Source organism: Diceros bicornis, chromosome 25 (genome assembly GCF_020826845.1).
Source record: "Diceros bicornis minor isolate mBicDic1 chromosome 25, mDicBic1.mat.cur, whole genome shotgun sequence".
In the NCBI taxonomy this organism is placed as follows: domain Eukaryota; kingdom Metazoa; phylum Chordata; class Mammalia; order Perissodactyla; family Rhinocerotidae; genus Diceros; species Diceros bicornis.
Genome location: NC_080764.1, coordinates 14,242,834 through 14,385,960, shown reverse-complemented (window position 1 = coordinate 14,385,960; position 143,127 = coordinate 14,242,834). Strand labels below are relative to the sequence as shown.

General features: G+C 47.5%; 2 protein-coding genes and 1 long non-coding RNA gene across 5 annotated transcripts; 2 read left to right on the top strand and 1 right to left on the bottom strand.

Annotated features, from left to right (window-relative positions):
* Positions 1–24,864: 24,864 nt before the first annotated feature.
* LOC131421703 (uncharacterized) lies at positions 24,865–67,320 on the bottom strand. Its single transcript, XR_009223933.1, has 3 exons — positions 67,033–67,320; positions 61,676–61,745; positions 24,865–24,984 (listed from the first exon to the last, which is right to left on the bottom strand). It is a non-coding gene; the product is annotated as an uncharacterized LOC131421703 (long non-coding RNA).
* HMGXB4 (HMG-box containing 4) lies at positions 67,287–98,659 on the top strand. Of its 2 annotated transcripts, XM_058568467.1 has the most exons (11): positions 67,287–67,335; positions 71,870–71,968; positions 72,602–72,750; positions 72,996–73,074; positions 73,857–74,812; positions 88,269–88,350; positions 89,342–89,406; positions 90,421–90,526; positions 90,991–91,160; positions 95,924–96,046; positions 96,537–98,659. In XM_058568467.1, the coding sequence occupies exons 2-11, from the start codon at positions 71,938–71,940 to the stop codon at positions 96,579–96,581; spliced, it is 1,806 nt and encodes a 601-aa protein (XP_058424450.1). In that variant the 5' UTR covers positions 67,287–67,335; positions 71,870–71,937; the 3' UTR covers positions 96,582–98,659. The 2 variants fall into 2 exon arrangements, with proteins under 2 accessions (XP_058424450.1, XP_058424452.1); XM_058568469.1 differs by lacking the exons at positions 67,287–67,335; positions 71,870–71,968; positions 72,602–72,750 and adding an exon at positions 73,182–73,296 and having other exon boundaries at positions 73,001–73,074.
* A 3,340-nt stretch (positions 98,660–101,999) lies between these two features.
* TOM1 (target of myb1 membrane trafficking protein) lies at positions 102,000–142,328 on the top strand. 2 transcript variants are annotated; one of them, XM_058568466.1, is made up of 15 exons: positions 102,000–102,133; positions 117,840–117,924; positions 121,223–121,301; positions 122,575–122,724; positions 123,048–123,182; positions 123,317–123,463; positions 126,003–126,119; positions 128,488–128,621; positions 130,468–130,501; positions 130,894–130,987; positions 131,690–131,810; positions 135,773–135,848; positions 140,147–140,206; positions 141,282–141,321; positions 141,410–142,328. In XM_058568466.1, the coding sequence occupies exons 1-15, from the start codon at positions 102,082–102,084 to the stop codon at positions 141,562–141,564; spliced, it is 1,479 nt and encodes a 492-aa protein (XP_058424449.1). In that variant the 5' UTR covers positions 102,000–102,081; the 3' UTR covers positions 141,565–142,328. The 2 variants fall into 2 exon arrangements, with proteins under 2 accessions (XP_058424449.1, XP_058424448.1); XM_058568465.1 differs by lacking the exons at positions 140,147–140,206; positions 141,282–141,321; positions 141,410–142,328 and adding an exon at positions 138,570–139,717.
* Positions 142,329–143,127: the final 799 nt, after the last annotated feature.

The following is a 143,127-nucleotide window of genomic DNA, read 5'->3' as shown; positions in this document are numbered from 1 at the left end:
CAATTCCCTTTGAAGACGAAAGATTCAAAAGCCAGGGGCTGGGGGCAGGGCTGCCTTCACTGCAGGAGGACGTAGGTCAATGTTGTTCCCTAAGGAAAGGGGGTGGGGCCATGCTGAATGATACCAGCTCCCAGCCTCTATTTGAAAAGAAACTTTTAAACAACAAAGTGAGAGCAAACGTTTACCAGAAGTATTACAGGACAGGGAATATCATTATATTTAAAGATATCACATAAATAGATAAGAAAAAAAATTAATGCCTAGTGGAAAAATAAGCAAAGAACAGGCAGATCATAAAAGGAAAAAAAAATAGTTAATAAACAGAAAAATACCAACTCTCACTAACATAGACATGTACGTTAAAATAACAATTAGACACAATTTTTACCCGTGAAATAAGCACACTTGTTTCCTACTAAGAAATGTTCATTAGGGGCTGGCCCAGTGGCGTAGTAGTAAAGTTCATGCACTCCACTTCAGCAGCCCAGGGTTCGCGGGTTTGGATCCCGGGCACAGACCTATGCACCACTTGTCAAGCCATGCTGTGGTGGCATCCCACACACAAAAAATAGAGGAGGATTGGCACAGATGTTAGCTCAATGACAATCTTCCTCACAAAAAATATATATATATATTTAAAAAATTTTTTTAAAAAAACGTTCATCAGAACATGTCAAAAGTTGAAATGATATATTCCTTAATAGGTATAAATTTGTCCAATCTTCTTTGAAATTCTTAACAATAGCCATTAAAAAATTTCTATCCCTAAAAATTTAACTCAAAGAAATAAAGATATGAACAAAGATTCATATACAGGGATAGTCATCCGGGGATTAATTATAATAGAGAAGTCTCAGAAACTACCCAGACATCGAACAACAAGGAAATGGTTAACATTCACATAATGTACATAAAACAAACACAATGGTACATTCATATAGTGAAATACAAGCATGCATGAGAAGTCCTGTCTTCCAAAAACATTTAGTGGCATGAAGAATTGCTCACAATGTAATGTTAAATGAAAATACAAGACACAAAGCTGAATATGTAATAATACCCATAGGTAAAAATATGTAATTTTGGAATACATAATACGGGCATAGAAAAGAACACGGAAGGAGATACATCAAAATGTTAACAGTGAAAGTTTATCAAGAAAAAAACGTTTAAGACATAAAAAGCCTTCAGATAAAACTTGGGATCCTACAGGAATGATTAAGCTGAAATCAGATTTCCTTTTAAATTGTATAATATAAGCCTTGAATTTCAGTCTCTCTGAATAAAACTGCCTAAAAAGAAAAAATGTTAGTCATTCATTCCAAAAACACTTACAGAGCACTTTTATGTCCAATACTATACAGTAATAGGTTTTAAGGATATAGAGACGACTAAGTCAGAGACCCCAATCCTAAAGACCTGGGTGGGGGCGGTGCGGATATACACTGATAATTACGGTAGAATACAGGTGGCCCAAGAGAAATATAAGGAGAGAGTAACTAACTTCTAGCAGCCAAGGAGTGCAGGGGAAGTTTCTTGGAGGTAAGGGAGGAAGGATATTTGAATGAGTCTTGAAAGGTCTGTAGAAGTTAGCCAGGTAGACAAAGAGAAGGCAGGAAATTACAGGTAGAGGGAACTGCATGTGTGTGGCAGGCAGAATAATGGCCCCCCAAAGACATCCATGTCCTAGTCCCTGGAACCTGTGAATATGTTGCCTTACAAGGCAAAAGGAACTTTGCAGATGTGACAAAGGTTAAGGACCTCGAGATGGAGAGATTAGCCTAGATTATCCAGGTGGGTCCAATCTAGTTACATGGGTCCTTAAAATTGGAGAGTCTTTCCTGGCTGTGGTCAGAGGGAGATGTGACTACACGAGAATCAGCAGAGAGACGGAACATGGTTGGCTTTGAAAATGGAGGAAGTGGGCCAAGGACTGTGACAGCCTCCAAAAGCTGGCAAAGATAAGGACATGGATTATCCCTGGAGCCTCCAGAAGGGAAAGCAGTGCTGCCGGCACATTGATTTTGGCTCAGTGAGACATGTTTCAGACTTCTAACCTACAGAAACGTAACAAATTTATGTTGTTTCAAGCCACCACGTTTGTGGTAATTTGTTACAGCAGCAGCAGGAAACTGACACATTGTGCAGAGGCTTGGCGATCCCCGACTGAAATGCATATGGAAGGAACCACAGTGAGCTCAGGGGCGCACTCTGTGATATTTATTGATCACCTGTCAAACATTGGTTCCTCCCTTCTGCTCTGTGCAAGACCCAGTGTCCACCCTCTCGGAGCTCATGGACAGTAGAAGACACAGACCAGTGATGGAAAAGTGACCAAGGGCTCTGGGAGGCTCGAGGGAGGGCGAGACCAGTGTGCCTGGGGGCTGGGTCTTGGCTCCATTGAGAAGGGGACCGTTGGGTTGGGTCTGGAAGAGTGAATAGCTGGGAGAAGGGCCTTCCAGGTTGAGGAACAGCATGAGTAAAAACACTGAATATATTTTAGCATATTCAGGGAGTCATCCAGGGTAACCAGAGCTTGGGCAGAGCTACAGTGTTGGGAACTCAAGCTGGGCAGGAACGACCAGCTCGTGAAGAGCCTTGAGTGTCAGGTTAGGAGGAGTTTGAACTCCACCCTGTAAGGAAGAGGAGGGGGCATCTGATTCTTGGCAAAGAATGAGAGTATTTCTCTTCTATATCCCTGATGCACTGGTATTTTCTGGAGGTACACAGGATTTCCAGGTCTGGGGAGGTGGAAGCCATTCAGATCATGCTGAGCTTGGAGGCCGGCAGGCTGAGCCACTGGGGAGGCCAGCTTGGGACTGGCTGGCCCAGCTGACAACAGCTCTGCTCACACCTGCCTCCAGGTATGCACTCCCTCTCCGTGGGGCATTCCCGAAAAGCAGCAGCCAGGGATTGAAGCCGATTAAGCTGTAGCAGCCTCCTCCTTCTGCCCTAGCCTCCAGGCCAGCCTCAGCACCATCAGGAGGAAGAAATTTATGCCTCCCTACACATACTCTAAACTCCCCTTTGCTGTGCCTTCCCATCCCACTCAAGGTCACCACTGTGTACTCCAGCCTCTCCCTTGAAAACATAGGTTGGGAGAGATACATGAAGGGCATCATCTGAAGGCAAGGAAAGCTAGAGCACATCAACCATGGTACTTGGTCCTCCTAGTCTTTATCTCCAGCTTCCTCTGCAGACCAGGTTGAGCAGCACCTCCTCCAGGAAGCCCTCCCAGACCTGCCCAGGCAGGACTAACCCTTACCTCCCATGGACGCCCACCATACCTGTGCACACCTCTCCTACTGAATGACACTTATCTGCAGAACACAGAGGACACCTGGGGTCTGTGTCAGAGGCTGGTCAGACACTCACCAAAAATATCCTTTTCCTGAGTTTACATCCCAACCCCATTTCCCAGCCCCTTGGCATCTAGGTACAGCCATGTGCCCTGTTCTCACCAACAGATTGTGAGCAGAAGTGAGGTGTCCCGTCCAGGACCAGTCAGTTAAGGGCGAGAGTGTCTCCCCAGGCTCTTCCTCTCCCCGCTCCTCCTCGGAGGCTGTGTGTGGGGCTCCAGATGGAAGGAACCAGAGCCTGAGTCACCACCAGAAGGACAACTGCCTGAGTAGGGACTTCCACAGAGGACTACACGTGAACGAGAAATCAATTTTTATTGTGTTCATTCCTGAGGCCTGGGGGAGTGTATAGTGATTGAAATCCAGGCAAGACAGACACATGGAAGTCCAAGGACCCCACCTCAGATGTCTTGTTTCTGAGCTAATGTTCTCAAGGCCTCCTCTGCCCCCTGAGTTCCTGCTTCTTTGTGGGTGCCCTGCTCTGCCCTGCACTGACCAGGATATGAGATTTTTCCCCTTCCTCAATTTATACACACACACACACACACACACACACACACACACACACAGATGTGAAGTTCCACTCGCGGAAACATGTTACTGGAGGTTGACGGGGTCCCCACTGCAGCAAGGCAAACAGCCCCCCGTGGGGCAGCAGGCCCCACTCCAAGGGAAACCCACTGGCCCTGGTCTCCACCTGGTCCAGCTTCCCTCCATTTTTCTGGCTACTCTTTTCTCCATCTGCCATTCTCTCCCTTTGACTCCTATTCAGCAGGAAAATCAGTCAACCCTCCTCTCATTTCATGAGGGGTGGCCGCCCCTCATCTGATATCTGGCACCTGCCAACTCTCAGGCTCACCTCAAGGAGACAGGACCTCTCCATCTACTGAGTGACACTTTCCTGTGGGACACAGAGGACAACAGGGGGCTGTCGCAGGGACTGGCCTGGCAAGGCCTTGTGTTTCTCAGCTGGCTGCCCATTAGAACCCCGCAGGGAGCTTTCAAAAAATGCAGATGTCCCAAAGATTTGGGCTTACTTGGTGTGGGGTGGGGCCCACCTCATCGGATTATTATAATGTGCAGCCCAGCAGGGGAACCCCCAGCAGCACCTCCAGTTCAGGATGTGGGGGCTCGGCCCTGTGCTCTTGGTCCTGAAGCTCAGAGGCAAGGGGAGGACTCACCCCCAACTCCTGTTCCACCGGCCAACAAGGCACTTTCCCAAATAAGGACCCTCCCTCCCTTAGAGGAGCCCCCGAGCCAGCTGCTGACACTCCTTTGCTCTCCTCCTTACATCTGATTCTGTGCACTCAACCTCTCTAGACTCTGTGCTCCTAGAAGATAGGGCCGAGGTCTTATCCCTCTGGATGAGTGGTGCTCAGTCTGGAGAGGGATGGGGTAGAAGGAGGAGGGGGGAGGGTGGAACCACAGGGAAGGAGGCCCACCCCAACGATGGAACAAAGGCATCCCTGGGCCTACCTCCAGAGAGACATCCCATTTGCAGGAAGGGCCCTGGGGTCGTAACCTGGTTAGACCAGCGTTCTGTCCTGCAGCTGAGATGGAAGCTGTGATCCCCTGGCTGCGCCGCCAGCACTGCTTCTCCCAGAGCAGGTTTCTCAACAGCAGCACCACTGACATTTTAGATAAATAATTCTTCATCAGAGGGATGGGCTGTCCTGTACATTGTAGGAAGTTTACTAGCATCCCTGGTTTACCCACTAAATGTCCCCATTCGTGATACCAAAAATGTCTCCAGACATCGCCAAATGTCCCCTCGGCAGCAAAATCTCCCCCACTTGAGAACCACTGATAGATGTTTGGGCCTCTAGAGGTTTGGACCTCCTCAGGTACAGCCCCTGCCCCACCCAAGCTCGGCTCCCCTGAGCCCTTCACAGCAGTTGTGCGGATAAAATGAGCTCAATCGGGTAGCGCACTTAGTGCAGAATTGGCACTTAACACATGTCAGTTACTGGTATTAACAACTCTGAGAGACAGAGACCACCCCGGACACGGGAAAAGACACCGAAGTGAAGTGAAGTGACATGCCAAGGGTCACGCAGCTGGGATTCAAATTCAGACCTGGTCTTGTTCATCAGCAACAATGCCTCTCGTCATCAGAAAGAGGCCACCCAGTCCCAACCCTCTGGAAGGTCAGCAGGCAGATGGCCTGGCAGAATGCTGAAATCCGTAAGCCAGCAAGACCACGTCATGAGGTCAGGGTGTGAGTGACGAGTAAGGACTCGCATGACCGGGTGGAGAGCCAGGGGTCTCACCATCTCTGGACTGTATCTGACAGATATATCTAGCCATATCTGTGCATTTCCACACTCGGGGTGTCTCTACCCCACGACCGTGAGCCCCAAGGGCAGGGGATGTGTCTATTTACCTCAGTTTCCCCAGAGCCAGGCACAGACAGGGAGCCTCATGCACAGGAGTGCTGGAAAGTGTTTATAGAACAAATGAATGAGTGAATGAATGACAATGAGTAAATGAACAGAACTCAGGCATAAGGTGGAAACATAGTTTCAGAAAGAAGACAGAAACCCTGTAATAGCAGAAATGGAACGAGGACATGGTTCCAGTATTATAAACGTGTGCTACCTAAAGGCCCCCACCCCTAGGGGGAGATTGGCCCAGAAGCTGAGGGCAGGCCTGAACCTTCGAGTCAGAGAGCTGCAGCTGTGGGGGAGGACGGTGGCAGACAGGGAGCAGGCAGGGGATGTCTCCTTCCCGCCAGGGGCCAGGCTCCAGATCCCTGCGTCTGCAGAGTGCAGGAATCAGTGGCTGTAGCCACTGCCTGGACACTCCCTGGAACGCCCCTGAGCACTCTGGCAAAAGGTGACTTCTTTTTCCTTCCTTTTGGGCCCGTGAGGCTAATCATAAAATGCTCTCTGCTTCCGAGTCTATAGGAGAAAATGCCTTTTAAATCCATTAAGTTGCTAATGCGTGCTTTTGCAGACCAGAAAGAAAGGTGCAGGACTGATGGATGTACTTGTCATATTTATGGTTTGTAGCCATGTGATTAATGGGCTTTGTGGTTTATAACGCAATGCTCATTTCACTCTCCTCTTTAAGCTCTGGGTGATTTATAGCACCCGGCATTGCTGTTGCATTGCAATGGGGTGACAGTGATAGCATATGGGTATAGGACAGGAGCTGGGACCCTCCTACCCCGGAGCCTCCTCTCACCCCTCACCACGCTGTGCTGCAGCTCCTCATGGGTCTCCTTGCCCCTCCCTACGCTCTGATCCAGCTTCCACATACCCCTCCAGAGGGATTATAATGGGCTGAATTGTGTCCCCCTCAAATTCATATGTTGGAGCCCTAACCCCCAGGACCTCAGAATGTGACCATATTTGGAGACAGGGTCTTTACAGAGGTAATTAAGGTAAACTGAGGTCATTAGGGTGGGCCCTAATCCAATATGACTGGTGTCCTTATAAAAGGAGGAGATTAAGACAGAGACACACACAGAGGGAAGACCAGGTGAAGACACGGGGAGAAGATGGCCAACTACAAGCCAGGAGAGAGGCCTCAGGAGAAACCAACCCTGTGACACCTTGATCTGGGACTTCTAGTCTCCGGGACTGTGAGAACATAAACTGTTGTTTAAGCCCCCAGCCTGTGGTCCTTCGCAGTGGCAGCCCTAACAAACTAACACAAAGGGTCTCCCTTCCACATTCACATCCTTTCCTAAAACTTCCATAGTCTTCTCTACGTTCTCACTATGTGACCTCAGCCATACCAGTTAGCCTGTCTGAGCCTCAGTTTCCTCGTCTGTAAAATGGAAATAATAATAATTACTTTGCAGAGTGGTTGAAATATTAAACAGCGCAGTACCTGAGACACACCATATACTGCAGGCACAAAAAACACTACTTGCCATTCAGCCCTCCAGGTGCCATTCCCTCATGCCAGAATGCCCTTCTCCCCACTTCCCCACCCTCTGCCATTACATCCTCTTCCAAGTCTTGGCCCAAGTGTCCCTCTTCCCGGAAAGCTCTGATTCTCCAATAAGACGTCGTTCCCCTGCGGCTTCTCTGCACTCATCCATTGGGTCTGTGTCTGCTTCTCTTTCTCCACAAGCCTTGTTTCACTGTGAGACTGTGAGTTCCTTTAGGGTGGGACTGGATCCAAGCCGCCTCTATCACCCACACCCAGCACAGTGCCTGGAGCACAGTAGTTGGTCAATATAAGGGCCTGGATGGGCCAAGGGCAGGTCGAGCAGGAAGCCGGGGCATCAGTAGACACCCAGGCATATCCTGGTGAGATCTTGGGAACCAACAGGGCACAGCCAATCAGGAAACCCAAGTGTGGGTCTGACCTACTCGCATGCCCTCGCCACCCCCCTCCACTTTTATCTCATCCTCTCTCTTCCTCCCCATCCCCTGTTCTTCTTCCATCCTTGGTCAGTCGTCCAACAGATATGAATTGATGCCCACAATGTACCGAGTGCTGGATACACACGGAGAGCCAGACAGAGAGGGCTCCTGCCCTCGGGGGCTTGCAGTCTGCTGGGGAGTGCAGGAATAAATGAGTCAGCACACAAATGCACAATTACAAATTTGACAAGAGCTATGAAGAACAAAGAGGGAAGTGAGGACCAGAATAGCAGGGGAGACCTACTCCACAGGGGTTGTGGGGAGCCTCTCCAAGGAACTGGTGTTCAAGCCCAAGGGCGAAAAAGCAGGGCCGGCAGTCTGGATTCCAGCTAGTCCACGTGGTGCCTTTGTGTGAATCAGAACAAAGACCCTCCTCTCCAGGCAGACACAGCCCTGAGCAAGCGCTCACCTGAGAAGAGCACAGGCTGGATTTCAGTCCCTACTTGCCCTCCATGGCAGGCATCCCCTTGTGCACAACTGAACACAGTGTATGAGTGTCCTGTTTCTGGGCTCACCCCATTTCTAGACTTGATGACCCAATCGCATTTCCTGATTTTGACCTTCTGTGCTTCTGAGGGCGAGGGCCTAGTTTCACATTTATCATTTGTTCCCTCCCAGTCTTGGCTGCCCAGATGACACCCTACCCCACAGATGTAACTCTTGACTCCGGAAAGCAGGTCTTGGTTTGAGCACCTGGTTGGTGTTTCTAGGAGCTCATGTCAGCCCCAAAACAAGAGGACACAGACACCAAAGCGGAAAACTAGTCAGTGAGTTAGAAGTTAGTACACAGAGAAAGCAAAGAGGAGAACTGACTAGGAACCCCTTAAGGGCAGGGACCACAGTGCCATCACCTCTGGGTCCCCAGCAGCCACCCAGTGCCTGGCATAGACGAGGCATGCAGCAACACTGATGGGAGGAGGAAGGGAAAGGGGCAGGGGAGAGGGATAGAGGCAGAGAGGGAGGAAGAGAGGGAGGGAAAAGGAAGGGAGGGGAAGGAAGGAAGGCAGAGGGAGAGAGGAAGGGATAACCTTGGGGACAAGAACCCAGACAAGCAGTCTGAGCAACAGGTCCAAGGAGCAAGGGTAGAAGAGGGACAGCAATTAACACCACTGGTGTCATCCAGTTGAGAGATGACAGTGAGAACAGTGGACATAGGGGACATCATTGAGATACAGTTGGGTTGGATGGGAAGCGGTGAAGGAGAAGGGAGAATTAAGGATGATTTCTGAATCTCTCATTTGAACATATGGGTGGATGTGAAACCATTTACTGAGATGGGAAAACCAGGAGGAGGGCAGATTGGGTGCAGGAGTGAGAACAAGTAGAATTAGGAGTTATGTTTTGAAGTTGTAAGTTTGAAATGTTTGTGAAATATACAAGTAGAAATAGACAACTGTCAAGTAGACAGCTAGACATACACATCCAAAGTCCAAATACACATGGGCTGAAGATATACATTACAGAGGGAAAGTATGGTTTCATGAAGCCAAGAGAGGAGAGTATTTCTAGAAAGAAGGAAGGAAAGCTTCCAGCAGGATGGAAAGCTGCCAAGAGGTCAGTTAAGACAAGAACACAAATATCCAGTAGGTGCGTCCATTTGGGGTTTTGTTTGAGGGAGAGGTAGGAGCAAATGCTTGATTAGATTCAGGAGGAATGAGAAGAGAGGAATTGGTGACAGGGTGTAGGATAAACTCTTTCAAAGAGTTCTGCTATAAAAGACAAATGCATGCCCGTGATTGTTGCAGCATTATTTACATTAGCTAAGACATGGAAACAACAAAAATATCTATTGATGGATGAATGGATAAAAAAATGTGAGATGGATGGATGGATAGATTGATAGATGATAGATAGATAGATAGATTAGATAGATAGACGGACGGATAGATAGGTGGATGGATGGATAGGTAGGTAGGTAGGTAGATGATAGATAGATAGATAGATAGATAGATAGATAGATAGATAGATAGATAGATAGATTAGATAGACAGACAGACAGACAGATAATGGAATATTATTCAGCCATAAAAAGGAAGAAAATCATGCCATTTGTGACAACATGGATGGACCTTGAGGGCATTATGCTAAGTGAAATAAATCAGACAAAGAAAGACAAATATCATATGACCTCACTTATATGTGGAATCAAAACAAACAAAAAAATGAACTCATAGATACAGAGAACAGATCGGTGGTTGCCAGAGGCACAAGGTGGGGGAATAGGCGAAACGGATGAAGGGGGTCAAAAGGTACAAACTTCCAGTTATAAAATAAATGAGTCATGGAAATGTAATGTACAGCATAGTGATTTGTCACTATGTAAAGTGACAAGTTTACACATATAAAGTTACATGTCAATTATACCTCAATAAGGATAAATAAATAAAATTTAAAAGAAAAAAAAGAAGTTTTACTCTAAAGGGAAGTAAAGATAAAGGGGGAGAGGGTCAGCAGGAAGGGAATTTGGAGTCAAAGAAGGGTTTCACTTAAGATGGAAAATATTACAGCGTGTTTGTATGCTGATGGGAATGATCCAGAGTTTAGAAGGAAAAATGGATGCTGCAGGAGAGGGTTGATGCAGTGAGGTCCTCAGGAAGATAGAGTGTATCTGGTGCACAGGTGGAGGGGTGGCCTTGGATGGGACAGCTCATCAATTGTAACAGGAAGGAAACAAATATGGACAGAGATACAAGCCTCGCACACAGGAGAGGCTCAGCATATGTGCAATTCCACTATACCGCCCTCCTGATCCCTGAGGGGCTCGGCTGCTTCTCATCTGTCTTCCTGGCCCAGACCACTGCCCGCTCTGACCATGCTCTCTGCTTATACCCCACAGACCTGGGGCTGACTGGTGTGACTCCGCTGCCCTTTGCCAGGCCCACCTTTTGACAGCTGGCGTCCATTCTCAGAGCTCCCATCCCTGAGACCTCCATTAAGGTGCCAGCAAGCAGCGCCCCAGACAGGCACTGATGGGCAGGGGAATGTGGCCATGCCCTTGGCGGCCAAGGGGAATCTTCGAGAAGCTGGCAGCCCCGGGAACTGGGCCGTCTGCACAGCCGCACAAAGTCAGGGACCTCTTGCCAAATGTTAATGAAGTGACAGAGTGGAAGATTAAAATGCTCGAGACCCCAATCTCTGCTTCCTGTCTTCTCTGAAGCAAGCCCCTTCCACTGCTGTGTCTCCCAGAAATTAGAGGAGCCAGGCCCAGCCGGGCCTGTCTGCCAGAGCCAGGGGCAGCCTTGATCTAAAAGGGAAATTGGAAAGCACTGAACATCGCAGAAGCATGCAAGGAATGCCGGGGAGACACGGCCACTGTTCTCTGTGGATTCTCTGGGCGGGCGCATCCGTCCAAGCGTGTCCAAGTGTGTGGGACTGCACAGTGAATGGCTGGCAGGGGGGCTAGGCACAGTAGGGGACCCTCCAGTTGATTCCAAATGGTTGGGGTTAACTTCCTGGTCTTCTTAATAGGCAGTTGCCACAAGCAAAGCCCAGCCACAGTCCTGGCTCTGCACCTCCCAGCCGGCCAGGGACCACCCTGACGCTGCCACTGTCCAAAGGACCATCTCCCAGCTGGAGGCCAACAGTTACCACAGTTAGCCAGGAATCAGTGGTTAATTGGTTTGTAAAGATTTCATAATAGCAGGAGAAGTATCAAAGTCTCCACCTTTAATGCATCAGAAAGAGCATGACTCCTGACTTCTCATCAAGACCTTAATGGGTCTGCCTGTCTGTCTCCCTGTCTCTTTCTCTCCTCTTCTGCTCTCTCCCTGGGTGTTTTTCTTTCTTTTTCTTTCCTCCTCGTCTACCTCTCTTTTCTGCCTCATCAATCCCTCTTCCTTTTGCTGTTTCTCTTTCTTCGTTGTCACGCTCTTTCTCTCTTCACCCCCTTTCTTCTAAAGTGATCAGGAGAGGGGCGTGTATGCCCTAACATTTGCTAGCTATCCTCTATTCTGTGACTGTTAATATCAAGTCTTGAACTAAAATCATTAGATAATACTATGGATATGTTCTTATATAATCTACATAACATCCCCGGAGAGTCAAAATAAAATAATAATAATAATAATAATATGCTTTATACTTACTGTGTGCCAGATGCTTCTCAAAGCACTTTCACAAGCGTTAAAACACATTCAATCCTCACAATAATCCTAAAGCCAGGTACTATTATTATCCGTATTTTACAGATGAAAAATATCGAGGCACAAGTAACTTCCCCAAAGTCACACCACTTTGTACTTTGCAGAGTCAGAATTCAAATTCAGGTAGTCTGGATTCAAAGCTTGTGCCACTGAGACTCAAAGAGGTTGAGTGACTTGTCTAAGTCACACAGCTGAGAATTTGTAGGGCCACGATACAAGCCCAGGAATGTCTGATCCCAAAGCCCAATTCTTGCCTCCATCGGAGGGGAGTGCATATGGTTCCTGCTCCTAATTTGGAATGCAAAAGGCGTGGACATTCTACACTTTATTCTGTAATTCCTTGTCAAATTTTCTGTATTGCTTTTATAGGTGACCCTTGATGAATTATTTTCTCCCTGTGGATCCCAGACTGTCACTAGAATTAAAAATTCCCCACCCCTCAGCCTACCTCAATTACCTCTCTTCAAAGGATGCGTACAATTAAGTACACTTTCAACTAAAATTGCCATGAACAGGTGCTAATCTTCTTTTTTCCTTTGAGGATTCATAAGTGCCAGTGGTTCACATGTATGAGATCATTTAACCGACATACTTCAAGTATCCATGGCATGTTGGAGATGAAGTGTTTCGCAACCTTCAGAAAGCTCACAGCCCAGAAGGACAGATGAGGCAAGGCCATTAACTCTCGGTCAAGGTAAAAACGTGAGAAGAGTCTTAAAATTGGAACAGATAAATAATTGGATTTGGGGATCTAGAAGGGTCCTGGAAGGCTTCCTGGGGGAGGAGGCAGTAGAGCTGGGACACTAAGATGCACTGGATTTAGATATTTCCTTTCCGGCAGAGTCTCAGCACCCCTTTTGGGAACCCTGTGGATATGAGGATGTAGAAAGTTGTAGAAACTAGACATACTCTATGTCATGTCTGGAAGTTGGATTTTTATTACTGTTAACTCCTCTATGCCCACCTGACCCATATCACTTTATATAGGATAATTGGTCACTTTTTACTAAAAAGAAAAGAAAAAAAATCTAGACTTTTTTTTTTAGCTCCCTAGTTGTCTCAATACCAGAAAAACAAGGCTAGTTGTCGTCTTTTTTTTTTAAGATTTAGTTCATTAATTTCTTTGTTTTTTGAGGAAGATTGGCCCTCAGCTAACATCTGTTGCCAATCTTCCTCCTTTTTTCCTTTTCTCTCCCCAAAGCCCCAGTAGATAGTCGTATGTCGTGGTTGTACATCCTTCTAGTTGCTCTATGTGGGACACCACCTCAGCCTGGCTTGATGAGCGGTGGGTAGGTCCATGCCAAGGATCTGAACCGGCGAACCCTGGGCCGCTGAAGTGGAGTGTGTGAACTTAATCGCTATGCCACCAGGCTGGCCCAAGGCTAGTCTTCTTAAAACACCATATTTATCATGTCTCTCCTAGGCTTGACACCCTCAATGCCTCCCTATCCCACCTGTCTGCAGGATCCTCTCTAAGCACATCAGCTTGGCATTGATGTCTTCCATGATCTCATTCCAGATTGCTGTTCTGGCCTCATCTCTCACTGTTCCTGCATACGCATTCACTCTGGCCGTACTATGGGAGTGACCCAGCTGCTGAAACAGAACACAGAATGCTCTGAGGTTTAATTAAGGAAGAGGGTAAAGAAAGTGCTCCAGGTAGTGGGGTGGCACTAGGTAAAGATCTAGGATATTCCCCACTGAGCTTCCCTTCCCCTTTGAGTTTTCCCAACTGGCTCTGCCTAAATAGTGGGCTAAAAGCACCAACCAAGCACTGAAACAAAAGGTGGATGAGGCATCCCAGGAGGCAAACCAGCACAACTCAGGTTGGCCCAATACGCCAAAGGATTCAACCATGTGGGTCAGTCATTATGGGACATCTACTAAGTAATGAGTAAAACACAACACAATATAGTAAATAAACTTGTGACACTTGTTTAACAATCAGATGGGCAAGGAGGGATGGGGAGGTCTGAGGTGAAGTACATAATATCCCAGTAATAATAATAGTCACCATTGCAGATAGAGTCACAGTCCAAAACCTCAGGGATGTAAGAAACAAAACTTCTTATTTTGCCCTCACTGAATTTAATTTCTCTCTTAAGCTTCCTTTTGTTTGGTGACAGAAACTAAACCTCACTCAGTTTCTGTTCTCCTTTCCTACTGGGTAGTCCCCATATTCTCAAGAGTTTAAATAATGTCAAAGCCCAGGTTTAAAGAGCAAAATCTGAACCTCAGATATTGTTGTCTAACCATTTGGCATCTTCAGAGAGTCTGCACTGATGTATGTCCTTGCCCCAACAGCCAAGCTCCAGGCTCTCTCCCAGCTAAATTCCACTCAGGGCCTTCAGAAAACTCTCTAGGGACGACTAAGGCTTTTCTTGACTCTGGGATACAGTTGAGGTCCAGAAGATACAGAAGAAAGTCATTCTTCTGCTTATGAGATTCATCCTGTAATCTCTGCCCAACAGACACCTAGAACCATTTCTACTCATCTCCTCACGCCAAATGAGCACCACAGAATCATGAGGTCTTGTCATTTTCCCATGGCTTATGCAGGAAAAGGGGCACATGTTTCCTCTGCTATCAGGCACCAAAGTTAATTAGGAAATTCTGTCCTTTCCCCCACTACCTTTATTCTTCTCTGGAAAGAAAGGACAGGCAAAAGATCTTTCTAGGGACAAACCATCAAAGCTCCAAACTTCACTGACTATTCTCTATTTCTTTCTCAATTCTAGAAGATTTGGATCTTCTCTGTGGTGGAAAAATTTTTAAATCATAATACATTCTTGCCAACGTATTGAGAAGAGTAGAGACTTTATGAGTGAGTTAACCAAAGCTTAGATTTTTTTTAAACTTTATCTCTATATGAAATTCAAAAATTTATTTTAGACACACAGATCCAATAAGAAGAGTGAACTCCAAGCAGGATAAATACAAATAAATCCACACCTAAGCACACCATAGCCAAACTGCTGAAAAGATAGAAGATCTTAAAAATATCAAGAGAAAAATGCCACATCACATATGGAAGGGACAACAATAGGAATGACAGATGATGTCTCAGCGGAAACAAAAGTGGTCAGAAAGAGTGGAACAGCATCTTTGCAGTGCTGGAAGAAAAAAATCTGTCAGCCAACATGTCCATATCAAATGAAAATATCCTTCAAAGAAAATGAAAGAAACATTTTCAGACAGACAAAAAAGCTAAGAGAATTTGTCTCCAGCAGACTTAAGTCTGCTGCAGACTTAACCGTAAAAAGTGCTAAAACAAGTTCTTCAGGCTGAAGGAGAATGAAATCAGATGGAAGCCTGGACCTGTGGGAAGAAATAGAGAAATAAGAATGACAAATATGAAGGTAATTATTTATATAAGTCATTTAAATTATCTTTGTTTTATATATTATCTATTTTAAAAGACTGTTTAAAGAAAAAGTAATAATTTATTGTGAGGTTTAAAACATTTATAGAAGGAAAATATGTAACAACAAGAGTACAAAAGGCAAGAAGGGGGTAAAAGGAACAACACTGTTTTAAGATTCTTACATTGTTTGTGAAATAGTGTAATACTATTTGAAGGTACAGCGATGAGTTAAAGATACATGTTGTAACCGCTATAACAATAACTAAAAAATGCACGCAAAGAAGTACAGCTAAAAATAATAAAGGAGATTAAGTTGAATACTAAAAATTACTCAACTCACCCAAAAACGTCAAGAAAGGAAGAATACAGGAATAAAGAATAGATGAGAGCAATAAAAAACATATACCAAGATATAAGATTGATACTTTTATTAAATGTAAATGAACAAAGCATTCCCTTTCAAAACCAGAGATTGTCAGAGTAAATTAAAAACAACAAGACCTAACTACATGCTATTTGTAACAAAAACACTCTAAACTGACAGATTAAAAGTAAAAGTGTAAAAAGAAAAAAGATACACCACGTAAACACTAAGCGTGAGAAAGCTGGTGTGCCTATACTAATATTAGGCAAAGTGGACAAAGGATAAAGTGGACAGATTCCTTGAAAAACACAACTTACCAAAACCAACACAAGACATGGACCGTCTGAATAGCCCTATCTCTATTAAAGAAATTGAATTCTTAATCAAAAATCTTCCCACAAGGAAAATTGCAGGTCAAGATGGTTTAACTAATGAATTGTAACATTTAAGAAATGGATAAAGCCAATTTTACATAAACTCTGTCATAGGTTGAGTTCCCCAAGAAATAGACTTTGAGATGGAGTTTTAGTGAAATGGTCTATTGGAGGGGGATGCTCTTGGGAACAATACCTATAATGGAGCAAAGGAAGAAAGATTGAGCAGAAGTTGAACAGTGATGTTGTGGCAACCGAAGTTTCAGCCTCTTTAAAGTTGTCCCAAACAGAGGCAAGAAGTCTAGATCTTTATAGTCCTACATCAACCTAGTCATTGGGTACAGACTAGGCAAGACATCTCCATCCTCCAAGGGCAGATCCTGGGGAGCAGGCATCAGCAGGCACCATTCCCAGAAGCTGGATGTGTCCTTCATTCCTGAAATGGGTATCTGAAGTGGATGGGGGTACCACAGGATCTATTACAAACTCTTTCAGAAAGTAGAGAAGGAAAAAACACTGCAACTCATTTTATGAGGCCAGCAAAAAGTCAATAACAAAAAATTGAAAAAGATATGACAAGAAAAGAAAATTCAAAGCCAATACTCCTCTTGAACAAATATGCAAAATTCCTTAACAAAATATGAGCAAATTGAATCTGCAATATAATAAAAGGATAATAAATCATGACCAACTGGTGTTTATTCCAGGAATTTGAGGTTGGTTTAATATAAAAAAGAAAGCAACACAATTCACCACACTATAAGAATAAAGGATAAAAATCACATGATCATCTCAAAAGATGCAGAAAAGACATTTGACAAAACTCAGTGCCCATTCATGACTTTTTTAAATTCTCAGGAAACTAGGAATAGAAAGGAGCTTCTTCAATCTGATAAAAATCATCTATGAAACATTTACAGCTAAGATCCTAATTAATAGTGAAACGTTGAATGCTTTCTCCCTAAGGTCAGGAACAAGTCAAGGATGTCTGCTCTTACTAGCACTATTTAGCATTGTAATGGAAGACCTATCCAGTGCAATAAAGTAAGTAAGTGAAATAAAAAGCACAATGATTGGAAAGGAAGACATAAAGATATCTTTAGTCACAAATGAAATGACTATTTGTATATAAAACTCTAAGGAGTCTACAATAAAACTAATAGGTGAATTTAGCAAGTTCACAGGATACAAGACTAGTAAATAAAAATTAGTTGTATTTCTATGTACTACAAAGGAACAATTGGAAGATTAAACTTTTTAAAAACAACGTAATTAAACATAGCATCAAAAATTAATTACCATAGAATAAATCTAACAAAAGATGTGCAAGGCTTCTCTATTAAAAATTAAAGATCTAAATAAATGGGAAGATATCATGTCCATTCTCTTCAAATTTATTCATTATTCAATGCATTCTTAATTAAAATCCCAGTAGGCTCTTTTGAAGAAATTGATAAGCTGATTCTAAAGTATATGGACATGCAAAAGACCTAAGATGACCAAAAAAGTTTCAAAAAAGAACAAAGTTAAAGGACTTTCACTACGTGATTCCAAGGTTTACAATAAAGCTACAGTAATCAAGACAGTGTGGTATCCCAGTCTTGTGTAAGGCAAGGATAGAGGGAACTTAAAGTATGACAGAGAAATGAGAGACAATTAAGATTACAAGGCATATTTTAAAAATATAATTACAGAAGTAAAAATATAATAATTAAAACTCAGTGGGTAGCTTAAATTAGAACCAGCTAAAGAGATGATCAGCAAAGTGGAAAACAGATTTGAAGAAATTATCCAAAATGCCCATGAGAAAGAAATGGAGGTAGAAAATAAAACAGAAAAGTGAAGAGTAACAGAGAATAGAGTGAAAAGTTTGAACATAATGCTAATTAGAATTCAAAATGAGAGAATGATGAAGAGATAAAAAGAAAATGGCTAAGATTTTACCAGAACTAATGAAATACATAAAACTAAAAATTCAAGGAACCTACGAAAGCACCAAGCACAATAATTTTAAAAGAAATCCATACCATGATACATCAAAGGCTACTTTCAGAATGCCAAAGATGCTAGAATGTAGGCTCCATGACGGAAAGAGCACCAAGCACATAACCATCAATAAATACTTGTGCAATGAATGAATTAAATAAGAAATCTTAAAAGCAGTCAGAGAAAAGGGATCTATTACTTACTAAGGAACAAGTAGATTGACAACTGACTTTGTAGTAACAATGGAAGCCACAAGAAAGTGGATCAATATCTTCAAAGTGCTAAAAGTAATTGTCAACCTAGAATTCTGTACTAAGAAAAAAAACTGTATTTCAATATAAATGTGAAATACAGGTATTCGTAGAGGGAGGAAGAGAGAGGGAGAAAAGAGACTATTAATTAACAAAATTTCACAAAGGGAACTTTTAAAGGATGTGTTTCACAAGGAGGGAAAAGGTCCTAGAAGAAGATTTCAGATGTAAGAAGGAACAGAAACAAATAAATGGTAAATATATAGGGAAATCTAAACAAAAATTGATTTTATAAAACATTCACAATAATGTCCAATATATGAGGTTGAAAAATTGAGAATTAAAATACTGAATGATGACAAATAAGTCTGGAGACAGGCAATAATAGCTAAAGTATTCTCAGATCTTTGCTTTGTTTGGGAGGAAGGTAAAGATGTAAATTAGCTTTAGAATGTTATCATATCTAAATGTAAAATATGTATAATATATTATATTTGTATTATTATATGTTATATTCTTATAATATATAATGTTACCTATTATATTTTTTATATTTTATATGATTATAATATAATGTAATATTATATATTTTATATGTATATTTCTAGGGAAACCACAAAAAATAGAAACATAAGGGGCTGGTCCCATGGCGTAGTGGTTAAGTCCGGTGTGCTCCACTTAGTGGCCCAGGTTCGTGGCTTCGGATCCCAGGCACGGACCTACAGCACTATCAAGCTATGCTGTGGTGGCAACCCACATACAAAATAGAGGAAGACTGGCACAGATGTTAGCTCAGAGCAAATCTTCCTCACCAAAAGAAAAAAAAATAGAAACATAAGTTTAGTATAACTTCTAAACAAGCAGAGGTAAAAAATAAAATAAGGATAAATGAGGAAAAGAAAATAGAAAATGGGAAAAATTAGAAAAAGTGGGATGCATAAAAAGTCAAAATTAGATGGGAGAAATGAAACTAAATGGACAAATCACAATCAATGTAAATGGGCTAAATCTCCAGTTAAAAGACCAAGACTGTAACACTGGATTAAAAATCCAATTATATGCAATTGGGAAATGGGTTCTGCCTGGCAGCCTATAGGGGTTTTCTCTTCTGATGCGGTCGCTGGGTCAGGATGCGGAGGCATGAGGAGATGGATAAATATTTGTTCATTGATATCCAACTTGATATCCAATAAAGGAACCAATGTGGCTTACAGAGATGCATAGAGTCAAACAGAATTTTTTAATGATGAAATCAAAGCAAAAGGAAAAGAGGGTTTATAAGACAACAACAGACTAGCACTTAAAATGCATCCGTAAAGCCTTACTGGAGGTCGACTGGAGAGTTGACTCAGATTCCTAGCAGCAAAAGCAAAGAGGAAAACATGGACATTATTATAACATTCCCAATTTCCAAAGCGTGAGATACAAACCAGTCAGGAGAATGACAGCTTTCCCCGGTGCAGAGACCTAAGAGAAATTAGTCCCCAGTAAAGGGGGAAATATGCAAGGTAATGGATAACACTTTTGATACATCTCTGTAACAAATCCAAGGACCTACTTTTTTAACCTAGTTTCTTATAACGTCCTTCAGTGAAAGCCAATATGAAAGCAATTCTCCAAGGGCAGTAAAGTCCAGATACACAGCTCTCCAACATCTGGCTTGATCCAAGGACAAAATTGATAAGAACTGGGAAATGGCTCTTGACTGTTTGGGGTATGGGCCACTCTGAGAACCCAGTTAAGGCATAGGGGTGTCAGGAACATTTCCTGAAAGAAGTAACACATTTGCTGAGTCTTGATTCCAGTGCCCATGAGGTCCTGCTGCACTGGTTTATTGCCCTTGGATCCCATCAGAGCTGAATCACAACAACAACAGTGATAAGCAATAATAATAATAGCAGCAGCAACAAATGCTTATATAGTACCACGTTTCAGGCACTTTTTTAAGCATTTGGACAAATTTTGTAAACCCCTCCCCTATGCACACGCATAGTTTTCTTGAGCAAGCTTGTGTAGACTTTCTTTCCATAGACGAGGAGTAGGCATTCAAGACCCACCGTAGGTTCTTTTAAGGTGTGCAATAAGACAAAGTCACCCTGTTTCAGGAGAACCTGTCTCTGTGTTTGTGAAGCTAAGCAACCTGAGATGGAAGAGACAAGCAGGAAGATCAATGGGGAGGGGTTGTAGGCACGAAGTAGTGGAGAAAGGATTAAAAATACATATATAGTAATGGAAGAGCCAAAGATGTCAGAGCAATTTGATGAAAGGGGCCGTGGAGAGGGAAGAGTTAAGTCTGGCTGACCTTGTACAAGTTGCTTTCTTCTTCTGTCCTCGATCTCCCCATTGTAACACAAGGGAGTCGGACAGTCTCTGATCCTCGGATGATGTGAGCTAGCACGTGGGCACAGCGGCAGTGCCATAGTGGGTGATATTTATTATGTGTGTTGATTGATTTAAATCGATGGCCTTGAGGTGCTACAGAGCCTTCTGAACACTGAGGAAAGATTAAATTACAGTCACTGCAGCTTTGTTGTTGGGTGTCTTTTCTTGGCTCGTCAAGAGGTTTTAGGAAGGCTACTAGGCGCCATACACGGAGCTTGGGACCCTAAGATAGAGACACACTCCTAGCCTGGTAGGAGCGCCCAGTCTGCAGGCCCTGACTTGGGGAGAGAAGCGTCTCCTCCAGATGCTCCAAGCCTCGGCTGGGAGACAGACACATAAAGAACCAGTGAGGACCCGCCATGGGCCGGCTACCTGCGCTCCCGCACGGGCTCTGGGGGCTCAGAGGAGGGCACGATGGATTCCAGTGTTGCCGCTTAGAAACAGGTTGTGGATTGCTGGAAAACACAAAAACCCATGAAGATGATTTTGTTCTCTCAAAAACAAGTTAAATCTTGAAACCTTATTACATGGAGAGAAATGTCAGAGGGATTTGAATGCCATTAAAATATAATCAGGGCTCTTACGCACATTGGTTTTTTTTTTCCATCACCTATAAAAACACAAACTTTTGATAAAAATAAATAAATAGCAAAATGCCAATGTCAACCTTGAGAGGTGGCCTGGTGGAGCAGGAAGCACACTGGATAGGGACTTAGTCTCACTGTCCTAAGCAAGTCATAACACCTCCATGGATTTCAGTTTCCCCGTGCATGCAATAGCTGTAACCGTTTCCGCCCTGCTTCTCCCATGAACTTCACAGCTCCCATTTATTGAAAACCTACCACATGCCAGACACGTACTAGCAAGTTTACGTGTCTTTATCATTTGATTCATCTTCACAGTGGCGGGGCAAGGGCAGGTCTTTATTATTTCACTGTGACCGAGGCCATAGAGTTGACATAACTTCCTGAAGTTCGAAAGGTTGTGTGGGGTGGAGTTACGTTCTGAATCCAGAACCCTCTTGCTTTATTTAAAACCTGTGCAGCTGAAACCGTCTTGGGGAGTCTGGAACTCCGAGGAAGTAAGCTCGGTAAATGCACGCCTGCTTGTGAAGCTCCTTGAACGCCAGGCTGAGGGACAACTTGACACCATCCACTCTTTTGAACCATGTCCTCTCCTGGCCTAGGCAACTCTGCCGCCGAAATTAAGGATCCAGGTGTCCAGAGAAAGACATGGGTTCCTAGCACTCGCAACTCAGTTGGCAGGTGCCCGTGAGGAAGTGGTCACAGGTGGATGGAGTTGCATAAAACCTCACCTCCCCCTTCCCTAGGCCTCTGTCTTGTCTCAAGCCCCTCTGAGGGCCTTCCATCCCAACCCATCTCCACAGAGCCATGCCGGCATGCAGAACCACACAGGATCCCGAATTAGCTCAACCTTCCTCCCTGCTGCTGGATGAGCCTAATTAGACCAAATTAATAATTTATTCAAGCAAAATGAGACATGCCAAGAACCTCCGGGGAGGCTGTTAAATGATAATGCCGTCTTATTAAGGAATGTGTCAACATCCCATGCAAACTCTTTGGTTCTGGAATAGGAGGAGGCCCATTTGACATGAATCACCTTCTGAGGCCAGCTCCTGGGTCCTCCCACCTGCGTCTCTCCATTTGTGCCATCTCCTGTCCCACTACACACTCCTCTCCCTCCTCCTCCTCCTCCTCCTCTCCCTCCCCTGATCCTTCCCCTCCTCCTGCTCCTCCTCTCTCTCCTCCTCTTCCTTCACCCTGACACATCATTAGCCTAAACTTTCAAGATCATCCTCCCCCACCAGAAAGGAAAGCCAGATGACAAGCTAATATTTCCATGTCACACACTGAGTGATTCTTACATAAAAATTAACAGGCACTTGACAAAGTCATAATTACTAACTAATGATGCATTATGCAATTTCCATAATTAGTCGTGTTATTGATATTTCCTTCCGACCACAGAGCCGGTGGGGCCACCTTTATTTATAGTGAGAGAAATGGCTAGTCTGGGTGCAGGTTGTTAAGAGAGGACTTTTGGGAAACACTTCACTTCTAACACACACCCAGACCCACCTCACACCCTCATGTGGGTCAGTCTCCTCTAGAGCTGCCTTCTTTCTTCAGAGCAACAGGAACAAACCAATCAATTGTGCACAGGGTCAATTCAAGAACATTGAGGCTTGGCACTGGCACAAATTTCTCAACTGTCCCAGCCATTTGAGGCACATCATGAAAGCAGATGTGGAAATTGAAGACTTTTATAGAGCTTTGCAAACAGCCTCTTCACCCATCATGCTCACAGTATTCCTCCTGGAGGTTGTATCTATTAATCCACTTTACAGGTGAGGGGACTGAGGCTCGGAGAGGTGAAACGATGTGCCCAAGCGCACAGCGTGTGCAAAGCTGGGATGCAAATCCACCTCTTCTGATGAAAAGCCTAGGAGGTTGTGTATAGTGGGGTCAGACAGCAAGTTCAAACACTGGCCCTGTCACTCATAGTTATGCTGTCTTAGTCTTAGCTCGTCTTAGACAAGCTAGCTTACTAGCTTCTCTCGGCCCTGGCTTCCTCATCTTTAAAATGAAAAAAATCATACCAATATTAACAGGGTGTTGTGAGGCTCAAATAAATTCCTACATATTATATTATAAATTATATTATCATATGTTAACATTATATTAGCTTACATCACGTTGCATTATATTATATTATGTATCTTTTTGTTTCAATGTTCATTGCTTGTCTTCCTCAATGGGGTGTAACCCTATGTGGGCAGGTGCTTCTTTTGGTACCTAATCATGGTAGAGGACTCTGAACATGGTCCTGTTATATACCCCCTGCTAGGGCAGTGCCTGGCACATATTAGGTGCTCCAAAAATGAAGTAATGAATGAATTAATGAATGAGATATCACCTTACACATGTTAGAATGGCTATCATCAAAAAGACGAGATAACAGGGGCCGGCCCGGTGGCGCAAGCGGTTAGGTGCGCGCGCTCCGCTGCGGCGGCCCGGGGTTCGCTGGTTCGGATCCCGGGCGTGCACCGACGCACTGCTTGGCGGGCCATGCTGTGGCGGCGTCCCATATAAAGTGGAGGAAGATGGGCACAGATGTTAGCCCAGGGCCGTCTTCCTCAGCAAAGGAAGAGGAGGATTGGCGGATGTTAGCACAGGGCTGATCTCCTCACAAAAAAAAAAAAAAAAAAAAAGACGAGATAACAAGTGCTGGCCAGGATGTGGAGAAAAGGGAACCCTAGTGCACGGCTGGTGGGAATGTAAATTGGTGCAGCCACTACAGAAAACAGTGTGGAGGTTCCTCAAAAAATTGAAGATAGAACTACCATATAATCCAGCATTCTATTTCTGGGCATACTTCCAAAAGAAATGAAAAGAGGATGTCAAAAGATATCTGTTCATTGCAGCATTATTCACAATAGCCAAGACATGGAAACAATCTAGGTGTCTATCAATGGATGAATGGATAAAGAAGCTGTGGTATTTATATACAATGGAATACTATTCAGCCATGAGAAAGAAGGAAATCTTGCCGTTTTAACAACATGGATGGACCTTGAGGGCATTATACTACGTGAAATGAGAGAGACAAATATTACATGGTGTCACTTATACGGGGAATCTAAAGAAAAGTCAAACTCATAGAAACAGAGAGTAGAAAGTGCTTGCCAGGGGCTGGGGGTGGGGGAAATAGGGAGAGCTTGGTAAAAGGGTATAAACTTTCAACTGTAAAATGAACAAGGTCTGAGGATCTGATGTATAACGTGGTGACTATAGTTCATAACATTGTACTGTATAATTGAAATTTGCTAAAAAACAAAAAAATGAACAAGTGAATTGCTTCATACATTGCCTATCACTAACACTCAAGGAAAGCAAGTGCCCTTCTCTCCCTGTTGCCACAGCCAGAGACTTTGCCAGACTGTGATCAAGTTGGAGAGGACTTTGATTTCCTAACATGAGCTGGTCTAATTTAAGACTGGAAATCTTGGGCTGGCCCCGTGGCTTAGCGGTTAAGTGTGCGCGCTCCGCTGCTGGCGGCCCGGGTTCGGATCCCGGGCGCGCACCGCCGCACCGCTTCTCTGGCCATGCTGAGGCCGCGTCCCACATACAGCAACCGGAAGGATGTGCAACTATGACATACAACTCTCTACTGGGGCTTTGGGGGAAAAATAAATAAATAAAATTATAAAAAAAAAAAAGATTGGAAATCTCACAGGGACAAGACCAGCGCTCCAATCGACCACCATTTGTTTGACGACAATAAGCTTGGTGAGATGGGTGATGACGCTCTGCGTAGATTACAGAAGGACCAGGCTCCTTGTCTTCAGATGCTCACCCGCTCCTAGGAGAAAGAACATGGATGGAGATCAAAAATAGTAGTAACCAGGGGCCGGTCCCATGGCATAGTGGTTAAGTTCAGCACACTCCACTTCGGCGGCCCGGGTTCACAGGTTCAGATCCCAGGCGTGGACCTACACTGCTCATCAAGCCACGCTGTGGCGGCAACCCACATACAAAATAGAGAAAGACAGGCACAGATGTTAGCTCAGGGCCAATCTTCCTCAGCAAAAAAGAGGAAGATTGGCAACAGGTATTAGCTTAGGGCGAATCTTCCTCACCAAAAATTAAAAAATAAAAAAAATAACAGTAACCACAACAGAGGTGCAAAGGGCTAAATGAATAGTAGAGATAGTGAGTGGGACAGGGGTGCTGGGGAGCGAGAGACCCTAACATCTTGGTTTCATCTGGAAAAGTTTCATGCTGCCCAGAGACGAGACTTGAAGTTCCCAGAATGCACCATGCCTTCTCACTTTCACACTTTTGCACACGTGGCTCCTGTTGGAATGCTCCTGCCCTGTTGTCCACCTGCTGAGCTTCTGCTCACCCTTCCAGATTCAGCTCCAATCTGGCGTCTAGGAAGGCAGCCTTGAGATCTCTGAGCAGAGATAAGCACTTCCTCTTAATTTGACCGCTCACTGCTCTAGGGGCAGACGTAATTACCCAAATGTTCAGGTGAAAGAACCGACTGTATGCAGAGCACTCTGCTAAGCTTTGTGGGGAATATCGGGACTGCCCTCAAAGAACGTATCAGAGCATTCTAGTGATACAGGAAAAACTACTGTTTTGGTTGGGGGTGGGAAATGTCAGGTTGAACCATATGAAATTGCCATTTTAGCAGGTCACAATGGCTGAGTATCAGCAATTCCACATGGTACAACCTCATGATTAACAAGGCAAGTTTGTCCCACAGCAATACCATTTTCCAGCAGGCACACAGCGTGTTCAGCTCGCAGAGTGCTTTCACACCCATGAGCTCGTGGGACCCTCACACACTCGCTGTGCTTCAGGCATTTTTCTTGTCCCCATTTTATAGATGAGGAGACTAATGACAGAGTCAGTGAATTCCCCAAGTCCTCAGTCAGTAAAAGGCGAAGGCAAGACTTGGACCCACGCATCCGCATCCAAATATGATGCTTATGTGTATCATTCAATGTTACTCAACTCTTCATGCTGAAGGGCACAGGTGGAGGAAATCCAAAATACACAGGGAGTATCATAAAATTCAGAATTGTGCAAGGATAGTGTAGGGGAGGATGACAATTCCTCTACCCTCTAGGTCCTTCTGGCTGGTCTAAGAATTAAATTGACATGACATAGAATAACAGGAGAAACTAAAACAAAGTTTAATAACATGTATACACAGGAGAAACCCAGGAAAGCTGAGTAACTCGCCAAAATGGTGGAAGCCGCCCCCTTAAATACCATCTTCAGCCAAAGACAAAGGAGGATGTTGGGGGTTCAAGGGGGAGGAAGGCAATTCACATGGAGACGGAAAAGCAAATGTTTGATAAACAAGTGTTTGCTGGGCCACCTATAGACAATGTGACCCGAGAGACAGAACTTTGATAAAAATGGTCTTGCTGGGCCGGCCCCGTGGCTTAGTGGTTAAGTGCACGCGCTCCACTGCTGGCGGCCCGGATTTGGATCCCAGGTGCACACCAACACACCGCTTCTCTGGCCATGCTGAGGCCGTGTCCCACATACGGCAACTAGAAGGATGTGCAGCTATGACATACAACGATCTACTGGGGCTTTGGGGGAAACAATAAATAAATAAATAAAATTATTTAAAAAAAATGGGCTTGCTGGCGCCTTTCTGTCTATCTCATCTGCTTTATGTTATACTACAGTTATGTATGGTATTAGCTCCTTCCTGGAACAGGCCTTCTATCTTAAATTCTTTTAGGTAGTTAGAGGGAAGGTCAAAGTTTCTTTCAGAGAATTCTGTCCTTAAAAATAATCAAGCCAAAGAGACACATTTTGGGGTGGCCAATTCTGATCCCCCACAATAGGAACTCATCCACCATTCATCCAGCCAATGTTTATTGAACAATTACTAGGTGGCAGGTACTGAGCTAGACAATGGAGATAAAGAAGTGAACCAGGAAAACCAGGTCCTGCCCTCTGGCAGTTTATATTCTGGCGGGGATGACAACCACAGCAAGTAAATAAATTAACAGGATGCTCCCAGAGAGTGACAAGTGCTGTGTAGAAAATAAAACAGAGCCACGTAAGGAAGAGTAGGGGGTGGGTGGGTGAGTGCAGCCATAGAGAGGACGGGCAGAGAAGGCCTCCTAGCCTGTACTCCGTGTGTGGAAAGGAAGGGACCAAGCAGAGCCCTGGGGGAGAGCATCGCAGGCAGGGGACAGGGAAGTGCAAAGACCTTGAGGCTGGAATGAGTTAGTGTGTCCAAGTCAGAGACAGGTCAGTATGGCTGGAGCAAGGGAAGGGGAGGGAGCCGTGTGAGACGAGGGCTCTGCTTGCACGAATCAAGTCCAACTACACTTCCTGGCGAAAGCAAGCTGTCACTCAGACTGTGAAGGACGGCCAGGGTTTGCAGAGGCAGCAAGCAAAGCAAAGAGAGGCTTCTGCCATCGACATGGTCTCTGATCTGGCTGAGTCAATGAATCAGTCATTGTCACCATCTAGGGTTTATTGAGGAAGAAACTTAACAGGTTTAGGCTGAAGAAGAGACATTTCCAGGGCATACAATCTTTGTCTTCATCTTCAAACATTTAATTGGCTGCTCAGAGAAGAGGAATAAAATTTGTGGCACTCCAAAGTGTTGAGTCTGGAACCTGGACCAATGGATAGAAGCTTCAGAGAAACAAATTTGGGTGCAACAGACAGAGAAACAAATTAGCAGAGCTGAACCAAAAGAAAACAGGCTTATGCAGAAAGTAGGGAAAGTCCCAGCCCTGAAGGCATGCAAGCCAAGGCTGGGTGAGCTCTTGGGATGGATGTGAACGGGAACTGAGCATCAGAGGAGGTTCAGAAAGGATCTCTTTAAGTCAGGTGGCCCTAGGTTGCAGTTTGCCCACAGCGATCCCTGCTGTGATGGTTGTCCCAGCATAATTGTTAATAGTGCTCTTTCCCTTCCCAGAGCTGTTCCAGAGTGGATGATAAATTACATGGACCCTCAAGTCCCCCTTCAACCCTGAGACTCTGATTCTCTTCCCTACCCTGTCGCCTCTCTCCACCCTCTTCAGCCGCGGGACTTGCTTGAACATCACTTCTACCAGGAGCCCTGCCCTGTGCCCCCAGGGAGTCTGGTCCTTGCAGGGACACCTGTCGGTTTCATCTGCTGGGCAGCCCTTCTCCTGGAACACCAGCCTGAGTTTCCTTCTGGAAATCTACTGTTGATTCTCAGGGGGTGGGCGGGGTGGGCACAGGAGTCAGCCTGGCCAATTGGAGCACTCTGACCATCCTCCTGACCACGTAGTCAGTGTGGGGATTGCGGGCACAACCTGAGAGCCTGTGGAGAACAAAACCCACAGAGAGGCAATCTGAGCTGAGAGATGAAGCAGAGACATCATCCAAAAGCCACCATTTGAACACCAGGATTCAGCCATGCCTGAAGCCAGCCTACCTCCAACTTGTCACTTACCTGAGCCAGTAAGTTTCCCTTTTCACTAATCCAGTTGAGTGGGGTTTCTGTCACTTGCAGAGGAGAGACACCCAATCAGTCTGGCCTTCCTGCTCTGTGTCCTCAGAGTGCCCTGCTTTTGTCACTCTTGCTGGTAGGTTATGAGAGGTTTGGGGGATTTTATCGGAGACGTAAAAGAAACTTTCCACTCCAAACAAATGGACTGAACGTATATTTTATTATATAGAGGACAGTAAAGGCGATAGTCTGCAAACAGATCCGAATAGGTCAAATAATAAGAGGGAAAAAACACCAGCTCGACTGGAAAGGGAAAACATCCACATCGGCTGAGATAGCAAATTCGAATAGGTCATATAATAAGAGGGAAAAACATCAGCTCGATTGGAAAGGGAAACACCAGATCAACTGAAGGGAAATGACACAAATCAACCGGAAAGAGAAACACGAGGTTGACGGAAAAGAGAACACATCAGATCAATTACTTCACAATAAGTCAATTACTCACAACATCCATGCCCCACTGCCGGGAGAGTCCTGTCAATCGACACGGCTGAGCGGGAATCACACGTCCTGGGCAAGGCGTCCCTTCCACAGGTGGAACTTGCACTAGGGCTCAGTTTCCAGCAGTTTTTGTACCATCAGTAATTTTCAGAGTAAGCAATTACAGAGTTTGCAGAGCAAGCATCTAGTGTTTTCATGCACAAATGGTTATCAGTGGCGTACGTGCACTGAGCCCCCTGGCTAACGTCCCAGCCCAGTAGTTGTGTACGTGCATTGTTTACCCTGGTTATCGTCACAGCCTGGCACAGATGGCCAGTCTGTCCCAGGCTGCAGTGCCCGAAGGGCCTTGAAATTTTCACACATTGCAACTATCTCCACGGGAGAAGGGCCAGTTTCCACCATGCAGAAAGCAGCTTTTATATTTCTTTTTGTGCTGGTGGCTGTAGGTCAATGGAGCGGCCAAACATGGCTGTACTCATGTCAAGACATAGGTCCAACGTCACATCTGTATTTCCACCAAAACAGAAGGTCCATGAGAGCAGAATGTCTGTCTAAACCCTCTCAATCCTGAGAGGAGCATGGCCACTCCCTCCCATCACTGGGGTCTCCACACCGGTAACCTCCATGGAGAGACCGCCCTGTCTAATACAGCGCTTGCCAGGATGCTCTCCTTCCCAGAGCATCTATTCTGTCACTTTATAACATTTCGCTGTAGATTACACTTTTGTTAGCTTACTGTCTGTCTCCCCACAAGAATGTAAACTAACAACTCACTTGTTACTAATGTAACAAGGGACCTTGTTTCTTGGGTTCTCCACTGTGTGCACGATGCCTACCCCAGTGCAGCATCCGGTAACCAGGGCGAATGAGTGAGGGAGTGAATGAATGAATGAACAGTGTTGGCTCGGGAATTAGATGGGATAATGAATGCAACAAGCTTAACAAAGCACCTTGGTAAGCGTAAGGCCTCAGTAATTGTTAGCTGCTCTTTCTACTGTAATTACCCTTCCTGAGTGTTAACCACACCCAGCACTGTGTCAGGCACAGTGATACAGCTAACACATTCAGAGCTATCGCTAAGAGCTTTACACACATTACTTCACTTAAGCTTCACAACAACCCCAGGAGGTAGGTATTATTATTATCCCCCGTTTGCAGATAAGAAACTGAGGCACAGAGAGGTAAATTAACCTGCCCAAGGTCACACAGCTAAGTGGCAGAGCCAGGATTGGAACCCAGGAAGTCTGGCACCAGCATCCATCACTTACTCAGTAACTAAACAGCCTCTGCCTTGTGGAGATAAGTCAGGCAGAGACCCTGCTCCCAGCAAGTGGATCAGATACATGAAATAGAGTAAGTGCCCCGCCCACAACTGCCTAATTCATTCATTAATCACAGTATGAATTCATCGCATTTGGGCCACAGAAGCGCAACTTACTCTGTCTCCCCTCCGTGGTCAGTCAGCATGAATTTACCCTCATTTGAGCTAAGAGGTCATTTAAGCGGTAATTTCAGCCTCCTGCAGTGCTGGGGGAATCAATGGAAGAACAGCCTTACCTGAGATCTTTCCTCCGAAAGTTGGCGGGGGAAGAGGTGGGAGTGCAGGGAGGGAGGCAGAGGGGGACTGCTGATTATACTCAAGATTATATTTGAAATAATTTATAAAGCGTCACATGGAAAATGGGCCTTTAAATGGAGCCTGACGCTCCTTGGAGCGGCCACATCTCTCCTCCCATCCGTGAGGAGTGTTCTGGCTGCACGCTCTCCCTCCTCCCACCTCTGAGCAGTGCACAGGCACATTTCGGAGGGGCCAAGAATTATATTAAAATTACATTTCTCTCGCTGTCTCTCGGACGAGTGAAATGGTTCACTCTCATTGGCTCCTAGAGGCTCGGGGGACAGGGGAGGGTTAATAACAATAACGCTATGTATTCACGGAGCACAGTGCAGCAAGGAGCCCCTGCAACCTTACCTTGCAGCAGCCTGTATTATTAACTGGTAACTGAGATTTCAGCCCTAAGTCACAGGCTGGAATGAGGCCCCTGAGGCTAGTGAGAACTGAAAGCAGCTTCTAAAAATGGCTAGATCAAAGGGTTAGTGCTCTGTATGAGCAGCCAGCATTTCCTCGGCCCCCACCCTCCTGTACAGGCCTTCCTTCCTGTCTGAAGGTCTCAGTGCCTTCACCTGTAAGATGGAGCTCAACAAGGGGAAGGCACAGGGGCTCTATCAGTTAGGGATGCTTTCCACCGCCGGTAACAGAACATCAGACTAACACAAAGAATCAAGGGGCTGCCAGAATTGATTTAGTAGCTCAGTGATGTCAGGGCAGTGTCCCTGCTATTCTATGGTCCTTTACCTCATGGTTATAAAATGGCTGCTACAGCTCCAGGCATCATGCCCACATTCCATGCAGGATGAAAGGCAAAGGAGAGTAAAGATAACTCTACCTATCCCTTTTACCAGTAAGGCAAAAGCTTTCTCAGAAGGCCCACCCACACTCCAGCTGACTTGTACTTAAATCTCATTGGGTAAAATAGGATCACATTTACACACCTAGCTGGACTTGGGAGGACTAGAGGGTCAAGACTCCTGGGTTCCCTTTCCTTGTTCATACCACTAACTCCCCAAGGGTTTGGGTGTGTCCAGGAGAGAGTCTTCCAACCAAAAATCACGTAATCTGAAATAAGAGTTCTAGCAATAATAATAATGTCAAACATTGAGTGAAACTTCACTGTGCAGCAGACTCTATGCCAAGAGCTTCACCTGCGTTATCTTATCCAGTCCTAACAACCCCGTAATGCAGGTGTCATTAATATGCCCATTCAACAGATGAGTAAACTGAGGCCCCAAGTCGTGCCCTTGCCCAACTTCACACAGCGAGGAAGTGGAGGAGCTGGGATTCAAACCCGGGGAGTCTTACCAAGACCGCAGGTTCTTAACACAACATAACATTTTTCCTCTACCCATCCCGTATCCCGCTTATCCCTATTCCCACAGCAAGCAACCCTATGGGGTGAGCATTGTCCTCATCTTGTACAGATAAGAAAAGCGAGTCTCCAAGACATTACACGATTGACCTAAAGCAACCAGCTGGTAAGTAAGTGCTGGAGGCTGAATTGGAATGGAGCCCTCGCTCTGAGGCTGGCTCTTGCCACGATGTAACGCTGTGCAAAGGTTGTGCAGGGCAAGGGCCTGGGGAAAGCTCCTCACCCTGTGTAAGCACTGCCAGCAAGGCAGGTTCTAGAAAGCTAATCAACGCAGACTCTTCTTGGCCTTTCCTGCTAACTCTGGAATTTGCATGGTGAGTAACAGCCTGGGGAGGCGCATCCTGAGAGGGCTTTGCTCCCTCGGGGGTGCCTGTGCGGGGCGGGGGTGCTGGAACAGGCGTGTCATGACTGGAGACTGACGACACCACAGATCAACCTGCACCTCAGCCGGCTGTTCTGGGGCTCGGGGCGGGCAGTGATGGGGTGCGGGAAGGGAGACTTGGAGCGCCACCGCCCCCTCTGGGACTCTCAGTTGGAACAGGAGCAGAAGGCAAACCGGATGATAGCGATGGCTTCCCGGAAGATAAAACCCAGCACACTGGTCTGAGGAATTCTGGAAGCCTGACCCTTTGGGGCCACCATTTACGGCTATGCAGTGTGCAGACTCCCCCGCCAAACGTGCTGGCCCTGCGAGCCTCCCCTTACACTCCACGGCAGTCCCACGTCCGGCCACGCTCCGTTCTTGGGATGCCTTCCAGAGTCTAGAGGACGCTCGGGAGATCCGCGTGCTCCACGTCAGCACGCCCACCTCCTTCAGTCTACACATCCCCTCGGACGAGGAAAGAGGGTCCGAGAACAAGGTGGGCTCCTTCCTCCCTCTCCCCAGGCCCAATACTTACCACCTCGCAACTGCCAACTGCCTGGAGACCCCCAGGGATATTCCCATCATGCCCTTTATCCTCATTTGCATCAGCCCCCAGGAGCAGCCCAGGACCCCTGGGACACCCTCATCCTCTGGACTCATCCTGATTCGGTTCTGCAGGTGGAGAGGTCACCCCTACCCCAGGAGCACCCTTTCCTGCTTTATTTTGCTCCTCGGTCCTCATCTCCCTCTGAAATTCTCTGTTTCGCTTATTGATTTGTCCATTTTCTCCATGAGTAAGCTCCATGAGGGCAGGGATATCAACGCCTTATCCCAGTATCTTGAAGGGTCCTGATACATGGCGGGACTTCAACAGATAGTTGTGGAACAAATGATCTAATGAATGAACGAGGAACGAGCGCAGTAATGGATGCCTCACTGAAAGCGGCTCACAGAAATGTGCTTATTTACATCACAAGAAGCGCAGAGGCAAACTGCTTCCAGGTTGGATAAATCGGCAGCTCCACGACGTGAGGAATCCAGCTGGTTTCTCTGTGGTTCTCCTGGCTTTCCCATCGAGCCTGCAAGATGGCCGTCCCAGCCCCAAGCATCACACCTTCCTGCAAAGATGTCCCAAGACAGGAAGGAGCGAGACTCCGCCCTCTGCCCCTTTTTAAGGACGAGGAAAACTTTCCCAGAGGTCCCCAGCAGCCTCTTTGGGCAATTTGTATCACTTGACTGTGCCTCAACCTGCCATTGGCCAGAAGAATGGGATTACCGAGTTCAGCTACACCAATCAGCATTCAGCGCCCCCCCCCAAGCTGGGGAGGGGCTCAACCTGGGCCCCCGTTACCTGAACAAAACCTGGATGCTTTGGGGAAATGATTATGGGGGAGGCTGTGCGCAGTGTCTGCTGCGGATGCTTTAATCTTGAATGCAGTCTCCTCTTTAATTGTGCTTGGCGCGTGGGCAGCGCACTTAGTTGTTCCCCAATACTTTACTGCCTCTTATTCTACTGTGTCCCTCACAAAGCCCTCTTGAGGAAGGCGTGGCGGATAGTGCTGCCAAGTCACAGGGCAGGAAACTGAGAACTAAAGGAGCTGACATCACCGGGTGGTAGCAGACCCGGAACCGAGTGCCACGTGTCCCACACCCAAGTCAAGGCTCCATCCATGGTGTCCTAGTCAAGGGCTCCTTTATGTAAAGAGCTCCTTTCCTCGGGAGAACCTGAAATCTCTTCTCTCTCTCTCCATATATATATATATAAATCTTAGTTCTTTTCCATATCATTACTCTCATTCCATGTAACCCCTATAAAACCGACCTGCCTTGGGGGCCTGCCTCGACACAGTCTTTCATTTGACACAGTTTTGTATTCTAAACTAATAGTCTCTACACTGTCTTTTTTCTTTTGAAAAGCAACTGCAATCCTTACTTGTAGTCTCTCACAAAACTTCTGAAGAAGGAAATTCTATTTGTAACTCACAACAAACATCCCACAACTCCTCTTCCCCAATTCTCTCAATATCTCCATGAACCCGCACCCCACCACCTAAAAAAAGTTCCTCCTCTCCCTTTCTCCAAACTTCCCCAAACTCTTGCCCAGTCTTGGTCCATTTTGACTCTTGTCTTTCTTCCATTTTCTCTCAGCCTTCAGATGTGTCGTTTTGGCTTGGAGTTGTATTTCTCTGCAATTCTTTCTCGTCCCAGCATACATCAGCCCGGCCAGCCTGAGTGATTCTCTTTCTGCCCCAACCCACTACTTCAGCCCTGCACAAGGGCCCAGGAATCGCCCTGACAGAGACAGAATCCCCCTGGCAGTCTGGGGAGGGAGGGAGGCTGTGCCATGTCACATGGTGATATTTATTTTTTGTCCCAGTCACAAGTTAGAAGTTCAAGGAGCTTCTCGCACCAGTGCTGCCTCTAGGAACACCTGGTGAGGAAGAACATGGTAAATGAGAAAACATCCAGATGTCCCCCCCAACCCGTGGTGCCTTTTCATGGTCTAAAGAGCAGTTCCTTTTAGACCGTCTTATCTAATCCTCACAACAAGTCTGTGAGGTGACCGTTATGCTCATCCCCGTTTTACAGAAGAGGAAAGTAAGAACCAGAGCAATAGAGTGGTTGGCCCAAGGAAAGAGCCAGAAGGAGACCTAGAACAATTCTGGCACAGAGCTATTGCATAATAGCTGCATGGATGCACGCGGGAATGGGTGGATGGGCGGACGGGTGGATGAAGGACTCCCAAACCCATGCATGTTTCACCACATCACACTCTCCCCAAGACAAATGCTCCTTCTGAGAACTACCCCAAAGATCGCTTCTCTGAATTGCCTTCTATGTCACTGCTCCCCTGGCTGAGATGGCAGGACTGGATTGAAGGTGATTCCCTGGCAAGAATTCCAGAAACTATTTTGACAGTGGCACTAGATTCACCCTGTAGCCCCACAATCAGGGGGCAGCTGGGCCCCAATCCCTAGATTGCCCCTCTCCCCACAACAACGGCCATTTAGCAACCTTGGCCCTCTGTGGGTCCAGCCCCACTCACGTCAGACACAGGGCGAGGACTGAGCCTCAACACGATGAATTTAAGCACTGGGCACTCAAAGTGTGGTCCCCAGACCAGCAGCATCAGCAACACCTGGGAGCTTGTTAGAGCTGCAGAATCCCAAGCCCCGTTCTAGACCAACAGGATCAGAACCCGCATTTTAACAAAATGCCCAGGGGACTCGCAGGGCTGACAGCAACCTCCAACCTTCATTCAGGATACAGTTCACGGTCACCCATGCCACTGGCTTGACCTTCCCTGCCCCTCACTTCTGCAAGTAGTTTCGCCTTGTTTCCAAGAGAGATTCCTACCTATGTTCCACTTATGATAACTATATCCCTGCATTGTTCCCTGTAACTACGTGCTTTTGGGGGCCCCCTGCCTAGCAGCCCAGACTCTCTGGGGCTGGGAGCCCCAGTCTAACATCTTGCAGTCTTATCAGGAGAGAAAGCCTGTTCCCCTGTCTGTAGATCATGGATAGCCTTGAGAATTAAAAAGACCTGAGTGTGAATCCTGAATCCACTATTTTGCTTGATGTAAATTGCAAACCCTCCAAGTCCTACCTGTAAAATGAAGGCAATAACCCTCTGTTGCAGGATTTTTATGAATATTTCCTGGATAACAGAACAAAAAGCCATTGGCCCCAGGTAGGTGTTCAGTAAATTTTAGTTCTGCTTCCCTGCCCCTCCCATAGATGACTGTGACAAACCTGCAAACAGACCTCCATGGTCCTGAATTTGTAAATCAGTGATTACTCCTCCAAATCTGCTAGGTTGCTCTGGGCTGCCAGTAACAGAAGATCTGACTAAAAGTGGCTAAGGAATTTATTATCTCACACAACAAGAAGTCCAAATAAGTCCAGGGTTGGCAAATTCAGTGGCTCAACACCACCTTCAAGGACCCAGGTGCTTGCCTGCTTTCTGCTCTGTGATCTTTGGCATGCCTTATGGGCCCAAAAAGGCTGCAGCACTGCCAGCCATCACACATCACATCCAGGGAAAAAGAAGGAGTTTCCTATCATGTATTTTTGTTTGTTTGTTTGTTTGTTTTTTAGGTTTCTGGAACAACAGACAATAGATTTCCTCTTGGTTCCCTGGGCCAAAATTGAATCATACACCCATGCCTGAACTATTCACCAGTCTGGTCAATAATGGTCTCCTTCATGGGGCTGAGAAAGGGCCCAGCATCAAATGAAGCACATAGTTTCTCTGAGCACGGAAATAAGGTAGGGGAAGCTGTTGGTTCACCAATCAACAGTGTCTGCCACACCTGCTTGCCAGGATGGCCTTCCCAACACGGCCTCCTACACGAAAGCACCACCCAGGGCTCAGGCCACACTCTGAATATCCCCATCCTGCCTATCGCACTGGTTCTCAAACTCACCTGCACCTTGGAATTGCTTGCAGAATTTTTTTTTCCAAATACTGGTTGCCTGGTCCCCATTCCAGAGATTCTGATATTAATTGGTCCAGAGTGAGGCTTGACCCTGGGGATTATTTAAATCCCCTGGGATGAGCTAATGTACCCCACTGGTGTAGACCAGTGGTTCTCAACCTTTAAGACACATCAGAATCATCCCCAGAGTTTCTGATTCAGCAGAGCTGGTGTGGGCCCTGAGGGTTTGCATTTCTAACAAGTTCCCAGGGAATGCTGAGGACGCTGGTCTGGGGACCAGGCTTTGAGAACCACTGGTCTAAAAAGTACCATATGAATCACTTGGAGAATCGTGCTAAAATGTAGGTGCTGGTCCAGCAGGTCTGGAATAGGGCCCAAAAGTCTACATTTCCAGTAAGACCCCAGGTGAGGCTTGTCACCCGAACTGTGTGGCAGGGTCTAGAAGAAGGATCAGCAAACTAGGGCCTGCGGGCCAAATCCAGCCCACCACCTGTTTTTGTAAATACATTTTTATTAGAACACACCCTCACTCATTTATTCACACATTGTCTGTGGCTGTTTTTGCCACAACAGCAGAGTTGAGTGGTTGCAATAGGCCACACAGCTTGCAAAGCCGAAAATATTTACTATCTGGCCCTTTAACAAAAAAGTTTACAGACGCCTGGTCTAGAATAATCACGGGCTCTCAAACTTGGCTGTACGTTAGAATCACCTGTGGAGTTTTAAAAGCTACTGATCCTATCCCTAGAGATTCTAATATAGCTGGTATGGGGTTCCGCCTGGGCATCCAGATTTTTATAAACTTTCCAAATGATTCCACTGTGCATTTGAGAATCCCTGGCCTCCTGGACATTCTTCCCGCCCCTGCAACTTTGCCAGTCCTTATGTCCGGGGTGTCCTTCACTCTGGCGAGGCTCTGCTCTCAGGCTTCTGCTTTATCAGCTGCTCCAGTTAAACAAGACAGCCCGGCTGGGTCCTGAGCTGTGCCCTTCCCCAGGAGGGCATTTTGGAGGCGTTTCTGCTCATATGGATAGGTAAGGTTTCACAGGCTCATTTGCAATAAATAAATGGACATTCCCATCCCTTCTCAGCTAACCCTCATCCAGATTGAATTTGCTAAAAAGTCCATCCTGACCCCCATCCCTCTGAGAGAGTCAACATTGTCTGGACTGAGCCATGGCACAAAGCCACACACCAGGTGTGCTCCCGAAAAAAATGCTAATTGTCCTTCCTGGAAGGAAGGAAAAGAAAGTTACTGGCAACAGGAAGTGGGTTTTTAGGCCTCCGTTTCTTAATGCAGGGTAAAGGCCCCTGGCAAAGGGCTCCCATTACAGTCCCCAGGAGTCCCCTGGTTAAAACCCTTACATAGTCCTTTAGAAAACCTCAAACCCCAGCTTTAGAAGGAGAAATGTTAAAAAAAAAAAAAATCAAATGGGCACCACTGGCAAATGAAAACAGTCAGGCCATGTCATTATACATAGAATGTCCAACATCAAGAATGAACCCCAATATGTTAATCTCCATAATATATAAAGAACTCACGCAACTGAACAACAAAAAAACAAACAACCCTATCAAAAAATGGGCAGAGGAAATGAACAGACACTTCTCCAAAGAAGACAGACAGATGGCCAATAGGCACATGAAAAGATGCTCAACATCACTAGTCATCAGGCAAATGCAAATCAAAACCACACTAAGATACCACCTCACGCCCATCAGAATGGCTATAACCACGAAGACAAAAAACAACAAATGTTGGAGAGGATGTGGAGAAATGGGAACCCTCATTCACTGCTGGTGGGAATGAAAACTGGTGCAGCCTCTATAGAAAACAGTATGGAGATTCGTCAAAGAGTTAAAAATAGAAATACTATATGATCCAGCTATCCCACTACTGGGTATTTATCCAACGAACCTGAAATCAATAATCCAAAGAGGCTTATGCATCCCTATGTTCATTGCAGCATTATTCACTATAGCCAAGACATGGAAGCAACCTAAGTGTCCCTCAACTGATGATTGGATAAAGATGTGGTATATATATACAATGGAATACTACTCAGCCATAAAGCAAGACAAAATCATCCCATTTGCAACAACATGGATGGACCTGGAGGGTATTATGTTAAATGAAATAAGCCAGAGAGAGAAAGACAAACACTGCATGATTTCACTCATAAGTAGAAGATAAACCAACACATGGACAGAGAGAACTGTTTGGTGGTTACCAGGGGCAACGGGGTGGGGGAGTGGGCACAAGGGGTGAAGGGAGGCATTTATATGGTGACTGACAAACAATGACGTAAAACCAAAATTTCATGGTGTTATAAACTATTAAGACATCAATAAAGCAAAAAAAAAATAATGAACCCCAGTATCAAGCATAGAGTTTGTGTGATTATGCTGTGTCACTGTAGGTTCCTCAGTTGTCACAAATCTACCACTGTGGTGGGGGATGTTGATAATGATGAGGCTGTGCATGTGCGGTACAGAGGGAATGTGGGAAATCTCTGTACCCCCCCCTCAATTTGCTGTGAACCTAAAACTGCTCTAATAAATAAATAGTCCTGCCACTTCTCGACACGCTCTTGAACTTGGGGGCTTCAAGAGGTAGTAGGTGAGTATATATTATTTTATCTTGAGACCTCCTTTCCCCCTTACTCTGGAATCATAACTACCTTCGGGAGGATGTTTCCACGCCGCCAACCATAGGGGCTGCCACCTTTCTCAGCCTCTGTGCTCCCAGCCACAGGAAGAAGCTCTACTCCATTTGGGCCAGTGCAGGATCCCAGCACCCTGGCCTCAGGGGAATGACCTAGAGCTGGGCTTCTGACTGTCCCTGGCCCATCAGAGGTATGTGGACAGAGAAACGAATCTCAGTCCCTCTCTGGTGGTGAAGTTGAGCTATGTGAAGAAAGGCGTGTTACAACCACGTTTCCCAGCCAGGGACACAGCCAGCCTGCAAGAATGAAGCCAACACACAACTAAGCAAAGATGGGCTGGAGAGAGAGTCCTTGCAGCATTTAAGACCCTATTCCTATTGTCCCTGAAGCACAGCTGTGACCCTCCCATCCCCAAGGTCATTTGAGCCAAAACATCCCCTTTTTGCTCAAACTAGTTTTAATTTGGTGTCTGTCACATGCAACTGGCTACGGTGGGGAAACACTGAGGCAAAGCGTGTCTGCGCAGGGCTGCTGTGCACCGGACTCCCCCAGCTGGACCCAAGGTACAGCACCTCAGAGGAAAGAAACTACAGAGCATGAGGTTTCCTGCCTTGATACTACAGGAAGGAGGAAAGGGCATGGATTAGTTGTGTTTCTGCAGCAAAAAAGCTGCATAATTCACTCCAAAACTTGGGGTCTTAAAACAAGCACTTATTTTTTGCACACACGGTGTAATGGTATCGTTCTGCTGAGGTGGGCTGGATCGTGGTTCCCAATTCTCCATTGCCTCTTGGTAACAGAAGTGTCTGCCCTTTGCCATGTGAGTCTCCAGTGCCCCCAACAGAGCATAATTCCCCACTCCACTGGTGTTGAATTTGATCACATGCCTTGCCTTGGCCAGTGGACTGTGAGTGGACATGAAGTGGGCAGAGACTTTAAATGTGCTTGCACGGCTGGGCTTGGCTTCTTGTGCTCCCTCATTGCCCTGAGAAGAGCATGCCCTGGGTAGATGCCGGTCCCAGACCAGAGACGTGTGGAGCAGACCTGAACCTGGAGCCAAGCCCGGAAGAACCCAGCAGAACCACAGCTGACCCACAGGACCATGCGGGAGAAGCCAGTGCTAGTTGCTGCCTGCCAGCGAGCTTGGGGCTCTTTGTTCCTCAGCATGACTTCAGCAGACACCTGACTGATACAGGAAGTAAGTGATGTAGGAAGTACTCACTACACAACAGGCACTGTGCTACGTGCTTAGCCTGTGTCTCGTTATTGACTCCTCCCAATAACCCTAGGAGATAGATGTTATTACCCCCGTTTCACAGATAAGGAAACTAAAGCTCACGGAGGTTATTTTCCCCATTGGACATCACAGATATTCACAGAACCAGATTTGATGCCTACTGACTCATTACATTGTGATACACAGTCCTCTTATAATGCATGTGCATTTTTTTCAAGTTAGGGGAAAACACAACATGTTCAAAACCGTCCCTGCCCTCCTTGTTGGACGGCTGTTATCATCAGATCCATTACGATACCATAGTGGAGCTCCGTGGTGGCTGCAGCTGTCAGCCAGAGGGAGAGCAAGTTCCTTCTAGCTCCTGCCAGGCTGAGGGAAGAGGCCTGATGTGCAGTTTAATGTGTGGAAAGGTCATCCGTAACCCCCTGTTGGTGTGCAGTGTTGCTCTGACAGATACCGAGGGTGGCCTGTCGAGGTGCCATTTCTCCCTTCTCCCCTGTTAACAAAACATCAATTGTATTCAGGTGGCAAAGTGCCGAGCCTTAGGAGATAAGCCATGATTGATTGGTCCAAACTAGTCACGCAATTATTTCCCTGTGCCAGGTACGAGGTTCTATATGGGCAATCGACCCAGTTCTAGAAAATAAGATGCTCAGAGAGGTCTGCCATGTGCTTCTGGGAAAGCTATTTCTCCCAATAAGAGACACACTCTCTCCCTTACCACTTAGCCGTTGTGGGGAAGACTTGATGCCCAAAGCTGGGGCAACCATATTTCAGTCATGAGAGGAGACATATACCCAACACGCTGAGAATGACAGAGCAGAAAGAAAGATCTGGGCCCGTGATGACATCACTAAGTTGTTGAAACAGCCCTGTAACTACCTAATTTCTTGTTACGCAAACTATTGGTTAACATCCTACCTTATACTTTAAGCCACTGGGTGGGTTTTCTATTACTAGCAGCCAAACACATCTATATGAGTTACCTATTGCTGCATAAAATTACCACGAACTTAGCCATTTAAAACAACACGCATTATCATCTCCCAGTTTCCAGAAGCCAGGAATCTGGGCACAACACGGCTGGGTGTTATGCTTCAGAATTTCTCTAGAGGCTGCAGTCAAGGCATCTGCCAAGCCTGGGGCCTCATCTGAAAGGACTCTGGTTGTGACAGGATTTGGTTCCTTGCTGGCTGTTGGCTGGAAGCCGCCCTCAGTTCCCAGCCATGCGGACTTCTGCACAGGGCAGCTCACAACACAGCAGCTGGCTTCATCAAAGCCAGCAAGAGAGGACGAGTCCATGAGCACACGGAAATCAGAATGTTCCATAATCTATTCACAGAAGTGACATCCCTTCACCTTTGCATATTCCATTGGTTAAAAGCAAGTCACAGCTCTCGCCTACTCACATGGAAGGAATTAGACTTGGGCATGAGTACCAGGAGCTGGGCATTATTGGAGCCATCCTACAGCCCACTGCAATGTCCTTATTGATACATCTATGGATCAAGTTCAGATTAAACCCTTTCCCACTCACCCTCCCTGGATCCTGAGTCAAACACCCCAACCCCTAAAAAATACTTTTGAGGCACTTGGGAAATTTTGAATATAAACTGTATATTAGACGATATGAAGAAAATAGTGTTATTTTGTTAGGTGTACTTGTAGCATTGTGATTATATAAGAAAATGACCATTTTTTTAGAAATACATAATAAAGTATGTTGGGATGAAATGCCATAATGTCTGAGGTTTGCTTTCAAGTGTTTCAGCTGGGAAAAAGGAAAAAAAGAGTGGATAAAGCGAATGTGGAAAAACCATTGTTGAATCCAAGTGATGAATATACGAGAATTCATTGTACTATATCTCAACGTTTGAGTGTGTTCAAATTTTTTGTGATTTTTTAAATCTGGCTGTCCCTTTTTGACCTTCATAAAGCCAAGAACTGCACATTAAACATAGGGAATTGAGTGAAAGTGTGTTGAGAACACAAGAGTGGCTCTGAGCTGATGACGGGGTTGCCCTCGAAAGTCTGTCCCTGCCTCACTCTCCATCCTGCTGCTCTCCTACACGCATGCTCTAACCCTGCCACCCAAAAACACACCTAGTTCCCCAAACAGACCATGCTCCTTCATGCCTCCCCCAAGCTTTTGCATTTTCTGCACCTTTACCTGGAGATTTCTTCCAACACCTTCCTCAATGCCACATATCTATTTGGTCTACCTCCAAATTCAGCTGGAGTATCAAATCTTCACTGAGGACTTCCCTGACCCCATCTGCTAAGTAGAATGGCCCTACCTCTCTGGAGCTCCCATTGTGCCTTATGCAGATGGTTATTATAGTATGTATCACAATATATTCAATTATTTATCTTCATGTGTGTTTCCCTCACTAGGCTAAGAGCTTCTTAAGAAAAAAAGGTTTCTCATTCATCTCCGTACCCACAGTGATTAACACAGGGCTTGGTACATGGTAAGTGCTAAATAAATGTTTGTTGAATAAATAAATGAATGGTTGAATGAATAAATAAATGAATGAAAAATTTAGCACCTAGCAACAATATCTATACACCCAATTTCAATCTATTGATTGGATAGTGATGAGTCCCGGAAGAGCTTCAGCTTACTAAGTGCTTTCTGCAACCCAGCCAAGCCCTCCCCAGTCATTGAGTCTCCCTTGATCTAAACAGGGGATCGTTGCAAATCCCACTACAGAAAAGACTCCAAGACACTGAAATTAAGACAAAGCACCAAGAGCAATTCCCTTGTGTAGCTCAGAAATAAGCCCAAAAACAATGCCTCAAGAGGAGCTGCAGAAGTTGTCTTAAAATTTGGTCTTAGAAAGGAAAGCTTTGTTGGCAGCTGCCATTCTGTGTAGATAGAGCTCAGAACAAGGCTAAGTGATGGGAAGGCAGATTTTGGCTCACTATCAAGAAGCATTTTCTTTAAAAGTTAAAGTTGTCCAATAATGGAACAGGCTGCCTCATAGAATCAGGAGTTCCCTGTTCATCCAAAAGTCAACAGTGATTTACCAAGCACCTACGGGTCCAGGCGTTGGGTTACTACAGGCAACAATATAGAAGGGCAACTACGCATGGGAGATGACATGCTGGATAAGCCAAGTCTGGCTAACTCCAAGAATATTGCAGAGAGGGCCTCTCAGTCTAGACCCCCAGACATCAGACCAGATGACCTCGAATGTTCCTTCCAAAGAGAAGTTCTGTTTTTCTTGTCCTGATGATCCTTTCCCAGATATCAACTTCATGTAGGATTAGCAGTATCTAGAGACCTTCTAGGAAGGGTGGAGAAGATACTAGATATTAGTTATCAAAGAATGTAAACTTATTTATATCTCAACAAAATTGGAAAAAAATAATAATGTAAACTTGAGGAAGCTAGAACTGTGTGTCTCCATTATATCCGTCTGCCATTATATTCAGAGAGCTTGGCATGTAAAAGAGACTCAATGCACATGAGAATAAATAAATGAGTGATGGAAGTGGATGGGACGGGACAAAAACAAGAGAGTCATTACAGCTGGGAGGACGGGGTGAAAAGAGCACTGTGAATATGAGAGATATGAAGAGTACCAGAAATAAGGACAAAAGAGTTTTAAGAAGTGTTGCTATGCCTTTTAATGTGGACTCCCTTTGTCATGTTCTCAAGAGGATTGCAATAAAAAATTAAATTTTGGTGCTGGCCTGGTGGCATAGTGGTTAAGCTCACATGCTCCACTTCAGTGGCCCCCGGGTTGGCGGGTTCAGGTCCCGGGCACAGACCTACACACCACTCACCAAGCCATGCTGTGGCAGCGTCCCACATACAAAATAGAGGAAGATGGGCACGGATGTTAGCTCAGGGCCAATCTTCCTCACCAAAAATAAATAAATAAATAAATTACCTTTTCAATTTCTTTTGGATTCTGTACTGATAATTCTTTGCATGAGATTCATGTAGAGAATGGACACAAGGTGGCCTACAACTTATATGGGTTATGATTTTTTTTAACATTGTGGGAAACATAACATGCCAACAATTGGCAATGCTATCTTCGAGACACCAACCGGTCTTACGCAAGATGATTATTCCGTAGAATTAACTTGCCATATCGCAAACCTAAAGGTCATTCCTGAGGTTCCTTGATCTACAATCAGCTTGTTGTCTGGTCTGGTTAGCTTGTCCAAATTTTCTATTTGTGTTTCATGCATGCCATTGCTAAGGAAGGGGGCAGGACGTACTGACTTGAGAAAGGACAAATGAGAAGATGTTGTGTAGTTTTGACTGGCTGGTGACATGTACAGCACCCTGCAATGCAAAAGGCCCTGATAGCTCTTGCAGTGTGGGTTGTCCAAAGCAGCTGGAATGGCAGTATCAGATCTGCAACAGAAGTTAGAATTGCTGCACACACTGGGGCACTTACTTCTCCAGAGGGTCAGTGGGCCACTGGGTTGGACAACCTCTCCACTGATGGGCACCGAAAATGCTCTCGCCCTTGCATTGTTCTGCTCCTGCTGCTGGAAGCCATATCCTGCTCCATCATTTCACTAAGTAACCACAGCCTTCCACATTGTCTGTCATTCCCATACAAAATATTACCTGAATTAATTCATACAAAAGTCCCAAGAGTTAGCCATAATTGACCTAATTTTATAGTTCCCAAGGTCACACAGCTATTAAGTAGAGAAACATGAGCCTTAGATCCAGTTTTCCAACAACTCTGTTACCGACCAAATGTTTCTGTTCTCCAAAATTCATATGTTGAACCTCTAACCCCTAATGTGACTGTATTTGGAGATGGGGCCTTTAGGGAGGTAATTAAGGCTAAATGAGGTTATAAGGGTAGGGCTCTAATCCCATAGGACTGGTGTCCTTATTAGAAGAGGAAGAGACACCAGATCTCTTTCTCTCTCTCTCTCTCTCTCTCTCTCTCTCTGCACCTGCACAAAAAAAGGCCACATTTTGCTATGCCTTTTAATGTCGATGCAGTAAGAAGGTGGTTGTCTGCAAGCCAGGAAGAGAGCTTTCACCAGAAACTGAATCAGCTGGAAGCCTGATCATGGACTCCTAGCTTCTAGAACTGTGTTAAAATAAATACCTGTCGCTTAAGCCACCAGTCTGTGGTACTTTGCTCCAGCAGCCAAGCAGACGAAAACAAACTCCAGGGCCCTTCCTAATGTGCCCCACTGCCTTCCCCTCGCTCTGAACCTTTGCTCATCCTGCTTCCTCTGCATGTAGGTCTCTTTCCTGGCTTAGGCTCACCAGCACCACTGAAATCTCCCAACGAGCGTCACCTCTTCCATCAAAACATTCCTGACCCTCCTCACGTTGGCCCCGGACAGACATCATAATAATGATAGACAGCAACAATAACATTTATTGAGCACTTACTATAATCAGACACTCTGCTATGCATTTGTCACTTAATCCTCCCATCCACTCTGAGGTAGGCACTCTTTCTACCCCTACTTTAGAGATAAGGAAACTGAGGTTAAGCATCTTGCTCTTGCTGGTCTGACTGCAGAGCCTGTGAACTTGCCCACCCTCCTAGCTCATTAACACTTCATCACCTGACCTATTTGTCACTCTGTCTCCCTCATCAGACTGTGAGCTCTGCAGGGCTGGGACCTTGTCTGATCCGTCTCAGCATCTCTGTGCCTCCAATGCCGAGCACAAAGCCTGGTGCATCTTGGGCCTCACAAAGTCTTGGGGAACGAATTAATGAATGAATGAATGCCTCAACCTCACTCTGGTGGCCACCCATCCCAGCGATCAGAAAGTCTGCAGTCCCTTTGACTGTGGTTATTAACAAAGAATCCCAGTGTGGGATAATGAAAGTTACAGCGTGCGCCGTCTGTCCACACAGCCTCCCTCTGTCTCCGTGCATGCACGTCTGAATGAACAGATAACTCACACTGAGATTTACTTAAAAGGCATTTAGGCTCGCACGTCTGCCGACCAAGCCTATTACTTGCAGAAATCTATTCCATGCGTTACCATTTTGATTTCTAGCACTGAAAGACAGTGGTGGGTTGGTAGGATTTTTTTTTCCTCTCGCCAGTTGAGTTACTGTCTGCTTTTGTGGAATAAATTGCTATAAATTGAGTTACCAGCACTCTAAAATGGGGAAATATATTCTCGCTGCTATAGGGGCAGCTGACAACATTATGGAAATACACAGAATGTGTGTCCAAGTTTATGAGAATGGTGATGAGTTGTGATGGATGTTGGGAGAATGGGGGAGTGATGGTGGTGGCCTCCAGCAGAGAGACACTCGATGCATGCTTTTCCTCCCACTGCAACTGGGTTCAGCCTCTCAGAAGAGAGTTTTAGACGTGGAACGCTGGGAAGATTAAAGCTATGAGGATAAACAAGGGGGCTGATGGCTGGAAAACCAGCTTGGGAAACAAACAAACCAGCCCAGTAAGGAGTGTATTGGGGACACTGTCGGTGCCCCACCCATATTCCCCTAGATGGCTCCAACCTGTCCTGTGCTTTGATGCTTTGCATCTAAAGGCTGCACCTACAAACTCTCTTTGGAAGCCTGCTCTTGGGCTACTGGAGTGGCTTTGACCTTTGCAGTCCCCTGGGGCAGCTCGTGGCCAATGACTGTCTGGTGTGAGAGCGTGGAAGTCCAGCGAGCTTTCTGGGAGTGGGGACGAGCTCTGAGGTGTAATACACATACCCCAGATCTTCACACGGAATCAGACTGATGCTGGGCCTTCTGCACCTAATTTCGCACATCTGCTTGGCTTGTTTCCCTTCCCTGTCTTCCTTTCCCAATTTGTTTACAGGTTTCTCCTGGGAGCACCTCCTTAATAAACCACTTGGACACAAATGTTTGTCTCAGGGTCAAGGAAAGGACACAGGGTTTGCAGTCAGGAGACCTCTACCAACTGAGAGGGTCTGTGGAAGTGGATTGTGGGTAATCCAGGAGCTGACGGGGCAGCAGTGTCCAGGGACAGAATGGGAGTGGGATGACAGTAGTGGGATCTGCAGAAAATCCACCCGGTGCCCGGCAGAGAACGTCAGCTCTGATCTGCTGGGCCAAAGATCAGGAAGCCATGCAATGACCTACTAGGCAGATAAGAACTTTCCGGATCCCTTTTCCTCCTTCCTTCCCATCCCTCCACCCAATGCTCCACAACCCCAAGGAGTCAGAAATAGCAGCTTTCAACAGAAAAGAGAGAAGGACTGTCCCCCTTCCCAAAGCCAGCGCCCCGTCTGCAGTTGGCCCCAGCTGGAGGGGAGGGAGGCATCTTACCTTGGAAGGACACTTTAGTGCCGACTAATAGATTGGGCTGTACATTCCAATTTCAGAACCAAGGTTCTTCTGCAGTGGCCATAGAGCTTCCTCTTGCCTCAGGTGACCAGCGGAGCCATGGGTACAACCTGCATTTTTATCCAGGACCAGGGAAGGGACAGCTCTTCTCAAGCCAAGATTAGAGGGGCAGGGGTGACAATGATAAAGTGGCTTTCAGGATCATACCTCACAAGTCCTGAATGTTCAACATACAAGCTGCACATCTAGCAAACATCTGCCATTGGTGTTACCGGATACATACCCAGGTCCTTTACCCGCCACACAAGAGGGGCCAAATAAAAGTAGAACGCCAGGCTTACGGCAAGGAAAGAGTTTTTATTTCGGGTGACATCAGCCGGGAGACGAGAGCTCTCAAATTTGTCCCATCTCCCCGAAAGATGGGAGGCAAGGGGTTTTACAGGTTGCGAGGGAGAGCGCGTGCTGGGGTTTTAGGTAAGGGGAGGGACGTGCTGGTTGGCACCTTCTCACCAGCCTGTGTTGGGCCTTCAAGAATGAACTTCCTTCCCTGACTGTCTGGACTTTTCTGGTTAGTTTTCATCCTCAGCCTGCGTTTGGCCTTATGAGGCTGAAGCTTCATGTCTGGACCTTGATTTCCTGGGAGAGGCAGCTCACTCGTATACTCAGGAGGGACAGAAAAACCTGGGCAGTTTTAAGCAACAGTTGATTATGTTGAATATGCACAGCTGCAGTTAGCAAAGCTTATCTCAAAGGTTTTGTTCTCTTCTAGCCCAGGGAAGATTTTTTAACCTCTTCTTGCTCGGTTTCATTGGTATTATTGTTACCACTATATTATCATTGATTTGCTAGATGTAATGGTTTCTTATGCCCCTAAGACACGAATGCTCTGGGGAGAATGGAGACAGAAACATCAGTCAGGAGGCTGCTGTGGTAAGAGATGATGTAGCCGACACCAAGATTCGCTACCCAAAGCCATATGCATTCCCTTTTCCTCGCCTCCCTCTACTATAGAGCCTGGAAGGTGAAATATTCATCTACTCAGACTCCCTGCAGCCAGTGGGAGTCGTGTGACATGGTTCTGGACAAAGAGATGTGGATGAAAGACGCTACAGAGGGATTTTCTTCCCAAATGAAAAAACAAAGACTCTCAGTTAGAGGAGATATGCCCTGGCATGTGGAAGTGATGCTTGGAGAAGCAGCAGCTATCTTGTGACCATGAGAACCAACACCAACACTAAGGATGGTGGAACAGAAAAATTAGAGGAGCCAGGGTGCCTGAGGACATCTATGGGCTTCTGTTCCAATTCTGGACTGCTTGTCCCAAACTTCTTTTTGGACATGAAAAATACACCCTTTGCCTTTTTAAGCCAAGGTAGCAGAGTTTTCTGATACTCGATTCTAGCTGATATGAATGATGAGGGCCAGACCTAGAGAAGTTGTGGAGGGACAGAGGGGAGAATGCTGGTGATACTTAGGAGACAGAATTGATAAGACTTGAAGCCTGACTGGACATGAGAGAAGGAGGGAATCAGGAATGAAAAGGGTGAGTGTCTTTCCCAAGATAAGGAATAGAGAAGAAACAGATTTAGTGGACAGAAGTAAATAATCATCATTTTAATAAGTTGCTATGGACTGAATTGTGTGCCCCCAAAATTCACATGTTGAACCCCAATGTGATGGTATTTGGAGGTGAGGCCTTTGGGAGATAATTAGGTTTAGATGAGGTCATGAGGGTGGGGCCCTCGTGATGGGATTAGTGATCTTATAAGAAAAGGAAGAGATACCACAGCTCTCTCTCCGCCATGTGAGGACACAGTGAGAAGGCAGCCATTGGCAAGCCAGAGAGAGAGCACTCACCAGGAACCGAATCAGCAGCATCTTGATCTTGGAATTCCAGCCTTTCCAAATGCCAGGTTTTTTTTTTTTTTTTTGAGGAAGATTGGCCTGAGCTAACATCTGTTGCCAATCTTCATCCTTTTTTCCTTTTTTCTCCCCAAAGCCCCAGTAGATAGTTGTATGTCATAGTTGTACATCCTTCTAGCTGCTCTATGTGGGATGCCACCTCAGCATGGCTTGATGAGTGGTATGTAGGTCTGGGTCCAGGATCCGAACTGGTGAACCCTGGGCTGCCAAAGCAGAGCGCGCACACTTAACCACTATGCCACCAGGCTGGCCCCTATAAATATCTGTTTTTAAGCTGCCCAGTCTATGGTATCGTGTTACAGCAGCCCAAGCAGACTAATACGTAAGTGCTGTGTATTGTGCTAATGAATGGGTTTTTTCTCCTATTGTCCCCAAATTGTGCATAAACTCCAAACTGAGGGCACCAAATGGGCACCAAATACTCTCATATTCTAAAGAGAGCTGAGACATAGCCCTGGAGGATGAGCTAAGAGACAACAGAAGCCCCTCTGCCCCCCAGTCATCACCCATCCCACCCAGCCCCTCCAGCCTCCATTAGCAGAAGAGCTAGAGGAATTCAAGGGGACTCATTAGAGAAGGGGGGTCTTTGAATTAGGGGCAGAGGGCTGTGACTTTTCCTCTCCTGCTACACAGTCCCCCACCCCAGTCAACTGCAATAAAACCACTTACAAAGTTTAGGGCTCTGTCTCAGTTTGGGTTCCCCAGAAGGAGACTTGAGACAAGGACTCAAGGGCAAGTGGTTTACTTGAGAGGTGATCCAGGACACACCAGGAGGGGACTGAGAGAGAGCTGGAGAGGGGAAGGCAGTGAGGAGGGTACGGCTATGGGGCAAGTGACGCTGTGAGCAGTGGGAGGTTCCTGCTGGGGAATGCTGGGAGCCAGGGAAGAACAGGAATCCCAGAGCCATCCCACTGGAGGGGCAAGAGAACCAGGTATTTACACACCAGCACTCTTCAGTCATCGGTTGGGGGCTGCTGCTGGGGTGGTGATCTCTGCACTTCCAGCTGCCACTCCCACCCAAGGGGCCTTGGCCACCAGAGAAAGCTCTCGGGCAAAGGGATGCAAAGGCTGCCTCAGAAATCAGCCAGTGAGCACTTTAGTAGGGCCAGGGAGGTGGACAGGGCACCCCAGCATCTGCTCCAGGCTGCCTTAAACACAAGGAAACTGAGTCTGTGTTAACGCGGCAGACTTTCCAGCCTTCCCAGCAAGTCTGATTGAACAGGGAAGAAAAGAACTGAAGAGAGAGCACAGAGGAGCAAGAAGCTGTGAGCTCCACTGTCAGCCCTGGGGCCAAGGACTGGTCAGAGGGCTTCCACTGGAGCTGTGTCCCAGGTGAGAGGGCAGGATGGTGGGGAGCTCTCTGCAGCGCCCTCTGAGGAACCCACACAGGGGCCCCTTTGCTCTCAACCTTCTCCATCCCCCTCCCAGTGCAGGTCCCTGGGACCACAGGTCAAGCCTGAACTGGAGAACAGGAGAAGAGCACCAAGTGGAACATGGAATTGAGGTTCTTAGCTGCAAATAACCAAAGAGCTACAGGACTTGCCCACCATGCTGTTAGAGGGACAAGGTAACACACTGCGCCCCCACCTGGTTGAGAAGGTCCAACACATCCATGTGACAACCAGCTACTGAGTACCAGAGACAGAGCCAGGTGCTTCCCATAGGTGAGCTCATTTAATCCTCTCCACAACCTTACAAGGAAGTATTACTGTCCCTATTGTACAGCTGAGAACCGCGAGGCTTAGAGAAGTTCCACAGTTCACTCTGGACCACACAGGCAACACGCAGCAGAGTCTAAATTCAAACCCAGGCAGGTCTGTCGACTTTTAGATTAATTTTGGATACCTTGTTCATCGACTGGTAGGTGGATAAACAAATTGTGGTATATCCATACAATAGAATGCTATTCAGTAATAACAAGGAACGAACTCCTGATGCATGACAGAACATGGGTGAATGTCAAAAACATTATTCTAAGTGGAAGGAGCCAGACACAAAAGACTACCTTCTGTAGGATTCTTTTTATATGAAATTTTAGAAAAAGCAAAATACAGTGACAGAAAGCAGATCAGTGGTTGCAGGGGCCAGAGATCTGGAAAGCAAGAAGGCACGAGGAACTTTTGGGGCGTGATAGAAATGCTCTATATCGTGATCGTGGTTGTGGTTACACTACTGTATGCACTTGTCAAAACTTAGACTTGCCCACTCAAAATGGCCAGTCACATGGTATATAAATTATATCTCGATAAAGCTGATAAAAATGTTGGATGCCTTGAGTTTGAGGTACCAGTGGAATATAATGGTAGAGATGGGTCTGGAGCTCAGAGGAAGTCCATGGGCTGCAGAGCGATTTGCGAGTCATCACGATATCCAGGATTGACACCGAGAGAGTGGATGAGGTTACCTATGGAGATTGTGCAGAGCAAGGAGGGCGAAAAGGAACGGTGCAACCCTGAAGAACCCCAAAATGCACGGGGCAAGCTCAGGAAGGAGACTACAAAAGAACCATCAGCAGTGGAAGGAAAATCAGAGACGGTGTCCGCGAAGCGACCAGAGGGCTAGTCTGTAAGTCCTTGACTCTTCCCTGGTTGAGGTGGCCCTGGAAACCAGGGCTGCAGAGTGGGAGGAGGAGTGAGTTAATGGAGGCAGCAGAGGAGGGTCAGGAGGGAAGGGAGCAAGTCCCTCCCGGTTCTTGAGGGGGAGAAGAGGTCGGCTGACCCTCCCCTCTCCCCTGCCCATTGTATTCACCCAGCATTATCAGTGGTTCCTCAGACCTCAAAACCCACAAAACCACACCCCCCTGAGGACTCAAGGCCTCCCCCTCAGGGTGCTAGCAGAACCCAGGGGGCTGTGGCCACGTTAAGGCATGGGCTGGAGGGGGCACAGAAAGAGAGAAAAAGAAATCAGATGAGAGGTGGCAGAGTGGAAAAGGGGAGAGAGGACAGGAAGAGAATCTAGAGTAAATATCCAGCTGGAAGGAGCCTTCGAGATGAATTCTAGTCCAACATCCCTCTACCTTCAAACTGAGAAACTGAGACCATGCGAATCTCCTTTCTGTGCTGCTCAAGAGCATCAAGTGTCCCAGGCTCCCAACCCTGAGTTATTACAGTATTTGCATGAACTGGGGTGAATACAGATTTTAGGGACCTGATGAGAGCCCTCTTATGGAAAAATAGTACAAAATTATGAATGCAAAATTGGATACAAAAGTAGAAGGGGTCTGTGCAGGTGAGCGACCTTGAAGCTTAAGCTTTTTTGGCTTTTATAGCAATCCTTCCTCTGATCACACTTAAGTTGGAGGGGAAAGTACTTCTTTTTTTATTGAGGTTACATTGGTTTATAACAGTGTATAAATTTCAGGTGTACATCATTATATTTCAACTTCTGTACAGACTGCGTCGTGTTCAGGGGAAAGTACTTCTAAACTGGGGCAGCAGCACCCTCTAGTGGATACGTGAGGGAAAGCCTCAAAGAGCCCAGAACCTCTCTGACACACTCAGCTGTACATCATAAAGCCGGGGGTTCAATTTGGCCATCCGCTTCCTAGAAATTTCTCACCAGCCTGTAGCCCCACCCTCCTATATATCACTGTATAATCACTATTAGAGGCTCAGAAATCAGCATCGAGATGCACCGTTACCTATAGAGTGATTTGAGGCAAGTTACTTTACTCTTCTGAGCTTCAGTTTGGTTTCCTATAAATACATTGTATCTTAATAAGATTAAATAAGTGTCTGCTTCAGAGGGTGGTTCTATGGAGTAAATAAGATGACTCATGTGTAAGTGCTTTATACAAAGGGCAGTTTGATATGTAAGTTATTTTTTAAGGAAAACGTATTGACGTTGACACACTTTTCTGCTTCTGCATCAACTCTTCCAAAGAAATCACCCATACTATGCACTCAAAAAGGCCGCACTGTGCAGGGCGGAGAGGGGTGTGTCTCTGCCTAGTGCACCACTCTGCAAACCCCAGAAGTGTGAGGTGGGAGTTTACTCCTCTCCAGAGTCCCCCAGCATTTCCCTGTCTCATGGGCCATCACAGGCTTTAGAAAAAGTCACTGCATGAATGACCGGAGAGGGTCCCTACACAGATGTGAGATGGATGGATCTAAATGAGCATTTTCTTGCTTTTTTTCTTCTAACTATATTTTAAAATAGTTTCAGATTTAGAAAAAAAGTTGCAAGATTAGTGTAAAGAATTCTCGCGTGCCCTTCACTCAAATTCCCCACACAGGCACGTGTACCACATGTGCGTTGTCCTCTCTATTCTCACTGGATGTATAGGAGGGTGTGTGCCTTGTCTTCTGAACCATCTGGAATAAGCCACAGATGCGACCCTCCTTTGCCCCCAACTCTTCATTGCACATTTCCTAAAATCAAGGACATTCTCTTACATCACCACAGTCCAGTTATCAAAATCAGGCAATTAAAATAAATACAATACTATTATCTCCCTCATGAACCTCATTTAGATTTCACCAATTGTCCCAATAATGTCGTCTCTACAAAACAAAATCCAGGATCATGCATTTCATTCAACTATTGTCTTTTTAGTCTCTGTTAATATGCCGACAGTTCCTCAGTCTTCTGTGTGTGTGTGTGTGTGTGTACACAAGCATGCATGTGCGTGCATGCATCATGACATTTTTTTAAGACTTTCACAGAAGTTTTAGGTTCACAACAAAATTGAGAGGGAAATATAGACATTTCCCATATATCCCCTGGCATTGACATTTTTTAAAAGTACAGGCCAGTCATATTGTAGAACGTCCTTCATTTTGGGTTTCTCTGATGTTTCCCCATAATTAGATTCACATTATGCATCTTTGGTAAGAATACCCAAAATTTATAGTGCCATCAATTTACTGTGTGACCTTGGATATATCACTTAACCTTTCTGAATGTCACTCTCCTCGTCTGAAAAACCGATAGGACGAGACCAGCCAGGTACCAAAAGATCTTTTGAGAATAAAATGTGTACCTGAAACTACTAAGCCAATGAGTTGCTACCCATGAACGTGTACTTTAGTTTGCTGGGTAGTATGGAAAATTGCCAAATATGTACACCACGTTGATTTCTCTTATACTGAACTTTAAAAGGAGATTGCAGCTTTGAGAATATTTTGAAAGAGTAAAATTCAAGAGGTTATTGTTATTTCAGGAGGTCTGGGTGAAAGAGGCAGCATTGTTTTCATCACCTAGGATCAACTTTAGTTAGTCATCTCACAGGTAGGAGGTATGGAGAGGAGGGAGAAAGATGGAAGCCCCCAAATCAGAGACAGAACAGAACTTAGGAAGCCAAGGGTAGAAAAAATACAGATGTCCATTCAACTGCTTTGGAAAGCAACTTGGCAATATCCAGTAAAGGTCAAGATATGCCCTAGGATACAGCGTTTCCACTCCTAGGAGTCTTCTCCAGGAAATTCTCACACAACTGCTCAGAGGACTTGAAGAAGATTGTGTGCTACTGCTTATAACAATTTTAAAAATGGATACAATTTAAATGCCCATGGTGATTAAAATGAATAAATAAAATTTGGTGCCTTGCCACAATGGAATACTATGTAGCTGCGAAAATAAATTACCTGGATGTACATATGGCAACGTAGACAGATGGCAAAGCCAAAATTGTGTGTGAGTGTGTGTGTACTTTATAGCCTGATTTCTGATGTTGGTATTTAATGGCTTCTCCTTTCTTCCTGATCAGTCCGACTAGAGATTTATCAATTTTATTGATCTTCTCCAAGAATGACATTTTTAAACTAAACCTTTTATTTGAATAATTTTAGATTTACAAAGATGGTACAGAAAGTTCTCATATACACTCACACAGCTTCAGTTCCCCCTCATGTTTTTCATCTCACATTACCATTGTATATTTGTCAAATCTCAGAAACCAACATTGGAACATTCCTATTCACTAAACTCTAGACTTTGGATTTCACTACCTTTTCTATTAACATCTTTTTTCTGGTCTGGGACCCACTTCAGAATGCCACTGTGCACTTAGTCATGTTAGTCTCTTCTGGTCTGTGACAATGACCTGGACAGCTCAAAGAGTCATGCTCAGGCATTTTGTAGAATGTCCCTCCGTTTGGGTGTGTTGATGCATTTTCTCATGATTCTGCTGGGGGGTTGGGTCTGGGGGAAGAACACCACACAGGTGTCCTTCCTGTCCTATAATGTCACATGTGGCTGACGTCCACGTGACGTCACATGGTTGCTCAGGATTCTACACTCTAAAACTACCCTCTTCTCTTTCCATACTATATTCTGTGGAAGTGAATTGCTAACTCTAGCCCCTCTTCAAATGGAGAGGTGGAAATTAAGCTCGTGTCTGCATATACTATTTGGGATTCTTCTCAATGCATAGCTGTCTCTTCTCCTCCATTGATTTATTTACTCTTTTAGCTTATTTGTCCTTTATATTTAGGGTGGGGTTCTTGTAGGCAGCATACAGTTGGGAGTTTTTTCCCAATCCGATAATTTCTGTCTTTTATTTGTGGTGTTTAGGACTTTTCCATTTAATGTACTTATTGATATGGTTGGTTTCAATCTGCCATCTTGCCACTTGTTTTGTTTCTGTCATCTTTACTTTCTTCCTCTTTCCCTCTACTCTGCCTTCTTTTAGATTAACTAAAATTTTTATGGTTTCCTTTTATCTCTTTTTTTGGCTTATTAGCTATAACTCTTTGTTGAGTTGTTTCCATGATTGCTTCAGGATTTATACTATACATCTTTAACTTATCCCAGTCTATCTTCAAGTGATATTATACCATTTCATGTATAATTTAAGGACCTTTCAACATTATACTTCCTTTTTTTTACCTCTCCTGGCCTTTTTGATATTGTTGTCATACATTTTATTCTACATATGTTCTAAAAAACCACACAATTCATTGTATCTATTTTTGCTTTAAAAAGTCAGTTATCATTTAAAGATATTTAAAAGAAAAAAGGCTCTCATATTTACACACATGGTTACCACTTACAACGCTATTCACTCCTTTATGTGGATCCAGATTTCCATCTGGGATCATATTCCTTCCAGATCAAGGAGTTCCTTCAACATTCTTGCGCAGGTCTGCTGGTCATGAAATCTTTTAGCTTCTGTAGGTCTGAGAAAGTCTTTATTTCATTTTTACTTCTTTACATCAGTTATATCTTTATTTGAAAGATATTATTACTGGGTACAGAATCGCAGGTTGACTTTTTTTTTCAGTACATTAAAGATGTTGCTCCACTGTCTTCTGGTTTGCATTGTTTCCAACAAGAAGTCTGATGTCATTCATATCTATGCTCCTTTTTGTGTAATGTGTGTATTGGGGTCCCCAAGATCACCCACACATTCAGAGATTCATTAGAAGGACTCATAGCATTCACCATATAGCTGTTCTCATGGCTAAGATTTATTGTAGCAACATAGTAAAGATACACAGTGAGGATACAATATAGTAAAGATACACAGTAAGGATACATAGTAAGAATATATAAATGGAAAAAACACAGGAGGAATCTGGAGGAACCCATGTGCAGACTTCCTTATGCTCTCTCTCTCCCATGAGTAGTCACACAGCGTACACACTCCCTCTGCAATAAAAATGAAGCAACACATCTGTGAAGCTCCTGCCCAGGGAAGCCCATTGGATATCCAAAGTTTTTATTGGAGGTTGGTCATGCCAACTCTGCCTAGCATGTACTAAAATTTCAGACTTCTGAAAGGAAAGCAGTTGTTCAGCATAAACCACATTGTTTGCACAAACAGAGCAGGCGCCGTGAGCCACTCTTATCAGCCAGGGAAGGGACGGAATTGAGCCACTCTTATCAGCTAGGGAAGGGACGGAATCTCTCCAAAATCCAATTTCCCAGGCACCAGCCAAAGGCCAAACTTGCACAACCTTTTCTAAGGATGATAGTCTTAGGTCTGCAACATTAAGTCTTTCTTGCACATATGTCTTCTTCATCTATGGATGCTTTTAAGACTTCCTATTACTAATTTTAAGGAATTAGATTAGGATGTGCCTTGGTGTAGTTTTCTTTACGTTTGTGAGTTTGGAAAATTTGGAGATTTTTGTATCATTTCTTCAAAATTTTTTTTGTATCCACACTCTCTCCTCTTTCAGAGACTCAAATTACACTTATATTAAGCTTACAGTTTTCCCACAGTTTACTGATACTCTTCATGGGGCGGGGGGTGGGGTAGTGTCTTTTTTCTCTTCTTTTCATTTTGGATAGTTTCTATTGCTATATCTCGAAGTTCATTGATCTTTTCTTCTTCAGTGTCTAATTGGCCATTAATCCCATCCAGTACATTTTTCATCTCAGACATTGTAGATTTCATCTCCAGAAATTTGACTTGAGTCTCTATTTTTGACAACTTTATCGAAGTATAATTGACATATATTAAACTGAACATATTTAAAGTATGATAGTTGATGGAGTTTTGACATATGTAAACACCAATGAAACAATCACCACAATCGAGATAATGAAATAATACATAGTGTGCTCACAGACCACATGGAATCAAATTAGAAATCAATAACAGAAAGATAGAAAAATCTCCACACACTTGAAAACTAAGCAACACACTTCTAAATAATCCTTGATTAAAAGAGGAAGTTTCGAAGAAATAAACAAATATCCTGAACTTAACGAAAATACAACATATCAAAATTCCTGGGACACAGTGAAAGCAGGGTTAAGAGGGGAATTTATAGTACTAGACGCATACATTAAAAAAGAGGAATGTCTCAAATCAGTAACTGAGGCTTCCACCTTAAGATCCTAGAAAAGAAGAGAAAATTAAAACCAAAGCAAGCAGAAAGAAGAAAATAATAAAGAGCAGAAATCAGTGAAATTGAAAACAGGAAAACAATAGAGAAAATCAATGAAACAAAGATCAATAAACTGACAGAGACAGAACACAAATCACCATTATCAGGAATAGAACAGGGGATATCACTACAGACACCAAAATAATAATACAGGAATACTGTTAACAACTCTATACACAACTTTAGGTTTATGACTCCTTTTTTTGACACATAAAAAATTATATATATTTAAGGTGTACAACATGATGTTTTGATATATATATACATTGTAAAATGATCAAACTAATTAACATATCCATCACCTCCCATAGTTATGTGTGTGTGTGTTGTGAGTATACTTGAGACCTACCATCTCTGGGCAAATTTCAAATATACATTATTATTAACCATAGTCACCATGTTGTACATTAGGTCTCCAGAACCTATTCATCTTATAACTGAAAGTTTGTACACTTTGACCAATATCTTCCCTTTCTCCTTACTCCCCAGCCTCTGGTAACCATTCTACTCTCTGTTACCATAAGTTCGAGTTTTTTGTTTGTTTTTGTGGGCTTTTTTTTTTAGATTCTACATATAAGTGAGATTGTGCAATATTTGTCTTTCTGTGTCTGGCTTATTTCACTTAGCATAATAACCTCTAGGTTCATCCATGTTGTCACAAATGGCAGGATTTCCTTCTTTTTTATGGTTCAGTGATAGTCCATTGTATATATACCATATTTTCTTTACCCATTCATCTGTCAACAGACACTTAGGTTGTTTCCATATCTTGGCTATTACGAATAATGCTGAAAATAACATGGAAATGCAGATACCGCTCCAAGATAGTGCTTTTATTTCCCTTGGATATATACCCAGAAGTGGGATTGCTGGATCACATGATAGTTCTATTTTTAATTTTCTGAGGAACCTCCATACTGTTTTCCATAACGGCTGCACCAATTTCCATTCCCACTAACAGTACACAAGAGTTCCCTTTCCTCCACATCCTCATTAACACTTGTTATCTTTTGACTTTTTTTATAATAGCCATTCTAACAGGTGTGAAGGTGATATCTCACTGTAGTTTTGATTTGCATTTCCCTGATGATTAGTGATGTTGAGCATCTTTTCAAGTACTTGTTGGCCATTTGCATGTCTTTTTGGAAAAATGTCTATTGAGGTCCTTTGCCCATTTTTTAATCAGGTTATTTGGTTTTTTTGCTGTTGAGTTGTATGACTTCTCAATATATTTTGGATATTAACCTCTTATCAGATACATAGTTTGCAAATATTTTCTTCCATTCTGTAGGTTGCCTTTTCATTTTGCTGACAGTTTCCTTTGCTGTACAGAAGCTTTTTGGTTTAATGTAGTCCACTTGTTTATTTTTGCCTTTGTTGCCTGTGCCTTCGCTGTCATATCCAAAAATGTCATTGCCAAGACCAATGTCAAAGAGCTTACCACCTATGTTTTCTTCTAGAAGTTTTATGGTTTCAAGTCTTACATTCAAGTCTTTAGTCCATTTTGAATTGATTTTTGTGAATGGTGTAACAGAAGGAAAGGATACATTCTTTGGGTCCTGAGGTCTGCCTTCTTCTCTCCACCCTTTAATGTCTTCTTACATTTCTTTTTTATGTAATATCCAGAGTTTTTAGTTGTACTTAGTGAGGGGAATAGGGAAAAGTCTATCTACTCCATCTTCCCAGAACCAGATGACTTCTTGAGTCCCTTTTATATCTTTCATGCCTCTGCTTAGCATGCTTAATCTTTCCTCTACCTTCTTGAACATATGGAATATAGTTATAATTACTGTATTTAATGTCCTTGTCTACTAATTCTATCATCTGGGTGTTTTCTGGAACTGTTTATATTGGTTGATTTTTCTCCTTATTATGGGTCATATTTTCTTGCTTCTTTGCATGCCTGGTGAAGGTATGTGAAGACACTGTGAATGCCAGATACTGTGAATTTTACAGTGGAAGGCACTGGATATTTTGTATTCCTATAGATAGTCTTGCACATTGCTCTGTGATGCAATTAAGTTCCTTGGAAATAGTCTGATCCTTTCGAGACTTGTGTTTAAGCTTTGTTAGGTGGGATCAGAGCAGCCTTTATTCTGGGGCTAATGTCCCCCTCTACTGAGTGCTCTACCAGATATCGCAAGAATTACGAAGTTTTTCCATTCTGGCTGACAGAAACCTCACTATTCGCAGCCCTGCTACAGGAATTGTTCTCTCTGATCCTTTTGAGCAGTTCTTTCCCCAGCCTTAGGTAGTTTCTTTGCACACACGCGCCTATCAGTCCTCAGCTGAAGACTCCAGGGGGCCTCTCCGTAGAGCTCCCGGGCTCCCTCTGGGCAGCACTCTCCTCTTCCATACTCTGCCTGAAAATTCCAGCCCCTTGACCTCCCCACACTCCCAGCTCCAGCTCCTCAGCTCAGGGAGACCACCGGGCTCCACCTGAGTTACCCTTCCCCACACTCCAGGGAGTAAACCAAGGCAATCGTGGGGCTCACCTTGTCTGCCGCCCCTATCTCAGAGACCACTGCCCTGTGCTGCCTGATGTCCACAGTCTGAAAATCCTTGCTTCATATATTTTGTCTGGATTTTGTTTCTGGCAGCAAGAGAAATCGGTCCCTGTTATTCCAACTTGGCCAGAACCAAAGTCTCCCAAAGATGTAATTTTGATTGAAAAACCAAGTTGTTACCAAAGGATGCATACAGTTCTATACTGCTTACGTAGCTCTGTAAAACAGTACCAGTACAGAGTAATACAACATAACAGCATATGTTATTCACGGACAATAATAGTTAACATATATAGCACCTTCCAGGTATTTGCCACTGCTGTGTCTAATAAGCGCTTTGCTTACCTTATTTCCATTTTGAGAAGAGAGGCATTAGGGCCCAGAGATGTCTAGTAACTTGCTCAAGGTCACACAGCTGGAAAGTAACAGAGTTAGACTTTAACCTAGGAAGTCCGGCTCCTGAGTTAATGCCCTTAACCATTAGGCTACTCTGCCTCTCATGCATATACAGTCGTGCATGGCTTAACAACAGGGATACATTCTGATAAATGCGTCGTTAGGCGATTACATCATTGTGCGAACATCATAGAGTGTACTTACACAAACCTAGGTGGTATAGCCTGCTACATACCTAACGCTCTACGGCGCTAATCTTATGGGACCACTGTCGTATACGCAGTCCGTCATTCACCAAAAAGTTGTTATGCGGGGCATGACTGTATGTGATCAGAGCACAGACAAGAAGGACACACGCCAGTTTCAATCCCTCTGAAAAGAGAGGGAAGGGAATGACCTATTGGGTCATTGGGGATAGGGATGGGGCTTAAACTTTGTTCTTATGTTTTCTTTCCTAAAAAAAAGAAATTAGAAATAAAATAGAATTTTAAAACTGAAGCCATAAGTAGAATAATGTTAACATTTGTTTAGTCTGGGAGGTGGGTACATAGGATATTTGTACTTTGAAATATCTTATAATTTTTAAATATTTTCCCTTGGAAAAAAAAGAAAGAAGAAATAGAGTCACCGCCATGGGCTAGAAATGCACAGTGGGAGAGAGGCAGGTACTGGCCCTCGCCCTTCCAGACTAAGTACAAACACCCCGTATGGCCCCTACCTCCCCCAGCACTCCCAGGAACTGACTCCACAGGCCAGGACATGCCACTGCTAGTCATTCCGAGGATATAGGAGCCCTGAGCCTCCTTGCCTCCTTTTACCTAGTTTCTTCCACCAGGATGCCCTCTCACCCTATCCCACCACACCCCACCCCACATCAAGGACCAGCTCGAAGGCTTCCCCTTTTCTGTAGCCTGGGGACCAGATACCTCCTCTGGATTCCAAACAGGAGAGGAGCAACCAGCCAGATTACACAGAAGGAGAAGGGGAGATGCTTGGCTCACGTGATAAAGCGTGAAAGGGGCAGGGGACAGCTCGATCCAGGCACCGAGCGTCTTCGAGCCTCTCTCGTTGTCTCGCCTGTTTTCTCAGACAAGCTCCTCCCCAGGGCAGGAGACATGGCTTTGGGCAGCCCCAGGTTCATACCCTCGCAGCTTGGATGAAAGAGACAAAGGTCCTCTTGCCTCCATGTGAAGTTTTAAATCAGCCCCAGGAAAGCTCAAACAGAGGTATTATGGTTACCATGGCTGGAGTTACATGCCCACTCCTGAAGTCTGGGCAGCAGTGTCTGCTACAGAAGATGAGAGGTGGACTGGGGAAACCAGACCCATCCCCACTACACCTTCTAAAATTCTCCCCAGCAGTTTAAATCTCTGTTTCCTTGAGTCCCGAGAAAAATGGCTTGTCCCACTCTTCATTCAACACCATCTAATCAAAAGGATTCATTGAATACCTACCATGTGCCCAGAAGGACAAAGATGACTTAGATCCTATCTTTGAGGAATAGGGAAACAAGGTATGTAAAAGAATTATTGCAACGTAATGTGGGAAGTGCAGTAATAGAAGCATGTTATCAAGTGTGTGGGAACACGAGAGGATGACTTGGAGAGGGGGCATTCAAGCTACATCTTGGAGAATAAATAGGAGCTTTCTGGATGCAGAGTTGGCAAAAGTGGTGGAGTATGGGGGACGCACTACAGACAAGGAAACGTGTGCACAATTGCATGGATGCATGATGGGGCACTGCATGCCTAGGGAACGGTGGGAAGGTCAGTGTGGCTGGGGCCGGAATCAAGGGATGGTAAGAATCAAGGCTGGAGAGGAATTTGAAGCAGATTAAGAGAGTTCTCCACTTCCCCAGTAAAGAGTTTGCTCTTTATGGTGTAGGCAACATGGAGCTGTTAAAATTTCATTAGCTGGAGCATAACCTCATCTTAGCTGTGCTTTATCCTGATAGCTATGGGGGTGAGGGACTCGGAAGTGGAGGGGGGGCCCTGGAGGACAAGAATCAGTTAGGAAGCTGTTCTAATAGTCCAATAAGAGATGAGGTCATCTACTGTGGGACATCTTTTTTTTTAAATTGTAGTATGGTTATTTATGGACTTGTTTTACATTTCCCACAAAACACACACATACACACACACACACACACACACAAGATAGTAAGCTCTTCAAAAGCAGAAGTAGATTATCACTGCCTCACTATAGAGGGTTTATTTTTTGTCTTCCCAGAATAGAGTCCACTGTTCACTTGTGGAATGACTCCTGCCCCTTTCCAACTTTATGGTTCTGCCAGGAATGGTTCATCACAATATTAAATGATCACATGACCTCAAGCCAACCAATCAGAGTTCTTCCCTGGGAATTTTTTTCCCACGGAGCTGGTGTGGGAAAGCTCTCTTTCCTCTCTGGTCAGGAGACTGTAAGGATGTAAGCCTGGGCTACCTGTGGCCGTGATTCCAGGGCCCTGGGGACTGCCAGCCTGAAAGAATAGAGCTAAGAAAGAGGGATTTGAATCCCTGGACCCAGTTGTCTAGAGGGCCAGCTTCTCTCTGGCTTTTAGTGTTTTTTTACATGAGCCATAAATTTCTTCTTGTCTCTTATGGTAGTTTTAATTAGGTCCCATCGCTCCCACTCCAAAGGGTCCTGACTAATGTATGTATCCCTGACTGCTTCACCCATCAGTCCTAGATCAAAGGAGCTGCTCAAAACACAGCTGGAAATGGCAAAGCACGGGGAAATGATCTGAAGAAGAAAATGTCCAAATCAAGCACAACTTAATGGGCCACCACCTGCCACTGCCATGCTCGGGGCAGTTTTACTTGGGTCAGGTGGACCAGAGAACAGTCCCAGCCCCAGAGAGCACCCAGTCTTCACAAATCTCAGACGCTATCCTCAACTCATCAGGGGACAAGGCATTCTTACCCACAGAGCCCACTGTGACCAAGTCCCTCTCCGTCTCAGGCTGCCAAGTGGGTCCCCCTTTCCCTCTTTCCAAGTTTCAGAAACAAAAGAACCACGATAGTATATTCATTAGAGAATATTCTTCCATCGAGGCTCAGAGGAAGGCCTTGCATCCATTCTAGGAAATACGACCTCCTGGCTTCCACCACCAACTCACTTCTGGCTGAGCGAGCCTCCAGTATACATCTCATCAGAGAAGTCTCCCCTGATCACTCCTTTCAATAACAGTCTTTCGCGCCCCCTACCTCTGGTATCTCTTATCCTACCTAGCATTCTTCTCTTCCTTTGATCATAACCCAATAGGGGATCTATTTATTTATTTTCTGCCCCCAACCCAACTTTAGAATGCAAGCTCCAGGGACTCAAAGACTCTCAATTTTGTTCACTTTTCTGTGCCCAACATCTAGGACGGTACCTGACGCATGGTGTGTTTTCAGTGAATATTTGTTAAATGAATGAATGAATGCATGAGCAGTGACACAAGACTGGGAGCAAGTTAATAGAGACAGCAGACTGAGGAGCGAGCCAATTCTGGGTCTACAGGAGGTTAAGGTGAGCAATAACTTGACATGCTCATGCTCAGGTGGGATACAAGAAGGAATGGGACAAATGAGACTCACAAGGCATTCAGGTCCAGGCTAGTGGTACAGCTGAGTGGACAGCCACTGTTTTTGCCTACCTAGCAACCGTGTACCCATCTGACAAAAAACCCTGATTTTCTTTGAGTTTGCCCTACTTTCGGGGGTGAGCATGTGACCTGATTTAGCCAATCAGCATACCCCACACCTTTGCTCATACTGATTGCTTTCTGTTTGAATGCAGGATCCAACTCAGGCAATAAAAATCTGCCAAAAGAAAAAAAAAAACTTCCTCTCCAGGGACACCGCTAGCAGTAAAGATGATAAAGACTGGATTTACCACCTGGAGGCTGAGAATAAAGCCAACTCAGAGTAAAGCTCCATAGAGAGATGTCAAGAGACTCAGTCCCCCCCCCCCCCCGGCTGGATCCAGCCACACCTGAAGGTGCTGGACATGTCAATAATGTCAACCAATAAATTTTCCTTTTCCGATGAACTATTTTGAACTGGGTTTCTGTCACTTACAAATGAAAACATCCTCAGCAATACTGAAGAACAAGAAGGAAATGCATTCTTAAGGCTCTTAAATACCTCACAGGGAAGGCTAATGTCAGGCAAGGTGTCCAGAAGTGCAATCCCACACTTTTTGATGAAACTCATTGCCATCTTTTTGGTAAGGAGGATGGGAGTTGAGAAGAAGGAGGCAATGATCCTAGTTTTATTTATTATTGCATTTACATTTTGGAAATAAATTCAACAACTTCGTCTCAGGTGTTTTAACATCTCAGCATCTCACAGTTGTAAAAGCAGTGATCAAACAGAATCTGATATTCTACACAGTGCAGGAGAGAGGGTATGATATGGTGTAAAGAGCACTGAACCAAGAGTCCAATAATCCGGCTTCTAATCCCTATCTGATCACTAATTGGCAGTGTGGTCTGAGGCAAACCATCTTGCTTCTCGTGGACTCAATTTCTAAGTCCATCAAGTTGACTACATGAACTACATCACCTTCAAGCACCTGTCCAATTCTGGAATGGAAAGCCTGCTAGGACAGGAGTTCCTAATCTTCGATGGGATCTAAACCCTAGAAAAATACACATGTGCACAAACACACAATTTTTCCTAGAGTTTCGTGGGGTTTACAACTCTAGAAGCCAATCTATATCTCTAACTTCTCCCCTCTACAGTAATGAGGACACTAGTTTCTGCTTGGATTCCTCTGGTGACAGGGAGCTCACTACCTTACAAGGTAGCCAAATACCATTGCATTGCTCTAGAAAAGTAAGTTCGTCTTCATATTGAACCAAGATCTGCACACTGTAATTTCTACCCATTGATCCTAGTTCTCCAGAGCAAATCGGAAAAACCTCTCTCTCTCCTGTGTGTGGCATCTCTTCATTTCTCTGAAGACTGTTTCTAACTTTTAAGTGCAAGTAGTTTATTGGGAGAAACGCTGATGATTCGTCATGCGAATTATTTTACAGTGCCTTGTTATAAACATATGTTCTTCCACATCCGAAATATGCCAAACACCCAAATGTAAATGCTAAATTCCAAATAAGCACCACCGCTATTAATCTGCATGATCTAGGTTTTGCAAAGACAGGAATTATTGTATAAAAATATCTTGAAGGAAAGAGCATAGTCTGTTGGAAAGAGCACTGCATTAAGAATTAGAAGATTTGGTGTGGTATCCCGCCTCCCACTCTAACTACCTGTGTAAGGCTGGGCAAGTAACTTCACCTCTCTGAGCCTGTTTCTCACCTGTAAACTGTGACAAAACCTAAGTCACAGGGATGCAGCGAGGATTAAATGATATAACGTTCGTAAAGCTTCTAGCCCAAGCCTGGCACAGAGCAACCTCTCAATGAACACTGGTTCCTGAGCTCAGCCAGCTCCCGGTTTCATTCGATGCGCTCGGCGCTCCTCGCGGGCGGGAGTCCCCTCCGCGAGCCGGAGTCTGCGCTCTGGGCTCGACTGAGGCTGCCTGGCCGCTCGCGCTTTTCTCTCCTCCAAGATGGCGGCGGTTGGCGGCGCTGAGGCGGGATCCGGACGAGCCGAGTGAAGGTAGCGGCGAGCGGAGCCCCCACGAGGCCGGCCTGGGCCCCCTCCCCGAGGCGGCAGCGGCCCCGCCCCGCCACCACCCGCCGCCGGGGGCCCGCGACACCGCCCCGGGGGCGCCCCAGGCCCGTCGCGGCCTAGCCCGGGGGCCGAGCCGGGGACTGGAGTAGCGGCCGCAGTCCGCCCGCGGGCAGAGGCTGGAGCGGGCCGGAGGAGGAAGGAGGGCGGGAGCTGTTCAAATGGGGAAGGCGGGAAAGCTGCGGGGCCGGGAGGGGGCGTGCGGCCGCCCGGGGGGCCTGCGGGCCGGGGCCGCCCCTCCCCCTGCCCGGGCCGTCTCCGCCCTCGGGGGCGCAGGGAGGCCGCGGGAAGCCGGGTCGGGGCCGCCGGGCGGCGCGGCGCCCGGGATGCGGGGTCCCTGGGGCTGTCAAGGGGCGAGGGCCCGGAGCCGGGGCGGAGGGAGGGCTGCGTGCTCGGCTGGCAGGAGAGGATGCGAGGAGCCCTCTTCTTTTCCTGTTCGCAGAGCTTTGTGCAACTAGCTGTTGCTGCAGAACTGCCGGGGGAATCCCACTGGTGTGGTGTGGGGACCGCAAAAATGGGGGTCCTGGGGGCTCTTTGTATAAATAACTTGATGTTGTGCGTACTCTTGGCGTGCGACCCAGTTTGAAGGTGCCTTCGTAGCGGGATCCTCCCCATACAGGCCCATTTCCCCCGCAACTATTACTTGTAGATCCACTTTCTTTTTTTATTACGCAGAAGAGGAGAAACATCCGTCTCCCTTCTTTTGGGTGGCTAAGCGGCTGATTCTATTCCCTCGGAGCAGAATAAATAAAACACTGTACCCAAAGGAAAGCCTGTTGACTGGACGAGGCTTGTCAAAATTTGTGTTGCTGGTTTTTTGAGAAATGTGTGTTGTCAGCCGATCTGTGCGGTGGTCGTGGTTCCGCTTAATTGCACTGCAATGGGAGGATTCGATCCCCATCCCGGGCTGTCAGGATCTCTGCAGTTTCCAGAGCTGGCAGGGGCTGTGAGTGCTGCATAGGTAGGTTCTTGGAGAAGGGAGTGGCCAGAAATCGGAGTCGCTGCTTTCTGAGATTGGAGGAAATCTCGGCGAAAATGAGAAGACATCAACTACTGGTATCCCCGAAGTAAAGACAACAGCAATTCAGAAACGCAACAGCTGGATGCGCATCCTCCTTTTGCTGCACTGACTGGCAATCTGAGTTCCTGAAAGACGTGCTGCAAGAAGAGAACACGGAATCCTCAAGAAGGCTCTCACCCTGGACCAGCCCTGGATTTCAGGATTTCGCTTACTGCCCAGTTTCCGGGGCTTACTTTGGTCCCTCTTTTTCAATACTCTTTTACATTCAGGGATGGAGAAGCTTGGTGATTGCTGGGACTCAGATTACCTCAAAAAATCACCTTCTGAAACTCTCTTTCCATTATTTGTAATTTGGACTTTAAAAAGAACAAAAAGTACTGTATCTGATGATTTTCGGTTTTTCCCTAATTACTTTGGTAATCCGGAAAGCTGTTCCTGGACGTACACGTATACTTATCTACAAGTGGAAGATCAGCTCTGCTTCTCCTTTTTCATATCCTGAAGAAAAATCCCAAAAGACCCATTTAACAATTTGCACATTTCAGAAGTACACATTTTTTATGATGGCTTACTTCCATAAACAGCATTAAGTAATGAGCTTTTACTTATGTTGTCATTTCTTAGCATACGGAGAGGAACATCATTATAAAATCACCCTGCCTCTTGAAGTTGACAACATTGAATTCTATAAACTCCAAAATTATGGAATTCAGGAGAATGGGTTTTAACACCTGTTTTACATTTGCCAACATTTAATGTAATTATGGCCTGTGTTTTTCTGATGTGAAATTCAAACCTAATATTTTCATTTTCGTTAATCCTCACAATCTGCTGCCTAACCCTGAACTCTGAATTTATCGCGGATAGTATTCATGACCTGGAATAATTATCAGGGGAGTCATATGATCTTATATAAATGTTGCCCTAACTCTGCCTTTCTTCCACACTGTTGCGTGAGACTTCTTTATCTGGTTTCATCTTTCTTCTATGACTCAGCAACCAAAACTAACCCCTGATCTGCAACAATATCCTGATTTAAAGCACCTGGAAATTCAGGGTCCATCAGTTGCCCAAGCTGTGAGTGACATAGTCCATTGCGTTGAATTTTAGTTTTTTAAGCTCTTGGCTGTCCCAGTTCTTTAGAGTTGGCCTTGCCTTCAGGCCCCATTCATTTTTTCCTATAGGTTATTTAATCCTGTAATTTATAAAATGCTCTTCAGTGTTTTTATGAAAATTTAAATAGTGGCAGGCCTAATTCTAATACATAATGCTAACACCAGCACATGTTTACTGTGTTGGCCTGTGCCTCTGAGGATCAGCTCCTAATTTTCTGTTCCTTTTCACAGCTTGTTAAATCCACTGGTGGTTTTTCAAAGCAGTCAGTTATGAGACCATGGGTGCTTTTTCATAGTCCAGCAAGTGGCATTGTTTTCTTTCTCATACTGTCTTCAGAGGTACTTATTCCTATCCTGACTGTTGGTTGTTCAACTCTATTTTATGTTAGTTTTGATGTTACCAAAGGGAAGGCCTGGTTATCAGTCTCAGGACCTGCCTTTGCTTCATTTAGAAGTGCATTTTGTTGTTGATGTTGACAATAGATTGGTGGCCATCTTGATGATGTTGAATTTTTAAGATTTTTCCCCATTATTTCTTAAACATTCTTTGCCAAAATTCATTTGGCATGGAAAACATTTAACTTGAGGAGTCAAGTTGTGGTGTTTCTTGGCATTATCAGCCTGTGAAAACTAATGGTATCTATATATTTTTCTAATAAACTCAATGTTTTAGTGCCAATGAGAGGATATACTATTTTCAAATGAATGGATATGATTCCCTATGACATTCTCCCTCTCCTCACCCCTTTTGGGGTTAGCACCACTTGGGTGGAAAGGGGAGGACAGTAATTTCTGTTTGAGAAAGTTTAATACTTAATGCTGGAACATGAAAAACTGGCTACATTACATATCTGGCCTACTCTTATTTCTACATGAGACCTGACCTTACAGCCCCTTCATTTCCTATGGAAAGCCCTTTGAGCAAGCAGTTCTCCAATTTATCTTTAAAATAATCCAGTTCATTTAATTTCTTTACTTCATTGTGGCTCTCTTCTCTTGACCAAATCCATTCTTCATTCTACTTCTTCAGGAAGTAGAGAAATGCTGTTTTATGTTTCTTAATCTTATTTATAAATCATTATTGGTAATACTTCTTTTTCTGTTTTCAATTTAGGCATATCTGTGCATTGTATTTTATCTGACTTGTGCAATTAAGTCTTATTTCGTTTATTTTAAATGTAACTTTTATGAGTTTCCCTTGTTACTCAAATTCATCTTTTCTTTCACAAAAGTTATGTACTTCGGTATTACTCATACCTACCTGAAGGGATTGGCAATGTCTCCTTGAAATGTCCTTCAGCATTTCTAAATCCCGTTATAGTAATGAAGGCAAAATAAAATTTAAATAAATGACCAATCAGATCAACTTTTAAACACTTCGCTAACTGGATGAAAACATTTTCGATACATTTAGTATATAATCTTTAAATTTCCTGCAGGAATTGTGACATTGCCTGTCCTTAAAGTATTTGAAGAACTTTACCTTAGACTGCAGTTTATGGCTTGTCATCTTCAAAGTAAAAATGGACATGTAAACTTGAATGCCAAAAAAATAATTTTAGCAAATTCAAGACAATATTTAGGCATTTAAGTTATAGTAATTCTTTAGTGAAAATCTTAATCAAAAACTTCATCACTAGTGGACAAATGATCACTCTTCCTTGTTTTCACCTAGCCTTTAAGAAAGGCTTGATAGCGCTGAAAGCTGTCATATGGCCAACTAATATGTGTACCTACTTTTACACTGCTATGATTTTGAGCAAATTCATATAGCCCAACAAAATGCATACAGAACAATTATGCTCTGAAGATCTTTAATGTCCCTGTAGTGTTATCATCATTTCTGTTTAAATTGTAATACAATAGATTTTAGCTATCACCAATCCAAATGGTAGGATTTTGTGGTCTCGAATGTGTGGTGTAATCTCTCTTCCTCTGCATCCTACTTGATCTGTGCATTTTGTAACCATGGCTGAACCTGTCCCTCTGACTTGATGTCGGTTTTTACCCTGTCTCAGTGTTGTCAGTCCTGTTGGCATTTCAGAAATTCTCATTAATTTTGAAGTATATTTTTATATGGGAGCTATTTTAAATACTTCCCCAAACGACAACTTAAATTCGTGAATCAAATCAGATTAAGCCTAGCGCACTTCCTGCAGTTTCAACCCCAATATGTTTACAAACAGGATGAGGAGGTGACGAGACACTCCTCTATTTCTTGCTGCCCTTCCAGTCTGCCCTTGGATCACTACGCATTTCCACCCAGAAGGTTGCTTCTCCACAGTGATTTCACATTACAGGAGGGTTTTCCTTCTTTGTTTCTCAGACCTGGTCCTGTAGACGGGAAGGAGCCTGGACACAGTGGCACATTCTCAAAGGCCCTGCAGGACCACCATGGCTTATGATGACTCCGTGAAGAAAGAAGGTATGACCCCTTAATCTGAGAAGCATTCCAAAGGGGGTGTCCTCTTCAATCCCTGCCGCCCATGGACATAGAGACCAGGACTGGCCATCACAGCCTGGACTCCCAGAGCACTGTTAAGCCTCCTCATCATCCCCAGCCTGGGCCTGTGGAAACGAAAACCAGGACAGGGTTCCAACACAAGAGTCTGAAATATAAGTCTTTGTAGTCTCTCAGGGTGATTCCCTGCAGCACTCGTGGTCCTCGCCAGCTCCAGTGTGCAGGAGTCTGGGGCTGGGAATCACATATTGGACTCCCAGAGCAGCACAACACGTGAATCCTTACTCTTTTCAGCCTTACCTCTGCAAGTCTGTGTCCACCTGCCAAATCACAACTAAGAAACCATGTCTGAGGATGCACATTGGGCCTTTGCGTAGCGTGGAAGCATTGTTTCTTCAGGTTTGATTCTTGTATTTGCAGCCAAATCATCAAGGAATATTCTTGTCCCCTTGGATCTAGTCCTGTATTCCAGTGGACTTACTGAAACATTATTTTAATTTGGAAATGGAGGGACTGTTGCATTACATATGTGGTGATTTGGTTGTTAACTTACTTGACTTTCTCATTTCCTCTCCCAAATGAACCTGTGCCTCTCAGATTGCTTTGATGGTGATCACGGCTTTGAAGACATAGGATTAGCAGCTGGCCGAAGCCAACGAGAAAAGAAACGTTCTTACAAAGATTTTTTAAGGGAAGAGGAAGAAATCGCTGCACAGGTCAGGAATTCTTCCAAGAAGAAGTTAAAGGTAAATTCTAAACATTTGAATTAGGAAAGTTTTAAACTATTTCATATTTCCTAATATTTAAAGAAAAAAGTTTCTTTTAAAAACTTTTCAAAAAAAATAAACATCATTCACATCTATTTGTATTATTTCCTATGTTTTTCTTTGTTTTCTGAAGTCAGAAATCATCAAAAAACAGGATTGGTTCCAAACTGCTTTTGCCTCATCGTCTTATTCATTGATCAATTCTTCTTCCTCTTTAATTCCAGGATAGTGAATATTACTTCTTGGGGACGGACACGCACAAGAAGAAAAGGAAGCACTCCTCTGATGATTACTACTATGGAGGTAAGGATGGGAAAGGGCAACAGGTGGGATAAACACATCACTGGTTCTTGGAGTCGGGGTAGGGGAAAGGGATCCAGATGTTGCTGACTCAGTGGCCTATTTAACAGGACAGTGGTTCTTGTTCTGAGTGCCGATAAACCAGTGTGAAGGAGGAGAGAGGTGGAGGGCTGGTATTTTGGAGGATTCAGCATAGAAGAACAGTCTTCATTTGTGATACACCAGGTACCAGGTTCCTTCTCCCCCCAATCATCCACTTATCTTGTGCCCATTGTTATCTAGCATCCCTTTTGCCATATGTCGTCCTGGGCCTTCTGGCCTGCACCTGTGGGTTATTTCTCAATCCAGTGCGTATCCACTCACAAGACCAGTTTTTCTTAGCTATATTATGCACATAGCTGATGAGACTAACTCTTTACTAGAATGGGTTTGTCCTGAACACAGAAACAAATGATACTCTGTCTGCAGCGTAATCTAAATTGTAACTACTCGTAATCCCACAGTTACAGTCCATTCTTCTGGGTATGGTCTCTTTGGTTGCTTGTGAAGACTCAGTGAAGAAAACGACTTCAGTGGCAAGAACTGTCTCCAGGGTCAGAGGCAGAATCCACCAAGCCAAGAAGCACCTGAGCATCATGTCTGAGTGTTAGGAGTCAGCTGAAGGGCCTCCCCTCAAATCATTCCTGTTAGTCTTTTCCTCATGTTAGTTGGGTGTTTTGGTGAGAGAGGAAACTTGTTGGAAGTCGCTTTGTCATATGGACATTACTTCTCTTGATTATTTCTAGATATTTCGTCTTTGGAATCGTCACAGAAGAAAAAGAAAAAGTCCAGCCCGCAGCCTGCTGATACAGCTATGGACCTGTTGAAAGCTATCACTTCTCCACTGGCAACAGGCTCCAAGCCCTCCAAAAAGACAGGGGAAAAATCTGCTAGTTCTTCAAGCCATTCAGAGAGTAAAAAGGAACACCACAGGAAGAAAGGGAGTGGGAGCAGTGGGGAACTCACTCTGGAGGATGGTAGTTCCCACAAATCCAAAAAAATGAAACCGCTCTACGTGAGCACAGAGACACTGAGGCTTCGTGAGCCTGATGGCTTGAAGATGAAACTCATTCTCTCGCCAAAGGAGAAGGGCAGCGGCTCGGTTGATGAGGAGTCTTTTCAGTACCCCTCTCAACAGGCGGCTGTGAAAAAATCCTCTAAGAAATCAGCTCGGGATGAGCAAGGTGCTTTACTCCTAGGACACGAGTTACAGAGCTTTTTGAAAACAGCCCGGAAGAAGCACAAGTCATCCTCAGACCCACACTCGTCTCCTGGCCCTGAAGGGTGTGGGTCTGACGCCTCCCAGTTCCCAGAATCCCACAGTGCTAACCTGGATCTTTCAGGGCTTGAACCTATTCTAGTAGAGTCAGACTCATCCTCTGGTGGGGAGCTAGAGGCCGGGGAGTTAGTGATAGATGATTCTTACCGGGAAGTCAAGAAGAAAAAGAAGTCCAAGAAGAGCAAAAAGAAGAAGGACAAGGAGAAGCATAAAGAGAAGCGGCACTCCAAGTCCAAGAGAAGTTCAGGACTTGGTGCTGCGGCAGTGGGAGAGGGCGCAGTGACCCCTGGCCCCCCTCCCAGCATCCCGTACACTGGCGCAGCTGCCCCTCCCCCCCCACTTCCGGGCCTCCACGCAGATGGGCACAGTGAGAAAAAAAAGAAAAAGGAGGAGAAGGACAAGGAGAGAGAGAGAGGAGAAAAGGTAAAACATTTCTTAAGTGTGGTGGGGGATCAGGGAGGAAGCAGGTTTTTCCTTGATAATAGTAAGTGGACTTGGAATTAAGCCACTGAGGTGAACCACTGGGAGTGTAGCAAGGTAAGGGGATGGTTGGAGTGACATCAAGTATGAAGCGCTACCAGTGGCCCAGTCTGTCTGGTACAAATAGGAGCAATCGTTAAGTGTTCATGGGTTTTCTTAATACAGTTGTTCTTCCATTGTGCCAAACACAGGTGTGGGAATACCGTGGCTTATTCTGACTGGTACTTAGAATTCATAGAAGGAGCCCACCCCAGCTTCTTTCACTTGGCAGCACTGTCTGCCTGGGACAGTTGAGAGATATGAAAAGGCATTCTATGAGTTCATTTTGAAAAATAGATTTTCAAAATTAGGAGATTAGAGAATAATAACAAAGTTAACAATGTGCTAATGGCTTTCCACTAACTGGTGTTGGCTACTTTCTGGTATTCTTTTTAGTGTCAAATGTGTATTCTTTCACGTTTGAGAGCTTACTGTTTGCTGAGCCCAATGCTATAAAACGTCAAGAGGTGCAAAGATGAGCAGGACATAGTTCTGGACCTTAGGGAGCTCACTGTCGAGATAGGAATGAGAAATCAGCCACTTGGGTTTGATTTGTTTCTCACAACTCAAGAAATTTTCTAGCAGTTGTGCTTTAGGAGCTGATGACTGTGTCATTAAAGGTTTCCTTTAAAAAATAAACATTTTTTCCCCTGTTATCAAAGTAATATATTATTTTTGTAGAAATATAGAAATTCAAAATAGTAAGAAGAAAAAAGCAGTCACAGTTTGCCACTTAAGGACAGCCATTTTCTTCCTTTGTTTATAGTTCTACAAAGTGAAATGTCAGATAAAATCTGAAAGAAAAGCTACTAAGAAAGAGAAAATCAGATATATTAAGAATTTGGGAATGGCAGTTTTATTTCAATCTGTAATTGAGTTGCAAGTTGTTTTCTCCAGTGCAAAGAGTGCCTTTTAAGAAAGTATGTGCGTTTCAGAAAGAAAAAATAAAACTACCTTCTGAGCCAGAATCAATGTGAGAATAAAGAACTGGATAGTCAAATACCAGGTCAGGTTTTATTTGTTCGTTTATTTGAAAATTGCTTTGTGAAATAGTATATATTCTTTGTAAGATTCTGTTCATCCTAGGAATTTTCAGTGATACATGACAGTGCCATAAGCTAATCTCACAGTGCTGAATGTGGGAGGGCAGAGTGGTCAGAGAAAGCTTGAAAAAGAAAAAGGATTTCAGTGGGAGGGAATGCATGAAGGGAGGCAGAGAGATGTTTAGGAACTCCAGTCCTGTGTTTCTAACTGCCTGGTGCATATTTCTACTTGTATGCGTTGGGTACCTCAGACCCAGGTGTCACTAATTGAGCTCATTGTCCAGACCCCCCAAACCTACATCTCCTCCTCCATCTCCTTCTATATTCGCCCTGTCCGACCAGTCAACCTCAACTCAGGACTGTATGCATATCGTTTTTCTCAACAGTTTATTATGAAATTTTTCAAACAAAAAGCATTGAAAGAATTGTACAGTGAACACCACATGCAACCCACTGAGATTCTACAGTTAATATTTTCCTATTTGCTTTATCATTACATCTATCCATCCATGCATCTTATCTTTTTTAATGTATTTCAAAGTAAGTGGTAGATACTATACACTTCATCCCTATACACTCCAGCTTGCACATCATTAACTTAAGCTCAATATTTGTTTTCAGGGTTTTTTTAGGTAAATTTACATATGATAAAATGCACAAATGTTAAGCATACTGTTTGATGAGTGTTGATAAATGCACACACCTGTGTGACCAAATATCTATCAAGATAGAGACATTACCATCATCCCACAGAGCTCTCACACCTCTTCCCAGGCCCACCCCTAGAGCCAACCACTGTTGTGATTTTTTTCCAACTTTATGGTTCACTTTTGGTTTGTTTTGTTTTGTTTTTTTGCTGAGGAAGATTCACCCTGGGCTAATATTTGTGCCAGTCTTCCTCCATTTTTTATGTGGGTCACCACCACAGTGTGGCTGACAAGTCATGTAGGTTCGCGCCTGGAATCTGAACCTGCAAACCCAGACCGCCAAAGCGGAGCACGCCAAACTCAACCACTACACCACGGGGCCGGCCCCATTAGGGTTCGCTTTTACATTTCCCTCTTCCCTGCTCCCCTCTGACTATTTCCACTCAAATGTTAGGCTGATAGTCTTCCTCCTCAATAACTTCCACGCCTTTATGTCCTCCATTACCACTGCCGCTATCTTGGGCCTCATCCCTCCCTGTAATGTAATAAATGGCCTCCTTTCTGTTTCTTCTCCCACACAATTAATCTTACACGTTGATGCCAGAATGCTCTTAAGTACCACATCGATGATGACAGTCCTCTGTTCAGCGTCTTCAGTGGGTCCTCACTGCCTCTGTGTTAGACTGTAAGCCCCTGGAGGCCCAGGATCGTGTCTGTCTTGCTCTCCACTCTATCCCTAGTACCTAACCCGCACTCTGCCCTGTTGTAGGTGGTCAGTAAATACTTGTTGAATGAGTAAGTATCAAAAGTCCAAACTCTGGGCGAAGCATTCGTAATTGTCTGCGATTTAGCCCTAAACCTCCCTTTGCAGCTTTACCTCTTCTTAAAGAGGTAAAGATCTACGTACACTGTGTGGAAGCTAAACTTGTTTCCCACACATCCTCGCCTCCAGTCCTCTGCTCATTCTTTGCAGCGACCTTCTTCCCTTTCTCATGTATGGAAGCTCCGCCTGCCCTTCAGGACCTAGACAAATGCCACCTCTTCTAACATCCTGACACTCCAGTCAGACAGAATTCACTTCTGAGCTCCCCCAGCACCTGCTCGCTCTCTCACATTGCACTCGTTTTCTTCCTTATGTTGGAGTTCTCTTTGTACATATTCCATTTCCCCTAGTAAAGATTATAAGCTCCTTCTGGGTGTTTTAGCTCCTTAGGGACTGTTTTAGTCACCTTAATATTACCTTCAGCTCCCCAGTGTCCTTGGTAAGCATTTCGTGATGTATGTCAAATGAATGAATATATGGATGAAAACATGGTATTGAAAAGGTAGGTTGGGAGCAAATTGTAGAGAATTTTCAGTGCCAAAATAAAGGATTTGGCAGTGGGCACTTTGGAGTTATGAGCAGAGTTTAGATGTGCTCTAAATGATAACTTAAGGAAACAATGATGGAGCTGTACCAGGTGGATGAGACTGAGGAGAGCCTTGTGACCCAGGAGGTTATTATAGTCCAGGGTCAGTAATGCCTGAGAGAAATAGAGTGGAAGAGACGGAATCAGGAGACTCGGAAGGAAAAACTGACAAGAGCTGGCAACAGGGCTTGGATCTGGGGAGCCAGAAACATAAATGAGTATAAAGATGTCCCTTAACGTTTTGAATCCGGGTGCCTTGGAAAATAAAATTATAATCTCCTCAAGGGTAGGGACTTATTTATAATTCCCCCATGTGGCTAGCAATTGATAGTGAGAAGTGAATTTTAGTTTATGGCAAAAACCTTATTATGTATCAGTATGTGATTCTGGTTGTCCAAAAAACTTGAAATAGTCATACTCTGAATTTAATCATTTATTTATCCAGCAAATATTTATGGAACATATATCTTGTTTTTTAAACCTCACCTGTGCATAAAAATTTGCTATGGAGCTGTAAGAAATAACCTTTCCTGGATTTTGTTTCAGTATAAAAAAGAGCTATCTAAATGTCTACCTAGAGATAGAAAGGAATGCTTCAGGAATAGTGTTCCCTCCTCCTGCAGTGAGCAGAGACTGGAGAGCCAGCTGCGAGAAATGCTGATGGCCCCTGTGCGCACTTTCTGCGTTAGATTCTATGACCGGGATGGTAATAAAAATAGAGAAGCAAGAAGAACAGCTGGTGTGGGAGAAGAAGAAAAGTTCAGATTTTAGAGTGTAAGTAAGCATCAGGAGATCCAGCATAGCTAAGTGGTTAAGAGAGGGGGCTCTGGAGCCAGACCACTTGGGTTCAAATCCTGGTTCTACCACTTATAAGCTATGTGATGTTGGACAGGTTGCATAACTTCTCCATCTGTAAGTTAGGGATATTAATAGACCTGTTTAATAGGGTTGTTAAGGATTAAATGAGGTAATAAACGTAAAAGTGTTTAGGGCCTCCATGTACCAAGGCCTTCTGGGGTGCCACAGCAAACTCACGGGCACCACTGGATGTTTTAAATATATTACATTTTCAAAAGAAACAGCAGTACTTGACATCTGTCAGATAGCTTATGAACTGCTAGCTCAAAGTAATTCACAGTTTCAACATCTTAATCATGTTACATTCCTTTCAATAATGCTGTATCTTTTTGCAGCTAAGTTTTCTGTGATTGCTGTGATAAAAAGCAAGTACCATATGAAACCCAGGTTGGCACCGTGAACCAAGAAAGTTTGGGAGTCTTGGCTTTGCACAATGCTCAGCACATTAGTGAGCATTCAGTAAATGTTAGTTTTTAATCATCATCTCGGGAGAATTTCCAGAGAGCAGTGGAATTGCAAGAGCTAGAATTCAGTAGAATAGTTGAAACTAGGGTTGAAAATTGGGTGTTCATGTGCAAGAAATGAGATATGTGAGTGGATGAGAGGGAATGAGCCCAGAGGAGAATCTTGACTGACATTAGGGCACTGAAAAAGGAAGAGGGGGCAATTGTGTTGGAGGAGAAACCAGACAGGGTCAGTGTCACAGAAATGAGGGGACAGACAGTTTCAGGAATAGACTAATCTCATGGTAGAGAGGCCAAGGGGTTCAAGTGTGATGGGGAAGCATGGAAGCCAGATGGGCAGAGTTCATGGAAGAATGAGAAGCAAAGGCAGCAGGGTGGAACTCTTATTGGAGAATTTTGACTGAGACGTAACATTTTCAGTGTTGGGTTTTGTTTTGGGAGTGGTTTTTGGTTTTTTTATTTCTTTGCTTGTTTGTTTGTTGTGAATCCTGCTTCCTAAGGAGGAGTAGAGAATCGTACGGTAATATCTTGATGATTTCCCCTAAAGATCATCCCATGGGAGTGGAAGTTCTCTGTTTATATTGGAGGAGCAGGATACGGTAACATACCGTACTTTTGGTTTTACTAAATCAGTAAAAGCCCATTCACTACCGCTCAAAATAATATCTGTGATGTTGCCACTTCAGAGGCATGCCTTCAGTTATCTCTATGTTTCCAGAATATTCACATTCTTCTAAGCAACCTAGGGCTGGGCCGGGTAGCCTGGTGCCTGGCACACTGAGGCGTTGTCGTTGATCTACTAATAAACTAAATTCTGAGATATAGCTAGACTTGTGATGGGATTACATAAATTCTCTGGTATAACTGAAATTGAGTAACAACCATCCATTGAGTGCTGGCTACCTGCCAGGCTCTCCTAAGCATTTTATATAACGTAGCCGTCTTGACTGATAGGTATCTTGAGCCCCTTTTGATGGAGGAAGAAGCTGAGAAGAAAAGACATGAAGCCAAAATTTTAATACAGGCTTCTTTAACCCCTAGCCTATACCACATGCCTTTCTAAAACTTTGAGAGATGGTTACCTAGTGCCATAATACACCCTTGGCAAAGCTAAAAGTGGGTTCTGGGTTAAAGGAAACCGACAGAGTGAGCTGGTGTCTGAGGTTTGTCCTATTGAGCTGTAGAGATGTTGTTTTTAAATGCAAGAGGCGGAGTGTAGTGCACTGGCTGAAAGCTTGGACTCGAGTTCGGCAGGCTTGGTTTCTTGTTCCAGTCTGCTGATTACCAGCTTTGTTCTCTTGAGACTGCTTCCTCGCTTCTCTGCTCGTTTGTGAAATGGGGTTATTTAGACTAAATTAGGTGCTACATGTAACACGCTTAGCACAGGGTGTGGCTGAGTGAACAGCTGCTGTTACAATTACTGTCGCTTTCATCTTAAGTTCTTCAAAAGGATAAATATACTTGAAAACATCTTTTTAAAACTGGGTTTTCAACCACTCATTTCACATATTAGACTAAGCAAGGAGACTAGGCTTTTGTGGTTTTGTTTTTGTTTGTTTTTGCTTTTTAATACAACCACCGCCTTTTAGGAAGCAAACTTCACAGTTATCTCACTTATTTGGGAAACAGTTAAGAACCAGAAAGAAAACAGGGTCTCTAGGGAGCAAAAGCAGATGTTATAAAGCAAGTTTCCTACAGCTCATTGGGGCGCTCATGGGCGCTGGGGGAAGGAGCATTGGCTGGAGATGACTCACGTGACCTCTGTGACCCTGTTCTTCCTAGAATAGTGAACTAGTATCCAGCCTACCTCTACAAGGGTGTTGTGAAAATCAGATGAGTTGAGGCAAATGGATACACTCTCTGCCCTTTTCACACACAGTTCTGAGACATCATTCATTCACTACATATTTACTCTGCACTTACATTGCCAGGTGCTATGGATACAAGGATGAATACGATAGTGTTGGCTCTCAAAGAGCTTTGGGTGTAGTAAGAGAGGTTGGCAAGTATTCAGTGTGTTGAACCTCAACAGAGGCGTGCACAGAGTGCTGAGGGAGTACAAGGAAAGCCTGGGGTGTCAGAGATGGTTTCCCTGGAGGAGGTATCATCTGAACCAAATCTTAAGGCCAAATAGGAATTATCAGGTGAAAATGAGGGGTAGGCATTTCAGTCAGGGAATGAAGACTGCATGTGAAGGCACAGGTCCGAGAGGGTCTGGGATGTTCAGAAACCTCAAGGAGTCCATGTGACTGATGTGAAGCCAGCAGGAGGTTAAAAGTCACCATAGAGAAGGCAGGAAGAATTGCTGCTAGACCTGCCTTCCGGGGAGGGGGCAGTAGAGCTGAGTAAGAATTAGTAAATTACAATAATAATAGCTGTATTCATAGAGTTTTTAATAAGTTCCAAGCACTGCACTGAGTTTTTTATTTATAGTATATCAGTAAATTTTTACAGGAACCCAATGATGTGTAGGTGTTATCATCACCATTTCACAGAAATAAGCTCAAAGAAGTGAAGTCACCTGCCCCAGGACATAACACCTGGTTAGTGGCAAAACAGGAATTTGAACCCAGGTTTTTCTGATTGCAGGATCCATGCTCTTTCCACTATACAGAAAGAGTGTTTAAATTACATTCAGGGCCGGCCCCGTGGCTTAGCGGTTAAGTGCGCACGCTCTGCTACTGGCGGCCTGGGTTCGGATCCTGGGTGCACACCGACACACTGCTTGTCCAGCCATGCTGAGGCAGCATCCCACATACAGCAACTAGAAGGATGTGCAATTGTGACATACAACTATCTACTGGGGTTTTGGGGGAAAAAAAGGAGGAGGATTGGCAATAGATGTTAGCTCAGAGCCGGTCTTCCTCAGCAAAAAGAGGAGGATTAGCATGGATATTAGCTCAGGGCTGATCTTCCTCACAAAAAAAATAAGTAAATAAATTACATTCAGTGGTGTATTATGAGAGATAGTGGAACTATAGAGTGCATTTTACAAAGATTTCCATTCAGAATGGTTAAAATAAAAGCTTTGGTATAAAAACCTTCCTTCTCTGGCACCCTTTCCTTTAGCCAGCAGATTTCGGGATCTCAGGCAGGTGAGCTCAGAAGAGTGTCAGATGGTATAGTACTTCTGAGTATGGGCTCTGAAGCCAGACTGAGTTCAGGTGCTGGCCCTGCCACTCCCTAGTTCTATGGCTCGATCTCAGTTTCCTCATCTTTAAAATGGCAGTGAGGGTGGAACTTACCTCATAGGGTTGTTATGAGGTTTAGGTGAGTTTCTGCAGGTATAGCTTTTATAAGTGTCTCCTATGTAGTATTAATATCAATGAGGGGATTAGGTTCCTGTCATCAGCAGAAGAAAGCCAAGTTTTATTTTTAAGATTCCTAAGTTATTTTGCCTTAACCCCCAGATGTTTTATCTTTTAAAATACGTTCTTAAACTAAAGTCATGAATGGACTTGAAGAGGGATTTTCACCAGATTCTGAGAGTTGTATGACCGAAAAGAGTTAAGCGTGACTGCTCTATAAAGAGCATCTAGAAGTTGCTCTTTGAAAGGTCTTGATACTGTAACATATGTCATGGAACATTTAAAAGGAGGTTCTGCTGTAAAATTACAATGTTGTGAGTTATACTTAGTAAGTGGACTTGTTGCAAATCATTTGCTACTAATAATAAAGTATCCAAGTTTTTAAAATATTAACATTTTATTAAAGGGAAGTCCACGGTATTCCAGATGTAACCACTGTTATTCACTTGCAATACTGTATGTTTTCTTGCATGAGAAAGTCTAGAGTGGGAATACTGGCCTTGCATTTAGAATCATGTGGAAATGTTTTGTACGTACAGTCATGCACCACATAACAACGTTTCAGTCAAGAATGGACTGCATGTACAATGGTGGGCCCGTAAAACTAGTGCCGTATAGCCTAGGTGTGTAGGAGGCTATACCATTTAGGTTTGTGTAGTATGCTCTATGATGTTTGCACAACAAAATTGCCTAATAACATATGTCTCAGAATGTATCCCTGTTGTTAAGAGATTCATGACTATATAGAGATCACCCATTATTTGTGTATTTCTAGCTACTAATTTAGAAATATGTCTGTGCCCTGGAAAATTTTAACCCTTAAGTTTGGATTTCAAACTTTAGATCCACAAGACGGGAGTTGCATCTTGCACAATGGTTATGTTCTAAGGTTAGCACATAAGGTGAAAATTGTATGTAGTCAGAGTTTCCCTTGAAAATTCCTTAGAAAGGCTCCACGATGAAGGCTGACAGATTCTGAGTCCAGCAGAATGTCAACCCAGTGCAGCTGGATTTTTCTGTCTTCAGCACCAGATGCAGTCATTGGAATATGTTCATGAGCCGTGATTCTATTGTTTTTAAATTATGTTAGCAACAAACATCGGAATCACACTTGGGTGGTGAGTCGCACACACTGAGATATATAGGAACTATCTGGAGAAAGCAGATTTATGCTGTCACACTTGCTCCAAGGAATAGATTCTTAGAGTGGAATCACCTGGAATAATCAATCCATAGTGTGTGCTCGCTTTCGCATATGCACTCATATTCTCTCTCTCTCCCTCTTTCCCTCTCTCTCTCTAATGGCCAAATATAAAACTTAAGTAAACTTGTGTATATGTGAAGTGTGTGTAGTGCCACTCCATTGTATTATTGGTCCAAATAAAGGGAGATTTGAAAGGAGGAAGCCTTGGTGAGAACACTTAAAACATTTTGGGATATGAAGCTGCTACTAAATTAATAAAGGAGATACAGCACCCAGAGCTCCCTTCTGTAACATCTCTAAACAGGACTCGTGTCACCCAAAGAATAGTAAAAATTAGACCTTTCCTATTTAAATGAAATGTTAAAGTACAGGCCATGCTGCTATTTTCTTTGCCTGTTTTAGGTCAAGTAATTTCACCCTATCCTCCTTCACAAAAATTTCTATTTTTAAAAAAGCTTGCATTGGCTTTTTGGATATCACAACTTCTATTTTGAACAAAACAGAGGGAATAGAAAAGAACTCATAGTAGTTTTCTATTGTAGCATAACAAATTATCACTAACTTAGCGGTTTAAAACAACACCCATTTGATGTCTCACAGTTCTGTAGATCAGAAGTCCACGTAGGGCTCAACCCGGTTTCTGCTCAGGCTCTCAGAGGGCTGACTCAGGGTGTCGCCAGAGGTCCTCTTCCAGGTTCAACTGAGGCTAGAGGTCCCCTTCCAGGTTAGTGGCAGCTCATTCAGGTTGGTGGTAGCATTCAGTTCCTTGTAGAACTCACGGCAATTTGTTTTCTTCAAGTTCAAGGCCAGTAGGAGAGTGTCTGCTGTTGCGTCTTGTCTCTTTTAAGGGCTCACCTGATAAGGCCAGGCCCACTCAGGGTAATCTCCTTTTTGATTAACTCAGATTCAGCTTGCTGGGGACCTTAATTACATCTGCAGAATCCCTTTTGCCATGTAATGTAACGTCCTCGTGGGAGTGATATCCCATCATATTCACACTCAAGGGGAGGGCATTAGGCAGGGCATGGAAACCAGAGGTGGAAATCTTGGAGCCATCTTAGAATTCTGCCTACCACAGAAATATTATTGTTGAGTACCTACTCAAGTGCCAAACACTGTTGGATTAATTCCCACCTTTGAATAAAATGGTATTATCCAAGTGTTACTTTCAGGGAAATGAAGTAATTTGTGCAACTAGTAAACAGTATGGTCAGGATTCTAACCCAGATCTGTTGGCCTCCAGAGCCCAGGCTCTTTCCATTTTGCCACACTTTCTCTGATAAAGCCTGTCACTTCCCCTCATTTCCAATTTATCTGCTTTTCTCCAACCCCACCGTCTTGGCAGTCGGCCATCCTCCTCTTCCCCGCACTGCAGCCCCTGCTTGGTGTTCCTGCCTTTGCTCTTGTTCTTCTCCAGGCCGTTCTCCACGGTCCTGAAGTGCAACCTGACCATGTAACTCCTGCTTAAAATTCTTGGATCACTTCTTTCGGGTAGAGTCCATACTTGTTAATACAGGTTACAAGACCTCCATCTGTGGGCCCTGCCTGCTTCTCCAGCATCATCTCGCACCTCTCTCTTTGATGAGTGTTAACACACGTTCCCTCTGCCCAGAACACTCTTGACCACTCTTCATCTGGCTAATTCTGCCCAGCTTTCAGGTCTGGATTAAATGTCACTTCCTCCAGAGCTTTTCTCTGACTCCCTAATTAGGTGGGGTGCTCCCATTACATGTTCCTATAGCATCAAGTACTTTCCCTAGAACATCTTGCATTTTATTATGATGACATATTTATCTGTCTTATCTGGTAAATTATGTATCTGATTCTTGGCTATATTCCCAATGTCTGGCACAAAGTGGATACTCTAATAAATATTTATTAATAAATGAATGGCAGAGTACTTTGATAGGTTTCTTTTTTCTGTTACCTTTGAAACCTTTCCCTTTTATTCTCTGCTTCTCCCTTGCCATGGAAGTACTTTTAATATCACATATCAGAAGAGCTGTCCATTTCTCATGTGTTTTATTCAGGATCAAATAATTAGTATAAGGTGAAGCTGGGAAAAGATGGTGGGCCTTTAAACTTTAAATTTCATGTGCTTTCCACTATTTTGTGCTGCATAACTGCCTTAGAATAAGATCTGGGGCTTGAGCTCATCCTCTTAACTACTCACAATACCCAGTACAGGTACTCCCTAAATGCCGGTTTATTTTCTACGGAATTGAATAAAGTCCTTTATAAGAGGAACCCCTTTCTTTGGATCTCATATATTGGCCAAGAGTTGTGATTAATTTCGGAAAGATAGTTTTGATTTGATGTGACAGCTGTAGATAGGCTTGTGGAATAGGGAGCATTAACCTTTTACAGTATTATCTCATGTTTGAGAAAACATTGTTAAAACTCCTTGCAAGTTTTATAATATGGCCAAATGAGCTGTGAAATCCCTCAAGCACATACTCTTTCTAATCTTCTCAGTATTTAGCAGTGAGATTGATTCTTCAGTTGAGAAAGATTTGGCTATGTATAGACTTCCATGCATTATTCTTTCATCATGTACTCTAGTAAATGTCAGGCCTATGGATAAGCTATTTTAAAAGATTAGTTTAAAATTTTGGAGCTAAATTTGTAACAAACATACCACAATTTTTATATCCAAAGAAGTGCCATCTCATTCAAAGCAGTTACTTCGGAAGGTGTTCCAGGAATGTTTCCATTCCTCAAAAGGGTTTCAGAATTCCTTTTGCAATTAAAGTCAGAGCCATCATACAAGTTTTTTTGTTGTTATCAGTCTTGGCCAGTCTTTGGCCTTTGAGGGTAGTTATTTTATGAAAACAACATTAAGAACTAAGTCAGGTGAACCAAGTGTGTGATCAGGCTTAGTTTAAAACAAGATGCAGCTCTGACGTCATGAGAGACAACTGTGTTGTTTGTTGGTTTGGTTTTGGTCATAAAATCTGACTCTTAAAGCAAATAGAAGTTCTCAGTAGCTTTTGGAGCACCAAACGTTTGTGTCATTATAATTACTGCGGCACAGAAAGGACTGTCTTGGGAGGAGATGGACTGTTCATCATATTGTGATATTTACCAATGAGGTTTTAAATGAAAACCATACTGAAAACACCTCAGTTTACTGGATAAAGGTTATAAAGGAGTGATCTTTTCTTTTTAAATAGTAACCTTTTCTGTAAGGAAGCAACATATTTTCTTTCTTTCACCCGTAATGCATAGTCCTGGAGGTCAGGCTACCTGGGTTATAGTCATTCTGGTGTTATAACTAGCTTAGTTGTAAGACCCAGGCAAGTCACTATTTTTCTGAGTTTCCTTTTTCTCATCCTCAAAATGAGAGGTCTGGACAGATACTATCTAATGCATCTTTTCTGGTAGGAAAACTTAACTTTTTTTCCTTAGTCTGTGGATAGTTGTAAAATGGAATGCATAGTAATAATCTTGTTTTATATATCCCTCACTGAATTGCCTTTAAAAGCATATTTGATTTTTTTTTTTTTTTTAAAGATTTTATTTATTTATTTTTCCCCCAAAGCCCCGGTAGATAGTTGTATGTCGTAGTTGCACATCCATTCTAGTTGCTGTATGTGGGACGCGGCCTCAGCATGGCCGGAGAAGCGGCGCGTCGGTGCCCGCCCGGGATCCGAACCCGGGCCGCCAGCAGCGGAGCGCGTGCACTTAACCGCTAAGCCACGGGGCCGGCCCCCATATTTGATTTTTGCTTCTCAAAAATCATGCATTGCTTTTAGAATTGTCATAATACAGTGAAGAATAACATGCTTCAAATAGTAGAAAGCAGTTTGTTGAAGTGGAAGTGGTTCATCTTACACTGACTACCAAAGAATTGTTTTCAGTTATTTATTTACTTCTCACCTTGGACCACAAGAATGTAAATAATACAATAATGATAAGCTACAAGTGACAGTAGAAGGAGGATCAGGGAAATTATAAGATTAGAAATCAAAACCAGAGGAACAAAAAGAACATAGATTTGGCTCTTGGTTTTCTGGCCCCAATGCTTAAAGGGAAATTATGTGGTTCTTATTGTCAAAGATGAGAAAAATGACATCCCAGGAGAGGTAAAGATTTCCTTAGCACTTAGTTCTGAAATAATATTTAACATGGGATTGTATATAGGAAGAATGAAGGGCTTTTCAAATAATTATCATGTAGCTGCAATAACCTGAAACATCTAAAAATAATTTAGCGGCATGTGGTTTTTACCTTCTAAGAGTAAAACTGATATTCATCTCTGAGTGATAAGTACAATGGATTAACAATTAATTATCCTATTTAGGAAAGCTGATTAGTAGTTTAGAACTCTTTATCTTTTTCTTTTCTATTTTGTTACGATGGATTCAGGGTCACTCAACTTGTGTTCTAATTAAGTCTTACCCTGTTCTATTTTTATGTGGTACTAGCCAAAAAAGAAGAACATGTCAGCCTACCAGGTGTTTTGTAAAGAGTATCGTGTGACCATTGTGGCTGACCATCCAGGTATAGGTAAGAACGTTTCTGATCTTGAGTTTTTTTACTTGCCATTTGTATCTCTGAAGCAGTGCAGTTAATTCAGTCAGTCAGCGGGCAACTTCTTCCCATGGTATTAAAGAACACAAACCTCATTTCTTTCCTCAGTTCTGCGAGTCAGTTCAGATTTTGTCTTCGTTCACCCCATCCATAAAAAAGATGAGCTTTTTATTTATACCTCTGAAACTGATAAAGTGGAAACTGAGTAAAATTAAATGGTACAAAGCACAGTACATAAATACGTGGTTGTGTATTTTCAAGAGTCTACAGCTGACCTTTTCCTTAAACTGCCCTTGGGTATGGAGTTATAGTGAGATGACTGATATCGTTCATATTTGTCTCTCTATTAGAACTTAGTGAGGTGAGAAAAACACCACACTGCAGACCTTGGGCAAGCACTTAACCTCTGCACATCTCCTTTGCCTATGGTGTAAAATAGCTTCCCGAACTTCTTATCCAGGTGGTTGTGAGGCACACCTGAAATACCGTGAGAGATGTGAGGGAGCTTTATGAAGCACGACCTTACTTTACAAGTGGAAGGGCAGCGTTACACCTCGGGAGGGTTGCTTCTGAGTTGTACTAGGGAAATTCTTTGGTTCTGAGCTCTCAGAAATTCAGTAAAAATCTAACATCTTTTATCAAATTCTACGTAACATGTCGTCTTTAATCTAAGTTGGTAAGCCCTATATTGTGGTACCAAATTCAAAGACACCAGAAAGATGCTTAAGAAAGAAATCCCTAGAGAGTAGATGTGTGAGAATTTGAGCCCACTCATGGCCACCAAAACAGCCCCTTCCCTCTAGAAAAGAATCCAGAAGAGCGATGGGGTTTGGTTTTCTGAAGGAATCTTGTGCTGTTTAAATCTGATTTTCAAAACCCTTTTTCCAGTTTTTGCTCTCGTCAATCTTCTGGGTTTTTTTGATAGTTAAACCTTTACTGCATTGGATTTTTTACTCTTTTATGCCAGATTTTGGGGAACTTAGTAAAAAACTGGCTGAGGTGTGGAAGCAATTGCCAGAAAAGGACAAACTGGTAAGTACACTTTCTTACAGACATGTTTTTTCATTGCTTATGCCTTCCCAAACGTGCAGTTCTCCTCTGACCACCCAGGCAAACAACACTGAAAACCGTGAAAGAAATTACAAATCAATGGAGAGTGGTTTAGCAGGGGACGTTAACACTGGTTGGTGCTGGTTTACTCTAGGTGAGGTGTTAGCTGCAGGAGGCTGTCTTTTTCTAACCTCATCTAGTTTTTTTGCAACAACCTTACATTTGAGCCAAAAGATGACCTAACTTGGGCAGTGATTAAGGTGTTAAAGGAGAATCTAAAGTCAGAGCCCTTTACTACAAACCCTTCCTCGTCAGCCATAGTCTGAGAACTGAGGAAAGTTATCCACTTAGTAGTCACTGCAAATAATAAAAACATGAGACTATGTTTACTAGGTAGCCAGGTTCCAGGTCATCATCCTCATCAACCACTACCAAATAATGTACCCTACTGTCAAGAAGCTAATAAGACAATGATAAATAGTCATATCTGAATCACTCATACTCACTTTCCAATTGGATGATATGAAGGGTCTAGAAATTAGAATTGCCATCTTGCTTTAAGGCACAGCTCATCTGGGTGAAACAACTAAAATATTTTCCACCCAGGTAGATTATCATTAGTTTCTGGTTTCTGTGTCAACGTTATTCTGCTATTGGTATTGCCAACCAGCAGGTTAGAAGAAATATTAAAACCACATGGACATTATGCTGAGCCAGATGTTTACCCCATGATTTTACCTTTCGACCTTAGAGTGATCTAAACATCAGCGCTGAGATCTGACCGTTAGCCCTGAGGAATGTTTGTGGGCTTCTCCTGAGATGTGACCGTAATCCCCATCTGAGGCCTGTTCAGTGACCCTCAGCATGAAAGTTAGCGTTAACCCTCTGTCTGCCCCTCCCCTGTTCCCTTTCTTCATTCTTCTCTTCCATGACTGCTTTCCCTTTTACTTTTGTGTCCTTTTTAATTTATTTTATTTTTCCCTGATCTGATTGCAGATTTGGAAGCAGAAAGCTCAGTATCTGCAACACAAACAGAACAAAGCGGAAGCTACCACTGTGAAGAGAAAAGCCTGCAGCTCAGAAGGGTCCGTGAAAGTAAAAGGTGAGGACTACATTCCTCTCTTGCTTTTAGTTCTTTTCCCTGGAGCACTGTCTATTTTTGCTTCCTTACTAAGAAACTGGGAGAGCAGCCTATATGAGGAGCAGATCTTGATACCCAGGTATTATTACTGAATATTATAGGTTGCAGAAAAAAATCTAGAAAACGTAAATCAGAAGTTAGCAGACGTTTTCTGTGAAGGGTCAGAGAGTAAATATCCTAGGCCTTGCAGGCCATGTGCATTTTCCCTCATGTAGTCTTCCTTGTTTTTTCTACAACCATTTAAAAATGTAAAACTTTTCTTAGCTTGCAGGCCATATAAAACAGGTCGTGGGCCAGATTTGGCCCACAGTCCGTAGTTTTGCTGATGCCTGGAATAGCTCATAAAGGGAAAATCAGGAAGGACAGTTTTGTGGTGTTCAAGGCCACAGACAAGCTTTATGGCTCTATTTTGTCTCTGTTCTCAGCTTCCTCTGCAGGAGTAGTGTCACCCCAAAAGAAGTCCCAGCCCACCACCATGCTGTTACCAGCCTCGCCGGCCAAAGCCCCTGAGACGGAGCCCATTGATGTTGCTGCTCATCTCCAGCTGCTGGGAGAGTCCCTCAGCCTCATTGGACACCGGCTGCAGGAAACTGAGGTGAGCGCAACTGTCAGCACCAGGGCTCCAGCTTCTGACATCATCCGAATCTGCTCACTCATTCCACGTACACTCACTGGGCAACTGCTTCATGCTAGATTATGCCGGGGGTTCAGGATACAGTGATAAAGAACACATGTAGGTAATAGAAACGTCTAGAATTTGGACTCTACCTCCTGGCTCTCAAAGTTTACACTAATACCATCCTGTTGAAACAACAGCACAGAAAGAAGTTAGAATACCCTGTAATTTTTTTCCCCAGTTTTATTGAGATATAATTGACATATAACCCTGTAGCTTATGTATTTTTTAAATGCAATGGAAAAAATGAGTACAAATCCCATGCAAGTTTTGATCACTTCTAAGAGTTTGAATTTTCTTTGTGCATTTTCAGCAAGGTTTTGAGTAGACAGATTAGATTGTGTGAAGGATTAAGAGTTCGCCTACTTTTTTGAAAATAGGTAGCAAAAAAGGGAAATTGAGGTTCTCAAGCTCTTCCTTAGTCTGTACTTGAATTACACACAGTGCTGTGTGCCCTAGGGAGATCTTTGTCCTTTTAGGCTTCAATTTCAGAATCACTTAACCTGCAAGGCTGTCATGTTCCATTTCTATTACCATATTCAGTTTCTAATCATATTATCCCCTTGGCTAACTCAGTAGTATAGTATTTAAGTTTCCCCTGGCTCCTAATAGGACATTTCAGCAAAGAAATCAGTCTAAGCTACTAAAGCCATTTTTAAGCTGAGAAATCAGTATAGGAATATAAAACTATTCACTCACCTCTATGTGGAAGTTGAATTATTATTCAACAAATAAAATGCCAAAGGCCATAAGAGATAAAGCTGTATCTAAGTTCTTTGACTAGTTTCTAAAAATTTAGCAGGTGTCAAAACAATTAGAGTACTTTCATGTAGGCTCAGATACTTGGATGGATATAGATAGTTCCAGAATAAAATATTCTGGAATCCTTATTTATTTTTCATATTTAGACATTCTTATATTTCCTAAAAAGTTAGAATTAAAAATTTGTTTTGTGTACCTTCCATTTTCCAGATTTTCCCTGATATTTCCATTTTCTTTACCAAATATTTGTTGAGTACTTAGGCATTATTCAGGAAACTTGGGCGAGTAGAAAATCTGAAGACCTTTTCATCATTTCCTGATGATAGGAAATCATCAGGAAACTTACAGTCTAATTGGAAAGATAGATTAGATACATAACTAGCAAATTAAAACAAGCTAGCTTCTGTGAGCAGTTGCTATGAGAGAGTTACATATATGTAGTGACTAGAAAAGGGAAAGAATTTTGCAGAATCTCTAGTACATTTTTTTATATAACAATCTTATTGAGATATAATACACATACCATAAAGTTCACCCTTTTAAAATGTAGAATTTAGTGGGTTTTAGTATATTCATAGAATTGTGGACCCGTTACTACTATCTAATTCCAGAACATCTTCATTACCCCCGAAAGAAACCCCATACCCATTAGCAGTCATTCCTCATTCCCCCTCTACTCCACTTTTTCCCAGACCTTAATCATTTGCATGTATTCTCACAATTTTGCAATTTCCACATACCACTTATACTATTATTTACTTAATTTTCTTTTTTTTTTTTTTGGTGAGGAAGATCAGCCCTGAGCTAACATCCATGCTAACCCTCCTCTTTTTGCTGAGAAAGACCGGCTGTGAGCTAACATCTATTCCCAATCCTCCTCCTTTTATTCCCCAAAGCCGCAGTAGATAGTTGTGTGTCATAGTTGCACATCCTTCTAGTTGCTGTATGTGGGATGCGGCCTCAGCACAGCCAGAGAAGCGGTGCATCAGTGTGCGCCCAGGATCTGAACCCGGGCCACCAGTAGCAGAGCATGTGCACCTAACCGCGAAGCCACAGGGCCGGCCCCAATATTTTTATTTCAATAAATCTATCCATGCTTTCACAATGATATCCTAACTTTTTCCTAATATACATCAAAATGGATATATATCAAAATAATTAATGTTTACCTATATGCCACCTGAAATCACATACTATACGCGGTTAAGTGCGCGCGCTCCGCTGCTGGTGGCCAGGGTTCGGATCCCGGGCGCGCACCGACGCACTGCTTCTCCGGCCATGCTGAGGCCGCGTCCCACATACAGCAACTAGAAGGATGTGCAGCTATGACATACAACTATCTACTGGGGCTTTGGGGGGAAAATAAATAAATAAATAAAATCTTTAAAGATTGAATACCTGAAGCCTGATGAAATTAAGTGACAATTGCAAGTTTACACAACTGTTTGTGACAGAGCCCAGCTTGCCTCACTTCTAGCCCTTTTCTCATTCTGTTGTCCCGTGTGAACTGAGGCAGGTAGAGTGGTATGAGAGAAGAGAGAGAGTCAGGGGGAGTTGGGAGAGGCTTTGTGAAAGGGAGGTAGTATTCCAGCTGGACCAGAAAGGATAAGGAGGATTGTGTCTTATGGAGATGTTGGAGAGAGACATTCCAAACGAAGGAAACAGTGTACACTTCTGTTTCTCCACCTTGGGGTCTTTTGCAGAGATGGGTGAAAGGAGACCCAGTGGAGCCCTAGACCCCCACTCCCACTTTCACCAGATCTGTTAGCTGTTTTATATATTGGGGTTCCACATAAGGTTTTATTTGAAAAGGGGTTTTACTGCTAAAATGATGCAAAACTGGAACATGCAATGCATAAGGTGGAGGAAGGCTGAATGTTAAGGCTATAGCCCAGATTACAGAGGGTCTTCATGGACCTTCTGAAGTGTCTATACTGTGCTTTGCTGCTTAGGAACTGCAGGGATTTTTTGAGTAGGGAGCGATGTGATCAGAGCTCTCATTTGGTTTTCTCTGAGAATATCTTCTCTTTTAGATTGGGAGTGAGAAGAGACTAGAAGTGGTGAGACGTTATAACAATAATCTAGTCTGGATGTGACAAAGATTTGAATTAATTCAACAAGTTTTTATTGAGAGCTTACTATATGTGGAACACCAGTAGTTATTGGGAGGATATAAAAATGAATAGAACATGGTTCCTGCCCTCAAGTTGCTTATAATCCATTAGGAGAGTCAGACATAAAATATTAGCTATAATTAACTGTAGGGCAAAAGTAATGAAATAACATTACTAATTGCTAACTTTCATTGAATGCTTACTCAGCCAGCTTCAGTTCAGTGTGCTTTATATGGATCCTTTCATTTAATTCACACTGTAGCTTTTTTGAGGCAGAATTTTTGTTCCCTGTATTATACAGAATCAAAAACAGAGACTTGAGAGAGGTTAACCTGGAGTTCAGCCCCTAAGTGCTGAAACAGAGGCTTGAATTTGGTGGTGTGAGCTCAAGGTCTGCTCTCTTAACCCCTTGCTGTACTGCTCCCCTTGAAAGGGAGAGAGGGGAGACATTGGACAAGGAGGTTGAAGGGAAGGAAGAGTCAACGATGGCAAGGCCTTGATACTGGGTGGTTGTGGGAATGGTGGTGACTTCAGCAGAGAGAGGAATGCTAGGAGGAGGGGGAGGGTGTTTCTCAATACAGCATGTTGAGATTGAGAAGTATCCAGAATGAGAGACCTAGCAGGCACCCAGAAATGCAGTCTTGGAGATGAAGATGTTGGTAATGAGAGTAATAATTACTGATAGTTTTTGAGCACTTACCATGTACCAGGCACCATCCCAAGTACAGTCGTGCACTGCATGGTGACATTTTGGTCCACAACAGACCACATATACGACGGTGGTTCAATAAGCTTGTACCATCTAGCCTAGGTGTGTAGTAGGCTATACCATCTATGTTTGTGTAATTATACTCTGATGTTCGCACAATGCCGAAATGGCCTAATGCCGAATTTCTCAGAACATATCCCTGTCGTTAAGCGACGCGTGACTCTACCTTATATCTATTATCTCACTTAATCCCCTCCGTGCTACAGATGCTATTAGTACTCTATTTTACAGGCACAGCATAGTTAGCGGCTTCCCCAGTACAAAAACAGTGAGTGGGATAGTCAGATTCTGGACCCAGCAGTCCTGAGCCCAGAGCTCATTCTCAGAACGACTTGCTGTGCTGCCTCCCTAGATGATGTATTCTCACGGTACATCTAGTTGAAGCAGATTACACAAGAGCCGGGCAGCAGTATTTGCAGCAAGCCATCTTATTTCTTATCTCTTTGAATCACAGAGATGTAGACAGTATGAATTGTACAAGATGTTGAAATTAACCAAATTCACTTCTTTTTGAGGGTCAGTAACCCAGAAGAGTGATATCATCAGCTATCAAAAGCCACATATATGGAGATATATGGAGAAGTATGTGTGTGTTTATATTAAATGTTAATGTATAGGGCTGTAGAATTCTTGTAGTTATCATATTTGAGCTATATTTGTGGAGTTCATAAGAAAAATACTTTTGCATACATGATCTCCACAAATCTTCCCAGCAGCTCTGTGGAGGAGGTAAGACATTTTTTACTATTTCTAAGTATAGGCATTTTTTTTACTATTCCTAAGTGACTAACCCAAGGTTGCATAGAGGGTAAGATGGATTAGGAATATAGAAAGGAAACCTGGGAGTGTATTGTAAAAAGTTTTCTTTTTAAACAACTTACAGAGTTATCAAAGCAGATACCTTCCATTTTTGCTGCAAGTTTCATAGAACTGCCTAAGACTTAAAGAACCCTGTAAGGAAATCACCCAGAACATGGAGAGCACCCAGAGTGTGATTCGAGTTACAAGTTCCTCCCCTTTAATGCTCTCCCTTTCAGGGCATGGTGGCCGTGTCTGGCAGTTTGTCCGTGCTTCTGGATTCCATCATCTGTGCGCTTGGCCCCTTGGCGTGTCTGACCACACAACTACCTGAATTGAATGGCTGTCCCAAACAGGTCTTGGTGAGTTTTCCTTGGATTTTTTGGGCTAAACTCCTTGGGAGGCAGAGAGGCACTGCCTGAATGAGCTCTATCAGGCACAAGCTCCTAAGGCTTCCTGGCCTTCCTTTGCATATCGGCCCATGGAACACGATACTGTATTGTTGAGTGTGTGCCATTGCTTTGGTGAAACGGGAAGACATGCCATGTCCTAAAATAGTCCTTTGAAGAGAAGCATGCCTGCCCTAGAGGGCTGCAACTCCTGTGTTTCCTGTTTGCTCTTCCTCACGCAGAGAAAGTACAGGAGTCTTCTGCCTCCTTTCTACCATGATTAATGGGAGCAGTCAGTAGAAAAGCTCCTGGCATGACGGACAACAGGATGCCATCTTCATTCTCCCCTGTTGTCTCTAACTCTGGTTTTTCTTTCTCATCTCTCTGCCTTGAACAAAGAAATGTGCCTCGGGGAACTAAGGTAAAGTACTCTTCAGTTGAACCTTTTTCCCTTGTTTTGCAGTCAAACACATTAGACAACATTGCTTACATCATGCCTGGACTGTGACAGCAGAGAATCCTGGGACAGAAACCTTACCGACCCCATTGCTGGTTTGTGTGTATATGACTGTTCCAGATCCCCTCACTGGCCTCTGGGTGTAGGTTTTAAATTTTTATATATATACATATATATATATATAAAATGTACAATATTTACATAGGACTGTAACTACTTTGCTTTTAATAATTTTATGAAATGGCAGAGGTTTAGCCAAGAGGAAACCTTGGCATGAATGTGGGCTTGGGATTCTTTTTTCTCCTGTGGTGGATAAATCTGCCTTAAAAATCAATGTAACTTGGGGACTGGAGGCTTGTTCTGGGTGCCAAGTGCATCTCTTTATGGACAGCTAAAATGTAATTTTTTTCCAAACTCAGTTGTACCTCCAGACCCATCACTGACCATTTGCCTTACCTGTCTTACAGTCTGAAACGTAGTAGGAAGGATTATGGGAAGATGCCAGTTGACTGAAAGTACAAAGCCTTTCAACTTGAAGTGACCTAGGTGGGAGGTGATAAAATTGTTCCCATCTTACAGTTAGTGCAATGGCTTCGGTGAACTTAGTAGGGGGTTCATTCCAATTCCTGCTATACAGGTGTCCGTGTCTCAAAATTTATTGTAATCATTGGTACTGTTGGTGGCCTTGGTAAGGGCCAAGGAGTTATGTGAGTCCTGGCGGCATAAAACACCTCGGAGAGGTAAAGCTGTCAATGCCGCCAGTTGAACTGCATATATAGTGAGCTGACCCAGAATATTTGATCTGCAGAACTAAGAGCTGGTATCGTCCATTGGCAGCATTAGCTTAGCCACCGAGTCCTCAGAGGTTCTGCTGCTTAGTTGCTTGGTGGTTGTGGAAGAGGAACTTTACCCAGCATGATTCTTGGGTTCATCTTGTTGGCTCCCCTGGTGGGCAGATACACAGTGTTCTGCATTCCACACATAAGTGAATTGCAAAAAAGTACTCGATTCTCATGTAGATTTATTTATGTGCGCGTGTGAATGTGTGTTTTAATTATGTGTATTTAACTCTTTAAAATCTCTTAGATTTTAATTTATCCTGTAAATTTCTGTATATATAATTTAATAACAAAAGCCTCCACCAGCAACAGCATGTGGAAGATACAGGTTTGTCATTTCTTCCTTCCTTCCTTCCTCTGGTCTCCTCTGAAAACTCCAAATCATCTACATTTGAAGGTATCGTGCCTCAAAAAGGAATCATTATGTCAGGATTCTAATTCTTTATAATTCAATAATGTCAAGAAAGTAAAATAAAAAGGAAACTTACCATTCCCAGCTGCCCTTATTTCCAAAGAACCAGACTTTTGCTTCCCAGTTTCAAAGAAGACTTCAGGGTTGTTTTTAAATTAGGTGTGAGATTCCCTGCCAAAACCAAGCTCGGAGGTAACCGTGCTTTCTTCCCCGGGTCTAGACCAGCCACTGCAGCATCAGAGTAGATCTTTGAGGACAGTGCGGCCAACCTGCATCCTATTTAATTCCTTCCCTTTCCCCACCAGTGTGGTCACCGGGCTGTGTTTCTTAAAGGTATTCTGGCTGCTGAATGCCTTTCTCAGCTCAGAGCAGTTCTGAGATTTAATTGGAGAAACAGAAAGAAACAGGAACGTTTGGGAACCAAAATCAAGAAGAGCAGAAATCTTGGTTTGATTTCGTGTGTGAGAACCTGTACCACCCCTCTCTGTACCCATGGAAGTTTCCTGTTTGACACGGGGATCAAGGGGGGCCTTGAAGGCATGGATTAGTACAGAAAGAAGTCAGTCCTACCATTGTCATTTGCACACATTAATGGAATCCTGATGAGGACCTGCTTTTTGTTTGTTTTCCTTTAAAATCCAACCCTGTTGTATTTGTATTTAAAATTTGTACACATTTGTATAATAATCTGTATCTTGTGGTATTTGGTACTATTAGAGGAAAAACTTTGGATTCAGACCTTCTTGCAGTTTTTATATCATTGTTTTATTTTGTTTTTTAAATAAATTCTAGCAGTTTGATCCAAATCCCATTACAGTTGTATAAAGAAATAAAATTTTGTACTTATATTATTAAAAATCACATTTTTATTATTTGTAGTCCAGTCTCAGCTATCTTTTCCCTGCTGCTAACCAAAAAAGCTACAAAATTATAAAACCTGTTTTTCACACGATATCCTACAATAATTTTCTTAAAAAGAAAAATCCATCTGGAATAGAGGTCAAGTTTCTGATCTTAGCCATTTTCCTAGCACACATCTTGCTCTGTTTCTATTAACTGTTACATTGTGGAGTCTCTCGTGTTCTCTCTTTTACAAATTGTAAACCCGGTAGCTCTGATAAGTGCAGCTCTATTCGCTGGCAAATGAAATTGTATGTACATTGCAGTGTTGGCCTAACTCAAGAAAATGTCTATCAGTCTTATATAAGGGTTGCATCTGAATCACGTGCTTGAATATATTTCATACTGTTTCAGTACTGTCCTGACTTAGTGAGTGATGTTGGTTAAGTCACTTAATCTTTATAGGCATCCAAAGTCCCATCTGTAAAACAGTGTTAATGTCACTTTCCTGATCCAAGCCTGCAGCCAGCCAGTCTGACATGAATATTTAATAGTATTGTGAACATTTAATATATAGAGATTTGACCTTTCGAGGTAAAAATTTCAATGCAAACACAATATGTTAATAGTTATAAATAGTGAGACATTATGATTGATTAAAAGGATAACTTCTTATGGAGAGGCAGCAAGGAAGAGACCACCATATTACTGAATGACTATTATAGAGTGATGTGCATATTTTATCTCACTTAATCCTCCGAAAAGCCTTATGAGTATTATCCCCCTTTACAAATAAGGAGACAGATGTAGAGAAGCACTTTTCCTAAGTTTAGACAGCTAGTAAATGGCAAAGCCAGATAAGCACACTGGTACAGCTGACCCCAAAGCCTAGGCCCTCTCCTACCCCAAGCCACTTTCACACTTAAATTGTGTGTGTAATTCATCAGAATCCTTCTCTGTTATCTATAGTCCTGAGCAAATGTGATTGTAGGGAAACTATCTGAGACCTTTTCATTGTTCCACTGTTGTTTTGTCCTAGCTGGCTTTCACTATACAGGCCTCACTTTTCTTGTCATACTATTGTCTTTAAACTTTGGAGGCAAAGTATCTTGATTTTTGTCCAAAAGTACTTAAAGGATGTAATAGATTACATTACATTTATGCAATATGTCAATCTTAAGGAACTTAAACATTTTTACCCTCAGGAAGGCATTTGATATTAATATTGCTAAAACACTTAAAAGGAAAAATTAAGACAGACTTTTTACTAAATGAGTTTGTTCCTTGTTTGCAAACACTTTTAAAACATAGTTTTAATCAGTTTTGTACTACACTTAATATTTGCCATTTACATTCCTGTCATGTTGACAAAATCCACACACTTCCTTTGCTAATTTAATAGCTATATAATATTCTGTTTGCACGGAGTTAATATGACTGCACTCTGTGTTTGGGGATATGTAGGTTGTTCCTGCTTTTTTACCATGAAGGATAAAATTTATGTCTGTTTTATTCTTGGCAGTAAAGCCAAGATCTTCTGCCCATAATCACTTTAAACCAGAGTGATCCAAGAAGGCAAGAACTTCTGGTAAATCACCACCCAACATGGGAATGTTCAAGATTGTTAATGGAAGAATCCAAAAGAAATTCGTGCTAAATATACTCCATACAACCAAGCCATATGCTTAAATGAAGAAAAACATGGAAGGTACCTGACATGAAGTTCATCTTAAATATACATCCCCCTTTATAGTCCAAATACCATTACTGAAAGGTAAATTATTTAAATTTTCATGTTAGTCACTGCGCTAGACAACAGTGGTGAGCAAAACACAGTATCCCAGCCCTCACAGAGCATCCAGAGAGGGAAGGCGTTTATTAAAAGGTCTCATGAGCATTATTAAAACACTTCGGAGGGGGCCAGCCTGGTGGCGTAGTGGTTAAGTTCGCGAGCTCCGCTTCAGCAGTGGGTTAGGATCCTAGGCATAGACCTACGCACCACTTATCAAGCCATGCTGTGGCAGGCATCCCACATGTAAAATAGAGGAAGATGGACATGGATGTTAGCTCAGGACCAATCTTCCTCAGCAAAAAGAGGAGGATCAGCAACAGATGTTAGCTCAGGCCTAACTTTCCTCACCAAAAAAAAAACAAACACTTCAGAGCTCAGGAGTACATGACTTCCATAAAGTTTTTCTATTGTACAGTAAGGATGTCAGCCCCTATGGCTGCTCGAACAGGTTAACATACAAAAGTGATTGAAGTTCTAATGTAGATTTTCCATCCTAATTTTGTGCAGAGTCAATTTACCAGCCTTGCAAATTTAAAAATCACAAGAATCATGATCAATAAATAGTAAAGCACCCTGCAGTAGCCCAAACTACCAAAGCAGTGGTTATTGTATCTTTTGGAATGCATGTCATTGGAAGGAAAAAACATAACCAATAGATCAGATATCTAACGTGTAGGTGACATATCCAAAACATGGTACACAGTCAGAAAGGCCGAAGAAGATATTCGAATTACAAAGCTGGGAAAGGCCTTTGAGCTTTTTGGAGTCCACTGCTGTACTTTAGGGACCCAGAACCTCCCTGAAGTTAAATTATATCTCTGCCTTTTTTCTTCAGAAGGGCTCATGGCTTTCTTCAAATTCTCAAAGGAGACTGTTACCTAAAAAGAGGAAGGTTACGAGTCCCTGATCTAATTCCAGCATCCAGAGAAAATGGAAACTCGCTGTTTGAATCACACAGTAAATTAACAGCAGAGATGGGTCCCAGGCCCCACTCGTGCTTTCTGCCACCCTGGGCGGTAGCCCATCCCTAGCTGTAATTCATGGAGTTGGCTCTCAGTGGCAAGAGATCGCAAACCCCTGGCCCTGGCCTCCGATTTGAGGTAAGCGAATCTGGGCAGCAAGCAGGGCACATGTTGCGTCAGGGAGACCTCGACATCAGATAGGGAAAGTCCCATCAGGACAGGGCGACAACAGGCCAGAGAGGCTGTCAACCCCCGCGGCGGGTATGTAGTCACAGTGTGGTCGGAAGGGCTAAGGGCCGAGTGAGAGCTGTAGTCTAAGCGTAACCTTGCCCAAGTCACTTCCCTGCTCCCACACCCAGTTTTCCAGATGCGTTAAGATGCTTAGGTCACGCCCCTAAACCTTAAATAAACGTCGAGGGCGTGGCTTAGAGAGGTCCACGCCCCCAAGTCCGCCACCGCCCCACGTCGTGCGTGACGTCCGCCGACGCCGAGTAAGCCGCAGTGACGTCATCGCCCTCCCCCCTCGGGACGCCCAACCCTTCACGTCAGGGGCGGGGCCTGAGGCCGCGCTCCACACTCCCTCTGCCCCGCCCCCACGGGCGCCTCCTCGCGGACCGTCCGGCACGTCACGTGACGGGTCGGCAGCGCCGGCGGTTGCTGTCAGCTGATTCCCCGGGTTGGTGGCAGCCGCAGCGCAGCAGAGGCGATGGAGTTTCTCCTGGGGAACCCGTTCAGCTCTCCGGTGGGACAGCGCATCGGTGAGTCTCCGGAGCCCCGCCCAGCCCCGCCGCAGGGCTCTGCTTCCGGCCCCGACCCCCCGGGGCGCCTCCGGGTCCCCGGTCACACACCGGAGGGAGGCGGGGAGGGGAACGAGGCCGGCGTGTCTCTCCTGAACCGGCCCCGCCCAGTCTCCCACCTTGATTGACAAACTCCGTGGTCCATTAGGAAGCCTCGACTTGTGATGGATGCTTACGTCAGCCAATAGCTAAAGAGAGAGGGCGGGTTCGGGAGGCCGCGGCTCAGCCAATGTGCGGCTACTGTGGTCCCGACTCCACGGAGAAAGTTTGGGGGGTTGAAGGGTCTGCGCGGTTTTGCAATTCTTGCGCCCCTCGACTGTTCCCCGCGTCGCGCCTCCAGTGCGGGTCGCGCCGCCTGGGGTCTTGCCGTCTCCTTCCTGCTCGCCAGGCTCTCCGCACACGGATACCTGAGAAGGGCTGAACGTCCATTCTCCCAGGACCAGGAGTCCAGGGCTTGGCGTCTGGGCGACGACCTGCGGGGAGGGGCCGGTCAGCCCTGCCTGCCCCGGGCCCGGGCTAGACGCTGGGGAGCCCGCTCGACCAGGCGGCCATGCCTTAGCGACCAGGGTCTCAGGACGTGCTTGCCCTGGCAGTCCTCACCTGCTGGCATGAGACCCACCGCCTAGCGTCGCAGACTCTCTGGGCTGGAGGTGATCTTAGAAGCCACCTGCTTCGGCCTCCCTCATTTCCCGGTAGATGATCAGCCAAGGGCTCTGGCTGGAGACACAGGCTTACTGGGAGCCCAGGTCTCCTGACTCTCTTGCCGCCTGTTGACGGGAGACCTACAAGTCTTGTGATGTTGCCTCACTGTAGAGCTCAGGCTTCCTCATCCGTAGTTAGGGGATAATAATGGTCCCTACCTCCGTGGGGTTGTTGTGAAGATTAAACTCGTTAATAAATGTAAAGTACTTAGAACAGTGACTGGCACATGGCCAGTGCTATATAAAAGAAAGTCATAGTATTTATTATCGTTGTTCCTGATATACCACCAAGCGAGGGTCGGAAATCCCTGGAAATGGCTGGGCGGTAGGTCTCATGGGTGCTCATTCCTGCCCACCAACACGGGGAGGACGCACAGGCCCTGGCCCAAACAGCTAACACTTCTCCAGGGACGGTCTGGGTGTGCCTCCTTCTCCCATGAGGAAACCACTGGCAGTACTGTGAAATTCTCTCTTCATCTTTTTGATGGTTTTTAGCCTTAAGTCCAGACTGGGAAAATTGTATCTTTTAGACAAAATATTTTTTCCATTCTTACCGTCTTGGAAGCCAAACCTTGCTCAAGTCTGCGGACCCAGCTCTGTGGTGTAATGTCCAACATGACTGTTTGTGGCTCTTCTGAGGTTTTGTAATCACCTCTCTCCAAGAAGGGGGTGGCAGTCAAGGATTTACACACCAGGAAGCTCCTGGACCAGAGAGCGGAAGCTGCCCTCTCAGGACCACCGTTCCGGGACCTCCCCCACAAGACGCTACACACACACACACCTCCGGGACCTCCCCCACAAGACACTATACACACACCAATGAGTCATTGTTTTGGAGCTGAAAACAGAAAGCAGCTCTCCTCTCGTCTTTATTTCTCCAGCTACAGATAGCACTGCTTTCATCACATGCCAAGTTTGAGACTTCCTACTTAAAAATAAAAAAAAAAATCTGGCCTTCAAAGTCAGCCACAGGGCTGGCCCCGTGGCTTAGCGGTTAGGTGCGCACGCTCAGCTGCTGGCGGCCCGGGTTTGGATCCCGGGCGCGCACCGACGCACCGCTTCTCTGGCCATGCCGAGGCCGCGTCCCACATGCAGCAACTGGAAGGATGTGCAGCTATGACATACAACTATCTACTGGGGCTTTGGGGGAAAAAAATAAATAAATAAAATTTAAAAAAAAAAAAAGTCAGCCACATATTCCTGAGGATTTCTAGAAAAGTTCACGTGGACTCTGGGCTTTAGCTGATCGGAGAAAACAGCTTCTCTTCTACCCTGAAGGGTTTCGAGTCTTGGGCAAGAGGTACTCTGTCGAGAGAGAATACTACTAAATCATAGCACCTCAGAGCCCAAACCGCCTTTTACTGCCGGAAGGGTCCTTCCCCTGGGGACCTTCGAACCCGGGGCTCTCAAGTGTCCCCTGGAAGACTTGTTAAAGCGCAGGTGGCTGGCCCCCACCCCTAGAGTTTCTGACCCTCTACGTCTGGGGTGGGGCCCTAGAATTTGCATTTCTAGCAAATTCCCAGGTGATGCTAAAGCCACTGGATTGGAGGGCCAGCCCTGTGGCTTAGCGGTTGAGTGCGCGCGCTCCGCTGCTGGCAGCCCGGGTTCGGATCCCGGGCGCGCACCGCTTCTCCGGCCATGCTGAGGCCGCGTCCCACATACAGCAACTAGAAGGATGTGCAGCTACGACGTACAACTATCTACTGGGGCTTTGGGGGGAAAAATAAATAAATAAAATCTTTAAAAAAAAAAAAAAAAGCCCCTGGATTGGAAACCACATATTGCAAACCTCTGTTCTGGTCCACTCCCTTCATTTTACACAAGAGGAAACCGAGGCCCAGGGAGGGGAAGGTGGAGACTGACTCACCCCAGACCCCAGTGAATTGATAGTGAAGCTGAGATGAACTCCCCCAGAACCAGTGAAACTTGAGCCAAAGCTGAAGAGGCTCTAAAAGTAGAATTAAATGAAGAATAGCTGCGATCTGAGTTAATGCCCTCAGTAGTCTGTGTTTTTCTTGTGGATAAAGAGGCGGAAGTACTGCTGATTGGCTGTGATTACTGATGACCCACTGTTAGCCGCTTGTATTTCTGTCAGCTGCAGGAGTAACATAATCTCTTCTCAAGCCTGCCACCTCCATCCCCTTGTTGAGAGGAGAGCCCTGTAGAATTGGCATCCCTGAGCACAGTGGGTTCTACTGGTGCTCATCAGGGGTGTCACTTGACTCACAAGTGCGCACACGCTTGGACACACACACACACACCCCTTTGTGCTTGCTGCACCCTCTGCCTGGAATGCTGTCCTGTGTGCTTCCTTCAAAGTCGCAGGCATCGTCACCTCCTCCATCTCCTCCCTGAGGGGTACCCTGACCCCTTCCCTGACCCCTTCCAATCCAGCCATTGCTTCTGTGTTCTCCCTTCAGCCAGCTCCTCAGGCTTCCTCACTGTCTGCCTTTGGGCTCGGAGCCTCCACTTCCTCCTGGGTGGAATGTGGTTATGACAGCATCCGCCTGTCAGGGTGGTTGTGAGGATGAAGTGAGACGCTCCCTGGAGAGTGCCTGGCACGCCTCGAGTGTGCGGGAAACATCCGCTTTGCTGTCATCATCGTCTTTTTTATTATTTCCACTGGCCTCACACGCGTGGAGCACTGTCCCATTCTGTTCGTAGTTGTGCATGTGTGTCTCCTTGAGAGCAGGGAATGTACCTTATTTATCAGGACCCTTGGCACCTAGCATGGCCCCTGGCGTGTAATAGGGTAGAAAGGAGAAAAGGAAAGTAACATTTGTGGGCAAATACCATGTGCTAGGCACCGTGCTAGTATGCTAGGTATTAATCTTCACAGTGACCCCACAAGGTTTTGCTATTTTTTCTCATTTTACCAAAAGTAAGTCTGAGGGAAGGTCCAAGGTTTCCCAGCTAATCAGGGTCAGAACGCAGACCCGGGTTTCTCTGGCTCGGAGCCCAGGTCCCCCCCTGCACCCTCAACACATTGCCTCTGGCTGATCAGTTCTTACTTGGAGTTTACATTAGTCCAACGCTCCGAGGTCCACAGTTGCTGTTCTACCCAGAGACTAGCTTTTCTGGTTATGACGCACACGTGGGTCTGTGTGCATTTCCAGATCACTCACCCTTATCTTTTAGTAGGAGAGCTTCCCAAGGGCAGCAGCCTGTGGCAGAAAGGATCCCAGATCATTAGAACTAGGTGGTGTTGACACAGCCCTCTTCTTCCAAGAACTTCAAAACCCTTTCCAGTATCCTCCAAGGACAGAACTTCCTGGCTACATTTTGTAGACAGATGTCAGAAGGCACCCCAAGAATCCCATTTTGAATTTCTGGCTGTCAGCTTGGGCACTTTGAGCCAGAGACCCAGCTGACTTATTAAAGCAAGCTGCAACCAGCAGACACTGTAAATATGGGCAGTCCCTGGGGACCAGCCCCTAGTAGTTGGATCTAAGGGGAGAAGAGTGCAGAGCCTACAGCTGAGCTCTGGGGTAGACGGGAGAAGGGGAAAGTGGATGGAGAGAGCTCTCCTTGGACCCATAAAGGGCAGGGGAGCCACAGGAAGGGATAGGAGGTGAGAGACCACAGATGCTCGTAAGGGAGAACACCCTGGGCCCTCTGGGTGCCATTTTGGGTGTGATAAGCTGGAAGCCAGACTTGGACACTCAAGCGATGTTGTTGAGCAGGCAGTGGGCTGGGAGGCAGGAGACCTGGGTCCAGCTCCGGTTCTGCTCCTGCCTGTGTCACACTCCCTCCATCGCCCATCCCCTTATCTGTAACGTAGAAGTGCTTCCGTTCTCCCTCTATTTCCCAGAGGATTGATGAGGAACAACTGAGGGGGCAGATGAGGACAAGGAAGGGTTGATACTAGAGGGAAGAAGGAGACTGATGGCCGTTGTGGAGCAATAATAGAACTGATTCCACGAGGCTCAAGGGCAGACTGTGATGTTACAGGAGAAGGAGCTCAGTGCCAGCATAAATAGCTGTCCCTAGCACCTTTCAAAGATGGACCGGCTGCCTTGTTTGGTACTGAGCTCCCCGCCACTGGAGGTGTAGGCAGAGGCCAGAGGGGAGGGAGGCTGTAAAGAAGATTCCTGCTGTCAGGGTGGACTAGACCAGGCTCTGCCAACGTTTTCTACTGTAAAGGGCCAGAAAGTAAATATTTCCAGTTTTGTGGGCCTTATGGTCTCTGTTGCAGCTACTCAGCTCTGCCGTTATAGCACAAAAGCAGACATGAATGGGCGTGACTATGTTCCAATCAAACTTTATGAACACTGAAATTTGAATTGCATGTAATTTTCACATCATGAAATATGATTCTTTGGGGTTTTTTTCCCAACCATTTAAAAATCTGAAAACCATTCTTAGTTCTCGGGCCATATAAACAAAAACAGACTGAGATGGGCAAGTGGGTTCATAGTTTGCTGACCTCTGGGTCAGAGCTACTGGCCAGAGGCAGAGTGATGGAGGGCGGTGTTCTTCCAGGTGGGTCCCAGAACACCCACATCAGAGATGCTTGAGGGCACTCCTGCCGTGGGGCCACTGAGTCAGGACCTCTACCGTTTCTCACAGCATGGCCTGGGGAGCCCTCACGTCTTGGAGCTCCAGTCCCCTGCTCTGTAAGTGCTGGAGCCAGGTTAGAGCCCAGGTCTCTGTCCTCAGGATAACAGGGAGTGATGTCCAGGAAGGGCTTTGTGTCAACTGGCCGCGCGGTACCCACAGCCGTCCAGGATGAGCTCCTGAGTCAGACCAGATCGTCTGAGTCCTGGTTCGGCCTTCACTGGCTTTGTTTCCCAGGGCAAGTTACTTAACCCGTCTGTTCTTCAGTTTCCTGTCTGTAAAATAAGGACGATAATAGCACCTATCAGTTGGGATTGCTGTGTTTTCGTGTCGTAAAGACCGTAAAGGTCTGCCTTATTGTGCCTGCCAGACAGTAAGCATCCATAATTGTTAGCTATTGTGATTTTTTCACAGGCGTTGCCATCATTGCTGGGGTGTAGTCTAAGTTAGTGGCAGAGCAAAGGTGCCAACCCAGGGCTCTGGCTCCAGTGCAGCATCTGTGTTGGTCTTGGTGTCACTGGGAATGAGCAGTCACTGGCTGGGTGGCAGTCACATTCACAGACAGGTCAGGTTTCAGGCTGTGCGGGGGAGCTGATTCTCACTTGGGAATTAAAGCCTTTGTCTGACCCCACGGATGGAGCTGGTGAATAGGTTTTGTTCCCTCACTGAGCTCAAAGAAATAAGAGTCAAGTCCCGGATTTCCACTCCTCTGGTTTTGGAAAAAAACAAAAACCCTCAGTGTCTTCTAAGTAGCTTGGGGCCATCACCCTGTGAGAAGCAGGGGGACTCAGGACAAGTTAACTCTTTACCTCCTTACCAAGGAGGCGGATCTAGGCTACGGTCCCCAGACTTCCGTCCTTCATGCGCCACCTTTAGTTTTATTTTCATAGTGTTTTCCTTTTATGGGCTCACCTTTTTTAATTTGACCTCATCCTGTGTAATTATATCCCTGAAATCATGACTGATGAGCTAGTTCATGTTTGTTTTTCTATTCTACATTAAAGAAATATGCAGGTCTAAAAACGTCTTTAAGTTGGCCCATGAGCCCACCTCCCGTGATCCTGGGTAGCACGTTTTGGTCACGTGGATGTAAGTGGTCTGAATAGGGACAGGGCTTGGACCCTGCATCAGAAGACCTGGGTTCAAGTGCCAGCTCCACCCCTTTTCAGCTGTGACCCCCATGCCATGCCAGACATGGGAAACTTAGCAGTTGATGGAGCACCAAAAAGTGCCATGGACAGCCAGGCTGCTGTGCAAGACCCGGGGAGGGCCTGGGCTTCACTCCTGATGGGGGAGGTGGAGAAGGGGGGGAAGCAGGAGGGGAGAGGAGCCAGCCAGACCATGTGAGGCTGAGACCAGCAGAATTTAAGCACAGACAGAGGTGTCCCTGTTCGACTGGAACTTGTTTGCACTGATGCAGTATAAACGCCGGGGGGGTTAACTTTATGTGTCAACTTGGCTGGGCCATGGTACCCAGATATTTGGTCAGACATTATTCTAGATGTTTCTGTAAGGTATTTTTTAGGTGAGATTAACATTTAAATCAGTGGACTTTGAGTAGAGCAGATTACCCTCCATAAAGTGGGTAGGCCTTGTCCAGTCAGTTGAAGGCCTGAATAGAAGAAAGACTGGCCTCCCCAGGGGCGGAAATCCTGCCTGCGGATGACCTCTGGACTTGAGCTGCCTCTGTGCTCTGGATCTCCAGCCTGCTGGCCTACCCTGCGGGTTTTGGACTTGCCAAGTCCCCACCATCCCATGAGCCAATCCCTTCAAATAAATCTCTCTTGGTAGAGTGTGTGAGTTGTCAGTAACATTTTTTACATTCACACGTGGGGGGAGGAAAAAAGAATGTCCTGTCCACCTGGGCCAGCCACTTCAGGCATCTGCTTTCGCAGCCTCACTCCCTCTTACCTGGATGGTTTTTACAAACCTTTCTTTGTCTAACTGGAATTTTCTTCAGTTAGATACTATAGTTAGTTACCTCAACTTTGAAATTGTGGGTTGCAGAAGTTGTGCCTTCTGTAAGGTATTTTAGGGTTCCTCTTGTGGCCTGTGGTTACAGAATGGCAGGGGAGAGGCAGCCAGGGTTTTGAGGAAGGACAGCTTAGCAATTTAGGAAACTGATGGAACTTTCCATGCTCGGTCTGGAGAGAGCTGTTCATTTGGAAATTAGGCTTCAAGATAGTTTGCCGGCTGAAAAAAAATTACTTCTGCACGTATGCAATTTAAAAATCTATTTTGTATGAGTGCTTCAGATTTTCAAACAGTAACTTTCTGGTTGATATTTTTGTGGTTGATAACGCTTGTTGTGGTGCTTGCTGTGTGCTAGGTAGGATACAAAGGGCTTGGAAGGCTTTCTCTCATTTCTTCCTCACGCAGCCCTGGAAGGTGGGCGCTTTAGTGATACCCATTCTGCAGAGGAGGACCTGCGGCACAGAGAGGTTAGGGAATTCACTCAGGGTCACACAGCTAGTGAGTGCTCAAGTCAGGACTTGAACTGGGATTTGTCTGTGTCCAGACCCTGTGCTCCTAACTTTTCCCCCTCATTGCTTCCCCTTAGAACTAAAAGGGACCTGCCAGGTTTCCTTTTGAGTGAAAATGTCTGGGTCCATCTAGAATGAATGTGTTCCTAATGCTTCTTTCTATATCCACGCCCCGCCCCCGACCTTTAGCATATCGGTTTCGTCCTCACGCGGCAGGAAGCACCCCTGAAGGCACCAGCTGCCCCTGCCTCTGTTATCAGGAAAGCAAAACCTTCCCCAGGAGCCGCGCAGGAGAATTCCACTTCTGCCTCAGGGGCCGGACCTGGATCACAGGGCCACTTCTGGCTGCAGGGAGACTAGAAGAGCTAATTGCCATGGGCCGGTGAAAAGTGTCTTTCAGAACGACGAAGCCTGTAGGAGTGGGCTCTGTGCTGTAGAGTTAATACACATCTAATGTAGTCTCAGGGCGCATTCATACGAATACCACACCCCGCGTGGGCAGGTGAGTTCCCACCCTGCACTTCCAGAAGGACAGCACCGCTGGCCTGTGTCCCAAGGGATCGATCAGAGTGGTGCAGGCTCTGGAGAAGTGTCCAGAGTGGCGTGGCCACAGGAACTGAGGATGTTAGAGTGGAGGACAGATTAAGGAGGGACATGGTACTTTTTAAAAATATTCATCGGATGCCAATTGGGAGAAAGATTAGGATTTCTACACAACAGAAACTAAGGCATCAGTGAGGGCCAAAGGGTGGGAGTATTTCATTTAAATTAGTGTTATAAAGGTTTATTGTCCTGGTGAATATGGCCTTATCCTTCATTCAGTCATTCATCAAACGTGTACTGCAGGTTTATCCTGCGCTCAGTGCTGTCTGGTATAGAGAATTCGGTGATTCATGAGCTATAATCTCCACTCTTGAGCTCACAGCCTAATGGGAGAGATAGACAGAAACAAGAAATCAATTCTATAGAGTTATTTTAACAACTCTACTAATAATAGAGCTTATAATTGTGGTCCGCGCAAAAATGTTGTTGGCCCCATGAGTGAAGGAGAAGGCCCTCTGGGGAGTCAGGGCAGGCTCCACACGGAGACCTGACCTTGAGCTGGGTTAGAGCATGAGTTAAGGTCGGGAGGTGGGGAGGAGCACATTCCTGGAAGGAGGACGGCGTGCTCACAAGCACAGAAGCCTAAGGGAGTAGGACCGGGGGCCCTGGGCTGGTGGGAAGAGGAAGTGAGGAGAACGCCTGGGCCGGGTCTCCCCAGCATCCTACTGACCACGCTCCAGTGATGCCCAGTGTAGCTCCGGTTCCATAGGGCAGAGTCCCAGGGGGGAGGCAGCACGGTGGGACTCGGGACACAACAGGGAATATCAGTCAGGGGTCCCTTGCCTGCGGGTGATAGGAGACCCAGCCAACGCAGGCCAAACCCGCCACCCCGTGCTTTGCTTCCCTAGCAAGAAGCGTGAGGGCCGGGGGTTTCCAGGTTGGTTTGACAGCTCAACAATGTCTTTAAACGCCCAGGCTCTTGCTTTCTCTGTCCTTAGCATGTTGGCTTTTTGTCCTGAGCTTGTCACCTCCTCGGCTCAAGCTCCAAGCACCGTGCTCCCATGCCAGCCTCCCAGAAGAGAGAAAGGAAAGCGAAGGGGGAGAAAAGGCTTTCTTCTCCCTGGCCAGCACCTGGCCCAGGGCTGGAAAAACAAGAGAGATGGGCGGGAAGAAGGCACACAGAAGGCAATTAGAAGGGTGGGTGCATGGGGTAAACGGTACTAGGCAGAGGATGGAGGCAGATGGTGGGGGGGTGGGGAGAGGGGAGGTGAACAGAGGGGTGGGTATTACTTAAAGCAAATCCCAAACTTCATATTGTTTCATTCATAAATATTTCAGTGTTTCTCTAAAAGGTACAGAATAGGAATCTTACTTGAAAATAAACAAACCAGAGCCAGCCCTGATGGGTTAGTGGTTAAAGTTCGGCAACTCCGCTTCGGTGGCCTAGGTTCGGTTTGTGGGCGCAGAACCACACCACTCATCTGTCAGTAGCCATGCTGTGGCGGCAGCTCCCATAGAAGAACTAGAAGGACCTACAACTAGAATATACAACTATGTACTGGGGCTTTGAGGAGGGGGGAAAAAAAGAGAGGAAGATTGGCAACAGATGTTAGCTCAGGGCAAATCTTTCCCAGCAAAAAAAAAAAAAACAGCCTTAACTACAATACCATTATACACTTTAAAAAGATTATACAGATGTGTTTTTTAAAGCTTGAAAACAGTAAATACTAGAAGGAAATCTCGACCATGGTTCGCTGTGGTTCCTTTGAGTGATATGAGTGGGTGACTTTTACGATGGAAAGGTGGCATTCAGTAAGTGTGGTCTAAAAAGAAAATGACCGTGGGCGTACTTTCCGGGGTGGAGGCTCTCAAAAGGGGCCTGTGGGAGCCGCCCAGAGCTGACGCTTCATGTCAGTTTTCTTTGTCATGGTCAACTGATTCCTCTTGTACCCCTATTCCCTGGGTAGGGGAGCCCTGCCCTAGACTTGATCATAGTCTAGGGTGGGACTAGGTCTGCTATGGTTGGCATTGGCCTTTAAGACAATTCCTTACTATTTGCAAGCCGAATTTCCTTGAATCTAAGACACCATGGAGTGTAAAAAGAAAAAACTGCTAACTAAGCTCTGACAGGTCATTTGTAAGAAACACCCGATATCAGAAGAATTCAAGAGTGGAAAAGGGGAGCTTAGGGTCAGGGAAACAGTGAATATTATCTGGGGGGGGAGGGGACAGGTACTCAGCCTTGAACTGGAGCAGCAAGGCAGTCCGGAGGCTCAGTCAGTCCTTCCACAAACGCTGAGCGAACCTCTGCTCTCTGTCCCACCGGAGGGTAGGCCCCGGTGAGATAGAGATATCCCAGGAGCTCAGAGTCCACCCTGGACAGGTGGAGCAGAGTGAGAGCACACGGGCTTAGAGCTGCACAGGCCCGGCTGTGCATCCCCACTCCTCCACGTCCGGGCGTGGGCATCGGCTACCACTCCACGTGGTGGGGGCTGTGGGGAGGTGACCTGAGAGGAGGTACGCTGAGCACTGTGCGCAGTCTGACAGCGCACGCCAGTTAGATTGTCACTGTTGTTCGTGGTGTTGCTGTCCCAGTGCCGGATGAGGAGTGGCAGTTTCCCCAGTTGAAGGCAGTGCTGAGGGCTGACGTTGGGGGCCCCTAAAGAGGAGCCGGCCTAGCCCGCTCCTTTCTTCCTTTACCTCCAGACCTCACACCCCTGTGCTGTCTCGGCGCCTGGCCTTTTCCGTCACGGCATTTCTGCCTTTTGTAATGTCACTGGAGCCTCCCACTGGACTGTAAACGTCCTGAGGGCGGGACCTGGTCGGTTTTGCTCACCAATGTCTCCCCAGGGCCTGGACGACAAGTGTGGAGTGTGTTTGAGAGGCTCATAGCGTAGTGGTTAAGAGAGTGGATTTGGGAACCAGGCCTCTTTGGGTTCGAATCTCTGCTCTGCAACTTACAAGCTGTGTGACCCTGGGCAAGTCACTGACCTTTCCGTGCCCCTCAGTTTATTCATCCTCTGTCTTAACGGCTGTGGGGAGGGGTAACTGAGTTGGTGTGGAGTGCCGAGTCCCATGCTGAGTGCCCGGTGAGTGTGGTGGTGGTGGGGTTGTCGTTGTCGTTGTCATCAGCCTGACTGAATAGAAGAAAGGCATTCCAGGCAGAAGCGAGAAAGAACAGGACCTGTGAAGGGACTAGGACACAGCCGATCGTGACTGAGGTCCGTCCTGAATGTCCCTCTCAGCTCCTGAAGAGGTCAGATTTTTTACCCTCAGGCCATGGGGAGTCATGGACAATTTTTAGATAGAGAAAAGTACTGGTTGGATTTATGTTTGAAGAGAAGAGGGTGGAGGTGATAGCCCAGGCCTGGGGAAGGTGACAGGGCCTAAACCAGAGCTGTCACAGTGATGATGGAGCGTGGGGCAACTCGGAGATTTGTCGAGCAGCTGGGATGCACAGGACTTGGCAGCTGTTTGAAGGTGCAGGGCGATGGGGAGAAGGCTCCAGGCTGCTCGCCTCCGGGCTGACTTGGGCAGGAGGTGGTCACTGTGGCTCGCATCCGTGATGCTGACCAGGGTTCCACTGAGCACTCACAGAAATGGCCTCCTCCAAAGTGACAGCGGGAGCATGAGTTCCCCTATGGCCGAGAGGGCGGGCTTGCCAGCTATTGGGGCTGAACAGACGGGACCAGGTCTGGAGCTGGAGCATCTTTGCTGGCCACTCTTTCCTGCTCTGGGCCCGTCACAGTCATGGCACTCAGCAGTTACTCATTGCTGCTCTTTACCTGACATGGTACATGCATTGTCTGGCTGAAAAGTCTCGTCGCCCTGTGAGGCAGGAGTCTTATCTCGGTTTTACAGATGAGGAAACGGAGACCCAGAGGACTTGGATCCTTGCCCGTGGTCTCCGAGTTAAGAGGTGGGGTCAGATTTATCCCATTGCAAAGCTGTGCCGCTGCCCAGCCTGACTGCCTGCCGCCATGCGGGCAAACTCTTGGGAGCCCTCTGGGGAGGTGGCGTCTGCACCAGGTCCAACACAGAGAGGACAGACTACTGAGCAGACAGACAGGCACTCAGTGATCCAGATCCGCTGGCCTGCCAGCCCTAGGCAACAGCAAGGCAGGCTAACGACAGATGGGGGTCTGCCAGGCCTGGCCTCCTCAGGAGCTGGGAACCAGAGCAGAGCTCTGCCCAGGGGCTTTGAAGGCTACTGCCAACAGCCCAGAGGTCGGAAAGTCAGCTGTCATTCTCTTGGAACTGGTAACCATTGTCACTGGTTTTTATTCCTTCTTCTTAAAATAGCAAGCTGAGTTACTATTGTGGTTAAAAACAAAAACAAAACCAATATCCCCAGATTCCTGTGGGTTTAAATTTCTGCCTGTAATGGAGCACGCCCACCCCGTGGAAATCTTTATTAGAGAAGTCTTACAATTCTCCCCAGTCCTGCAGCCTACTCCCAGACCTGCGGGGAGTTGGCAGGTGGTGGATGGGCTGGGCCTGTCTGGGTCTGGGCACACCTTTCTTCTGCTGAAATTGCTCAGCTGGGTCTTGTCTCTCTGCTGCCTCTTCCTCCTCTTCCTCTCCCCATTCCTGTTCAGGCTGACTGAAACCCCCCCTTTCCTCACTCCCCAAAAAAACTCCATCCTCTGTGTGGCTCTGCCCACTGCTGGCTCTCAGAACTAAAGAACTTGCCAGCTGTGCTCAGGTCGGCATTAGACGCATGCTCCAGGTCCTTCTGTACCCACCGGTTCGCTGGGATGGTATTCCTCGGACTTAAAAATATCCTAGCCACCCCCTTAACAGCCCACTTGCCTTTCCAAAATGACCTTAATCCCTTCTCTCCCCTAGAAGAAGAGAGGTGCCCATCATTATCAGGGGTCGCTGGGGGGTCACAAGGGAATCCGATTGAGGAGCTGCCCAGAGACCTGCCAGTGGAGCCAGGGGTCCAGGAGGAGGGGCAGATGGCCCTTGTGGTCCAGAGGACCCTTCTGGGAAAGCAGAGCTGCCTGACCCCTGATGAGAGACGGGGCAGTGGCATCAATGGCCACTCCTCTCTTGCCACTGTGTGCCCTTCCTGTGCCTCAGTCTCCTCATTAGTCAGGTGAGGGCAATGATATACACCTGAGGGCTGTGAGGATTAACTCACATTCTTTATAGAAACAGCTAACAGTGCTGGGTATTACGTAGTATATAACTTGAGAAGTTAAAATACAATTGTGGAAGGGCATGCAGGCCAGGCTGAGCACCAGGGAGCCTTGAAAGGATTTGGGGCACGGGAGGGACAGTCACTTTCAAGATTCAGAAAGTTCATTCTGGGGCAGCCCGGAGAATGGAGCGAGGCAGGAGGAGCTGAGGCGGTGGTCGGCGAGGGAGAGGGTGGGGGCCTGCCTGGGGCCGTGGCAGAGGGCAAGGTGGAAGGGAATAGGTAGGGTGGAGAGAGTCAGGAGCTGGAACTGGCAGGACTTTGTGGCCATTAGATGTAGGCCTGGAGTCGGGGTGACTAATCCTCTGGCCCATGTGACTGGAGTCACCGAGATGTGGTTTTTGGAGGAGGAGCAGGCTCTGCATGTTTGATTAGCCGCTGCCCCCCAAAACCCTCCAAAGTAGGGCCTGGTCCCCTCTGCTCAGAGGGGCGCCCGTCCACCTCTCTTTGGTTTTTCCCATGTGGCTCAGTAAGTGTGTGAGTCCCCAAGAATGGGGAGTGTAGCACAAAGAAGCCACACTCAGGACGTGATTGTAGGATAAACAAGTCCACCTTTCAGCCCTTATAAGGGGAGCCCTGGGCTGGCCCCGTGGCTTAGCAGTTGAGTTCACGCGCTCCACTGCTGGCGGCCCGGGTTCAGATCCTGGGCGCGCACTGACGCACCGCTTCTCTGGCCATGCTGAGGCTGCGTCCCACATACAGCAACTAGAAGGATGTGCAGCTGTGACATACAACTATCTACTGGGGCTTTGGGGGAAAAAAATAAATTAAAAGAAAATTTTTTTTTTTTTTTAAAAAGGGGAGCCCTTCCTCATCCCCACTCCCAGCCATAATCTAGGGATCAAAGCAACCTGCCCTGCTGCTGGGTCCCTACCTGGAGGCCGTGGGCCTCCTGGGCCACCCTGGCATTTCTCTGACCGCAGAACCCAAGGTTGGACCCAGGGCAGAACTGAAGCCAGGCCAGTTTCAAAACCAAGGTCACAGAAGCCACAGTTTTTGCAGCTGACTGTGCCAGCCCAGCCCAGGCATTGTCCTACAGGATGGGCCTGCCTGCCTGGCTAGAAGAGGGCCCTACCCAGTCACGCGGAGACTGCCCCCTCTGTCCTGACAGGCCTGGGCTCAGAGCATGCCTCAGCCTCTTTCAGTGCCGTAGGGCAGGGACCATGTCTATCTGGTCCACCGTTGCATCCCCAGTGCCTGCAGCAGGCCTGACACTTCAGTAGCTGTGCGACGAGTGAGGGGTCAACTCAGCCTTCCTGAGCCTCAGCTGTCCCTGAAAATGTGGTGGAACTAGATTGAGAAGATGGTTGCACAGCATTGCGAATGTACTAGTTGCTACTGAATTGTACACTTGAAAGTGGTTAATTTTATGTTATGTGCCCTTCTCCCCACTTTAAAAAAAAAGAACCACCACCACTCACTGAGCACCTGTTTAGGGCCAAGTGCTGTGTGGACGCCTTGTTTGTGTCATCACCACTCCTCGGGGCAGTTCTGCAGGGTAGCTCGGTGTCCACCTACCCGCATACAGAAACTGGCTCAGAGGGGAAGTCGATGGCCAGGCCACCTGTTGGTGGCAGAGTCTGGATTAAACTGCACCATGCCGTTTCCTGCATAGGGAGAGAATGTCTCTGGAAGACCTGAGAGGAGACTGGTTACAGTGGGGGCCTCTAGGAAGTGGGGGCAGGGGGCAGGGGAGGCAGATGGATTTACTCTCCATCGCGTACCACCTTGGAACTTTTTTGCATTTTGAACCACGTGAATGATTACCAAGCCAAAAGATAATAGAAAGTCAAGAAGGAACGTTTTATTTACAAAAATAAAACAAAACATCATCTTTATGTTGTCATGTCAGAAACAATCACTCTGGGGCCAGGCCTGCTGGCTTCCCGTCCCCACTGACCCATTTGGTACTCTGAGCCATGGCTTCCTCAGCAAAGGACAGTAGTACTCCCTCCTCACATGGCTACTCTAAGAATTAAGTGACAAAGTGGGACAATGTAGGTAACACAGTGTACACACTGCCTGGCCCATCTCGGGTGCCCAGAAAGCATCCATCGTCCTTCCTCTTCTCCATCTCTTCCCGCCCTGCCCCTGCTCACCACACACCCCCACCCCACTATTTGAGTTTGTCCCTCTGGGACCCCCACACACCTTTGTGACTTGTGGTCTCTTCTTCTCAGAGAAAGCTACAGATGGCTCCCTGCAGAATGAGGACTGGGCCCTCAACATGGAGATCTGCGACATCATCAACGAGACCGAGGAAGGGTGAGGACCTCGAGGAGAGGTTGGGGGCGCAGTGGGGACAGCCAACTACAATGCACCGTTGACTCCGCACCCTGCCTCCTGCCAGAGAGCCCCCCAGGCCCACCACTTCTGTAGCCGCAAAGGCAGACCCCACTTGTGGCCCTCAGTGCCAGGAGGGGCTGCAGAGGTCATCTGAGCCCCACCCAAAGCAGGAATACAGCATTTTAAACATTTTGGAACCAAGATCAGTCCAACCCTCTCATCAGATGGGTGAGAGGCCCAGAGATGTAAAGTTCAAAGTCACAGCAGGTGTGCAGCAGGCCTCTGGGCGCTGCCAGCCCACACAGCCTCTCTCGGCAGCAGCCCAGCCAACCGGATCTTCCTAGGACAAGGCCAGCCGGCAACTCTGAGAATTAGGAGGCAGCCCCAAGCACCATTCTGCACTCTGTGGGCTAGGATGGGCATTAGGGACTCCTAGCTTTCTCAATGAACAAGAACAGACTTTCATTTCCTTGAGACTGAAAACCAGCAGGGAGGGTCGGGGATCATGGGGAGGGCAGTGAAAGTGAAGAGGAACTGAGAGGCTAATCAGGGGCAGCCTTTGCTGAGCATTTCTAGGGCGCAGGTCACCATGTCCTGCTCGGTGCCAAGGAGCCTGCCAAGGACATCCGTGGTGTGGGGGAGGTGTCACAGTCCTGGCTCCTGACCTCTGACGCGCCGTCGCTGACCAGCTGTGTGACCTTGGGCAAGTTGCTTTACCTCTCTAGGGCTTTGTCTTCAAAGACAAGGTTCTTTTCAATCATCTGTAATAAGCCCAAGTCCCTGAGGGGAGCAGAGAGGGCATGGGGTCACTCTCCTCCTCAGGAAAAACCAGGGAAGGGTCAAGGGGTGTGGCGACCACGGCCAGCAGGACGTGCTGCCAGACAAGGCTTCTATTCTGGAAAATCAGGACCAACAGTTGGAGCAGGCTCTCGTTTCTCTCTCCGTTTTTCACTGGGATAATCCAGCTGGCCTGCTAGGCTTCCTCTCAGCCATGTCGTGCTCCGTGTGTAGAGAGGCAGGCTGGAAGCAGGCAGCTCAGAGCCCGAGGGAGGCTGTGGGCTTCTGCATCACACAGTCAAGGCCAATCAGGAGAGGGCAGTGGCTGCCGGGCACCTCCCGCTGTCCCCAGCAGTGCTCTGTGGGCGAGGAGCTGGGAGGGGAAACTCGCACCTGCGTCTGGACGCAGAGGAATGGGGGTGAGAGTGGTGAGCAGATGCAGGGCCGCCAAGAGAAAAGACAAGAGGCAGAAACCTCATGGGGCCTCCAAAAAGGCCTGGGGGCTTCGTGAATGTCGGGGCTGAAAGTCACTGCACTGTCTTTAGAGAAGGAAGTCCCCATCTCCCTCGTAAACGTCTGAAGAATTGGGGCTCAGCTTATTCATGTGCGTGCTATTGATGTGGGCACCTCCTGTGTTCCAGGCACTGACGAGGCACTGGGGACCCAGCAGTGACGAAGCAGACGTGCCCCTTGGCCTCACTGAGCTGGTTGTCTAAACTTGAGTCTCGTCTACTCCTCCGTTGGGTTATGGCCTCCTTGTCATCCATTTGATGCTCCTAGCAGAGTACTAGACACGCAGTAGGCCCACCGCAATGGCACACAAGCCAGAACTGCTGAGTCCCAGTGCTGTGCCCATTCTCTGGGCCCCTCTGTAAGAAGTGGAAACCAGTCCCTTTAGAGAGCTGAAGTGGCCGCAGGTGGGCAGCTAAGCCAGGAACAGAAACCAGCTTCCCCCGAGAAGGGCCCGAGGGTGAGGAGCTGCCCAGGGCGTTGGGTGGAAAACTGCCCTCGCTCGTCTGTCCCACCCCGTCAGGGGCCATGGTTTCTCGCCCTGCGTGTCCTCTCCATTGCAGCCCTGACAGGCCTCCCCGGCTCCACCCCCACGCAGGGTCTGTTCCCAAGAAGCCTTGCCTGCCGCCTTCACTCGTGTTAGGGGCCCCAACTCTCCTGACTTGCCCTTGACGGGGTCAGCACTGACAGGCAGACAGACGCCCAGACAGCAGGACAGGTCCCTGCAGCCACTCGCAGCCTAGGAAATGTTACACGGCCTCCTGCGACGTGCTGGGCTCTGGGGAGGCCAGGTGTCAAATAGGACACGTCCCTGTCCACTAGGAGGCGTCATCCTTGGCCGGCAGACCTCGAGTCAGTGCTGTGTGGCAGTGTACCGTGGGGAGATGGAGGGCTGGGAAAGTGCTGTGGGTGAAGTGGTTTTAGCTGGGCCTTCACCAGGTAGATGTGGAAGACGGGGCCACAGAGGCTTCTAGGCCAGAGCGGGGGGGGCAACACTGTTCACACCTGCACAGGGCTGAGGGCAGGATGCAGGGGTGAGATACAGAGGGGGCCAGTGGAGTAACAGGTGGGACAGGGAGAGCAGGCTGCCACCAGGGCCTTCAGGGCTCCCTGCACTGAGGTGCATCCACCCTCCCTGCTCCTCCCTGCTGTGACCCTGCGCCTCTTCAGCCCCGCCCTCCACCTGCCCCCACACTCGGCGTGGCCTCCTCTCAGTTCCTCCTCACCCCAGGGCCCCGGTCCAGGCTGTTGCCTCTACGGAAGCCACTCTTCCCCCGCTCCCCGCGGCTGGCCCCATCTCTTCCTTCACACTCAGCTGTGATGCCGCCTCCTCGAGAAGACCTCCCTGACCGCCTCCCCACACCCACTCACTCTTACCACAGCGTCTGCTTATTTCCCTCACTTTTGTGGGTCTCCCTGGAATGTGTGATCCTTAAAAGCAAGGCCACATGGTCTTGTTCACCGGTGTATCCCCAGCACCCAGCGTGGTGCCGGCACATGTGGGGACTTAATAAGACTGAGTGGAAGGCTGGATGGCTAGAGGAACTGGCCAGGATGGGGCATGAGGACTCCATGCCTGCAGGTTATTGGTTCTTAGACTTTGTATGCATAAGAAGCCCCTGGGGCATGGTAAGCACGCAGATTCCCCGAGAGTCTGGTTCAGGGGTCTAGGGTGGAGCCCGGGATTCTGCATTTTTAACCAACACTCACACCTCCCTGCAAAGAGATTCTGGTTCAGAAGATTCAGGGAGCACACAGTGAGAATGCAGGCTAAGCAGTCGTGATCTCCTGAGAGGACTGTGGTGGGACAGGAAGATGCTGATGTGATTAGAACCTGGATACACAGAAAACAGAGACAGGGCACTGTGAGGGCGGGTCGATAAGAGCCATTCCCGTTCTCCAGCGCCTCCTGATCGTAGGCAGGCAGCCTCTGTGCTGGGTAAGGAGGTTCCATGCCTCAGCTCATCGTTCCTTTTGTCCTTCTGCCCAGTCCCAGAGATGCCTTCCGAGCAGTGAAGAAGAGAATCGTGGGGAATAAGAACTTCCACGAGGTGATGCTGGCTCTCACGGTGAGTGCACCTGTCCATCCGTCCATGGCAGGACCACATCCACCAGGGGTGGCCTCCCCCAGGCCCAGCAGGACTCCTAGCCACCCTGGGCTTCTCTTCTAAGGGCTGGAAAGGAAAGGTCCGTGGGCAAAGCGCTGCCCTGTCTACACTGCCAGCAGACACCAAGTGGCAAGAGAGGACATTTGGAAATGTTCTCCCAACCTACTGGCTTGGGGAACAGACATACCAAGGCCCACATCCCTCCAGAAGCAGTCATGGAGAGCCTGAGCCAAGGGACCTGCCAGGTGACATAGAAACTCAGCGAACTCAGGTCTCAGGGGGACAGGGAGCCTGGAGGCCAAGTTGGGTCCTGATTGGCACTTGGGCACCCCAAAAAAGGAACATAAAATAAACGCCAGTGACCGAGGGCAATCCTTGCCAAACAGGAGGGGCCAAGCGCGAGTGGGCATCCTGGCTGTTGGGGTGGGTGGGCTGGGGAGAAGGGCCGAGGGCACTCTGTCTCGGCCTCTCACCGCAGCACTTGTATCCAGGGGAGTCCACTAACCTGCACAGGAAAGGCAGCTCCTGCGTGGCAGCGGGAACAAGGGGTGGGGAGGGAGGTTAAGTAGGGCCTTTTCCCAGGCCGCAGGGTCACCATTTGATTGCAAGTTCTCTCTGGTTTCCACTTGGAGAGCCACTTCCCATCTAGACTGTGTTCAGCTCAGAAACAGCATCGGGATGGGAGTCTGTGGGCACTGAGGCCTCTCAGTGAGGGGCCTCTAACCAGCACCCTGCCCTCTGCCCACCCCCGCCCCAGCCCCAGTAAACCAGCCCCCAGCGGCATTGTCCCCGCTTCTCCACGTTCTGGGGTCTCACTTCAGGAAGCCCCATCCTCTGCTCAGCCTCCCCTCTGGGATATCAGTGGAGCGTGGGGGCGTCCTGGGCGCTCCCCGTTCTCTAGCAGGTGCTCAGTGGAGGGGGGTCCTGAGCGCTTCCGCTCTTCTGACGGGTGCTCAGTGGGGGGTCCTGGGTGCTCCTGCTCCTCTGGCAGGTGCTCAGTGGGGGGCGTCCTGGGCGCTCCCTGTTCTCTAGCAGGTGCTCAGTGGAGGGGGGTCCTGGGCGCTCCCGCTCTTCTAACGGGTGCTCAGTGGGGGGTCCTGGGTCTCCTGCTCCTCTGGCAGGTGCTCAGTGGGGGAGTCCTGGGTGCTCCCCCTCCTCTGGCGGGTGCTCAGTGGGGGGGTCCTGGGCGCTCCCCTCCTCTGGCGGGTGCTCACAGGCACCTCACGGCCTCCAGGTCCTGGAAACCTGCGTCAAGAACTGCGGGCACCGCTTCCACGTGCTGGTGGCCAGCCAGGACTTCGTGGAGAGTGTTCTGGTGAGGACCATCCTGCCCAAGAACAACCCGCCCACCATCGTGCACGACAAGGTGCTCACCCTCATCCAGGTGAGCACGGGCGGGGCGGGTGTGCTGAGGAGAGCTCAGTGCCAGCTCCCTTCTCCGTGGAAAGTTCTGGGGCTGGGGAGAAAGGGGCCCCCCAGTGCTGCTCTTTTTCTCTTGGCTTCAGTCTGTTTCTCGTTTGGGGTCATCTTGTCTGCTGACTGGACGTTCTGGGGGCGGGGAGACTTGTCAACTGAAGGCCTTGCTGTGGAGTGGGCTGTCTGGGTGATGTAGTCAGAGAACCCGCGAGTCGGAGGCGGGTGGGGGGCGGGCTCACGGGGGAGACGGTGAGCAGTGGTTACTGGCCATGTCCCCTTGTCCCCTCTCAGTCCTGGGCTGACGCGTTCCGCAGCTCGCCCGATTTGACAGGTGTGGTCACTGTCTACGAGGACCTGCGGAGGAAGGGCCTGGAGTTCCCGATGACCGACCTGGACATGCTGTCGCCCATCCACACGCCCCAGAGGGTGAGGAGACCCCCAGCGTGGGCGCAGTGGGAGGGGAGGCAGAGTAGTGACCAGAGAGGGTTTCTGCAGCTACATCCTGTCGGCTTCTGACTTCCTGGGGCCCCGGCCTCCTGATCCTGTTTTTTACCTTCTAGACTGTGTTCAGCTCGGAGACACCATCAGGACAGAATTCTGTGGGCACTGATACCAATCATCGAGGGGACTCCAGCCAGCACACTACCCCTCTGTCCGCCCCGGCTGTGCTCCCCAGCGACACACCCATAACGCCAACCCCTGAGCAGGTAAACAGACCAGCCTGGGTCACGGCCACACGGGTCAGGACGGTGGGCTTGGCCCCTCTCCACACACGTCAGAGAGGGGCCCCTGTCAGTACAGAAATGACTGTCGTGGAGCTCTGCTCAGTCCTCACAGCAGCTCCACAGGGTGTGCAGCAGCCCTCCTGTTGGGAGATGAGGCTCAGAGAGATAAATTCACTGGCCCAGAGCCACACAGCTCATCGGAGGCAGTGCCGGGATTCAGGTTCAAATCTGTCTGACTTCAGGCTGACTGTCTTGTTCTCCAAGCTGTGTTCTCTGTAGAGCCTTTCAGCCAGCACCAGGGAGAGGCAACACCCTGCAGCCACCACAGCTCCACTTTCTCTGTGCGCTTTGCCTGTGTGCTCACGTAAGATTCCATTTGAACAGAGGTGCCGACTAAAAACAGTTTTAAAATGTTTACACAAAAATTTTTTTTAAACCCTTGTGTTGCACCACGATGCTTCTTGCAAAGCCCCAGGAAGGAAGCTTTAGGTGAAGTGTAACACTCGGGGCCTGGGGCAGGTTTTCCCAGGGCCCTGTGAGTGGCTTTGAAGGATTACCCTTCTCAGACTGGGCGGCACGCAGACTTAGCCTCTGTCCCTCTGTTTCTTCCTCCCAAAGCTGGAGGCGACCTGCCCATTGGCCATGAGCAGTTTGTGGCATGCCAAAGCTACTCCCCCTGCGGGGGGCATCCACAGCTGTGACCGGAGTCACCTGGGCGCTCAGTCATTTTAGACTCGGCTCTTGGGGTGTGGGTCAAGGCCTGCACACTGTGGGGGCGTCCACTTCTGAGGGGTTTACAAACTTCAGACCCATCACATCAGCTGAGTTTAGAAGTGCCAGTGAGAAAGACACAGATAAATGATGGAAATAAAAGTGAAACTTGACTTCACGGTGCACCCACTGATGTCTTCTACAGTAAAGTTTGGAGTTATAAACACACAAGCTTAGCAACAGCCTTTCACACCCTAGCCTATTAAGGGAAACTTCTGTACTTGGATATTTTATAGCAAGTTATGAAGTCACCCCTCAGAGTTAAAAATATTAGTAGAAAAGGTTTCCTAACTGGACAAATAATTAAAGGTGCATAAAAATTGTAAAATCTCCCTGTGATCCACAATTTATCTAATCTGGTTATGATTGTGACCAATTTGCCTGAAGTCTAGCATCTGTGGATGAAAATTCTGATTACTTCTAGTGCAAGAAGATTCTTGCTAAACAAAACTTAGTGGTCTTTGTTGCATCTCAGAGTCCCCTTTTGTCTCCTGGGACATGTTAAGACTGTCAGGCATGCGGTGATGTAACTCCCAGACTCCACTGTAATTAAGTCCCATCTGACCTGGACACGCCATGTTTATGACCCGTAGTTTTTCCACTCCCTTATACCAAGAGAGCTTATTAAATAGCCAAAGGTACCAACGTTTTACAGGCTGGGAAGGTGTCAGTGAACCGGAGTCGACGTACTACCTGTGTCTGTGCTCCCACCTCTTTGTCTGTAAGGCTGGGGTAGTGATATCTGCCTCAGAAGGCTGTGGTAAAGGTTAACTAGCAGTGTATGTTAAGTGCTTGGCACTTAGTAGGTGGTCGACAAACGGTAGCTGCTGTCACAGGCATCATGAATTTACATGGTGACACTCATACTCTGAAATCAGCTAGGTCACACAATTTATAATGTACCGGCATTTCTCAAGATGTAGGCTGCTATATACTAAACCCATGAGATAGTCCATGATCGGAGGTTTCTTCAGCCAGATCAATTTTGGGAACTTCTGTGCTGATCCCTTGCTGGACATCTACAGCATACATAGTGTTCGTGAAGAGACTAAACACCCCGCAGAGCCCACGGCCTGAGACACTGACCAGTCGCCTTTCACCACCTCACCCGTGTGAAGAGACTGTGCAACTTGATAGCGATTCCCCAAGCCAAGACTTTAGAACCCTTTGATCATTGAAAACCTGCTAACATCCCTTTAACACATGCTAAATCTGAGTTTCATAGTCGAGGTGGGGGGCGGTGCTGGGGCTCATCCTTGGAAGAGCCTGGGACACCAAAGCAGACCAGGAGCAATACAAAATCCCATCCTCCTAGGAGGAGCCAGGGGGCAATCCTGTCGTCCTAGGAGGGAGGCGGGCCTTCAGCCTGCCTGTCTCCCCTTGGGGGAACCACCCTCCAGGGCCTCGTTAGCTGCTGCACTGAGCCCAGGAGAGGCTGGAGCCCTCCAGCCGTACTCTGTGGTGCGTTCACCCTCAGCTTCTTTCCTTTCGGCTTCTCCCTGCAGCAGGCTCCGCAGTTTGGAGATGGTAACGGTTGGTAGCACCTCTGTCGGGGGGGGCCTGTGTGGGGCGGGGGCAAGCCCACCACAGTCCTGTTAGTGCAGGGCTGTGCCCCGGGAGCTTCGAGAAGGTGGTGGCAAGTTGGATCCTCTGGCACCACACCCGGGGCTGGTGGTGCTCGGCTCTGTCTCTCTGAGCAGCAACGGCTCAGGACCCTGGCCTCTCTCACCGGGTCCGTGGTGTGTTTCAGATTGGGAAGCTGCGCAGCGAGCTCGAGATGGTGAGTGGGAACGTGAGGGTGATGTCAGAGATGCTGACGGAGCTGGTGCCCACCCAGGCAGAGCCCACAGACCTGGAGCTGCTACAGGTGAGCAAGCGTCCGCCCCCCTGGTTCAGTGTGCCCTGCCCCCCAGGTGACTTCTTGCTCATTTGCCCACACACATTTCTCCCCAGCCCACGCTACAGTTTTGTGGCTTCCTCTGAACTCCTTGGTCACAGTGGGAGATGCTACAACCAGGGACTTGGGCTCCATCAGATTGGAATTCGGGGTTCTCTGACTTTCTGGTTTGAACAAAATAGCCCCTCTAGCCTCGGTTTCCTCATCTGTACAATTGCTCTGATAATAGCCTTTATGGTACAAGTTTGACATGAGAATTAAATAAGGTTTTGCATGTGCCTGGTTCAGAATAGCTCCCAATAAATGGTATTGAGAAAAAGCTGGAAGGTGAGGTTTCCACCTTTCAGAATATGCAGCTTAGCAGGCAGGCGTGAGAGAGCAGAGCCGGCTTTCAGATGAGGGAGCACTGGTCTCTGGGAGCTGAGGCAGGTGGGAGCTGTGGGGTTTTGCTCCTGTGTGTCACACGATATTGCCACGGTCCCATCCCCAGCTGTGGGGGCAGTGGAGCAGAAGGGACTATATTTGGGGAAAGGCACCCTCCCTGTGGAGGTCAGTTCGTAGAGACGCCAGAGACCCCCAAGGCCCAGGAGTCACCTGAACTCATGAGGGGACAGAGTGGTATAATTGTCCCATTTCATATTGGTCTCCCACTGGGCCTCAAACTCCTTGCAGGCAGGTCTGTGTCGTGCTCATCTCAGTGTCCCCGTGCGTAACCGAGCTAATGCAGTGTACTTGGTCAGGGGTCCTTACCCTGTGGCGGACAGTTCAGTCAGAGTCTCAGAGTGGAATGAACACACAAACGTGAAGAATAAATGAGGTCTTCTGAGAGAAGCTCAAGCGAGTTGGGCAGCAGCAGGTGTGCTGTAGGGTGGTTCATTTCCTATGTCGCAAACCAAGGCCATGCAGGTGTGAGCGATTTCGGGGACGGAGAAGGCTGGGGCTGGTGGGCAAGGTTGACATGATGGCATTTTACATGCATCGAGCACTTCCCATGAGCCAGGCTCTGATGTGGACGCTTGACAGACATTCACTCATTTAATCCTCACCCTCCCCGGGAGGTTAGGACTCTTATTATCCCCATTTCCAGGTCAGCAAGCTGAGGCAAAGAGAGGTCATGTAATGTGCCAGGGTCATAAGAGTGGTAAGCAGCAGAGCCAGGGTCTGAACGCAGGGCCTACTGCTCTTGAGAGGGGCAGGCAAGGAAGTGGGAACAAAGCCACAGTATGCTTGGTCAGGGGAGGAAGAGACGGAGGCCCACTGGGTGTTGCAAGTCCCTCAGGCCTGCCCGGCCCCACGCTGAAGGTGGATGAGGGAATCCCTGGAGAAGAATGATGGCCTGGGAGAGGGTGGGTAACAGGGTCCGAAAAGGAACCAAAATCGATACTGAGGCAGTACCTCGTCTTGATGAGGCCTCCAGCAGAAAAATGCTGGCGTGTGGCCACGGTCGACAATGCCTGACGACCGTCCGGACCTCGGGACCGGGACCCAGCCACCTATCCCCCTGGCAGAGGTGCCTGAAGAAAGAAACACTCAGTCTTACGAATGAAAAGCCTGTAGTGTTGTGGCTCTTAATTTTTTTATTTTTCCCAAACGAGTTTAAATATATAACCCTTACTGATTAAAAGTCCCTCAGTAACAGAGTGACTAAATGCAGTGTGGGATCCTGGATGGGTTCCTGGAACAGAAAAAAAAAAATTAGTGGAAAAACTGGTGAAACCCGAATGAAGTCTGCAGTTTAGTTAGTAGCACTCTACCAGTGTTCACAGATGCCAGTGTTGACAGATGCCAAACTCAGGAGAAGCTGGGTGAAGGGTCTACGGGAACTCTGTACTATCTTGGCAACTTTTCTGTAAATCTAAAGCTATTCCAAAATAAAAAAGAAATGAGTCAGTGAGAATAAGGAGACAAACATTCAAGAGTCAGGGTTTGTGGATGGTAGCTGGAGTCACCTACTGCATCTTTATTTTGGTTGCAGAAAACCCCAGCACACCCAGAGAAGCTGCAGCCTGTCCAGCCAGCCACCCTGCAGTCTCAGGTTTCCCGCTGAGCAAAGGTGGCCGCAGGAACTTTATTCTGAAGTCTGCACAGAGCCGCAGGAAACCAGCAGCACCGTTTGACGCGTTGTTGTCCCCTGTGTGCTGCATGTTAGTGTAGAACACGTAGACGTGCGATTCAGATGCTCCTTTGTAGAAACTCAAAAGCTGTTCTGTGCAACTTGAAGTCCAGTTTGGAAACCTCTCCCTCCCCCTAGGCACGCCCAGTGGCCGGAGCCCCTCGGTTGGAGATGGCCGCACCGCTGGTGCAGGGGCTGCGGTCAGCTCACGTCTTTCCTCCGCAGGAGCTCGACCGGACGTGCCGAGCCATGCAGCAGCGGGTCCTGGAGCTCATCCCCCGGATCGCCGACGAACAGCTGACAGAGGAGCTACTCGTCGTCAACGACAATCTCAACAATGTGTTCCTGCGCCACGAACGGTAGGACTCCCTCCCCCCTCAGCCTCTGTCCACCGGCCCACCTTGTAGCTTCCATTCTTCCCCATCCACACCACCTGATCCTCTCTTCTCCCCTCCCAGACATCAGGCCTGCCATCCAGTGTATGTGCCCTCAGTGTCTTCTCCCCACATGGGTGTGAATGCCCAGCCTTTCACCCACCTCTCATCTCCTTCCAGAGTTAGCCCTGCCACCTGTGTCCCTGCGTCCAGCCCCCTGGAGACAGCAGCAGTGGTGGCTGAGAGCACGGGCCTGCAGCCAGACAGTCCTGGTTCTGTGCTTGCTCACTGCACCTCTGCCTGGCTCTGGGGCCTTGGGCGAGTTATTGGCTTAATTAGGGCTCTTTGATTGCAAGCCACACACAGCATTTCTGGCTAACTTAAGCAGAAAAAGAATTTATTGGGAGAATAGCCTCTATTAAATGGGTAACTTTCAGAATCCACAGAAGAGTGAAACAGTGAGGCCTCCCGACAGAGCAGGAAGAACTGATCCCAGGGCAGCTCAGGGGTCCCCGAGGCAGAAACTCCTGGACCATGACCCCAGGGTGTCGCCATCAATAAGTGGACTTCAAACGCCTGCCCCTCTCAGATCCTTCTATCCAAGAGTCAGCTCCCAAGAGAACTCTGATCGGCTCAGCTTTGTTGCGCCCACCAGTTGGGGGTGGGAAGAGGTCCCTCGGTGGCAGTCCCACCAGGATCATGGGAAATGGGGAAAGAGCAGTTCCCAGAGGAGCACTTCGATCTGTTTCAGAAGAAGGGAGCAGGGGTGCTGGGCCTGCAGTGACACGTCCGCACACTCTCTCTGTATCTGTAAAACAAAGCTCGTGGTTCTTGCAGATAACAGAGTCCACGCGGTAATGCCCGTCAAGCACTTAGCCATTGGGGTGTCTGGTACAGGATACCAGTTATTCCAGCCTCATCCAGCCCCTCGTTCATTTCGTGTCTTTATCCACTTGCTGCGTGATTCTAAATTAGTTGCGAGTGGGGTGGGGCTGCTGCCGACCACGTCTGCCCGGCCTCTCCTGCTGGTCGGCTCAGTGGAATTAAGAGTCCCCTCCCTGTCATTCCGGGATGTGGGCTGTGAGGTGGCCCAAGGGCCCCATCTGGGAGTGACTGGGACCTCTCTGACACCCTCACTCATCAAGCCTGGCATTTGCCTGGTGCTTTCCAGTTCCCAGTCACTCATACTCAGTGTCTTCGCTGATCCTCACATCTGAGAGGGAGGTTCCCCGTCACCCCCTTTTTAATAGACAAGGAGACAGAAGTTCAGAAGTCATGTAATTGACCCAAGGTCACACAGTAAGTGTCAGGGCCAGGACTCGAACAGGTCCCAGACTAAGGTCTTCTTGGTCCACCCACCAGCCCCTTGGCTGTCTGGGGTAGTCTCAGGGGCTCCATAAAGCAGTGTAAGAGGTGTGTGTCTTCCTTACGCCGCTTTAGAGAGCCACTGACACACACAAATATGCAAGTATATAACCCAAGTTTCATAAAACGGCACTTCCCTTGACTGTGTGCAGGGCAGTCCCACTTTCTTTTCTGTTGTAGCCTGTTCCTGTGTGTATGCTTCATGCCGGTTGTGACTAACGTGGCCAGATAATTGATAATCAAATTGGGTCACTCTTGCAAGTGAAAGAGGGGCACCGTTAATCATTCTCTGGAGGCAGCAGACATGAAGACATGAACTGGATCCGAGCAGGGCCGACAAGGACATCTCGTCACTGAACGTGACCCCCACGTTGGTGTGGAGCCCCGCCATGCGAGAGCTCTGCCGTCTGTGCTGAGGGGCCACTCTCAGTCCGTCTCCCTGACTCAGGTCTTTTCTATCTCGTAGGTTTGAACGGTTCCGAACAGGCCAGACCGCCAAGGTAAAAGGCTTCTCCTTGGTAACTAGATTATGCCCTTGTGCGTGGGAAGAAGGAGGGCTGTGCCCACCTCCTTCCCTACATATTCTGGACAGGATGTGCCTTCTGATCCAGGCTCACAGACAAGTCCCCTTCCCACTTTTTATGTCATTGTCCCTTTAAAGTAAATAAGGCTCTGCCACCAGCTGATGCCCAAGGGTCTTCCCACCCTCCCAGGGGGTGCAGCTGAGGCTGAGGCCCAGGGCAGGAAGAAAAACTCCATGACTCCCAATCGTAGCTGCTAGGGGCCCTGGTGACAGATCCTCAGGCAAAGAATGCAAGTGCCAGTGCTTTGGGGCAGAAGGGAGTGAGGCTGCAGGCAGGGAGGATGATGGTGGCATCTCCCTTTCCCCCAGGCCCCAAGTGAGGCCGAGGCGGCAGCTGACCTGATGGACATGGGCACTGACCCAGCAGCCCCCAGCAGCCTCTCGTCCCAGCTGGCGGGAATGAGTAAGTGCCGTGTGGGGGCTCTGGCCAAGGGTACGCTGTGCTACTGTGCGCACCCCTGCACTTCTGGGGTGCCCTCCTATTGTACAGTTGGAGCTGGGGCACCAACAGCAGAACGTCAGCCCAGACCCTACCTCACCAGGGTCCCAAGCTGAATCTTGCTGCAAGATTGAACACTCAGGACCAAACATATGGGACTCTCCCTCACAGCCCCACAACTCCTTAGCCCCCTCAGATCTCAGAAATCCCACTGTTCTGTGACTGCCCCTCCACACTGAATTCTCCATGGCCTGAATCAGCTGGGTGAGCTTGGGCAAGTCACTTGTGCGTCCTGTGCCCCTCTTTCCTCTGTAACAGGGGCGGGACTGAAAAAGCTCATACAGGAAACCGGCTGAGATGAGTCCCAGGCCCAGCGCACTCCTGATACATGTTAGCAATTTTATCATTATCAGTATGAGTGGTTTTAGCGTTGTCGACTGCCTGCTTCATGCCGAGCCCTAGGAAATAATGGAGAGAGAGGAGGTGACATGCCCACGGTCCCTCAGCCAGCAGGTGGCCTGCCCCATCCACACGCCCACCCTGTCCACCCCCCTCCATGCCGCTTCTCCAGAGCCCACCCTGGGCCTGGCAGGGAGCAGCTCGGCTACAGCTCAGTGTACAAGGACAGCCGGGCGGACCCTTCACGTGGCCTCTCTCTTCCTGCAGACCTGGGCTCCAGCAGCGTGAGGGCTGGCCTGCAGTCCCTGGAGGCCTCTGGCCGCCTGGAAGACGAGTTTGACATGTTTGCGCTGACACGGGGCAGCTCACTGGCTGACCAACGGAAAGAGTGAGTGGCTGGGCCGCACCCTGCTCCCCTGCAGTCGGGCTGCTTCCTATCAGGGGAGAGCCTCTCTCCAGCCCCTGAACCCCGCTTGTTGGTGGGCACACCGTGTGGAAAGGCACAGCCCCCTGCCTGCACCTTCTCAGGATGGCAGAGTTCCTACCCCCTAAGTCAGTCCCGCACGGCCTGGAGAGCCCTGTGGTCAAGTGACGGACTGTGTGTCCCACCGGCAGGCTGGGTGGGGGAAGGGATGCCTGTCGGTTGATGAGCAGCTGTGTGCCAGAATGTTACAGTCTGATCAGATGAGGAAACTGAGGCACTGAGAGGCTGGGTCTGCTGCCCCTGCTCAGGCAGCTAATGTTTGCCAGTGCTGGGGTGGGAACCCAGGGCTGTCTGGTTCCAAAACACAGTGTCTCCAGCCGGGCCTAGCTCCCCACTGCACTGTCCACCGTGTACCACGCCCTCCGGGGCAGGTGGGGACGGTTCCTGATAAATTCTCAGCGGCTTGTCCAGTCATTTCTGATGTTCCATAGCCATCCATAATTTCCAGAGAAGTCCTTGTTGCCCAACTTCGGTCTCCCCGCTCTGCACTAGAGCTGGAATTCTGTCCTTCCCTGGGGACTGCCCATTTTCAGGGAGATGCTTTCAGCAGCCGAGGCTCGTGCCCAAGTGTCCGCCAGGGGTGGCCCCTTGCCTCGACGTCCCAAGACTGGCTCCATACAGGCCTGTCAGGGAAGCAGTTTGCTTGGGGTTGTTGTCAACCCCTTGCTTATGACCTCGGGGCTGAGCTCTGGGCAGCCAGGCTGTATAACCAAGGAAAGCTCTGGATTCAGAGACCTTCCCAGCAGACCCCCTGGCTCCTCATGGTCATTCGGGTGTCTTTGGGAATGTCCATGGGCCTCCAAAGGGCCCAGGGATACCTCTCCACTCGGGCAAATCCAGGTCAAATCTGACAGGCTGCCGCCATCCAGGGCCACGGGTTGCTCAGAGCCCTGCCCCCTGGCCGTAGGCAGCCCCACTGTGAGACGCGTCTTTAGTCTAGGCAGCTCTATACGCCCCAGCCCAGGTGCTCTGGGAGCAGTGGCTCACGGTTGCCATAGAGTTAGGGGCTCCGTGAGGCTCCTGTGCCGGTAGAGGCTAATGAGTCCGAAGGGACTTGCAGCCAGGAGGGCGGCCCGCCCATATCGGCCCCGGCAGGCAGCACCTGGCCCCCTCGCCAGCCCAGCTGAGACTTACTGTTGCACTGTCACTGCTTTGGGGAGTGGGGCCTTGAGGGGCAGAGGAAAGCACCCCCGCGTGTGCTGTCCAGGCCTGCGGTCTCGCGGGGAGAGGAATGTGCGCATGGACCACTGCCGTGTGGGGCTGAGTACTATCCTGGAGCGGGTACCAGGCCCTGCCGACAGAGGAGGTAGCACACAACTCTGCAGAAAACGCTCAGGGCTGGGCACCGGGGGGGGGGGGGGGGGAGTCAAGATGGCATTTCAGGCCATGGGAACAGCGTGTGCAGAGGCTCAGAGGCAGGGGAGCGCCTGAGACGTCGGGGACAGGGCATATGTGCTGTAACGACAGCAGGTACCTTCTCAGGTCCTGGGCTCTCCCGCAGGCCCTCCCGGGGTGTTGGTCTCCACCCCAGCAGAAAGCGCGGGTAGTGTGCCCTAGCGTGGAGTTCCTCTTTCCTTTGTTCTCCTGCCTGGCAGTCCCTCCCTTAACGCTTCAGCTGGATCTTCTAGCCCTGGTCGCCTGGCTGACCTTTGGACTGCCCACCTTGCCCTGTCCCCTGGGGTTCTTGAATTCTCCGAGGCCTTTTCTGCCTACCTGGTGTCTGGCCCACGCCTCCCTCCGACCTGCGCTGCCTCTGCTTCTGCTCGCCAGGAAGCCAGCTCCTTGTCAGCCCCCCTGTTTCTGCCCCAACCCTGACCGCAGCTCGGAGAATCACTGTCCCTCCAGCTGAGCCGGCTCTTCCACTTGGGACGCCAAGGGGAGTGATGGGGGCATCTAGACCAGCAAGAGTCAGGGGTGGCTTAGCCAGGCTTGGCTGGAAGTGGGGGTGCTCTTCCTCGACTTCTGCCACATCATCAGCCCAGGGACGTACTCCATTGTCTTCTCCAAGAAGCACTAAGTGTCACCCCAACAGGCCCCAGGTCCCGCCCTGCCCACCAGCCTCGCCAGGACCGTGTGAGGAGCAGCCCTCCTCCCTCCTGCGCTGGGCGTGGGGCAGCAGACACTGACCCAGGCTCTGCAGCCCCTTGTGAGCCGCCTCCATCGGGGTGTGCTCGCCCTCCGCTGCGGCAGGCAGGGCCCAGGGGACGCTGAGCTGGGCCTTCGGGGCTGTGTGGGCGTGAGAGAGACAAAAACAGAGCGGGTGGGGAGTAATTAGGGAAGAACACATAGTTCTTCTGAGTGAGGGGAAGCATCGGTTTCTGTGTGTTCCTAGGCTGGACACGCCTTATTCTGCCTTTTCTACACGCACCTGCCATGTCTTAGATACGGGACAGCAGCGTGGCTGCTTCCATGCCTGGGCGAGCAGGCCTTCCCTGGGTCAGGACGTGCTGCTCAGCCTTGGCGTCACTCCCTCCTCGCCAGCTCCCATTGCCCAGATTAACCAGGGCCGCTAAGCTGCTCTCCAGAAGGGCGTGAGCCCACCCCACCCGGGCCTCAGGCTGGCTCCAGCACGGCCTTGCACACTGTCCCTAGCCACTTGCTGTGGATGAACTAGCTAATGACTGCAGTCTTCTGGCTAAGTCCACATCCTGTGGGAGGAGCAGACGGCAGTGCTCTTCAAAATGACTGCCTGGGAATTTGGGAGTCTCATTCAGAAGGCTCCTTTAAGTGCCAGTCCACCCCATTCCCAGGAAGGCACCTTGGCATGGCAAGAGTTAAAAGTGATATGGTCCCAGTTCCTGAAGCCTCGAGCTGGACCAGCCCTGGCTTCAGCAGAGCATGAGGTGCTCCCGGCCACACCTGGAGGGAGAGCCCTCAGCCCTAAGTGTGCAGGGCTTTCCCTTTGAGGCTGGAATTCTGTGGCTCACTTCTTCACCCAAAGCTGAACTGACCTGGTGCTAGGTCTCATCCTCCCCGCTGGGAGTTCAGAGCAAGAATAACAGAGCTTTCCAAGCATCAGGGCTGTGTGCCCAATGCCTCCCCTGCACAGCCCCCTGCAGCAGCCAGGAGAGACACCCCAGTCCCTCGTTAGCGCAGTTTTTCCTCCCACTCCTGGTTTATTCTCTTGCTCCCAAGACTTCACCCCAAAAACAGCAAACACTGCCTTCCCTGTCCTCGTCTGCCCCTCCTGCCCCTCCCAGCCCAATGGCCTTGCTTGCATTTCCTCCCAGCTGCTGGTCCTCCTACCCTGCCTGCTGGCTAGTGTCCCCCAGAGGACATTTAGAATCATCCTCCTGCATGCTGCTGGCAGGGGAGGGGTGGGGAAATCTCCTGCTGGGGCGTCAGTGCTAGACGGCGACTCACCCAGAAGTCTTACGTTTGTTTTCGCAGCAGAATAGAATTCACTGTTCAAATGCAACCTTATATAGAACCACGGTTTATAAAACTGTGAAATGGGAGCTGCTCAAAAAAAAAGAGTCTGTGGCTATGAATTCTCCATGAGCATGGTGTCCCTGGCACTATTTCTCATCCTTGGAGTTTGGTGATAGCCGTTGGTGATCCTGGTCTTGGTCTTTGGCTGGCAACTCCATCCCTCCCTTCTCCAGTGTTGCTGCTGTCTGTCATGCAGGTCACATGTCTGATCCCAGTTCCCAGAGGCAGGAACTGAGGCCCTCTCCACCATTCCCAGGCAGGCCTGCAGGGTAGGAGCCCCTCCTGGGGCCTGAGCCGCCCCTGCCCGGGCATGACCCACATCCACACAGGATGCGAGTCCCGCTCGCCCCGCCCACCCCCCCATTCTCATGTCAGCTGGATGCCTGGTACAGCAAGGGCAGCATCTAATGGGCATGGTGGCCTCTGTGTTTCAGGGTGAAATATGAAGACCCCCAAGCAACGGATGGGCTGGCTGGAGCCCTGGACGCCCGGCAGCAGAACACTGGAGCGGTGAGCAGAGGGGCCCTGCTGCCACCCTGGGGCCTATCTGGAAGGAAGGCGCGGGAGTGCTTGCCCACCGGCCCCTGTGTGTTGGGCAGTGGTTGGCACATCCACAGCCCTCTCCTCACGTGGTTCTCTAGTTGGCCCTTTGTAGCTAATGTGATTATTCCCATTTCACAGCTGAGGAAACTTCCTCAGAGAAGTCGAGTCATCTGCACAAGTTCACACAGCAAGAAAGGGTCAGAGCAAGGATTAAGACCTGAGTCAGGGACAGGGAGCTGGAGTCCAGCAGCCTGGGTTCCACCCCCGCCGCCCACTCTTAGCAGCTGTATGTCCTTAGGGAGGTTACTACTTTTCTGACCCTCAGTTTCTCCCTCTGTACATTGGGGCTTATAGGAGTGCCTGCAGTGGTTTATAGTAGGATGCGTGAGAGGGTGCTTGACACAGAGTTATCAAAGGTGCTTGGCACAGAGTAGAGCTCAGTCAATATGCTACCTCAGTGCCTCTCTGGAGACCCGTTATTTGCAGGAGTGTGGACAGAGCAGGACAAGAGAACAGACCCTAAAACCACAGGGAGGCATCTTATGGCATCATTTTAGTTCCCTTTACTTGCTTGACTGTGTACTGAGTGACAGCCACGTGCCCGGCACTGAGCCCACTGTGGGTGACCCTCCCCCTTGGCAAGAACTCCAAGTACAGTTCTCGTGCCTTTGAATTGATTCTGGATGCCTTTCAGGCGGTGAGACTCGCTGTCCCAGCAAGTGGATATAGCAGCTCCTCGGGAGGCAGTTAGGAACAGCCGGACCTGGGAGTTGGACAGGAGGGGCCATGAAGAGGGTGGCAGAGGAGAGGGCTGGCGACAGCACAGGGCTTCTGAGGCCAGGGTGGGACTGGGTGGTGTGAGACAAAGCCTGAGGGGCAGCAGGGACCAAAGGGCCTCAGGGGCCGCTGGGAGGACTGTGGGTTTTATCCTGCGCGAGGTGGAAGCCATGGACAGTCTTGAGCAGGGGGCACATTTCTCTGACTTGTGTTTTAGAAGGATCCAGAATGGGAGCTGGGAGAGCAGTTAGGAGGCTGTGGAAGCCGCCCAGTCTACCAGGTGGAAAGTCCCAGCGACTCCCATCTCAGGAGTCAGCCCCAGGTCAGAACAGGGCAAGACGAGGAACGCTGTGGAGGCAGGACCTCCTTGATGTGTGGCGTGACCTGCCACTGAGCAGAGCACGTTCCCGCACCGTGCCTTGAGCTTCCCGTCGTCTTTCTTTGTAAGCAGTCGTTTGTCGAGTCCATGCTGTGTGCCAGGCCCTGTGCTGAGCACTCCACGTCCCCCCTTTGCCGAGTCATCACACAGCCCCTATGGCATGTTGTTGTCCCCTCTTACCAGTGAGAAAGCTGAGTCCCAGAGAGGGGTGGAGGGAGACCCCAGTTGTGACGTCCTCAGCGCGGGCCTGGACACAGCCCGGTGGAGTAGTGAATCTACACAGCACTGCCGTGGGGGTGTCCCCACTGACACGGGAGCACACCCAGGCTGAGAACTGGCAGGCGGTTTGCCCGAGGTCTCACGGCTCTTGTTCTGCCCAGCTCCGAAGCCAGTGCTATAACAAGAACCCCAAGGGCCTGCAGAGCTAAGGAGCAGAGGTGAACGTTCCCTGCTCGGCCTGCCTTTTCCAAGGGCCATCATTCTGGCTCCAGGGATCCGGATGATGCGGACGCTCAGGAAGCCTGCTGAAAGCACTGCCCTCTCGGGCCGCCTGGCCTCACGTGGCAGAGCTGGCTCCACAGCCCAGCGGGCAGCATGCCCAGCCAACCCTCCCTGTTGCAGTTGAGGGAGCTGCAGCCCAGAGACGGGTGTCACTTACCCAGGGGCACACAGCAACTCAGGGGCACGACTAGAACTAGAATCCAAGCCTCCTGGCTCCTACACCACCTTGCAGTTAGCTGCAGGGAGGAAACACATGCACATCTACTGCAGGAAAGCAGAAGCTGATAAATTATCGCTCACTCATCCCTGATAACTTGAGAGATGTAAGTGACCTCCACCAGATCAGGGTACGACTTTCTCAAAACCGTGTCAGTGAACACCTGCTTCCAGGGTGCTTAAGTCTGGCAGGATGTAAGGCTGTCTCCCACGAAACCATCAGAACATGATTCTAAGCAGCCAAATACGGAATGGAATCAAGCGCCAACTCTGTGGGCAGCCGGTGTGTGCCCCGGGGTTCACAGTCCTGTGCTGTGGGGATGCTGAACAGCGAGTACCAGGCCCCGTGCCAGCTCTGTCGTGGGTGGGGGAGGCAGAACTCGAGTCTCCCTCTTCCACCAATCTGTTTGCCCATCGATAAACATGAGGGCACCAACATTCCTGGGATGCCCATCAGAATCCCATGAGAGCCAGTGGCCTGGCTGAGGGCTGCCTGCTCCGCCATGGCTCAGGCCCACCCTCGGAGATCTTTTCAGAAAGGGAGGAGGAGCCTTGCCCAGCCCGTTCGGGACTCTGGAGTCCCAGGGCTGGTGTGTTCACTCCATAGTGAGACACCCTCTGCTGCTTCCTGTCCCTGCTCACCTGCCACCACACCCACCGCATACCTACACGCGCGCACACACACCTGGGCCTCCTAAGGTGGTAGCAGGCCTGCTGACCCAAAAGGAGCGTCCCTGTCAGAAAAGGCTGCCAGCGCACCAGTGGCTCTGGCCCGGCCCTTCCCGCCACCCTCAGCGAGACCCTTTCTCACCCAGATGGGAGGCAGCAGCGAGAAGAGCCTCAGTGACTGGATGGTGAGACAAGGCATGGTGAGGAGGGGCCAGGCCGGCCACCCGGAGAGCTGGGGCTGCCGCTCGCAGGGGTCCTGCCCGGGGGGTGCTGTCGGAGGGAGGGGGACCGTTAGACCCAGAGGAGAAGGAGGGGCGCTGTGCATGCCCGGGCAGCCGAGGGCCTGCTGGGCCCAGCCCAGCGTTCAGCACGGTCCCACTCCCTCTGCTCTTGCTTCCACGGCCCCCCAGTGCCCACTTCTGGCTCCTGACTTGGAAGCAAGGCCCAGACAGCCCCTCGGGCAGCTGAGAGGTGGCCGGGGCTCGCCTGGTTCTGGGGCGAGCACCAGCAGAGGGCCGAGCGGGAGAGGGAGCTGGTGTGGGCGGCCCAGGGCACTTGCTGCTGCTGTTGCTGGTGCTGCTGGTGCTGCTGGGAAGCGGCTCCTGCTCTTCTCTGGGCTCTCCTGCTGCCCACTGGCCTCCTCAGCTGCTGGGGACAGAGCTTGGGGACTGAACTGGCTTGGTTGGAAAAAGACTGTCTCTCGCTCTCTTTCCCAAAGTAACTCAGTGGTAACTAGCATTTCCTGAGCGTCTACTCTGTGCCTGGCACTGTGCTAAGCTCTTAAAAGCCATCATCTCAGTTAATCCTCACAGCAACCCGGACGGTAGGTACTGTTGTTATCCTCCCTAACGATGAGCCCAGTGAGGTTCAGAGAAGTTAACCTGCCCAGGGTCACACTGTATTAAGGGGGCCGAGCCAGAATTCAGTTTCTCTGACACCAAAGTCTGTGCCCATTACCTCCACTGGATTCTCCCTCTGAAGATGCTGTTAGAGAAGGAAGCCCCAGACCCCAGCCCCTGTGCAGGAGCCTTTGTGGTAGAGCCCATGTCTTTGTGGCCCAGAGTGAAGTGTCCCCGTGCATGGCCACAGCCCGAGTCCATCAGCCTGGCCTTGTCTGGTCATCTGGGCACTCCCTCCACTCCAGCCCTTCTGTGGCCCTCTCCACCGTGCACCCTGGGTCTGAGGAGGTGTGGGAGACCCGGTGGTCCCTGGCCCACAATGGTGCCCCTTCTGGACCTTGATGGCCGGCCCTGCCTGGGCTTTGCATGTTCATCTGTCAGGGGCTCCTCAGCACCTGTGCTGCCCTGGGCCTGAGCACGCAGCAATTCCCTCCAGCCTGGAGCTCCCCCGCCTTGGTGTGTGGGAGCCGGGAGTCCATTCTTTCCTCGTGACCCTGCTCCAACTGTTCAGAGCCCCCTCCCTGTCCCCTGCTGAGCCTACTGGCCCTGCACCGCCCTTGCCCACGGTGGGCAAGCCTGGCACAGTGGGCAGAATTGTGGGTCCCAGGCCCCTGGGCAGGAGCCATCCTGGAGGGGATGCCAGGATCTCACCCCGTCAAAGGGGGCAGGGCAGGTCTGACAGGCCCCATTTTATAAGGAAGGAGGCTCAGGGATGGGTGACTGCCCCAGGCCACCCGGCCGGTGGACCCCGAGCTGGCAGGGCCTTCTACCCTGTCAGCCAGTGCACTGCCCCTCCCTGCCTCACCCTCTGCCCTTCCTTCCAGATCCCTGTCACCCAGGCCTGCCTCATGGAGGACATCGAGCAGTGGCTGTCTACTGATGTGGTAAGTCGGGGCCCACCCAGCCCAGAGGCGAAGGCAAAGGCCCCCTCCTCGCCCACCCGACAGGGGGCTCCCATTTTTCTCATGAGGAAGTGGCATGGGGCAGGGTGAACAGCTGTGAGGAGGGGAGCGTTAATGTAGGACACCTCAGCAGCTGGAAGTGTCCCACCTCCTGCCACCCGCCCACCTCCTTCTGGGCACTTCCCTTCAGAGAAGGACCACACCCCTCGCAGCTGCTGGAACTTGCTCACATGTCGGGTCCCAGGGTGTGAGCCCACTGTAGGGAAGAAGGAGTGGACTGAGGGTACCCAAGGAGCCACAATAGCGCTAGCTCTGCTCCTGCAGTGGCTCAGGTGACCTCCCGCCACTCAGAGGGAAATGCCACGGCAGCCCCATCTTACAGATCAGGAGACTGACGGGCAGCTGTGTCGAGGGGTGCCGGGCCCGGAGGAGGCAGGCAGGGCCCAGACGGTCTCCAGAGCCCTGGCGCCCCCCAGTGAGCGGAAGGGCAGAGTCAGCCTCAGCCCCCCATCCAGGGCTCCCTCCCCAGCGCCGCAGCCCCCCTCTCTGGGTGCCGAAGACGCCGTGCCTGCGCTCTGCAGGCCCAGAGGCTGCCTGCTGCGGGTGGCCAAGACCGTGTGTCTGCCCCAGGTCAGGCGAGGGTCTGTCTGTTTCTGTTGGGCGGCAGAAGGCCTACCCCCTCCCCAGCCCACAATTTCAGCGTGCACGGCCTCAGTCTCTGGGTGTTGGCCTGTCCACTGCTCTAGCGATGAAAGGCACTAGCGTTCATGGAGGACCCTCTGGGCACCACACCCTGTGCTTAGCGCCCTGCATGTGGTATTCCCTCATAGCTTCCCCGCAACCCAGTGAGTTTACCGACCTGAAAACCGAGGCTCAGAGAAGTTAGGTGACACCCAAGGCGTGGGCTCAGGAAGGGGTAGGGGCCGAGGTTCAAGTCCTGGGCCCACGCAGAGCCTGAGTCTGAGGTTCAGCAGCTTGACCCCCACCCTGCCCGCCCCGCTTTGCCAGAAGGACTGGCCATTCTCCTGCAGCTGACTTCTGCCTCCTGCTTTCTCAGGGGAATGATGTGGAAGAGCCCAAGGGCGTCACCAGTGAAGGTAGGAGGCCCTGGCCCTGCCCGCCCCCCACCGCACGCCCGCTGCTCTGGCTTGGAGCCCACCCCCAGCTTCTCTCTCCTTACTCTAGAGTTTGACAAGTTCCTGGAAGAACGGGCCAAGGTGGCTGATCGGTTGCCCAACCTCTCCAGCCCCTCAGCCGAGGGGCCCCCGGGTCCCCCTCCTGGCCCTGCCCCTCGGAAGAAGACCCAGGAGAAAGATGATGACACGCTGTTTGCCTTATGAGTGTGGAGTCTGGCACCCTGCAGCCCAAGCCCCCGCTGCTCCCACAACCCTTGGCTGGGGCCCCTCTCCCTCCTTCGGTGTTCAGGCTGCTTTGAGGGTGGCTTGTTTCCCCTTCTCTCCTCCTCGAGAATGGGGCCGACCCAGCAGCAGCTGGGCCAGTGGGGAGGCAGCCAGATGCACTGGGGGAACAGGTCAGTTCTACATTGAGATCCTGGCTGCTCCTGCCTCTTTCCCCACCCCAACCGACCACTACGACTTTGCTGAGACTGAGAGGCCCCAGGACAGACAGGCCAGCTGCTTAGTTGCCCCAGGTGACTCTCCCTGCCCTGGGTGATCCCCTCCCTGGACCCATCCCCAGAGGAACCCTCTGCAGAGCCCATGCTGCCAGTCGAGGCCTGGCTGGAGGCAGCAAAAGCTCTGTTACAGCCTCTGATCCATTCCTCTGCTGCTGCTGCCTCCCAGGGTTCGCAGGCTTTGGGCAGCTGTTGGGGGCAGGGTGTGCGGCCCTCTGCTGAGCTGCACGTTGTCCGGGTACGAAGCTGCACATGGTTGGGGCGAGACCGCAGCAGCCCCAGGCTGCCAGGGGAGGCTCCCGGGATGCCTGGAGCACCTGTGGCCCCACCACCTCCTCCACTGCCTTCGCCTCCATCCTTCCTCTGTTCCTCCCGGGCAGGGCTCCCTCCGAGCACTGAGCCCACCCACCTGCTGGTGATCTTGTGCTGGGAGAGGTGCCGTTTGTATCCCCAAATAAAGGTAGAAAACCACCCTGCTAGCAGCGTTGTTCCGTCTCCAGGTGGGAAGAGACTTCTTGGCTCACCAGGGGCAGGGACTACTTGGGCTGGGCTGGGGGCCATCCAGGAGACAGGCGTCTGCAGATGGTACAGGTGGAGCAGCAGGACTGGGCCCCAGCAACGCCTGTCACCAGGCACAGGCAGGTGCAGCCCTCACACCTCCGCACAGGCTCCAGCCACGATTCCCCTGCCACGAGGCCCATGGCTCTCCATCTGAGTGATGTCCCTCCATCCTCGGGGCACCTTCACACTGCTGTCCCCCTCAGTCCAGCTCCTGCCCTCCAACAGTAGTGCAGTTGTCACCAGGAGGGAGCACGTGTGGACGGTGTCGGCGTGTTGGGAGGAGACCGGCCGTCCGGTCTGAGGCCCAGGTGCGGACACTGTACTAGACTCCCCACGGGCTCATGGCATCGTCACAACAACCCTGGGTGAAGTCAAGTTACCGTCTCGTTTTACAGACAGAGTCCGTAACTCAGTGGGTCGTGTGAGCTGCCCAGCCCTCGGTGGTGGAAGGGAAGGGCTGGTGTGGGGCTGGAGCGATTGACCTGCTTGTGAGGTCAGTCCGTGGAGGAGAGGAAGTCGGAATGCCTGCGTCCAGGGGCCCTGGGTGGCTGCAGTGTGGGCCCCCACAGCAGGTGGGCAGCACCTGTGTTTGAAGTGTGGCCTGGAGCTGGGCGCACAGGAGACCAGGCCCTGCCAGCCCTCCAGGGGGTGGTGGTGTGAGGAAAGCAGCTCAGGGCAGGTAGTTGGGACCCTGGGTTTGTACACCTCT

Bases quoted from the DNA above. Each gene is read 5' to 3' on its own strand.
- HMGXB4 (XM_058568467.1), top strand. From the start codon at position 71,938: ATGGCTTATGATGACTCCGTGAAGAAAGAAG. The intron at 88,351-89,341 runs GTAAGAACGTTT...CTTTTATGCCAG, and splicing joins GGCTGACCATCCAGGTATAG to ATTTTGGGGAACTTAGTAAA. The intron at 89,407-90,420 runs GTAAGTACACTT...ATCTGATTGCAG, and splicing joins TGCCAGAAAAGGACAAACTG to ATTTGGAAGCAGAAAGCTCA.
- TOM1 (XM_058568465.1), top strand. From the start codon at position 102,082: ATGGAGTTTCTCCTGGGGAACCCGTTCAGCTCTCCGGTGGGACAGCGC. The intron at 102,134-117,839 runs GTGAGTCTCCGG...TCTTCTTCTCAG, and splicing joins TCCGGTGGGACAGCGCATCG to AGAAAGCTACAGATGGCTCC. The intron at 126,120-128,487 runs GTGAGCAAGCGT...TTTCCTCCGCAG, and splicing joins CAGACCTGGAGCTGCTACAG to GAGCTCGACCGGACGTGCCG.